Here is a 140318-nt window from a genome sequence, read left to right as displayed (position 1 = left end):
TGTTGTGTCTGAGGAACAGAAAGGGGCCAGGAAGAATTAAATGGGGCGTGTGGGACAGTGGTAGGAGGTGGGACCAGATCCTATGGGACCTCTGAGGCCGCTGCAACGGCTTCTGTCCTGTGAAGTAGGACCTCACTGCAGCGTTCTGAGCAGAAAATACCATAATCCAACTTGCATTTTAAAAGGATCTCTCTGATGGGGCGCCTGGGTGGCTCAGTCGGTTGGGCGTCCGACTTCGGCTCGGGTCACGATCTCACGGTTCGTGGGTTCGAGCCCCGCGTCGGGCTCTGTGCTGACAGCTCCGAGCCTGGAGCCTGCTTCGGATTCTGTGTCTCCCCCTCTCTCTGCCCCTTCCCTACTCACGCTCTGTCTCTCTCTGTCTCTCAAAAATAAACAAACATTGGGAAAAAAAAATTAAAAATAAATAAATAAATAAATAAATAAAAGGATCTCTCTGGGCACTGAGTTGAGAATAAACTGAGGGGGGCACGGGTGGAAACAAGGGCACTGTCAGAAGGCGACTGCAAGCTCCAAGCAGGGGACGGTGGTGGCTTGGCTGGGGGTACCTAAGGGGACAAATGGGGAGAAGTGGCAGGATTTCTTGGGATGCAAGAGAAGGAGGAGTCAAGGCTGATCCTGAGGGTTTGGCCTAAACGACAGAGAGAACAGCACTGCCCTTACTGAGATGTGGGATTGGCACATCTCCCTCGATGGCAGGTAGTGGGAGCTTTGTTTGGTACTTGTCAGGTCAGGTAACAAGTGCCTATTAAGGGACAGGGAGATGAGATGAATGAATTTGGAGCTAAGGGGAGAGGGCCTGCCTGGAGCTATAATCTGAGAGTCATCAGCACTTGGGTGACATTTAAAGCCATAAGACTGGATGAGATCCAAGTGGGTAGAAAGAAAAGTGAAGGGACCAGGGACGGAGTCAGGGAGCCCTCAACTTCTCTGTGTCAGCCAGATGCCACAGAAAAGCGCGCGAGAGAGAGGAGGGGGCCGCAAAGGGAGAGCGCCAGGAAGGCTGGTGTCCCAGGACCCAAGCCAAGAAAGAGGAAGGAGTGAGCAACCACGTCAAAAGCTGCTGATCCTCAAGTCAGGGCTGAGAAAGGTCTACTGGCTCCGGGACGCAGAGAAGAACAATTCCGGAGACAGGGTGGGGACCAAAGCTTGCTAGCAGGATGTGCAAGCAAGAATGAAAGGGGACATATGGGGGACAAGTAGAGACAATCCTTTTGTGGGTTTTTTTTTATATATATATAAAAGGGAGGAGGGAGATGAAAAGGTAGCTGGGGGTGGGGTCAAGAGGCTTGAGAGGGTGGTTTTAAGGTGGGAAAAATTAGAATTTGCTTGAAAGCGATGAGGGTGACTGGGTAGAGAGGGGAAAGCTGTTGAGGGAGAATGTAGGGATGAATCACAAGAACAAGGGCACTGTCCTTGAGCAGGGAAAAAGGGATGAGATCCAGTTGTCCATCCCAATGAGATACCACCTCACACCCCCTGGAATGGCTAGAATCAAAAGACAGGGGCGTCTGGATGGCTCAGGCGGTCAAGCACCCAACCTCAGCTTAGGTCATGATCTCACAGTTTGTGGGTTCGAGCCCCGTGTTGGGCTCCGTGCTGACAGTTCAGAGCCTGGAGCCTGCTTCGGATTCTGTGTGTGTGTGTGTGTGTGTGTGTGTGTGTGTGTGTGTCTTTCTCTCTGCCCCTCTTCCACTTGTGTTCTCTCTCTCTCTCTCTCTCAAAAAAAAAAAAAAAAGGACAGTGACAAGTGTTGGTGAGGACATAGAGAAATCGAACCCCTCGTATACCATTAGTGGGAAGATAAAATGGCACAGCCACTTTGGAAAACGATTGAGCAGTTTCCTCAAAAAGCTAAACATGGAGTTCGCATATGCCCAGCAATGGCACTCCCGGGTACACCCACGAGAAATAAAGACCTACGGCCACATGAAAATGTGTACACAGATGTTCACAGAAACGTTGTTCATGATGGCCAAAAAAGGGGCCACCCAAATGTCCATCAGCTAACGAGTGGCTAGACAAAATGTGGTCTGTTCATACTGGAATATCATCCGGTCGTAAAAAAGGAAGGGAGTGCTGATATACTGAGACATGCTACAACGTGGATTAACCTTGGCAATAGTATGCTAAGTGAAAGAAGCCAGATACCAAAGACTATTGTATGATTCTGTTTATATGAAATGTCCAGGATAGGTGAATTCACAGACACAGACTTCTCCATGCAGACGGTAGGTTCGTGTTTGCCTGGGGCTGGGGAGAGGGAGAATGGGGCGTGACTGCTAATGGATACGGAGTGATTAAGAATGTTCTGGAATTTGGGGCGCCTGGGTAGCGCAGTCGGTTAAGCGTCCGACTTCAGCCAGGTCACGATCTCGCGGTCCGTGAGTTCGAGCCCCGCGTTGGGCTCTGGGCTGATGACTCAGAGCCTGGAGCCTGTTTCCGATTCTGTGTCTCCCTCTCTCTCTGCCCCTCCCCCGTTCATGCTCTGTCTCTCTCTGTCCCAGAAATAAATTAACGTTGAAAAAAAAAATTATAAAAAAAAAAAAAAAAAGAATGTTCTGGAATTAGGTAGCCATGATGTTTGCACGACTCTGCGAATATGCTAAAGGCCACTGAAGTGTATGCTTTAAAAGGGTGAATTTTACGCTTTGTAATTTATAGCTCAGTAATAATTTCTTCAAAGATCTGGTTGTGCAGATTAGAGGGGCCGCCCTGGCCCGCGGAAAGAGACAGAAGACTCGGGCACTGACGCAGGTGGGCAGGTGGGTGTGGTGTGGGCGACTGTGGGCATTCTCTCTGGGTGGCTGCTCTTTTCTCAGAGACCCAGGAAGAGAGGCCATCGGCCAAGAGTGAAGAGGGGGGCTCCAGCAAGAGAGAAGGCACAAAATGACTGTGACAGAGTCACAGAGACAGAGAGAAACTGAACGGACTGGGAACATTTAGTAGGATTGCAGGGCAGCGCTGAGGTCCACGTGAGGGAGGCAGAGGAACCCGAAGTGTGCTGGGGTGGGGGGGGGTCCCACCCCATGTGTTCCCCCAGCATTGACAGTGTGGAGACCTGGGTTACAGGCACTGTGCTCCCCACGCGACACGGCTCTGGTCCCTGAACACACAGGTATATACGCGGGGGTTTGCATCAACAAACACTAAAGACGCCCACACGTTCGCCCTCACAATTTTAAATGCACATTCCCCTTCAGTCTGCAACTCCTCTAGGGGCACATGGCCTCAGAAACAGCCGCAGGTAGATGCAAGATGTATGTATCATGATGTTTCAGGCAGCATTATTAGTAATAGCAAAAAATCGGAAACCACCCGCATGTCCATTACTGGGGAAGCAGTGAAATAAATTCTGGTCCGCCGTGTTGCCACGGTAGAGACAACGGAGGAGCCCATACGTGTAACATGGAAGGATTTCTGAGATGCTTCGTTAAGTGGAAAAAGTCAGGTTGCGGAATAATGTGTGTGATATTATGTCACTGTCTTCTCTTTTTTGCGTGTGAACAAAAATGGTATTTATGTGTGCGTATTTACGTTATTACAATACAGAAAAGGTCTAGAAAGGATGCAGTTTAGACTGTTAGTTGTGTTTAGTCCTGAGGAGTAGGTTTTGGGAAAGGAGTTGAGGGGAGTTAAGGGGTTCAAAGGGTTGTAGAGGGGGCTTTCACTGTTTATTTTATATGTTCCTATCTTTTTTTAAAATTTGCGACATGAAGCATAGGCGCTTTTTTTTTTCTTTTTAAATTTTAGAGAGAGAGATCGCAAGCAAGAGAGGGGCAGAGAGAGAGGAAGAGAGAAAATCTCAAGCCCCAACACGGGACTTGATCTCACAACTCTGGGATCATGACCTGAGGCAAAATCAAGAGTCCAACTCAACCGACTGAGCCCCCCAGGCCCCTAAACGCTTTTGCAATGTAAAAAGAATCACTGTGGCTCCCTCCCCCACTCATAGGTCCACTCCTCCCCAGGCCAGCGTCCTGCCAGCCCAGGCAATTCTGTGTCCCTGGAGGCAGTGGCCAGTCCCACCAGAGCATGGCCGGGTCCTGAACAGCTTTCCCTGTGCCCGGCCCTCCCCACCTCGAGGCAGGGGAGAGCAAGCAGGCAGGGGAGAGCAGGAAACACCTCCCCTTCCCACCCTGCCCTCTTCTCCTCCACAGCTGTTCCTCTCCAGCCACTTTCCAGGGAGGAAGGTATCTATCTCATCAACGCACCAAACAAAAGGCACCAAAGGCCAGGGAGGCTGCCACCATAACGGTAATAGCCAAGTGCCTATATAGCATTTACTGTATACCAGGCACTATTCTAAACAGTCCACATAGGAACTCAGAACAACCCGATGGATTCCGTACTATGGCGCCCTTCCCTTCATAGCAGTTTTTAAACAAGCAAACAAGAAGGCTGCACAAAAGGCTAAATCCCCGGCCCCAGGTGCCACAGCCCCCAGGTGGAATCACACACTGACCCTGGAGAGCTGCCACCACCCTGGGAATCCACAGTCCAGGCCGGCCTCCTCCTCCTGCTTCACTCCCTCCCCCCAGCCCCCGAAGCTCTGGGTCCTGGGACGTTCTGAGAGGGCCATATGCCCTCCGCCAGGGCAAGGCTGTGGCTTTCTCAACCCAGACGCCAGCATTTACGCACGCGTGGCACATTGCTGGTGCCCATCTCGTGCACAGGGAGTGCTCAACGTGCATTTGCTGAATTAATTGCTCTGTGCTCCCCCACCCCCATCCCACAGCGTCCCCTTGGGCCTTGCCCTCTGAGCCTTGGTTTCCTCATCTATCAAATGAGCAGGTGCACTAGATGGCGTCTGACAACAACTTTGGGACCAGCATTAAGGTGTTGCTAAGAGAAGCCAGCACTTATCCCAAGAGGATGACTCAAACGGTGGGACGCGAGGGTCAGGATGGGAAGGTCGGACGGCTTACATGATGCCTTCCCTCCTGGGCGTTCGGGCCAACTGGGAACGTGGGTTTCACCCAACCACAAGTGTAGACAGGCACCTCACCTGACATTCTCCCATCTAACAAGACTCAAGCTCCTCTAGGAGACAACTGCCTCGCACAGACCCAGGCACTGGTCCACGGGCTCTGCAGGGGACACCCCTGCCCAGCTGGGTGCCAGGGAAATCAGGAAGCTTCTCCTGTCCCCTGAGTTGAAAATCGTGGCACCCAGGTGGCCACCACAGGTGAAGGAGAGCGCACATCAATTCGGGCCACAGGTGGTAGCTCCGTGGGGCACAGCTGGCCAGGTGAGTCTATCTCTGATTCACAGACACAGGGGAGGTTGAGGTCCAAAGCAGGGTCTCCCGAAGTCTCCATGGGCTGTGCCAGCCAGAGGAAACCCTCTTCCCGTCCTTGTTTACCCAGATTGGAAAGTGCCAGGGCAACCTCAGGGAACAAAGAAGGAGGAGGGGAGCTAACCCTATGTGTCAGGCACTTTCACACATCAGTTCACAGGTGCCCCGCATGGTACCGACACCCTTTTTTCACAGATGAGGACACTGAGGCCCAGAGAAGCCAGTGACAGGGCCTACGTCCCCAGCTGGAGCCTAAACTCACCTCCTGAAGGCCAAAGCCCACGCCTCTCCACACTGTTCCATCAGCTTTCGGTGAGCAAGGGATTCTGGGCTGGGACTCGAATGGAGCCCCAGCCCTGGCCCTCCAGCCTCAGCTCTGGAGCCAACCCTCAGTTCTGAGGAGTGGCCTCGGGTCCGTCCAAGGAGTCCTGGGCCAGATCCCAATGGTGGGCTCACTCAGTTCCAGAGTTTCCACCCCCAAGTCCTCTAGGACTTGGCCCCCACCTAGGATGCATGGCCCCCATCATTTATAACCGGTCCACTCATTTCTCAACAGAGCCTCCTAGCGAAGCGAGAATATCACTCAGCATCACACAGCCAGACAACAGCAGGTCTCGGCCTTCAAAGGAGGTCCAGGTGACCCAGCAAAAAATAAGGGGGTGGGCCTCTTGCTCTCACATGCACCAGAGGTCACCCTTCGAGTATTTCCTTTTCCCTTCCCTGGGGCATATTCTGGAGCTCTGTGCGCGTGCGCTGGGCCCTGATCCCCTCACAAAGTGCCGGGCAGGCCCACGGTCCCTGGCACAACTCCAGGCTGCTGGCAGACCCATGACCAATGTGTGGACATCAGGAAAGCTGTCCCTCCCACCTGCTTCATGCCACACAGCCACCTTGAGACACGTCAACTCCGCCATACAGGGCTCGGGCTAGAAGTGCCCCTGGCCCTCACCCTCCCCTACTGCACCCCTCCTCCGCAGTCCTGGGCTGCTTACAGGTAGCCCCATCCTCCTGGGCTGCCAGCTGAGAGGATCCAACAGACAGATGAACAGGCAGCCTTTCCCCAGCTGCCTCCTGGGGCCTGTTTCTGGGACAGAGGCCAGACAGGAGCTTTTCCTGGAACCTCTAGGGCACAGAGATGCTGAGAAACCAGGGGGAGGGAAGAACTGGACAGGAACAGGCAGAACAAGTGGAGGTGGGGAGAGGGTGTTACCCGACCCATGTGGGCCATCCATGTCCCCCCTCCTCCCCAGCCTTCCTGGCAAGTTGCTACCTCCCTGTCCATGGACAGGAAAACGCCCACCACCCCTCCCTGGAAAGCCACCCAAATTCCGAGGCCTGATTCGGTTCTACCCCCTTGGAGCTCTGTGCCTGCTGCAGGCTGGCAGGGGCTCCTAGAATTCCTGTAGCAACCCTGTGGCCTCAGACTACTCAGATGTGGGTCAGAGATGAGATCCCCACCCTGTCCTGTCTCCCGGAGGCCAGTTCCAAGCTTGTCAGACAAAATCACAGAGTATCCAGGGAGCACTGCAAGCCATTAAAGGGATTGGTTAGGGAGCTGTATCTGAGTGTGTGTGTGTGTGTGTGTGTGTGTGTGTGTGTATGTGTAAGCATATGCATATGTGAGCATTTGTCAGTATGTCTGTGTGTTTATATAAATATCTGTGCATGCGTGTGTGCTTGTGTGTGCGTGTGTGCTTGTGTGTGTGTGTGTGTGCGTGTGTGTGTGCGTGTGTGTGTGCGTGTGTGTGTGCGTGTGTGTGTGTGGTGGGCCTGACCTCCCTCTCTCCTGCCCAGGGGTGGGCAAGTCCCTTTCCCCTCAGAGCAGCCCAAACAAAGCAGGACTCTTGCCAGAGCCTTCCAGGGCACCAAGTGGAGAGGAGGTCACAGGGACAGGACAGAGGCCCTCCGTGAGCTCTTCTTGATCCTGCCAGGTCAGACCCCTGCTCTGACCCCAATTGCCATGACTGTCCAAGCCCAGCTGCTGAGGAGGGATTGGGGCAGAGGGGCCTCGCAGACCTGCCTCAACTCCTTCCTGCCTTGCAGCTGCCCCATCCCTCTCCCAGGGCCCTGGCCCCTCTCCTAGGGCTCAATTCTGCAAAAGGGCAGCCCCCGACAGCCGCCCTGGAGGACTGGAACCCTTCTGTGGTTCATTCACTGCCAGCCGACCTGGCTACTTTCACCTACCACACAGCTCGGAGCTCTCCCCAAAACAAGAGGCCTCAAAGTCTGGCCTACAGTCCATCACTCACCTGCAGGAATCTCCAAGCTCTTGCAGCCGCAAGTTTTCAGGCTGAGGGCCCCCAAAGGCCCTCTGTCCACTTGCAGAACCTGGAGCAGAGCCACGTCTCCACAGACCAGCACGCGAGCTCCCCTGGTCAGCTCAGAGGCACCCCTGCCACCTTCCTGGGCCCCTGGGAGCCCGAGGCAACTTGCCATCCACCCATCTAACAAACACATATTCCCTGATAGTGCCAGGCCTTAGGGATCCTGAGAGGGACCCATTATGTCCTTCTTCTTCCTCCCAGGGTAAGAAGGAATCTCAGAAAAGGAGCAGTTTCCAAAGATTATTCTAAGACAGTGCTGACCAGTGGAACTTGCTGTCATGATGCTAATGTTCCATATCTGCACTTTTCAGTACATCAGTAGCCCCTAACCACAGTGAACACTGAGTATCTGAAATGTGGCTATGTGGGACAGTTGGTTAAGCGTCTGACTTTGGCTCAGGTCATGATCTCACGGTTCGTGAGTTTGAACCCCGCGGTGGACTCTGCTCACAGCTCAGAGCCTGGTGCCTGCTTCGGATTCTATGTCTCCTTCCCTCTCTCTTTCCCTCCCCCATTCTCTCTCTCTCTCCCTCTCTCTCTCTCTCACTCAAAAATAAACATTTAAAAAAATGAAATGTGGCTAACCTGACTGAGGAACTGAATTTCTAATTTTCCTTAAGTTTATTTATTTAAATGTAACTGGGGCACCTGGGTGGCTCAGTCGGTTGAGCGTCCGACTTCGGCTCAGGTCATGATCTCACGGTCCGTGAGTTTGAGCCCCGCGTCGGGCTCTGTGCTGACCGCTCAGAGCCTGGAGCCTGTTTCGGATTCTGTGTCTCCCTCTCTCTCTGACCCTCCCCCGTTCATGCTCTCTCTCTGTCTCAAAAATAAATAAACGTTAAAAAAAAATTAAATGTAACCAACTAACAGCTACTATATTGGATTGGACAGCACAGTCCTAGGAGCTATGGGAGCATAGAGGGGGAAGGGAAGGCTTCAGGGAGGAAACATTTGGTGGGGCCAGGTGGAACGCCAGAATGTTCTTTCAACAAGTATTTACTGACAGCCAAAAAGGGCCAAACATTGATGATACAGCAATAGACACACAAGTTGGGAAGTGAAACTAAAACCAGGTAATAATGGGAACCAAGTATAGGGTACTGCATAAAGGAGGACCCCATCTCAGACAGTATAAATCAGGGAAGACTTCCTAGAGAAAGTAGTTTCTAAGCTGAGGCCTAGGGGAAGACTATTCCAAAAAGGAAAAATCACTTGTGCAAAGGCCCTGAGGCAACAGAAAGCCTGGTGAGGATTATGGAGAATAGGAAAGCTCTCACACAGGCAGCAGCCAGAACGGCCCCACAGCACAGCTCCACACTGGTGGAGCTCATCATTCTTCTCAGATGTCCACTGGAATGCACCCAGCCCCAGCCAGCCCCTTGAGCATATTTTGGGAAATCCTGCCACAGTCTCCAGCCTGACCAAAGGCTCCTCTGACCTCCTGCATCCTCTCTGAGGTCACTACTGGGTGGGGCCTGAGCCCTGATCCCTCCAGGAATTCCTGACTCATCACGGAAAAAACTGAAAAGCCCAGATTTTCTCAAGAATCAGTCCAACAATAAAGGGGGAGGGCAGCTGTGACCCCAACTCCCGGACACAGGGACAGAGCAGGGGAGGGCAAGGAGCAAATCAGAGACAGAAGAAGATGCAGAAACAGAGACCTGGGCAGAAAGTGAGCCGGAGACTGATAGTAAGTCTACAGAGACAGGAGGTGGTGCTCACAGACACAGGGACAGGCAGCCCAAGCCAGCAGGACAGATAGACAGAGATACACCCACCAGTGACGGCTAACACAAGCCAAAAACAAAGGGCCACTCTTAGGTACACACAGCTGGAGACAGACTGACAAGCTTCCAAAGACAGCCAAGGACTAGAGGCAGCCTGTGGACCTGGACGACGGTGGGGCCAGCGCCCCTGGGCACAACCACTGGCTGCACTCTCAGAGCAAGCCATGAGGGGGCGGTGTTGCCCCAGCCACCGCCCACGAGCCAGGAGTCCAGCTTCTCCAAGATTGTCCATGTCAGACTCCCTCCGTCAGAGGCAGCAGACAGGGCATCAGGCTTACTGAAAAGGTGTAAGAGACTTGGATGGGGGACCCAGCGCATGCACACCCTAGCCTGGAGACCCTCCCCTCCTCAACCCAGCATATCCTCAAACCTGCCCCTTCCCTCCCATTCCCCATCTCCAGCCACGTCCTCCCTTTCGAGACACCTGCAGAGGAGGCCCAGAGCACTGAAGGGCGGGGCCGGGGGCGCCTGCCGGTTTGATTTCCCTGCTCTTGGGGGCACAAACAGATGCTAGGTCTGAGGACCACCCTCAGTTCCTGCCGCAGGGCCTGGTCCCCTCCTTTCCATCTTTCCCAGGAGGCTCTTGGTTTCAAAGCCTCCCTCACATAGATCCAGAGATCTTGGCTGAGCCCATGCCTGTGAGCAGCCAGCAGGGCTAAAAATACAAGGGGATCCTTCAGCTGCAGTAGCAGAATCTAACATCTGGTACGGTGCTGCAGTCAGCGACAAAGCAGCCCAAGCCTCTACTCACACCTTTGGAAGGGCCGTTCGTAAATCAACGTGACCGAGGAGGAAGGCCACTGCGGAACCACCCCACGTACGAGAACTCTCGATGAGCACCAACGCTGTGTCAAACACTGTAGATACTTCGTCTTACCCAATCCTTACAGCAACTCAAATCGTTAGACCCATTTTACAGACAAGAAAGCTCAGAGAAGCTCCCCCTCTGATGATCATTCTGTAGGTGTGGGTATTTCTCAAAGCTCCGTTTCAGGCTTCTCCTCCTCTCCCTGGATGCACATTTCCTGAGCAGCAACATCCGTTCCCATGACTCAGCCTGAATTCTCAAACTAAGCCTTTTGCCTCAATCTTTCTCCTCGGTTCCAGACCAGCCTATCCACTTCCTTCTACTCATCTCCTGGATGTCTTCAGGGACCTAACATTGTACATGCCCAATGATGACCCCTGATCTCCATGCCGTGAGTGAACATGGCACACACCCAGGGGCCCTCGGTCAGCCTCCACCACTCCCACCCCAGCCAAGCTCCACGGGGCCTGTCGACTCTGCCCCTGCTCCCAAGGGCCAGCGCCACTCTCCAGCCCGGGGCCCACCGCCCTCCTTCCCGTGCGCCCATCTCACATTCCCAGCTGCTCTCTGTTGTTGCTCCTGTCCACACCACAGCCAGAACGGCCTTTTCAAAACCTAAGTGGAGGGGCGCCCGCGTGGCTCAGTCGGCTAAGGATCTTGGCTCAGGTCATGATCTCATGGTTCCTGACATTGAGCCCTGCGTCGGGCTCTGAGCCGAACGTGGAGTCTGCTTGGGATTTTCTCTCCCTCTGCCCCTCCCCTGCTCGCTCTCGCTCTGTCTCTCTCTGTCTGTCTCTCAATCAATCAATCAATCAATCAATAAATGGATTCCCATCACTCCCCCACCCAAACCCCTCCAGTGGCTTTATACCACCCTCAGGGCAAAGTTCAAGGCCTTTGCTGTGGTCTCAGCAGCTGTAATGACCAGCCTCCTGGGAACTCCGGCTGCATTCAGTGTCATGCCAGCCCATGGCCGCTTCTCACTCCCGCTAGCTGGGCAGCCTCCACACCGCACCCCTCCCTGCGCAGAGCGAGGACCGTTCTCCCTCCTTACCATCCTCTAGCCTTTCTGAATGCCCTGCTGGGTCAATGTTCTCAGAGCCCTCGGAGCCTCGCCTTAGCCTCTGTCGGGATTGCAGGTGTAATTATGTTCTTCATTCCTGCTGTCTTGGGCAGAGGGTGAGCTCTGAGAGGCTCCTGGGGACCATGTCCGTCCAGTCACCACTGGATCCCCCGCCCCCCAAACTGAGCCTGCACTGAGGTGGGTGCTGAGTAAATATTTGCTGAACAAGTTCTGCCCCTTCCACGCCTCCTGGGGTAGCCCACCTCTGGACAGATTGGACTCTTGATCACTCCTTCCTATTAAGCCCAATTCCTCTCAGGCTCTCGAAACAACTTCCAGCAGGGCAACTCAAAGGTCCTGGGGGAGGGCCAAGCTGCCTCCTCTCTTCCTGTGTCCAGCCTTTCCTCTTTCACACCCTCTGCATCCACCGAGCGCCTCGAGGCCCTCGCCTGCCCCTGCCAGGTCAGGAAACTTCCCAGGCATTTCTCAGTCAGGTTTCCAGGTACCATCTTTCCTCCTCCAAGACCTCCAGTTCGAAGACCCCCCAGTTCCAAGACCCCCAGTGTCTGCCTAAACCACGGATAGTACTGAACCCTATACAGGCTGTTTTCCTATACATACACACCTATGATAAAGTTTCATTTATTAGGTACAGTAAGAGATGAACAACCACAATAAACTAGAACTTCAACACGTTGTCATAAAAAGTACGTGAGTGTGGTCTCTTTCTCTCCAAATACCTTATTGCAGCATACACACCCTTCTTGCGTTTTTTTTTTTTTATAAAATGTATTTATTTATTTTCAGAGAGAGAGAAAGCATCAGTCAGGGAGGGGCAGAGAGAGAGGGAGAGAGACAGAATCCCGAGCAGGCTCCATGCTGTCAGCACGGAGCCTGATGCGGGGCTCGAACCGACGAACCATGATGAGATCACGACCTGAGCTGAAATCAAGGGTCAGGCGCTTAACCAGCTGAGCCACCCAGGCGCCCCACACACCCTTCTTGTGATGATGATGGGAGAGGATAAAATGCCCACGTGATGAGGTAGACAGGTGAATGACGTGAGCACTGTGAGGTAACCTTAGGCTATTGACCTTCTGCCAATACATCATCTGCTTCCTGATCACAGCTGACATCAGCAACTGAGACCTCGCATAAGGAGTGACTACTGAACAGTTCTCTCCCTGCCCCCAGGAAGGCGTCCCTCTCCCCTCCTCCCCCAGATCCACTTGCTCTGGCACCCAGCCCTGGCATCCTGGTCTGAGGAGCCTTAGGCCGGAAGTCCTGTCTTTGACTTGTTTTATGGCCTTGCACTTCCCCTCTCAGGGCCTCATCTCCCCTTCAGTGAGAAGAAGTGGGTCAACAGTGACCTGAGGTCTCTTCTGAGACTCTGAGGTCCCTTCCAGCTGTTAGATCCTGTATTTGTTTGCCGGGACTGCTCTAGTCAGTACCAGGGACTGGGGCTGCTTCAAGAGAAATTTAGCTCCTCACAGGTCTCGTTTTACCTTGACCACATCTATAAAGGCCCTATCTCCAAACACAATCACATTCCCTGGTACAGGGGTGAGGAGCTCATCATAGGAAATTTTAGGCGGACGCGATTCAAACCATAACAGATCCCAAAGAGGCGATGTCGTTACCCTTGCTGAGTCTCAGGGCAATGGCGAGGGACTGCTAAGGTCCAATGTCTAAAGCCGGGCACATGACTGGTATGCAATGAACAGTAGCTGTCATAATCTGTCGCTGCTGGTGATTGCCAATGACGATGGCGATGACATTGGGCCAGGTCTCTGGATTGGCCTAACCACAGTAATGGTGCCCTTACTGGTGTGCCTCTGGGGAAAGCTTTGTGTGAAGGTTTATGGGTGCATCCTGGGTCTCCTATGTTTACCATCCCTCCGGTCAGGTGAGGAGCTCGCAGAGGGCAGCCCCCAGGCTCTGGCCTCACGCTTCCGACCACGTGTGCCCAGCATCCCCCATACAGGGGTGATCACTGACCCACTCCCAGGCACAGTGGTGGTGGCAGTCAAGCAGGGCAGGTGGTGTGTTCCAGGAAGAGGGATGAGTTCAGAGGACTGCAAGAAACCAAAAGGTCTGGGTACGGAGCATCCCGGGAAGGGAGGGCCCTGGAGGTCGTAGGAGGGGTTTGCATTTTTTCCTGACAGCAACGGGGCCCCATTGATGGGTTTTCAGCAGGGAGAGGTGTGATCCGAGAAGCAGATGGGAGAGGTCGGGATGGGGTGGGGCAGGACCAGAGGAGACAGCACCCGCCCTGGGAGCTCCAGGGAGGAGTGTCCAGGAGAGAAGTGAGGGGGTGTGGAGACGCAGGCACAGCAGGGAGAAGAGGGGCCGCTGGAGCTGTGAGACGCTGAGGAGGAAAAGGTTCGGGCTCGGTGACGGATGGAAAGAGGACGGGGGAGGAAGGGAAGTACCACGGGCGATTCCAGGTCAGACAGGAACTGAGTGTTGAGATGAGGGAAGGCTGGCAGTGGGACAGGTAGGGGAAGAAAATCAGGAATTGAGTTTTGGACACACCTCGTATGAGATCCCTGTGAGATATCCAAGGGGAAGTGTCGGGCAGGCGGGCGGCTGCATGGGACGTCTGGAATGCTCAAGTGATTTCTAGGCGGGACTTCACACCCAGGTAAAGACCATGAAATGTCAGTGAAGGAGACTGGCCCACTGCCCAAGGGTATGCTTTCTCCAGCAGTGCTCAGGGGCCAGCACGGGCCAGAGGGCAGCTGAGTCCACAGGGCTGCCCACCCCACCCCCAGCCCCTTCTGTTCGGTCTGCCTTCCTTAGGGGTGAGCGATCAAGGGACGGAGTGGCTTTCCTGTGTCCCGCTCCACACAGGGCAGCCCGTGGCCTCAGTGGGCCAAGTAGAAGGGTGTCCACAGGTGGGAGTCAATGCCTTGGGGGGAGGGGTCTCCATGGGTACTACTGGGGACCACTCACTTCGGTCCCTTCCCTCCTCCCCCCACCCACCCCCACACACACACCCAGGACTGTGGTCCACTCTCAGAGTGCCATTGTCCCTGGGAAGTAGAAAACAGCCCAGAGAGGGAGGGAGGGAAGGGGGGTTTGGAGCACAAGCGTGAGAAGGGAGAGAAAAGCAAGCCTGAGGAACAGCGAACTGGTTGGAAAGGATTCCTGCCCCAAGGCAATCTAGGCCTGGGGGTTGGCTCAGCAGGAGCAGCAAAAGGGCAAAGTGGTAAAAGGCAGTTTAGAGTTCAGCAAGAGGATGGTAGAAATGATGTAACCCCGGCAGATTAGAAAGGAAAATGAACACAGGAGGGGATTAAAAAGAAAACAGAAGTCCTAACGACATTTTTTAACAAACTCTTGGGGGCGCCCGGGTGGCTCAGTCGGCTAAGTGTCCAACTCTTGGTTTTGACCCAGGTCATGATCTCCTGGTTCATGGGTTTGAGGCGCGTCAGGACGGGGAGGGGCCTCGGAGCTGACAGGGCAGGGCCTGCTTGGGATTCTCTCTCTCTCCCCCCCCCCCTCTCTCTCTCTCTCTGCCCCTCCCCGCTTCTGTGCGTGAATCAAATCTCTCTCAAGATTAATAAATAAACTTAAAAACAACACTTGAAGTAGGGGCACAATGGGACAACAGGAAGGAAGATCACATACATCACAGTACGGAAAGGGAGGGGAAGGGAAGGAGGGCGGGGCTGGTGAGGCCTGGGCAGGAATGGGGGCCATTCCTACTGGAGATCCTGGATGCTCTGGATTTCCCCAGGCAGCTGGCAGAAGCAGAAGAGAAAGGGGGGGGCCGGGGTGGAGCAAAGCTGACCGAAGGGGAAGGGCCCCAGGGAGGGGGGGCCGGGGGGGCGCGAGGGGGGCCCCCCGGCTTGGCAGCAGCAGCTTGGAAGTAGCATGGGCTGTTCAAGGCCCAGCTGCGGGCACGAGATAGAGGCAGAGCCCGGTTTCGAGCTTTCCCAAACCGACATCTGATCCAACTCATATCACAGTCCAGAGGGAGAGGGTCCAGGCAGGGGTGGAAGAAGGGGGGGGTTCTGGGCTCCACACAGGGCAACCTCCCAGGGGAGGCCTCAGGACGCTCCGTGTCAAATCATGTAGGTGCAGCATGTGTGTTTTCTCCAGGTAATAACTCTCCCAAGCTATTCAGAGACACGTGTGGCCTCAAAAAAGGTCAGGAGACACCGGCTGAATGATCTTTGGACATCACGTCCAAACTCAGGCAAGGGCAGCATCCTAAGGCTGGTGGGAAGGATGTGAGTCCGTTTTCCTGGGACATCTGCCAAGCCGCAAGGGAAAGTGCTGGCAGGAAGGGGTACGGCAAAGTTTCCCAGCACAGTCCCTCTTCCTTGTCACTGAGCAACTCCCCAAAAGTTCCCCGGCCCCAAAAAATATTTGTGAGCCATATCATGCACCTGACGATGGGCAGACAATGGACATACGCAGGGGAATGAGAATAGCCCTGGTCTTTGAGATGCTCATGGTGTTTCCATCTTCTCGCCTGGTCTCTACCAGGTGGGGCACAGAGTAGATGCTGCAGACCTTTGCACAGGCTTTCCCTCGCCTGAAACACCCCTCCCCTCCTGACTCATCCCCCATACAATCCTGCCAACACAGATTTCACCTGCTTAACTCCCCTGCTCCTGGAGTAACAGAGGCTTAGATGTCACTGCCTCCCAGCGACCTTCCAATCCTGGCCCTTGCACAGACTAGCTCAGAGACTCTGAATAACCCACTTGATTTTTCTTTTTTTTAAAAAAAAATTTTTTTAACGTTATTATTGAGAGACAGAGACAGACCGTGAGCAGGAGAGGGGCAGAGAGAGAGGGAGACACAGAATCTGAAGTGGGCTCCAGGCTCCAAGCTGTCAGCACGGAGCCCAATGTGGGGCTCGAACTCACAAACCGTGAGATCATGACCTGAGCCGAAGTTAGACGCTTAACCGACTGAGCCACCTGGTGCCCCCCTACTTGATTTTTCTTAGTCTCTTTTTGGAAAAAATGGCAGGGGGGGGGTGTTGGTTTTGTTGGAGGGGGGGGTCATTTTTTCTAACTTTATAGAGATACATCTGACATATAACACTGTGTAAGTTTAAGACGTATAATGTATTCACTTGATACATTTTATATATAGCAATATGACAGATAACCAACATAGCATAACCAACACACGTCCTTCCTATGACATAATTACTATTTCTTTTTTGTAGTGAGGAACATTTAAGATCTACTCTCCTAGCAACATTCAAGTATATAATACACTATTATTAGCTAATAATCAGCACGTTGTAAATTTGATCCTCAAAACTTATTCATCTTTTTTATTATTGAGATATAATTGACATATCAGATATCAGTTTCAGGCATACAACACAATGATTCGATACGTGTGTATGTTGCAAAGTGATTCCCACAATAATTCTAGTTAACATCCGTCACCTCACATTGTTAACAAAAAATCTTTTTCTTAGGATGAGGACTTTTAAGATCCACTTTCTTAGCAACTTCCAAATATACAATACAGTGTTCTGTTTTTTTCTTTTTTTAACTTATTTATTTTGAGAGAGAGAGTGAGGGCGGCGGAAGGGGAGAGGGAGAATCCCAAGCAGGCTCTGCACTGTCAGCGCAGAGCCCAGTGCAGGGCTCAATCCCACGACCATGAGATCACGACCTGAGCAGAAATCAAGAGTCGGATGCTTCACTGAGCATCCAGGGCGCTCAGCTGGTGGGACTGAGCCACCCAGGTGCCCCTACAATACAGTATTCCTAACTATGGTCACCACACTATACACCCCCAGGAAAGAATGGAGGGTTTAATAGTACATACTTCATAAGGTTACTACAAAAATCAATAATAAGAAATTCCAGATAAAGCAACATAGTAGACAGCCTGGAAAACAGGCCAAATTCAAAAAAGTAATTCAGCAGATTTTAGGTCTTCCTCTCCTGCCTACCTGGTTGGGAGGCAGGATATTGAGGAACTGCACTTCCAGAAACCAGAGAAGGAAGCAAGAATGGAGAGGCCTGGGAGAACCGAGCGTCAGGGAGGAGGAAAGAACAGGAGGGGGTCTCAAGTTAGAATTTAGGCCTGGGGACTCCCAACAGCCCACGAAAGAGGCTGTGGAGTCTGGTGGCTCTGAATTCTCATTGCAGCTCTGTCCCAACCTGCTGTGTGACCTTTGGCAGGTTATTTAACCTCTCTCAACCCTAGCTTCCCCTTCTATAAAGTGGAGATGGTGATATTACACCAGTGACAACTATCATTGCTTGTCCTGCTTACGACACCCTGCCAAGTTAAAGGGCAGTCCCCGTGCACACCCTGGGTGGGGTCTCCCTCTTCCTGGGAACTTCGAACTAACAGGTACAGCAGGACACAGCAAATGCTCGTGGGGGCTAAGAGCAAAAGGCCATGTGATGTTGGCTGAGGCTCTGTTCCAGTAGGACTTGGAAGCAGAAATCTCAGTGTGTTGAGCAGCCTGGCTGGTGCCGATGGGAATGGATTGCAGAGAGAAGCAGGGACGGCAGAGGCCATTGCTAGAACCACCTTGACGCCTGTGAGCGCCCCAATGCCCCAATCTCTGGGTATTCGAGCAACAGATACCTTGTCACCCTGAAGTCAGAGAAGTCATAACTGGAAACTGCATCCTGCTCCAAGGGTTGCCTTGAAATGAAAGCATAAGCCCAGAGTCTGGCACACGGTCGGTGCTCACTAGTGATGATGATGACGGTGACCAGAACCTGGCATAGGTGTAAGAAATCTCAGGAAGCCCCTTCACCACGCACCATGGCCCGGGAGGCTGCGATGACTCCAGAGAGCCCACGGGATTCAGAGCACCTGGGCGTGAGCAGCTGCAGCCACTGAGCCCTCCCCCACTCCTCTCAGCACACCCCAGCCGGTCCCGAGCACTTGCAGATGCCCCAGCAGTGGCCGATCAAGGTCAGGTGGATGGAGATACACCCACAAGGTGCGAGGTCAGCGCCAGGGGTGGGGGCAGGAGCCACAGTGGCAGCACACGTGTGAGGTGCAGTTTAAGGTGGTCCAGGTGAAGAAAACTGCTCTGCAGCCAAGACTGCCTGGCTTTGACCTTCTCTGTGTGACCTTGGGCAAGTCACCTAACTTGGTCTGTCTTGTCGCAGGAAAACAAGGATAATCGCAGAACCTACTTCCTAGGGTTGAGGGAGAGGTAGGAAGAGACCAGAGAGGTCACCGTGGGCCAAAGTCAGGAGGACACAGGAGCCGGAAAGTGGACTGACCATGAGCAATGCAACCAGTACCTGGAAGAGAAGTAGCAGCCAGACGAAAACGGCTGGGTTTCGCCACAGGGTACACTGAGGCAGGCCGGACTCCCTCCAGCCGCTGCCTCGGGATTCGCCCAGCACCACCTTCTCTAGTCCGTCCACAGCCGTGCACCCCACCAGCACCTCATTCCTTCCCATCGACGCTGCTCTCGCTCCTCGCTCCTCGGAAAGGCTTCCCCAGCCGTCCTGGTCAGTCTGTCCAGCCGGGCCCCTCTGTCAGTCTCTGTCTCCCGCTCTAACAGCTTCTGGCATGGAGTCAGAATTCCAGGAAAAACCCAGCACACACAGCACCATCGGGGTTCCCTCCTGTCCTCCAGCCACCTGCCACCACTGTCCCCGACAAGGGAAAGCTCAGCTTCACGCCTTCGGGGACAGGCACGGGATGTCCCAGAAGTAACAACCGTGTGACTTATTGAGGACCTTCCCATTTCCACACAAGTTCAGTTAGGAGTGTCAGCTGCACCCTGTCTCCTTTTTTTGCGACAGAAAAAGAAATCCTTCTTCGAAATCCAATGTTTGATTTCAGCTCGCAGAATACAAGTCTCCGGACCGAAAATGTATTAATCTCACGGTGTTCTTACACTATGCAGGTTTGTGACCTTTTGCTTTCACGATCCTTTCACGTGACTTCTGAAATGACTTCACACAGGACATCCGTCGAAGTCCTGGATTGGGCCGCCTCACTGAGAGCAATGTCACAGCTCTGAACCTTTATCGGCGCAGCCAAGGTGCTTAAGACATTTTTGTAAAATGACTTTACACAGAACTTCTTTTAGGAACGTGAACACAGTTACCTCATTCCTCCTTTTCTTGCTGATGCTGAGAAACCATGTTTCCAGGCCACAATTTTGTTTTCATAGACTTGATTCTCCCCCCCCCCCCCCCCACAAATGCACAGCCTGCCCCATCATCAACATGCCCCACCGGATGATTCACTTTTCGTTAACCTCAGAGGAACGTGATCTCTCGTTTCATAACGGGATTATTTGGAACCCACTTAGCACAAAACTGTGGGGACTGAATCTTAAGGCGCTTACTTAATACTTGGACTGTCTGCCTCCTGCTGTGGGAGGTACATTCACAAGGGAGGAGGCCGGTGCAGGCTACTCACTGCTGCATCCCGGAGAGCCTGCAAGTGCTTCCCAGTAAAGAGCCTCGCAAAAACAGGGACCAAGCCGCGAACCAGCAAAAGCCTACCTGGGTGGCCAGCCACCACAGCCACATCACTTATCCTCAGCATAAAGGGAGACCCAGAGGCCAGAAGACAACCACCCACTGGACGCCCCCCCCCCAGCAGTCCCCAGCCCAGCCTTCTCCTGTGCTCACGTCTTCCAAGAAGCCCAAAGGGCAGAACTATGCTCTCATTCTAGAACACGCACGCATCTCTCGGCCCCTCAGGGGGCTGGCTCCGCCGTTCATCTGCAGAGAGCTCTGTTGTCCCGTCACCCAGGAAAGCTGGGGGGAAGGGCCAGACTTCCTGGGCCCCACCTCCTTGCCATGATCTATGGAGAGTGCCCCCCAGAGAGGAAGCCTCAATCGAGGACCTGCCAAGAAACACGATAATTTAAGGAATTAAGCCCCATTTGGATGGTTTGGAGTTTGTTTTTTTCCCCCGTCACAATTACATCTTGATTCCAGTGGTATGTCTCTGGTGGGACCCCCAATAAATAGGTGTCTCTGGCAGGGCCCCCCAATAAACCAACTATTTGGTTTCTGAACAATTTGAGAAATAAATTGAAAATTTAATAAGAAAAGGAAAGAAAAAAGAACCCACCAGGATGCATCAATGGGGACCTTGTCCTTATGGAGGGCCACATGACCTTATGTTCCTGCCAGAGAGAATACCCCAGCGTCCAGAAAAACAGCGGAAGGAGGTTTCACGAACCAAGCTTCCTGCTATGTGTTTGACTGTTGTAAGAGCTTATTGGGTGTTGCCCGAGGAAGCTGTCCCTTCAGGACCTCTCCCGGGACAGGAGAGATGGAGAAACGTGATCTCTGTCAAATACAGAGCGTCAGGATAGAGCCCGAGGTGTGGGGGAGCAGGTCCTCCAGCTGAAGCAGCAGCAGCAGCCCTGTACCTGGCACGTGGGTGGGCTTCACGTTACCTCCTATGCTTGCTTCTCCATTGTCATCCCTGAACCGTGAGCACTCTTGCGTTCCGTCTTGACTCAGCTGTGTTTGGGGATACTGAGGCAGTGACACCAGTTCCAGCTCAGACTGGGCCAGCCACCTAAAGCCAGCGAGGTGTGGCCACAGAGCCCTGTAGTCCCCGAGCCAAGGAGAGCAGCATCCCGGAAGCAAACGGGGCTTCAGAATCCAACCCTGATCCGCAAGTGGGAGTCTCCCTCTATGCTTCCAACCCTGGAGAACTGGGATTTGACTGTACTGAGTCAGCTGGTTCCTATATTGACAGTTTCCCAGCGTCCAGATATGTTCCCTGGCGTGCCCCACCCAGGGATCCTCCTCTGGGTCACATCACGCAGAGCCTTCTCCCAATTCTCTATACTCCCAGGGGCGAAGGCAGACTCCCATCCCCTCCAGGTTCTCCTCTGGTGGGAGATCTTCCCGTCTTTCCTTCCTGTCCAATCCCCCTCTGCCGGAAGAGCAAGGCTGCAGCCACAAGTATGATCCTAAATGAGTATGTTCCCCTTCTGGCAGTTCTCCCGCTGTGGGACGGGTGCCTGCCAACAAGCTGACATATGGAATGTGAACCGGATTTTCCACTGGCTTCCACTAGGCAGGCAGAGAAGGGTTTCCCTCCCAGAAAGGAGGGCAGACAGCAGGGTCTGGGAATGGGAGAAGTAAGCAAGGCTACATGGGGATCTCGTTACCCCAGGATGTGGTTTTAATTCCATCCTTCCCTTGCAGCCTCTACCCCACCCCACCCCACCCCACCCCCCAGTCTATTAAAGGCTCCAAATTAAATATATGAGATGTAATTGCAACATGGAGATCCTGGCTCAGTATCCAGAAACTGTCGGAGGGGGCAGGGTAACAACCACAAACCGGGGAGAGAAAAAGCAAACTGTCAGTACCCATTTGAACAAAGCACTGCCTATGTCTGGGCTGCAGGCAGGGCCTAGGTCAGCTCCACACCGGCTCCCAGGGCAGCCGCTCCCCGCCCCCAAGTACTGAGGGAGGGCTCCCCGGCCCAGAGACACGCCTCAAGCCTTCCGGGGCCCAGGCCCCTTGGGAGTGACCAGATCTCGCCTCCACGTGCTCCACTCCATCACTCCAATGCAAGCATTCCCCGCACTGCCAGCCCGGCTCTGTCCCATTCCAACCAGAGTTTTCCCCGCTGACTCCCATTACCAGTGAGCCCCTCCATACCTTCGTTCCTGCTTTCCCCTCTCACCCCACCCCTGCCCACCCTTTGTCCCCCCCACCCACCGCTGGATTCTTTCTCTTCCCCCAAGTCACCCCTCCCTCAGAGGCAATCAGGGCCCTTGGTGGCCTCCCCGGTAGCCCCCTGCCCACCCCACCCACACAGTCTCCTGTAGCTTCCCTCCTCTCCTTCACTGATCCCTCATCTAAGCCCCTCTCAGGACAAAGGCTCCTTCTCTGCTCCTCCCATGACCTCTCCCGGCTTTTCTTCCTGCTTCTCTGAATATTCCTTTTCTAGCTCTGACTCTTCTCCTCAGCCAGCCCCTCAGATCTGTGGTTCTCCAGAGTTTTGTCCTAGAGCCTCTCTCTCATGCCACCCATCCCAGGTTCCCAGGAATCTAGCCCCTGCTCCCTGCATCCCTCCACACCGAGGCACCACCTGACCTGCAGTCCACATATTATTGCCTGATGCTCCAGCTCTCCTCCCCACAGTGACCCCCAGTCCTCCATCCACACCCAATACCTTTATTCAGACCTAGTAAGACAGCCTCCCCCCGGCTTGTGCCCAGAGATCTGTCCCCTCCACCCTCCCCCTGCTGCCACAGGCATATAGCTAGGGCATGCAGGGACATTGTTTTGTTGGGAGCTTATGTGCCAGGCACTATGCCAAGAGCTTTCTCATAGACCAGTCCATTTACTCTCCTGATGACCCTGTACATTAGATATTATTGCACCCATTTGTATTTATGAGGGAAACGGAGGCTCAGAGAGCATAAGCAACCTACCCAAGCCTCAAGACCTCTACAGATAGAGCTGCATTTGGAGCACCAGCCCCAGTCACTTCCTACCTGCTCCCACAAATGCAAATCTGATCGCACCAGTCCATTACCACCTCACTGCACTCCAGACAAAATCCAGACTCCTCAGGATGGTGTCCAAGATTGTCCTCAAACCGTCCCAGCCTTCTGTTTTCTACTGTCTTCTACTCTAGAGCCAGACAGAATGGCCAGGCTGAGATGGGCCTGCCCCATGCTTCAGCACAATCAGCTTCCTCTCCTCTCTATCCAGAAAATTCCTCATTCCTTAAGACTAGCAGAGAGTTGCCTTCCCTAGGAACCCCAGCCCCATCATCTCGCCAGGTGGACTGGCTCCCTCCCTGGAGCTCCCGGACACTGTGTGCTCGCTGGGTCCTGGCACTCACCCACTGCCTCGTAATCACTTCTTTAATCTTGCAAGTGTCATTTTTAGCTTTGTAGCCCCGGGGACCGACACAGATCCTATGTGCAGCACAAAGGGGCTCAGGAAGAGAAGCACAATCAAATGAGCAGCCCAGCCAGATCTGCCCAAAGTGGGGTCCCAAATCAGCAGTGGCAGAAGACAGCCCCATCCCACCTCCGATTCTGAGAATCGGACTCTCTGGAGACAGACACTGCAGCTAGCACTCTGCACCTTAAAGACGCTCCCCCGAGACATTCTCACACCCAGTGAAATTTGAGAGTCTCCGATCTAGACCAGTGCTTGGCCCTGATCATCACCAGGCAGCCTCAAGGGACCAGATACTCAGCTGCTATCTGCTTATACACAACCAGGAGAGTTATTTCCCAGACTTTTTCGTATCAGGACAGGCAGAGAAAAATAACAGTTTCGGGCACTCTGGAGGAAACGGACAAAGGTGCTCAGACCTGAAGGTGAAAGGCCTGGGAGCTGAGCTCCCCTGGGCTCCACCCAGCTGAGGAGGTCAACAGCTTGGCGTGCCTAGAACCCACTCCTGACACCTGCTCAGGGAGCTTTGGTCACTAAGAGCTCCCAGAAGGCACAGGCAGCCAGGCACAGCTGCCCAGGACTCACATGGATGCTGGTGCTGACAAACTGTGACGAAACCCCTAGTGAGTGACGGCCTCAGAGTCAGCCATGGCTCAAATAGCAGCATGGACCTCTATACCTTGGGACCATTCTCACTGCAGGAAACTAACTGAGGGTCTCCTGGCCCTGGGAACCACACATGGAGGAAAGGCAAGTGAGGGCTCTGAGTATCCCCTGCTGGGCTCAAGACTGTGCTATCCAAGGCAACCCCTGGGGTCCCCCTCCAGCTCCACCCTGCCTCCCCTGGCCTGGGACAGGTAGCCAGAAGTGATCTGTGAGCCAGGATGCTGAGCTTCCTTTCCCCTGCCAGAGGGAGGCTGCTACAGGGACTTGATATACTTCCAGAACCTCCTTATTCAGTAAAATGCTTAATGAAATATATGGAGGACTTGGCAAGTCAACTAGGTACCAGAAGCTACTGTGAACTCTAAAAACATCCTTCAAAGCTCCTATGTGCCAGGCAGAGTGTATTCTCTATGGACCCACACCCATATGCTGACCTTTCCGGAGGGCCCACGAAGTGTAGAAAATTTGTCTTTACGATACATTAAGGAGGAACTGCGAGCTGGAAGACTCCTTAAATTATTGAGCCTTTAGATAAGGAGCTGATGCCCTGAATGCTCCTAAGTGCTTAGCTCCTGATTAAATGATGCAACTGGAGTGTTAATAAAAGAGCTTTCAGGGGCACCTGGGTGGCTCAGTTGGTTAAGTGTCTGACTTCAGCTCAGGTCATGACTCATGGCTCATGAGTTTGAGCCCCACGTTGGGATCTGTGCTCACGGCTGGAAGCCCGCTTCAGATCCTCTCTCTCCCTCTCTCTCTACCCCTCCCCTGCTCATACTCTCTCTCTCTCAAAAATAAACATTAGAATAAATTATATAAAAAAATTTTTTTAAAAAGAGACTCGGGGCGCCTGGGTAGCTTAGTTAAGCGTCCGACTTTGGCTCAGGTCATGATCTCACAGCTCGTGGGTTCAAGCCCTGCACTGGGCTCTGTGCTGACAGCCCAGAGCCTAGAGCCTGCTTCAGATTCTGTGTGTCCCTCTCTCTGTCCTTACCCCACTTGCTCTCTCTCTCTCTCAAAAGTAAATAAACATTTTAAAAAACATTTTTAAAAAGAGACCCAAATACAGAGAACAAACTGGGGTTTGCTAGAGGGTAGGTGGGTGGGGGATGGGCTAAATGGGTGATGGGCATTAAGGAGGGCACTTGTTGGGATGAGCACTGAGTGTTCTAGGTAGTGTTCTAAATTCTACTCCCAAAACCATTATGACACTGTAGGTTAACTTGGATTTAAATAATTTTTTGTTTAAAAAGAGCTCTCATGATGTACTATAGAAAAAAAGTCATCTTTCTCCCTAGGGTTTAACCAGTCAACAGGAGGATTGATATTCTAAGCAGCAGCTTGGGACCTCTGAGTAAAAGAGTCCCTAACCGAGGAAAGGGTCCATGGTGCCTAACATAGTGTGAAGCATAAACTGACATTCAACACTTGGTAAACCAACGGTTGCAGGGGTGGCTGGGCGGGTGGGTGGATGGATGGACAGACGGATGGATGAAGGTGAAGTGTCTTTCCTTTCTGGGAGTCACCTCCATCAGCAATGATTCCTAGAAGGGTCAAATCACTATGGACACCTTTTGGATCTCATGACGTGGACAGAGCTTGGTTCAGCTGACGAGACCGGGCAGCGTGCAGGGGACGTGAAAGGAGGGAGGAGAACAGACACACCTCCGGAGTGTATGGAAGGAGACACCTTGCTGCCCGATTATCCCAGCTCTACGTGTATTTATTAAACTAGCACTTTGTTTTGTTCTTTTCCAGCCTCAGCTACAGGTGCCACCACCTTCTCCCCACCATTTACCTCCCTCTGCGCGGGGCCACGGGAGAACGATTGAGCCAGAAGGGCCTTACAAGACCATCTAGTCGGAGGACACAAACTGGGTCTCAGACATGTGTTGTTCCGCCTCCACAGTCATTTAAAATTTTATTAACATCTAACAATCAGAGTCTATATAAAAACATAGATTTTGTTTTTCTTGGGGGAAAAAAAATAACAGAAGATCGGCAACATTTCCCTGGCACTCTCTCCTAGGGACACTGGACTGGCCCTGGGGAGGGGTTGCCATGTCAGGGGTCCACACTCCAGTCTGACACAGTCCCCACCTGGCCTTACTGACCACTCTGCCTGCTTCATTTAGCAGCTTCTGTCTGTCTGGTCCCCAAGGTGCGTGAGCCCTATGGACAAATCCAATACCCTCACTCTTAGCGACGAGCAAACAAAGCCCCAAAGGGGAAATGATCTAAGTTCACACAATGAGCTGTTGGCAGAGAAATGACAGGAACCCCCTAGCAACTCCTGGTTTGTCAGTGTGTAGCATATGGTGGGTCTTATGTGCGAATTAATTAAATGTCCATTTTTTTTTTCCAGTTAACCTTCAAGTTTGCCCCGCACCTGCGCTATTCCAGCCCTGCCGTCCATGCCCACTCAGACAACCACCCCAGGAGTTACCCTGGGCTGGCTCTCCCTGGACCAGAACTCCCTTGCCAATCTCTGTGCCCTGGCCTTGCTGAGATGTGCCAGCTGAGCTTGTGATCCCAACTTCCCTATTATCCACTGTCACGACCAAGTGGGGGATCTTCCTCTTTTTTTGGTTGCCCAGCAGCTTTCTCCCTGGTAACGGTCTCTCGATGTTCTCCTCCCCACTAAGGAAAAGGGAAACTGGGTACCCATGAAGTACTTAGAGCCCTGGGTAACTGGGTCCCCATGAAGCACTTACAGCCCTGGGTAGAGCCTCACATGAAGTTAACACAACCCGTGGATTGTTCAGTTACGTGAGCCAACAAATTCTCTTTCTCGCCTAAGACAAGTTGGGACAGGTTGTCTGTCATTCGAAACATCAAGAGAGCTCCTGGGGACTGGGGCTCTTTCCCCAAATATTCTCCTCTAAGGCACGAAGGGTATACTAGTCTGGACTCTCGGGGTTGCGCGTGATGTACACAAGTGTGTGCCACTGCGCTTTCTCCCCAGCAAACACGCACGGACTTCCTGCTCTGGGCCAGGTATGAGGCTGCAAAGTTGACTCAGACATACAGCAGTCCCAGCCCAGTGAGTAACACAGGCAAATATCCTCCTGGGGAAGTGGGCACAATTCAGCAGGAGAGAGTGCTTTTGTTCACCATTTAGAGGATCTTGGACTAGTTAAAGGTAACAAATGCAGGAATTTAAAAAAAAAAATTCCAATATAGACATAATACTCATTTGTTTAAAATTAGGAAACACTGAAAAGTACACATTTTTTTTAAATCACCCCAAGACCTATCAATCAGAGGAATCGCTGTTAGCATTTTGTGTTTCCTTTCAGTCTTTTTTTTTTCTTTGCGTAATTCTTTTTTTTATTTTGTCGCGTAAGAACACTTAACATAGTTTATCCTCTTTTTTCTAAAGTTTATTTACTTCGGAGAGAGAGCGAGCGAGCACAGGGGAGGGGCAGAGAAAGAGAAAGACACAGAATCCCAAGCAAATTCTGTGCTCGCTGTCAGCACGGAGCCCGTTGCTGGGCTCGAGCCCACGAACCGTGAGATCGCGACCTGAGCCCAAACCAAGAGTCGGATGCTTAGCTAACTGAGCCAGCCAGGTGCCCCCAGAGATTTACGCTCTTAACAAAATGTTCAGTGTATGATGCAGTATTGTTGATTGCATTGCTGCCAATTTCGTGGAGCAGATCTCTAGAACTTATTCACTCTTGCATCACTGAAATCTCATGCCCCTTGATTAGTAACTCCCCATTTCCCTCTCCCCTCAATCCCGGGCAACCACAGTGCTACTCTCTGTCTGTGAATCTGACGACTCTAGATATCTCATATAAGCGGAATCATGCATTGTCTTTGTATGACTGGCCTATTTCACTTAGCACAACATTCTCAAGGTTCACCCACGTTGTAGCATATTGCAGAATCTCCTTCCTTCTGAGGGCCGTATAATATTCCATTCGGCATATATAAGACATCTTCTTTATCTGTTCATCTGTCAGCGGACACTTAGGTTGCTTCCACACCTTGGCTACCGTGAATAATGCTGAAACGAACATGGGGTACAAGGTCCACTAAGATCTGCTGTCATCTCCTTTGGACGTATAACCAGGAGTAGGCATTGCTGGACCATACGATAGATCCGTTTTTAATTTTTTGAGGAGCCTCCATATTGCCTTCCACAGCGGCCGCACAATCTTGTATTCTCACCAACGGTGCACAGGGCTCCCAATTTCCTTGCATAATTTTTATTTGTTGGATTGTTTAAACACTGTGGATCCTAGCTTCCTCTCAACCTATGGTGCCTGAGGTGGAGGCCTGTTTTCTGAAGCCAGCTTCTGCAAGGTGGTGGGAGGTGAATAAACAGCGGCCCCCGACACACCGCGGGGTGGGGGGAAATGGGCCCCACGCTGGCTGGTGTTGGAGAAAGAACTATTCCACGGGCTCCCTCTGCTCCCTGCTCTCATTTCCTTTGCAACAGAAAACCCTCCCCCACCTGGCTCCTCTGTGGCTGACATGATGCATTGGAGTCTGACCCCACTGGGCCATGTTTTATTGGCAAGTGGGCCACTGAAATAGGTGTGGCATCCCCTCCTGCCCTTTCTCCACATCCTCATTCAGTTCCTGAGCTTCAAATGTAGCTTTTATCAGAGAATCTGATACAGGAGGTTATAGGCAGGGGATTATCATACACATTCCAGTTTTCCTGGGACGGTTTTCGTTTTTGCCTGTTCTCCTGGCATAAGTAGTAATGGCATCCCCTTTCACTCAAACATGTCCCAATTGGGCCAATAAATTGTAGGGTCCTTGTGCAGATTAAGAAAATATGCACTTACCTTCTCAGCAGCTGGTATATCTCTGAGAGTGGAGGGGAAGGGTGACAGAGATGATTTGGGGCCCCAAACCCCTTCCAGATAGCACAAGGGCCATGGCTTAATGGAGCCCTGGTTTTAGCTAAGTCACCACAGGTGTTTCCAGGCAAGGAAGCAGGACAGTCCCGCAGGGACAGAGCTCAGGGAAGACGCTGCCGCGTGCAGCCATCCCCCAGCTCCCAGCAGGCACCTGCCCCACCTCACGCCTCCAGGACCCCCTCCATCTTTATGTCCTATGCCCCAAATTCTCGCCCCAACCTGCACCTCCAGGTTGGCTCCCAGCCCCCACACCTCACCCCCGCTCTGCCCTCAACCCCCAGCCCCTTGATCGGCCACCACTGCATCACTCACACCCTACTCAGCTCCACCTCGCGGGGTTCTGCCTTGGCAGCCTTTCTCGATTACGGCTCAGCCCCCGGCTTTCCTGTCCGGCCCCGCCTGGGACCTCCCAGCTCCAGAGACCCAGACGCTGGCCAAGATGGAAACTCCCACAGTTTCTCTTCTCAAATTCCACCCTTTGCCTGCTTGAAACTCCTGCCCCATCTTTAATTTTTTCCACTGACTCCTTCTCCTCACCATCAGACCTCTGTATGTTTATTCATTCGTTCCTTCAGTGTTAATTAGGGTCCCGTCAGGGTGCCAGTGCCTTTGCTCGTCACTGCTGTCCCTTACCACTCTGCTGTCCTCCTTAACCCAACTTCTCCGGGAAATGACCTGTTCATAGCTCTCATTTACTTGCTCTCACTTTGCAGTCCTCAGCACCCACTGATACACTAAAACTTCCCCTGCCTTTGTTCACCAGTGACCTCCTGACCACCAGACCCAGGAACTGTCCCAGCCTCTTGGCCTGGGCACCACTTGCACTGTTAACCACCCAGTTTCTTCTCTTGGTCACCTGAACCTGGCCACCTCCCACCCTTCCCTTTCCTCTCTCACTTCTCCCCGCATCCCACTTCTGCCCACCCAGGATCGCCCACATGTCTTGATAATACACTGACTTAGTCCCTGGTATTGATTTTATCTTCTGGTCCAGCTTCCGACCTGTTCCTTCAGGAAGGTGGCAGGCCCACCTCTGACCCCAGTGGCTTGGGCACAAAAAAAGGCTCCTCAGAGATATTCTTGCCATGTCCTTTAGAGAGCTTTATAAAACCCAAAGAGGAGATTGGTGTGCCATAGCCAAAAACTCCAGAGGCAAATACAAGAGAATCCATCACATTAAGCACTTAACTCACATAAATTCAAATCTCTGTGCTCCAAAAGAAGGCAAAGTGTCAAATTAAGCAGTATGGGCAATCATGCTCACCATCCTACCCAATGAGTGTTTGCTACAGAGACCTGAATCTGCTCTCTTTGTGTGCCTCTCATAGTGCGGACATCCTGCTAAGCTAAATGTTACTGTGATGTTTAAAAGTAAATATCTTTGGGGGCACCTGGGTGGCTCAGTCGGTTAAGCGTCTGGCTTCCACTCAAGTCATGCTCTCACGGTCCATGAGTTTGAGCCCTGCATCGGGCTCTGTGCCTACATTGCAGAGTCTGGAGCCTGCTTTGGATTCTGGTCTCCCTCTCTCTCTCTCTGCCCATCCCCTGCTTGTGCGTGCTCTCTCTCTCTCTCTCTCAAAAAAAAATAATAAACATTTTTTAATAAAAATAAAAGTAAATATCTTTCAAATGTGGCACCTAACGTAAGCCAATTACTTTGCGTGAGGCTCAGCTAAAGAATAAGTGATCTGCTCCACACTGGGGGGGGGGGGGGGGAGCTGGCTACATTGGCCCATTCACAGGGGTGGTAATCTGTTGTTCTATCATGACTTTCTATGAGATTTGCACCCTTTGTGTTGACTTTGGAACCAACCAGTATAAGCTCAAGAAGGATGAGAAACCAAGAATCCAATGCGGACTAGACACTCACAAGTTATTCCCACAAGGTAAGCAATCGTGAAAGAAATGTCTTCTGAAGAAACCACTGGGTGTTGAAAGTGGCGATGACTTTTTATTTTATTTATTTATTTATTTATTTATTTATTTATTTATTTGAAAGAGAGAGAATGCGTGAGCAAGGGAGGGCAGAGAGAGAGGGAGAGAGAGAATCCCAAGGAGGCTACACGCCCAGCACAGAGCCCGACTAGGGGCTTGATCCCACAACCTAGGGATCATGACCTGAGCCAGAAGCAACAGTCGGATGTTCAACCGACTGAGCCACCCAAGCATCCCAGGCAATGACTTTTTAGATACAACACCAAAGGCGTGATCCATGAAAGATATAGTTGAAAGCTAGGCATCATTAAAAAGAATCCACTCCGCAAAAGACAATTTCAACAGAATGCGAAGACAAGCCACAGACTGGGAGAAGATATTTGCAAAAAAACACACCTGACAAAAGACTATTATCCGAGATATACAAAGAACTCCGAAAATTCAACAATAAGAAAACGAACAACCCAATTAAATAGTGGGCCAAAGACCTCACCAGACACCTCACCAAAGAAGATGTGCAGAGAGCAAACAAGCATATGAGAAGATGTTCCACATTGTACGTCATCAGGGAAACGCAAATTAAAACAGCAACTACATACCTCTACACACCTGCTAGCATGGCCAAGCTCCAGAATGCTGACAAGGCCAAATTTTAGGAAGGAGGCACAGCAACAGGAAGTCTCGCGCATTGCTAGTGGGAATGCAAAATGGTAAAGCCACTTGGTAAGACAGTTTGGCAGTTTCCCAAAAAATGGAACATATTCTTACCAGCGAGATCCAGCGATTACACTCCTCGGTATTTACCCAAGGAGTCGAACACATGTCCACACAAAAACCTGCACACAGAGGTCTAGAGCAGCTTTACTCACAATTGCCAAAACCTGGAAGTATCCAAAACGTCCTACAGTACGATTGGATACGTTTTGGTACGTCTAAGGCAACAGAACATTACTCAGCACTAAAAAGAAATGAGCTATCAAGCCATGAAAAGACATGGAGGAAACATAGATGCATATCGCTAAGTGAAAGAAGCCAATCGAAAAAGCCTACAAACTGGGGCGCTTGGGTGGCTCAGTGGGTTAAGCATCCAACTCTTGTTATCAGCTCAGGTCATGATCTCATGGTCTCTCAGGTTCTGTGCTGAGCGTGTAGCCTGCTTGGGATTCCCTCTGTCTCCCTCTCTCTCCACCTCTCCGTCGCTCTCACTCTTTCTCTCAAAATAAATAAAACTTAAAAGTAAATAAATAAATAAATAAATAAATAAATAAATAAATAAATAAAACTTAAAAAAAAAAGAAAGAGGGGCACCTTGGTGGCTCAATTGGTTGAGCATCTGACTTCGGCTCAGGTCACAGTCTCGCGGTTCGTGAGTTCGAGCCCCACGTCGGGCTCTGTGCTGTCAGCACGGAGCCTGCTTCAGATCCTCTGTCCTCCTTTCTGTCTGCCCCTCTCCTGTTCACACACACTCTCTGTCTCAAAAATAAACATTTTTTTTAAAAAAGGCTACAAACTGTATGATCCCAACTATATGACCATTTAAGGCCAAAAGCAAAACTATGGAGACAGTAAAAGATCAGTGGTTGTGGTGGCAAGGACAGGGGGGTGAATAGACAGCACAGATGACTGCTAGGGAAGTATTAACTATTAGGTACAATGCTAGAATGGTGGAAACATGTCATTGCATGTTCCAAAACCACAGGATGCCCACCACCAAAAGTGAACCCTAATGTGAACTACAGACTCTGGGTGACAATGATGTGTCAATGTGGCTCAGCGATTATAACACATGTACCACTCTGGTGGGGGATGCTGATAATGGGAGAGGCTGTGCGGGGCGGGGCGGGGGGGTGGGCGGTGGTAAGCAGGAGGCATCTGGGAAATCTCTCCTCCTTCTGTTCAGTTTTGCTGTGAACCTAAAACTGCTCTAAAGAATCGTCAATTGGCAGGGGCGCCTGGGTGGCTCAGTCGGTTGAGCATCCGACTTCAGCTCAGGTCATGATCTCGCGGTTTGTGGGTTCGAGCCCCGCGTCGGGCTCTGTGCTGACAGCTCAGAGCCTGGAGCCTGCTTCGGATTCTGTGTCTCCCTCTGTCTCTGTCCCTCCCCCACTCACACTCTGTCTCTCTCTCAAAAATAAATAGACATTAAAAAAAAAAATTGTCGATTTGCAAAAGAAAAAGAACCCTCTGGGGGGACACGGAGAGATTTCCAGCAAGCTTCGTTCACAGTGTGGTGGCAGCAGGTGCTCAGAGAACTCTGGGTCACAGAGATACAGCTGCCAGTGACGGGGCAGCAGAGAGGGAACCTGGCTCCACTTCCCAGGCCCTGTGCCTCCACATGGAGATTCTGCACCTGGCCCTTCTCCTCGCTCCTCCCCACGGCTTATCTGATGGCGAGTCTGTGAGAGGGACTGTCTGCAGACCCAGCCTCAGTCTAGCCTGCTCTTTGTCACGTGAAAAGGGGCCTGCCTTTGGGGGAGAGACGTGCAGGCGCCCACCCACTAGGGATGAAACAGTCCCAAGCCAGATGCGCCCACGCTTCGAAGCCACATCCTCTAATGCAGTTTTTAGTTTTTGTAGGAGGATCAGGTAAGACAGTTAATCATTCCCATTTCATAACAGACCATCACTGATTAATGCGTGGCCCTCTATAGTTATTGTAATAACACAGGTGTTATTGCCACTTGCCTATTACCCAAGAACTAGACTGTTAGCAATGACTTCTATTGGCCTATAAGCTCCTCTCCACTGCATCCTCCAGACTCCCCTCACTCCCACCAGAGGCAACCCGAACCAGAATTTTGTGCTTGGCATTTCCTTGATTTTTATTGCAAACAAGCGTATGTGTAACAATATACTCTTCGGTTTTGATTCTGGATTTTACAAAAAGGGCATCATACTGCATGTAGTCCTGTGCGACTTGCTTTTCCCTATTTTTACTAAAATGTATCCATGTTGAACATACTTCAGTTCATCCATTTGCCCTGCTATGTCATATACTATTGTGTGGGTATACAGTGTTTTATACATTCATCTACTGATGGACACCTGGGTTATTATCCCCTTTTGGTTATTCTGAGTATGAATGTGTGTACTTTGCCTTGTCTTTTGATGACCCGGTTTTAAGCCAGGTTTATTGAGGTATAACTTACATTCACCCTTTTTTAGGTGTAACATTCTATATATCCTGAAAACACATGAAGTCATACCACAATCAAGACAGAGCATTCTTATCCAAAAACTTCTTATCACTCCTCTTTGTGGTCAGTCTCTGGCAAAGAATCAGAATCTGTTCTCTGTCCCCATAGCTTTGCCTTCTCCAAAATGTCATAAAAAGGAATCACAGCTATTTGAGGAGGGCTCCTTTTCTTTGTCATGCTGCATTTGAGACTAACCCATGTTGTTGCCCTATATTAGCCATTCTTTTCTTTTTATTACCCAGTACTATTCCATTGTGTGGATGTGTGCATACTTGGTTTATCCATTGTTTACATTCTTTTCTTAGTTGAGGGACATCTGGGTTGTTTCCAGTTTGGGGCAATTAAAAATAAAGCCACTATCAACAGTCACATAAAGGGTTTTGTGGGAATATAAGTTGTTTGAGGTTTTTTTCTTAAGACTTTAAGAGCAGTGTTAGGTTCACAACAAAACTGAACAGAAAGTGCAGAGATTTCCCATACACCTCCTGCCCCCCCCCCCACTTGCATAGCCTCCCCTCTAAGCAACATCCCCCACCAGAGTGGGACATTAGTTACCCCCGATGAACCTACACTCATACATCATCATCACCTGAAGTCCAAGGTTTACAGTAGGTGAACATAAGTTTTTTTTTATTTCACTTAAGTACATACTTAAAGGGTGGAACTGTTGAATTATATGGTAGGTGTATACCAAACTTCATAAAACTGTCCAATTGTTTTCCAAAGCGGCTCTACCATTTTGCATTCCCATCAGCAATATATGAGTTTCCATTGCTTTGCATCTTCGTCAGCATTTGGGGTTTCGTCTAGTTTTTTTCCTACCCTAACAGGTGTGGATGGTATCTTCACCATGGCTTTAATTTGCACCTACCCAATAATGAATGATGTCCGGTTGTTGGTTATCTATAGATCTTCTCTGGTGAAGCAATTGTTAGACTCTTTTGCACACATTTTCAATTGGGCTGTTTGTGTTCTTGTTTTTGTGTGGGAAGGTTTTAGATTCTAGATACACGTTCTTTATCAGACAAGTGACTTGCAGAGATTGCCTCCCAGTCTGTGGCTTATCTTCTCATCCCCAAAACATTCTTATTTTAAGCAACTTTATGCAGGTACAACTCACATATCACCCAATTTACTCATTTACAGTGTGCACAGGGCTGTGTAGACATGGCCACAATCTTAGAGCATTTTTGTCCCTCATAAAAGAAACCCCATAGTCATTAGTGGTAAATCCCATTTCCCTTCCTTCGCCCAACCCTAAGCAATCCATATAAGTTTGCCTATCTATATTTGATGGAAAGGGAATTATTCAATATGTGGCCTGCTTTCATTTAGCATAAGGTTTCAAGGTTCTCCACATTGTACCTCGTTCCTTTTTATTGACCGATAATATTTCATTGTATGGATCTGTCACTGTATCATCGGTTGATGGACATTATTAGAATTCTCTTTGAAGAGCAGAAGTTCTTCATTTTGATGAAGTCTAATTTATTAATTTTTTTTTCTTTGATGGATCATGCTTTTGGTGTCATATCTAAGAAATCTTTGGGGTGCCTGGGTGGCGCAGTCGGTTAAGCGTCCGACATCAGCCAGGTCACGATCTCGCGGTCCGTGAGTTCGAGCCCTGCGTCGGGCTCTGGGCTGATGGCTCGGAGCCTGGAGCCTGTTTCTGATTCTGTGTCTCCCTCTCTCTCTGCCCCTCCCCCGTTCATGCTCTGTCTCTCTCTGTCCCAAAAATAAATAAACGTTAAAAAAAAAAATTAAAAAAAAAAAAAAAGAAATCTTTGCTTGACCCAAAGACAAAAAAAAAATGTTTTTTAATCTTTTTTAATGTTTTATTTATTTGAGAGAGAGAGAGAGAGAGAGAGAGAGAGAGAGAGGATGAGTGGGGCGGGGGAAGAGGGGGAGAGAGAGAGGGAGACACAGAATCTGAGGCAGGCTCCAAGCTCCAAGCTGTCAGCACAGAGCCTGAGGCTGGGCTTGAACTCATGAACCATGAGATCATGACCTGAGCCGAAGTCGGATGCTTTAACCAACTAAGCCACCCAGGCATTCCCCTGCTTTTTTTATTTTATTTTTTTAAGTTTTATTTATTTTTGAGACAGAGAAACAGAGTACAAGCAGGGGAGGGGCAGAGAGAGGGAGACACAGAATCTGAGGCAGGCTCCAGGCTCCGAGCAGACAAAAAAATTTTCCTAGTTTTCTTCCTCAAGCTTTACAGATTTTAGGCTTTACATTTATGCCTCTAATCCATGCTTTAAATGTATTTTTATTGTGGTAAAATACATACAGCATGCTATTTGCCGTTTTACCCATCTCAAGTATACAATTCAGGGGCGTTAATTATACTCATAATGTTATACATCCATCACCACTACCTATTTCTAAAACTTCTTTTGTGACCTCAAACAGAAACTCTGAACCCATTAAGTAATAATTCCCCCATTTCTCCCTCCCCCAGACCCTGGTAATCTAATGTCTGTCTCTAGGAATTTGCCTTTTCCAGATATTTCATATTAAGTGGAATCATGCAATAGTTGTCCTTCCATCAGTTACCATAACATTTTCAAGGTTTATCCATACTGCGCCACGGATCAAAACTCAGCAGAATGATAACCCGTTGCATGTATACACTACTGGTTTTTTTTGTTAATTCATCTATCCGTCATTGGACACTGAGCTGTTTCTACCTTTTGGCTACTGCCAATAATGCTGCAATGACCACTGATGTACAAGTTTGAGCTCCTGTTGGCAATTCTTTTGGAATTGTGGGAGCATGGACGGCCCTGTTTCCTCTCAAGTGTAATGGGTATAACCCTACCTGACCGACGGCTCCCAGGGCTGTTGCAGAATTAAATGAAAAGACAGGTGGAACCAACTCTCAGAGCCGAAAAGAACTCACTACATTGACAGGCTTGTTAGGTCTGCTAATACCATCATTACTCTAATGTTCACCACGATCACCAGCACCAAGGTTTCACGAACCAGCTCCACACACAGGAAAGATGGGAAATCAAACTCTTCACCATGCTCGTGGGTGTCGTGCTTTGGCAATCGTGTGGAGACACAACCACAGCCAGTTGCGCGAGTGCATTTCAGTGTTTTATTGCACCCCCTTGGACATATGCTACCGCAAAACAATGCCACCCAGTAAGGCGCTTGAGCCACAATCCCCAAGGGGTTGACAAATGAGCTTGTCATTTTGAGCTCATCCCTTGATTAAATATACTTCACTATTTAAATTCACTCCCTTACAGGAAAAGAGAAGTTGCAATTCAGTTTTGCTAAATGGAAGAAGTCAGTAGTTTTCTTTTACATTTTTTTACTGCAATTCATAGTGAAATACACAAATTATATAACAAATCAGTACAAATACATACACACACACACACACACACACACACACACCAACTTTCATAAAGCAACTGCTGTTTTATTACATATAATGTGCTTTCATATTTGCAAGTTCATTCTATCCTGTACTGTTATAGCCTATTTTATTTTTTACATTATGGTCACAACCTACTAAACTGATTTGCACCGTGGAAGACATAGGGAAGTAACCAAGGATAGGGTGCGTCCACCTCCCTCAAGATTCCCAAGAAAGACATGAGCTTCTCCCCTGTATCTCAATGTGGGTGAAATATGGTACAGGTTAACCCAGAGGCAGGCAATGACCAGGTGCCCTGATTCCTCTACTTGGAGGCAATGCCCACCTTCCTTCCTCTCTTCCTTCCTCTCCTCTTCCTTCAAAAACTATGTACAAGCACCTACCATTTTCCAGGCATGGTGCTAGGTGGCGGAAATGCAAAGGTAAGTGAGACTATGGAACAACTCCCTAGAGGGGACAAACACATCCCTACTTGGCTAATCAAAGGCTTAATGGCTAAACCCAATGGGTTAACAAAATGAAATCCCAGGGAACATGGGTACTCTTCCCCATCCTGAGGCTCCTTCCATGTGAAGGGGTCCCACAACACCACCCTCTGGGCCCCTCCACCCTCTCACCACACTCGACCCCAACAGAGATGGAGGAACTTGTCTGGTGATTTGGGAAGGAAAACCCGGCATGTGTGACCCGGCTGTTTCCTCTTCCCTTTCTCACATCCACAGAGCCAATTCCAATCCTCATCACGGTTCTGAAAGTCCAGGGGCTATCATGTGACAGCTGCTTAAAGCCTTCTGGTGCCTCAGAACCAAACCTCTACCCTCGACTAGGATACGTAGTCCTCTCTCCTTTTCTTTTAAGGCAAAATCCTAAGTGTCTCCCAGTCTGTAATACTTCCGTTGACTCCCCTGGGCACAGGGAAATATGCCCCAGAAGCATGTTCAAACTGGTTTCCATCGCATTGGCTGCAATACAGGCATTGCTTCGATCTTTGACACTCAACAAAATGGGCTAAAACCTCGTTCCCAACTCCAGCCCAGTCTCTCTGGAATTCTACAGGGGATGTGAGGTGGCGGTTTCTCTAGACACCTGCTTCAGTTCTGCTTTGCCTGATGTGTTCAACAAACAGATGCACTATCCTCCCCGTTCGGCACAAAATGTGTGGAACAAAATGTGATTCACACACACACACACACACACACACACACACACACACGCAGGCCTTTATATAGTTCGTAGATTTGACTAAAGGTGTACAGGAGTTATGTTACAGAACCCTAATGATATTAAATTAAATATTAGGCATCCTGTTCTAAAAATTTTATCAATTCACTTCCCACCTTCCCACCTATTACTTGGCGCTCTCTTTTGACCTCCGTGATGTCCAATGTAGGTTGTAACTGTAATAACGTCTACTTTATTGACATTGTATATTGTCATGTTGTTATAACTGCTTATTTTTATTTTTTAATAGAAGAGCCTGTACTTTTTTTAAAAGCTTATTTATTTTGAGAGAGTGAGAGAGAGCATGAGTGGAGAAGGGGCAGACAGAGAGGGAGAAAGAGAGAATCCCAAGCAAGCCCCGCACTGTCAGTGCAGAGCCTGATATAGGGCTTGATCTCACAAACCATGGGATCATGACCTGGGCCAAAATCAAGAGTCAGACGCTTAACTCTCTGAGCCACTGAGGCGTCCCTGTAATTGCTTATTTCTAAAGACTCTTTTCTAGAAATGTTGAGCCTTTGGGAGCAACATGAGGGCAGACTCCGCCCAGGTCTTACTATTCTCCATGTGGCAGGTAATTTTGATATAAATTTTTTAGATCCTCCTTGCCATTTTCCCTTTCCGCCTTCCTCTATTCCAGTAGATTGACCATTCCTGTTCTTCCTTGCTTCTGGAAGGGCAGAGACTGTCCTTCAGTAGTCATTATCCTCTTATTCTTGTAGTATCTGAACCTCAGAGTCTAGCTGTGCACACAGACATCCAGAGTAAAGACATCTGCCAACCTCCCTTGTCATTACATGTGGCCGTGTGACCAAATTCAGGGCATGAACATGCGAGCAGAAGTGATTCCACACCTTTTAGTTCTTGCGCTTAAATGGAAGGGACACTGCTCTCCTTTCTCCCTTTTTCCCCTTCCTGCTGGCCAGAGACGGACCTAGGGACATAGTGGGAAGCTCTCTGGGATCTCGAAGATGAGAACAACATCCCAGCGGGGGAGAGAGCCTCAAGTCAGAAGTGTGAATCCCCAGCCCCGTCAGCTACAAAGCCCACATTCAGACTGGTTCGTGAGATAAAAATTAACTTCCATCTTGTTTAAGTCACTGTATCGGGGGTTCTTTTATTATAGCAACCAAACATATATCCTAACCATTAGTTTGCTGGGGCTGCCATAAGAAAATGGCACCAACTGGGTGGCTTAAAGAACAGAAATTTATTTTCTCGCGGGTTCTGCAGGCTGGGAGTCCAAGATCAAAGTATCAGCAGGGTCGGTTTCTGCCAAGGCTGCTCTCCTGGCCTTGTAGATGGCCATACTGTGTTTTCACATGGCCTTCCATTTGTGCACATCTGTACCCAAATCTCTTCTTAGGAGGACACAAGTCATACTGGATTAGGGCCCATCTTGAAGACTTCATCTTAACGTAATTACCTCTTTGAAGCCATTCAGAGACTAACATTTATTTATTTTTGAGACAGAGAGAGACAGAGCACGAACGGGGGAGGGTCAGAGAGAAGGAGACACAGAATCTGAAACAGGCTCCAGGCTCTGAGCTGTCCGCACAGAGCCCGACGCGGGGCTGGAACTCACGGACCGCGAGATCATGACCTGAGCCGAAGTCGGCCGCTCAACCGACTGAGCCACCCAGGCGCCCCTGGAGACTAAAGGTTAGGACTTCAACACAGGAACCTTGAGGGGACAAAATTCAGCCCATAACACTAATACATTTTTCTTCCTGCCTTCTGTTTTCCCCTGAGTGAATACGCTACATGTCCTTGAGGGAGAGAAGACAGGCTTGGAAGCCCAGGAAGAAAGAGAGTCTTGTGAACAAAAAAGAGATTCCCCTGAGCCAGAGGGACAGAGGGGAGGAACCTGTCCTTCCCCACCTACCCACCCCCCCCAGCAGCTTCCTAGCAGGTGACCAGGCACGGGATTCCTGTAGCTGAGCCTGAGCCCCAGGGGCTCAGCAGAACAGGCCCAGGGAGGCTCAGCAACACAGAGAGCAGAGAGCAGACCCACAGCTGCCACCTAGTGCCACGGCTCCTTGTGCGGCCTGGGCCTTTGCACAAGCCGGGGTCGGGAGGCTCTAGGACGACAAAGGTGCATTTCCCACCAACCCAGCAGAGTTGGTGCCTGGAGTCTAAGTCAGCTTAGAGAAAATAAAGAAATGCATCATTTCTTGCATCTGAGTTAACGAACTAACACCAGCGCACCTGCTTCCCCTGGCACCTAGCAGAGTGCCTGGTGCGGAACAGCGTGCTTGAGAGATGAGCGGAGGAAAGGAAAATGGGAACGGAAGAAGATACACAGAGAAAACCCCAAACCAGCACCTCCTGCTTCTCAATCTTCCCAATGAGATGTACTGCTTCCCTCTTCTGCACTCCATCGAACATTCATCTTCTCACGGACACTGCTTTCTCTCGCGTGGCTCTGCTCTTGCCTTCAAGTGCCCACGGAGGATGACCCACTGGAGGTGAAGGACCACACCTGTTCACCCCTGTATCCTGCACCCCCACTGCACCCCAGGCAGCTACTCAACTGGTGTGGGGTTTTTTAAGTGCATGGAATGGCCACTGGGTCAAGTCCCTCAGAGCGGGGGCAGGTGGAGTCCCTGGGGGAAAGCCTCCTGCAGGGGAGAAGCTGGGCTCGATCCAGGGAGGGGAAGAAAGTGTGGTTGAGCAGAGGAGCAGAGCGGCCAGGGGAGGGCCCCAGGCCAGGCCACACCCCCAGCCCTCTGGAGAGCCGGCGCTGGGCTCACAGTGCGGTCCTCTTCCTGATCATGATTTATTCAACTGCAGCTGTGTCTGAAAATAGCCTAGGCAGGTGGCTCATTCTCGGAAGACACAGCGTGTGGGATGCCCTGGAGTGTAGCCTCCAGATATAAATCCAGGCAACACTGGATGCTCCTCCCGCGGCCAGCAGATCAGACATTAGCCCATTTCACAGAGGATGGTATGAGGTCGGAGGGAGGACAGACCTTGCCCAGGAGATGCACAGGACCAAGAGTTGCTGGAGGAGAAAAGGGGAAACGGGACTGCCCTAAAGGAAAGAAAGCATCTGTCTTCAGGTCTGAGGGGGACATACCAGTTGCCAAGGGCTAAGCTCCCGGGCCACCACGCCCTCCCCCCTCCTGCCCTGCACAGACCCAGCTTCCTTCCTGAGGGCATGCCAAGTGCTGGGTGAAGAGGTCCAGCTGGAAGGAAGCAGCTGAGTGGAACAGAAGAAAGTCATGCAGGAACCACACCTCTGGAGCTCCCTCATCAGCTCTGGCACGCTCATGCTTCAGAGCCAGGAAGCAAACCTAGACTGCCTGTGCCTCCATATGTCCCCGTCTCCTAAAGCAGGGCCACATCGTAGCTGTGTCTGCTGCTCACTGAATCTTCACGTGGCAGACAGGGCAAGGAGGAAGCAAGCGCTCGGGTCTCTTCATACAAGGTCACTGGAACAAGGGGGCTCCACCCTCATGACCTAATCACTTCCCAAAGGCCCCACCTCCTGACACCATCACGACTGGAGATTGTCAACGTAGGAATATGGAGGACACAGTCAGTCAGTACAGGGCACTCTACCCCTGCCTCGCCCAGATGCATGCCCTTCTCACATACAAAATGCATTCATTTCTTCCCAGCGGACCCCCAAGCTCATTCCTTCCAGTGTCAACTCTTTAGAGGCATTCAGTCTCATCTAACTATCGCCTAAGTCAGATGTGGGTGACGCTGGAGCTAAGCTCCATTCCAGGCAGACTGCTCTCCAGCTGCGAGCCTGCGAACCCAAGCAAGTTACGTGCCCCCAAAGTACAATAATGGCACAGGCAGAGGACAGACATTCCCTCTCCAAAAGGGAGGAACAGGAGAGAAGGAAGGGGTGACAGGTCTCAAGCAAGTCCAAAACCCACAGGACAAACTCCATGAGATCTTAAGGCTGGAGAACAATCCTCTGTGGCTAGACGCTCTGCCTTCCAGACCCACTGGGGGGTGGGGGGTGGGGGGTGGGCAACGTCACCCCCATGGCTTGGTGGGGTGCCACCTCTGCTGAGGCCCTCTGCCAACTGGGGGTCACACCCCCAGAGCCTGCCGGGCAGCCCTCTGCCCTGTTGAAAGCTAGGCAGTGGCCCTGATGACTCTAACTCGCCTTCAAGATCCTTCTTCCCTTATCATGAAGGACAGCACACAGTCCCAGCTGACAGTGTTTCCACCAGTATAATCCCATCTGGGACTCTGTTGAGATGGCTGATTCAATGCCTCGTTCACAGTCACACTGCTCTCCTTATCAATTGGTCAGTCGGCCACAGCCTCACTGTTCTCTTCTGAACACACTCTTTTTTCACAGTATGGACAGAATCTTCCAAATCTTTGTTTTGGTTCCTTTTTGGTTCACAATTCTGGACAATCTTCAATCCTTTTCTCTCTCCCTGCACTTTACTAGAAGCAGTCAGGAGGAACCAAGCCACCCCTTTGTTAAGAAATCTCCTTAGTTAAATACCCAATTTCAATGCAACCAAGTCCTACCTTCTGGAGAACACTAGAACACAAACACAACTGACCCAACTTCGCTGCTTTATAACAAGGACAGCCTTTTCTCCACCGTCACGTAACCTGTCCCTCATTTCCATCCAAGACCTCATCAGAATGGCCTTTACCATTCACATTTCTACCAACATTCTGCGTTTGATGGTTTTTATACCCTCTAAAAAGACATTTTCTCTGAAGCTCTCCTCTTCCTGAGCTTCCACTAGAAATGTTTTTCAGACTCCCTGTGGCAGCAGTATGGGTCCCGCACGTGCTTCAAAACCCTTCCAGTTGCAAAGTCATTTTCATGTTGTCAGGTCTTTGTTATAAGGGCACCCACTTCTGGGAGGGCCATCTGCTTTACTGAGCTCACCAACTCAAAGGCTAATTTCTTCTGGAAACAATGTCACAGATGCACCTAGAAATCTTGTGTAACCAGCTATCTGAGCATCTCCTGGCCTAGTCAAATTGACACATGAAATTAACCATCACAGGGGTGCCTGGGTGGCTCAGTCAGTTAAGCACCTGACTCTCGATTTCAGCTCAGGTCACGATCTCACGGTCGTGGGATGGACCCCAGCGTTGCCTGACATTCTCTCTCTCCTCTCTGCCTCTCTGCCCTTCCCCAACTCATATGTGCTCTCCCTCTCTCTGTCTCTCTCAAAATAAACAAACACTATAAAAAAAAAAGAAATTAGCCATTATATACTCCATGCCATGCTCATCCTTTGAATAAAAGAAAAGTGTGACTACAGAAAAAGAAACATAAGTCATAGATAAATGACTAGACTCCTAAGCAGTTGCATCCACCAGAAACCTTGCTCTAAAAGTGCAGTCAGGGAGGGTTTGGGTGGTGAGAGTTCTGCCTGGAATTGAATGCACCAAAGAAGGCTCACCATGGGCAAGACATCTGAGCTGAGCCTAAGGACCTGTAGGATCTCACCAGGCAGAGGACGAGGAGAAAGACAAGCCCTGTAGGAGAGGGGGTGATGAAGGCACAAAGCAAGAAGGTGGCCAGCAAGAGGATGTATGTGGTAAGAACACAGCCCATCCTGCTGGAAGGGGGGAACAGGGTAGGAGATGAAGCCAGAAAAGGCACACAAGCCCAACAGTGGAGGGCCCAGCACATGAAGGAGTTTGGATTTTTATCCAAAAGGCTAGGAGGTGCCCAACATTTTAAAAATGTATGAATCCTTTTTTTTTTTTAATGGAGTTTATTTTTTAAAGCAGTTTTAGGTTCAGAGCAAAGTTGAAAAAAAACAATTTCCATATACTCCCTGCCCACGACTAAACACTCACAACCTCCCCACCCCCACCTCATTATCAACTTCTCACCCCAGAGTAGCACATTTGTCACAATGGATGAACCTACGCTGACACATCATTATCACCTAAAACCCATAGTTTACATTAGGGTTCACTCTTGGGTACATTCTACGGGTTCTGACAGATGTACAATGACATGTATCCAGCACTATAATATCAAACAATAGTTACACTGCCCTAAAAATCCTCTGTGTTCCACCTATGCACCAACCCCTGGAAACCAGTGATCTTTTTATTGTCTCCGTAGTTTTGCCTTTCCCAGAATGTCATAGAGTTGTCCTATGCTAGGTGGCCTTTTTAGATTGGCTTCTTTCACTTGGCAATATGCATGTAAGGTGCCTCCGTGTCTTTTCTTGGCTTGATAATCTTTTTTATCACTGAGTAATATTCCACTGTCCTTTTTCTTTTTTTTTTCAACGTTTTTGGGGTTTTTTTTGGGGGGGGGGACAGAGAGAGACAGAGCATGAACGGGGGAGGGGCAGAGAGAGGGAGACACAGAATCGGAAACAGGCTCCAGGCTCCGAGCCATCAGCCCAGAGCCTGACGCGGGGCTCGAACTCACAGACCGCAAGATCGTGACCTGGCTGAAGTCGGACGCTTAACCGACTGCGCCACCCAGGCGCCCCTCCACTGTCCTTTTTCAATGGCAAAATATTCTGAATATCCCACCAAGAAAAGTCAACATTTCTAGAATCCACAGATACAAAAACTGTGACAAATCCAAGAATCCATCATAAGTTTGTATTATTAGCTATATTGTTTGTAGATTAGCTATATTGTTTGTATTATTAGCTATATTGACCTCACATAAATTATTCACGTCTCATATTTTTCATGCTAAATAAAGATCAAAATGACATTGTTTGGGGAGTGTTTGCATGGATTCACAGATCCCAGGGGTTGGCAGTATAAAGTTGGGGATGCTGTAGGTATTGGGTAGCTGTCTTTGATAGGGCACAGGACTGGTGAGATCTGCAATTTTACAAGATCAATCTAGCTGGTCACATCCTAGAGTGGACTCCAGGACTCTCCTCCAATATGCCCTGAGACAACTCTCCAAACAAGATTCTGGCTACACATAGTAGGTACAGTTGCACCAAATTCACAGAGGATCCATTAAAAATTCTCATCCACGCATCCAGCCAAAAATCTTACCTCAATTATGCTTCCAAACAAAAACTTGCTTTAGAAAGCAACACTGAAGAGTCTGAATATGAATTTGGCTTTAGAATCAAAGAGCCAGACACCTACTTCAGAGAAGACCGGATCCTGCAGATGCCTCAGAATCAAGCCAAGGCCACAACAAGGTCATCATGAAGAGGAGATCCGAGGTAGAGAAGCAAGCGGGTTTCATACCAGCTACACCTTCTCCCAGTGACATATCCTCATCAAGGCATTTAAGAACAGCCCTTGGGGCGCCTGGGTGGCGCAGTCGGTTAAGCGTCCGACTTCAGCCAGGTCACGATCTCGCGGTCCGTGAGTTCGAGCCCCGCGTCGGGCTCTGGACTGATGGCTCAGAGCCTGGAGCCTGTTTCCGATTCTGTGTCTCCCTCTCTCTCTGCCCCTCCCCCGTCATGCTCTGTCTCTCTCTGTCCCAAAAATAAATAAACGTTGGGAAAAAAAATTAAAAAAAAAAAAGAACAGCCCTTAACTCTAGGATGCATATCAGAGGATGATTTGCTCAAGAAATTGGGGTTCCAGAGCAGAGAGTCCAAATTTGGTTTCAAAACTGACGATCTAGCGGCACCTGGATGGCTCAGTCTGTTAAGCACCCGACTCTTGATTTGGCTCAGGTCATAATCTCAGGATCATGAGATCAAGCCTCAACGGCCCCAACCTTACCAAGGGCCCCTCTGACTTCTCTGGAGCCAGAAGTAGGGGCATGGAGGCAAGTTCAGTGAATCTGACATTGTCACTCTGTGCCTTACACCTCTCACTCTTTTTGGGTCTTCACCCTTCCCCTGGACTACAAGCTGAGCCTTGTGGAGGCAGCAGGCAGGACTTCCAGAGCCACAGATATGCAGAAACCCTGTAAGAGGCACCTCACAGCACTACTGACCTAGCCTGACTCTTGGGTTCAGCAGAGCTCAAGGACGGTGCAAATAAAATTCATACGCATCACTTCCCAATCATCACCAATTCAGGCAAAAATCATCGATGGATGTTAAAACCTTTAAGTGAATATTTGATGAGTAGCAACATATGCATTGTCTCAAAGAATCTCCCCAAAGATAACTTATTACTTACAAACAAACAAACAAACAAACAAACAAAACCCTGATGATTCTGCAGTGGAGAAACCTGGCAGGCTCCACCTTCACCAAGGGATCAAAATTTATTTCACCAGTAATGGCGCAAACTTGACATGAGGCGCCTCCTGATATAGCGGGCTGAGACTGGCACATCACTTCTGTGTTATTACTGCCCAAAGTGCATAAGCTGACTCTAATTATGAGGAAACACCAGAAAAACGGAGTTACAGTCTACAAAGTAACAGCCCTGTACTCATAAAATGGACTGAATCCTGGCAATGGGGACGGGGAGAAGGTAAGCCAAGGAAAGAACTAGAAAGTTCTGTCTAATGAAGTGTTCTCTTCCATCTGTAGCATGGGCTACCTTCTCTGTGGAGGGGTGGGGGGGTGGCATATAATCCAAGACCTCTTTATGCCTAAAACTTCTCTCCATAAATGCTCAGTAGACTGGTAACACTGAGTGTCTCTGGGGAAGGGAGGTGGAGAACCGGACTGGGAGACAGCCAGCTTTTCACTTTAAGCTTGTCATCCTATTTGAATGTTGTGGGGGTTCTTAGTCTATTTATTAATTATTAATTATTTATTATTTATTCATTTTGACAGACAGAGAGCTTAAGCAGGGAGGGGCAGAGACAGAGGGAGATAGGATCTCAAGCAGGCTCTGAGCTGTGCTCTGAGCCCACCATGGGGCTTAATGCCACAATTGTGAGATCATAAACTGAGACAAAATCAAGAGTCCAATGCTTAACTGACTGAGCCACCGAGGCACCCCCCCACACTCTGAATGTGTTAAATCATTTCCGTGTGTGGGGTGCCTAGCTGGCTCAGTCGGTAGAGTGTATGACTCTTGACCTTGAGGTCATGAGTTCAAGCCTGATGTTGAATGTAGAGATTACTTAAAAATAAAATCTTAGGGGCGCCTGGGTGGCTCAGTCGGTTGAGCATCCGACTTCGGCTCAGGTCATGATCTCGCAGTCTGTGAGTTCGAGCCCCGCGTCGGGCTCTGTGCGGACAGCTCAGAGCCTGGAGCCTGCTTCAGATTCTGTGTCTCTCTCTCTCTCTGCCCCTTCCCTGCTCATGCTCTGTCTCTCTCTGTCTCAAAAATACATAAAAACATTTTAAAAAATGTTTTTAATAAAATAAAATCTTAAATCATTTCAATGTGTTATTTATTTAAGAGGTTTTTTTAACTTAACTTTACAAGGTAGCTCTCAAAATTATATTAAGTAGAAGAAAACAAACATATCATATGAGTACATGGTATACGATTCCATTTATACAAATTGTAAAACTAGCCAAAAATGAATAAAAGGCAGGCTAGGAGACTTACGTCTCCCTGTTTCAATACTTACACAAAGTTACAGTAATAAAAACAGTGTGGTATTGGCATAAAGACAGACATACAGACCAATGGAATAGAATTGAGAGTCCAGAAATAAACTCATACATCTACGGCCAATTGATTTTCAACAGGGGTGCCAAGAGCAGTCAGTGGGGGAAAATATTTTCTCCCACATATGGTGGCATGACAACTGGATATCCACATGCAAAAAAATGAAATTGGATCCCTGTGCCATACCATATGCAAAAATTAATTCAAAATGCATCTACAACCTATCTATGAGGGCTAAAACCACAAAACTTTTTTTAATATGTATTTATTTTTGATGAGAGAGAGAGAGCACACATGAGCTGGGAGGGGCAGAGAGAGACGAGAGAGAGAATCCCAAACAGGCTGCACACTGTCAGTGCAGAGCCCAACATGGGGCTCAAATCCACAAACTGTGAGATCATAGCCTGAGCCAAAACTTCTTGGGACGCTTAACCAACTGAGCCACCCAAGCGCCCCATAAAACTACAAAACTTTAACAAGAAACCATAAGGTTAAATCTTCATGAACCCTGGATTTGGCGATGAATTCTTAGCTCTGATACCAAAAGCACAAACAACAAAGAAAAACTAGGCAAACTGGAATTCATCAAAATTTAAAACTTTTGGGCATTAAATGCTATCATCAAAAAAGTGAAAAGATAACCTATAAAGTGGTAGAAAGTATTTACAAACCATATATCTTTAAAAGGTCTAACACCCATAATATGGCTGTCAGTTGAGCGTCCGACTTCAGCTCAGGTCATGATCTCGCAGTTCGTGAGTTCGAGCCCCGCGTCGGGCTCTGTACTGTCAGCTCAGAGCCTGGAGCCTCTTCAGATTCTGTGTCTCCCTCTCTCTCTCTGCCCCTCCCCAACTCATTCTCTCTCTCCCTCCCTCTCTCTCTCTCTCCCTCTCTCTCTCCCTCTCCCTCAAAAATAAGTAGATAAACTTTAAAAATAAATAAATAAATAAAAGTTCTAACACCCAGAAGAGATAAAGAACTCTTACAACTCAACAGACAACAAAAAGACAAACAATTTTAAAATAAGCAATGGACTGGAACATACAAGACATACACATGGCCAATAAGCATAATAAAAAGATGCTCAACTTAACTAGTCATTAGTGAAATGCAAATCAAAACCACAGTTAAGATACCACTTCACACCCACTAGGATGGCTATAATTAAACAACGAAACAAAACAAAACAGAGAAGACGTGCTAGTGAGGACGTGGAGAAACTGGAACACTTGTACAATCCAGGTAGGAATGCACAAGTGGTGCAGCCTCCGTGGAAAACATCCTGGCAGTTCCCCAAAGAGTTAAACACACAATTAGCATAAGACCCGGCAATTCCAACGCTAGGTAGGGGCTCATCCCTGTTGTAGCAGGTACTAGCCCAAAAGAATTGAAAACAGGTATTCAAACAAATACTTCTACGTGAATATCTATAGCAGTGCTATTCACAAGAGTCAAAAAGTAGAGGCAACTCCAATGCCTATCAACAGATGACGCACAAACGAAATGGGGTGTATTCATACAGTGGAACGTTATTTACCTCTACAAAGGCATCGAGTGCCAATACCTGCTACAGCAGGGATGAGCCCTGACAGCATTATGTCAAGTGAAAGAAGCCAGACACAGCTGGATGATTCCATTTCTATGAAGTGTCCTGAATAGGTAAATCCCAAGGGACAGAAAGTAAATTGGTATTAGCCATACGCTGGGGGGAGGGAGAACAGGAAATGACTGTTTCATGGGTACAGTTTCCCTTTGGGGAGATGAAAATGTTCTAGAACTTGATAGAGGTGGTCATTCGCACAGCACTGTGAGGGTATAAAGCGTCACTGAGTTGTACACTTCAAAATGGTTGATGTTGTAAATTCAAAATGGATGAAAGACCTAAATGTGAGACAGGAAACCATCAAGATCCTACAAAAAAAAACAAGCTGCCACCTCTTTGACCTTGGCTGCAGCAACTTCTTACTTGACATGTCTCCAGAGGCAAGGGAAATAAAAGCAAAATTGAACTATTGGGACCTCATCGAGATAAAAAGCTTCTGCACAGCAAAGGAAACAATCAGCAAAACTAAAAGGCAACGAATGGAATGGGAGAAGATATCTGCAAATGACATATCGGATAAAGGGTTAGTATCAAAAATCTGTAAAGAGCTTACCAAACTCAACACCCAAAAAACAAATAATCCAGTGAGGAAATGGGCAGAAGACATGAATAGACACTTTTCCAAAGATGACATCCAGATGGCAAACAGACACAAGAAAAGAGGCTCAACATCACTCATCATCAGGGAAATACAAATCAAAACCACAATGAGATAACCTTACACCTGTCAGAGTGGCTAAAATGAACAAGTCAGAAAACGACAGATGCTGGTGAGGATGTGGAGAAACGGGAACCCTCTTGCACTGTTGATGGGAATGCAAACTGGTGTAGCCGCTCTGGAAAACAGTATGGAGTTTCCTCAAACAATTTAAAATAGAACTACCCTACCACCCAGCAGTAACACTACTAGGTATTTATTCAAAGGATACAGGAGTGCTGATTCACAGCAGTACATGTGCTCCAATGTTTACAGAAGTGCTTTCAACAACAATCAAATTATGGAAAGAGCCCAATGTCCATCAACTGATGAATGGATAAGAAGATGTGTGCCTGTATACAATGGAATACGACTCGGCGATGAAAAACAAATGAAATCTTGCCATTTGCAACAATATGGATGGAACTGGAGGGTATTATGCTAAGTGAAATAAGCCAGAGAAAGATATCATATGATTTTACTCACATGTGGAATTGGAGAAACTTAACAGGAGACCATATGGGAAGGGAAGGAAAAATAAGATACAGAGAAGGAGGCAAACCTATAAATACTCTTAAAATACAGAGTACAAACTGAAGGTTGATGGGGTGCAGGGTTGGGGAGGTGGGGAAAATGAGTGATGGGCATTAAGGAGGGTACTTGTTGAATGAGCACTGGGTGTTGTAAGTGATAAATCACGGGAATCTACTCCTGAAGCCAAGACTACACTGTACGTTAGCTAACTTGAAAATCAATTAATTAATTAGTTAATTAATTTATTTTTTTTTAATTTTTTTAACGTTTATTTATTTTGGAGACAGAGAGAGACAGAGAATGAACAGGGGAGGGTCAGAGAGAGAGGAAGACACAGAATCCGAAGCAGGCTCCGGGCTCTGAGCTGTCAGCACAGAGCCCGACGCGGGGCTCGAACTCACGGACCGTGAGATCATGACCTGAGCCGAAGTCGGACACTTAACCAACCGAGCCACCCAGGCGCCCCTAGTTAATTAATTTAAAAAATGACTGATTTGGGGGCACCTGAGTGGCTCAGTCAGTTAGCATCTGACTCTTGGTTTCAGCTCAGGTCATGATCTCATGGTTCGTGGGTTCGAGGCCCACATTGGGCTCTATGCTGACAGCATGGAACCTGCTTAGGATTCTCTTTCTCTCTCTCTCTCTCTCTCTCTCTCTCTCTCTCTCTCTCTCTGCCACTCCCGCTTGACCTCTCTCTCTCTCTCAAAATAAATAAATATTTAAAAAATTAAAATAGTTGGTTTTATGTTGTGTGAATTTCACCTCAATAAAAAAAAAAGATGATGACATCAGGCTAGGGATTGGCATCACCTGGAGGCAAGGGTCGTGCCTGGAAGGAGGCAAGGAGCAGCTTCTGGGGGACTGGCTTCCGGTTGCACTTGCATGTGAAGTTGTAAAAATGCAGCTACCAATATCCTAAAGATGTGTGCTGTGTCCTCCTTGTATGTCACAAAAGTAAAAGGAAGTTTTGTTTTGTACTCTTTAAAGGGGAAGTTCTTGCTGCAGTTAGGCCGGTGACAGCAGCTTTTATCTGGTGACAGGGCCAAGATGAGGTTGATGCAAGTAAGATAAATCATGCGAGCCCAGGGTCAGATCCTGTCTTTGTTTTAAAGACTGACACTTTGTTCTGCGTGGCATTTTTGTATTTGTTTTGTTTTGTTTTGTTTTGTTTTGAGATACTGTCATTAAGACAGTATTTACCTTAGCTACCGAGTTTTGGGCATCCTCTTAAATGTTGCACCCCTGACGAGTGCCTCGCTCACCTCACCCTACTCCCAGCCCTAAATTTCAACCCAGCACCATTGGTGAACCAAGGGACATGCAGCCTGAATTGCAAAGGCGACCGGTCCCCAGCTGCTTCCCACTGGCTCCACCCAGAAGGCTCACATACACAAATATGCGGGGTGCTTCCTGAAGTGCCTGTCTCAGCCTCAAGAAGCACAGTTAAGACCCCTGCCCTTCTCCCTGAGTCTCCACCAAGCCTCCTGACCCCACAGCTTCCCGGCTCCTGAGAGGCAGCACTGCTCGGCAGGCAGGGACCCAGGGCCACACACTGCCTGAAAGAGAGCTGGATAAAAGGTAGTAGCCACAGTCAGTCATGGGGAAATCTCCGGAGGACCCTCGTAAATGAGCACGCCCTACATCCATAATCCTTAGCAACATTCACTTCCGGAAGTATTCTTTCGCCCTTTGTCTTGTGAGTGGGCAAAGGTGAGCACAGGTGTCTTGAATGTGCATTTCACAAAATAAGATAGAGGAGGTGGCACTACTTTCCCAGTACCTTTCTCTCTCTTGAACCCCCCGAGATTCACTTATGAAATCAGGCCCTCCCATCATGAAGCAAAATTTTAAGACTGTGTCACTTTTCCTAAGATGTAATAGGAATTTTTAAAATAAACAGATATTTATGAAGCAGTGTCTTTTTTTTTTTAACATGTATTTATTTTTGAGACAGAGAGAGACAGAGCATGGACAGGGGAGGGGCAGAAAGAGAGGGAGACACAGAATCGGAAGCAGGCTCCAGGCTCTGAGCCATCAGCCCAGAGCCCGACGCGGGGCTCAAACTCACGGACCGCGAGATCGTGACCTGAGCTGAAGTCGGACGCTTAACCGACTGAGCCACCCAGGCGCCCCTTTTTTTTTTTAATTTTTTTTAACGTTTATTTATTTTATCAGTGTCTTTTTTTAATGATAATTTATTTTTGAGAGAAAGAGATAGAGCAGGGGAGGGACAGAGAGAGGAGGGGGACAGAGGATCCAAAACGAGCTCTACGCTGACAGCCAAGAGCCTGATGTGGGGCTCAACCCCATAAACCATGAGATCATGACCTGAGTTGAAGTTGGACGCTAAGCCACGCAGGTGCCCCTGAACAGCATATTTTTTTAATGCAGCAAAGTAGAGATTTCTATCGCAAAGAATGTGATGATTTTTAACATTTAAGAATTTAGTACATCCTATGTAGTTAATAAAGGTACGTTGTATAAAAAGTTTTAAAAACCATTTTATTACAACAGGAATATAACATATATCTACATCTATATGACCATATGTGTGATATATATACTTTATCTTAAAATAGAACGAAATTCTGGAACAACACAGCCCAACAGAAATTTCTGCCACGATGGAAATGTTTTATATTTTCACTGTCCAACATGGTCGCCATGAGCCACAATTGGCTGTCAGGAACTTGAAATGTAGCTAGCATGAGTAAGGAGCTGAATTTCTAATTCTATTTATTTTTAATTAGCTTAACTTTATTTAAATGGCACATGTTACTGTACTGTATTAAACAGCACAAATATCTATAGCATTTTGAACACATTTAATTCACTCAACATTGAGTGAATTCAATAAACAAACGTGCTTCTCAAACACTAGTACCTATGGACATGATAACACGAATAGGTTAAAAAGTACAATGTAAACTAGACTCCAATAATAGTCACACAAAAATATAGAAAAAAAAAATTTAATAGACCATACATGACCCAGATTTAAAAACTTAGAATATCTCACTAAGGTATTTTCTCAAACGATTAGAAACAGTGGCCTAATGCATTGAACCCAGGAAACCAGAAGAACAAAATAAAGCAAAAGTACTAATAATTGGGGAAATGATGGCGATAACTTGGGTGGGGCATGAGGCTAGCTCTCTTTTTTTTTTTTTTTTTTTTTCTGGGACAGAGAGAGACAGAGCATGAACGGGGGAGGGGCAGAGAGAGAGGGAGACACAGAATCGGAAACAGGCGCCAGGCTCCGAGCCATCAGCCCAGAGCCTGACGCGGGGCTCGAACTCACGGACCGCGAGATCGTGACCTGGCTGAAGTCAGACGCTTAACCGACTACGCCACCCAGGCGCCCCTAGCTCTCCTTTAAATAGGACAGTCAGGAAGACATTTTCTGCCAACATCTACAGTTGAAAGTGAATGAATCATATGAATGAATACACAGAGACGTGACTTGGAATGAATACACAGAGACAGGTTTATCAATTATTGACACTTGGGGCCAGATAATTCTTTGCTGTGGGGATGGTCCTGTCCATTGCAGGATGTTTAGCAGCAACTCTGGTCACTCTCATCCCTGCCAGTAGCCCCTCCCCCTGCCCCAATTGTGACAACCAAAAGTATCTCCAGAAGTGGGCAAGTGTCCCTGGGGAGAGGAAGAAGAGGGAATAGCCCCAGGAGCGAACCACTTGTCTAGACAAACAGAGAGTAAATGCAAAGGCCCTGAGGTGGGACAAGACTTGCCAAACAGCCTGCCAAGTGCAGTGCTGGCAGGAAAGATGATGCTAGGTAAGGCAATGAGATGTGGGGCCTACACGCGCAATCCCTTGTAGGAATCTGGGTTTTATTCTAAGAGAGAGGACAAAACATCGAGCCACTGAAGGGTTTTAAAGAGGCGCAGGACGTGACCTGCTCCGTGTCTTTAAAAAGAGCGCTGATTTGGAGAATGATCTGCAAGGCGGATTACTTAGTAGAGAGAATTGCATAGTGTTAACAGCCCCGGCTCTTACCTGTCGATGAGCTTCTCTGTGCCTCAGTTTCCTCATTTGTAAAATGGAGATAAGAATAGTACACATACCCTGTCAAAAACACAAGAAATAACAAGCGTTGGCGAGGATGTGGAGAAAGAGGACCCCTCTTGCCCTGCTGGTGGGAATGCAAACTGGTGCAGCCACTCAGGAACACAGTATGGAGGTTCCTGAAAAAAACTAAAAATAGAACTACCCTATGATCCCATAATTCCACCACTCGGTATTTCCCCAAGAAAACGAAAACACTAATTCAAAAAGATATATGCACCCCTATATTTGTTACAGCATTCTTTACAATATTCAAGATATGGAAGCAACCCAAGTGTCCATCCATAGATAAATGGATGAAGAAGAGGATATACAGAATGGAATATTACTCAGCCATTAAAAAAGAATGAACTCGTGCCATTTGTAACAATATGGATGGAGCTAGAGAGTATTATGCTAAGTGATGTAAGTCCGTCAGAGAAAGACAAATACCATATGATGTAACTCATATGTGGAATTTAAGAAACAAAACAAACGAATAAACAAAGAAAAAAAGACACAGAAAAAACAGACAACAAACTGGTGGTTGCCAGAGGGAAGGCGGGTCGGGGTGGGTGGAATAGAAACGGGATTAAAAGCATGCTTACTTTGATGAGCGCTGAGAAATGTATAGAATGGTTGAATGGCTATATTGTACACCTGAAACTAATATAATACCGTATGGTAACTATACTGGAATCGAATAATAGATAATTTTTTAAAAGCAAGTAAAATAATAAGAATAATAGTACACATACCCTGAGGGTGACTTTGAAGATCAAAAGGAACTAGAGTTTGGGGCACCTGGGTGGCTCAGTCGGGTAAGTGTCCGACTCTTGGTTTTGGCTCAGGTCATCATCTCACAGTTCGTGAGTTCAAACCCCACATCAGGCTCCAAGCTGGCAGCACTAAGCTTGCTTGAGATTCTCTCTCTCTCCCTCTCCCTCTCTCTCACTGTCTCAAAATAAATAAATAAACTTTTTTTAAAAAAGGGACTAGGGTTTATAATACACTTAGGATGGTGCCCGGCACATGGCAGGTGCTTTGTAAGTCATTGACTCTTTATTATGACCGCATTAATCCAGATAGAAGGTGATAATGAGCTTTGAGCAATGACAGTAAAAGTACTTGTGGGAAAGGGCTGCAGCTGTAGAGCACCATGGAGTTAAAAGGTTTACTGAAAAGGCAAAAGCTTGGAGAGAAGTGGGCAAAAAAGAGCTCTGTGGGAGGTGGATGGGTGAGGCGAGTGGGCAGGGAGAGAAAGGAAGTAATCACGGACGACTTCGGGGGTTCCAACTGGGCACTTGTGTAGATGGGGTCCCCTTTATGCAGTGGGAAAGACTGGGGGTCAATTTAGGACATATTAGATTTGAAACATTCGTGTGGATATTAATAGCTGATCAGTGGGTCAGAGCACAGGGAAGAGTCTGGACTGAAGATATAAGCCTGCTCATCATTTGCAAAAAGAAAACACTGGATGATTTAATTTACTTAGTAATAATATTTCAACGATTGCTTGTAATAGTACAGTTTGTAAATCACCTAAACAGCCACCAAGAGGGGACTGGTTAAATATACCGTAATAGGATCATAAATGAAATAGCATAGAACTGATAAAAGAATAAGTCAATTTTATATATCCTGATACAGAATAATCCACAAGAGACATTGTTCAGTAAAAAATAAATAAATAAATAAGCAAGGTACACAACAAAAATATATCACAGACTGCATCTGTGTGCAGTTCTATGCCTCACCACAAAGAATAAATTTGCTAACACCATTATTTTCATGGATATTTCTGGAAGGATACACAAGTGCCAGCAATTGTAGCAATGGCTGGAGGGCACTAGTTGGAAACTTACTTTTTACTCCATGTTGTTTAGTATCATTGTATTTAAATTTTTTTCATGTTTCTTATTTTTTTTAATTTATATTCTTTATGTATTATGTATCTATGTGTCTATACCATACATGACTATAGGCCATTCATAATCAGAAAGCAATGCACACTAAACTAAAAATTAAATTGGGCCCAAAATTTAAAAGTTGGATCTTTAGTAAGTTGGATCTACTGGAAATGCCTTAGCTATAGAACAACACAGAAACTATAATGTTTATTATTTTTGAGAGAGAGAGAGCATGATCAGGGGAGGGGCAGAGAGAGAGGGAGACAGAATCTGAAGCAGGCTCCAGGTTCTGAGCCGTCAGCACAGAGCCTGACGCAGGACTCAAACTCACGAACTGTGAGATCATGACCTGAGCCAAAGTCAGACACTTAACTGACTGAGCCACCCAGGCACCCCAGAAAGATTTTGTGCTAGGAGTCACCCCCACCCCCAGATCCATCCATTCCCATTCCTCCAATAGCTCCTGGAAGGATGAATGGACAACACCTGCCTGATTCTCACCTAGAGAAGCTGAAACACGTGCTTTCCTACACACCGCACTCTGGAAAAAGAACACCCATCGACATTTTCTGCCTTTCCTCCCTGCCAACGAGCAGCAGAAATGCCTCCAACATAAAGGAAATATTTCAGATTTTTTTCCTTTTCCCCATCTAAGTGTTGAACTTCCCTTTGGGGTAGCCTGACCCAGAGTAGCTACAGGATGCTGCATTTGTACGCAGCTCTATTGGCTGAAGCCAGCTGGCAAGGGGTGCTGGGTAATTGTCAGCCTCTTCAGAAGGAGTTAGGGATATTACGAGCTTGTAAATGAGGAGACAGCAGCTTGCTTACAAAGCGACTTTGCCCAAGATGGGTCCTGACTTTGAAAAGCTGAGATAGAAGTGGCCTCGGGGAAGTGTGGGATCTCTGCCTCCCCTTTTTTGCCAAAAGCCAATAAAAAAATTTTTTAAAAAAAGCTAACTCTGCTCACATTCCACGAGGATGAATCTTGTTTATCCCTAGGCACAGCTGTACCTGCCAAAAAACTGCTAATTCGTTTTCCTTCTACTGGAGAGACTGAGTCAGGACTCGGGAGGGCTATTCTCGCCTCTCAGGCAGACCTTTCTGGCCCTCCCCTGACTCTGTGCAGATGGAGAAGAACTAAAGTTAGCCAAGCCAAAACCCTGAGGTGGAGCCCAAAGCCCAAGCAGCCCCAGAGTCCATGCTCTCAAGCATTTTTGCCAACGGCTGCAGCACAGGAGACATGCATGAGCAAGATTTTTTTTTTTTTGTAATGTTTATTATTGAGAGACAGAGGGACAGAGCGTGAGCAGGGGAGGGGCAGAGAGAGGAGGAGACACAGACTCTGAAGCAGGCTCCAGGCTCCAAGCTGTCAACACAGAGCCCGATGCGGGGCTCAAACTCCGCACAGCAAGATCATGACCTGAGCTGAAGTCGGATGCTCAACCGACTGAGCCACCCAGGTGCCCCACGCATGAGCAAGATCTTACCAGCAGGCACATCCTTGCCTCCAGGGGATGCTCTAGCCCCATTCTTTGGAAACCAGCAACTCACCTCTCCACGTGGCTCCGACCACCCTTGAGAGAAGAGGGAGCCACGGCAGTTATACTATCCTCACTTACAAGGTTCCTCTGCTTTACATCTCCAATCTCTTCCCACTCGCTCCCCCACCCATCACTACATTAACTAGGTCTTTTATGTTCTATATTCTGATGCTTCGACACCTGGGATGACTTCCCACCCCAGGGTTAGCCAATTCCTAGAGATAATACACCATTCACCCACGAGTGCACCTTTCAACTGCAAACAAGCCAATCTAATTTAACCCGTCTAGTTTACCAATCTAACTTAGTTAACCAGTCAGATTTGATGGTGTCCACATTCTCAACCATCTCCTTATCAGGTTCTCACACTCCAAGCTACTAGCCTTCATCACAGGGCCAGGTACCAGCCAACTGGAGTCACCCCTGTGCCCCCAGAACCCACTACAATTATTCAAAGTAGTAATCCTAAACCTGTTTATCTTGCCTCACATATTCTTTCCCATGGAAACCCCCTTCTCCCTCCTCTGCCTTCTGATTCCCAGAGTGGCCCCCTGTGGATCATGCATCCCTCCTCTTTGGATCTGGGGATATAACAAACTGCTTTTCAAGGGCAGTCATTTCCTGATCTGTTAGTCTTTACTTAACACGCTGAGCATTCCCCTCACTGAAACGTGCCCATTTCTGTGGTGTGGCCCTCTCCTGGCTCTCCTGGCCTTCTGCCACTCCTCACACTCCTTTGTTGCTATTCCTTAAATATCAGTGCTCCTTCAGATCCTGTCTCAGGTTCTGTTTTCTTTTAGGCCTGCAACCCTCCCTGGGTGCCCATTACCACCTGTTTGCCAACACCTGTCGGATATCCACCCTCCACTCAGACCTCACTCCTCAACCCCAACTTGGACCTCTCCACATGTGCATCCCACGGGTACCTCAAGCTCAACTTGTCCGACACGAAATTCATGATCTTTTGCCCCAAAACTGCCTTGTCTCTTCCATCCTTCAGAAGAGCCGCACCAGAAACCTGGGAGTTCTTGCAACCCTCACCAAACACACCCAGGGAATGCCTATGTATTATGAGTTCCCCAAACTGAATCTCCCTCACCTGTCCTATTCTCCTCCGTCCCCTCTTTCAAGCTCTCAGCCCCCTCAGCTAAGCTCCTATGCTCCCAGTTGCCCTCCACCCACTACTGTGCACCTTTCCAACCCCACACCATTGCCCTGACTTCCATTCACCTCTCCAAAGTGCAAGTCTCGGGGCACCTGGGTGGCTCGGTCGGTTAAGTGTCTGACTTTGACTCAGGGCATGATCTTGCGGTTTGTGAGTTCGAGCCCTGCGTCGGGCTCTGTGCTGACAGCTCGGAGCCTGGAGCCTGCTTTGGATTCTGTCTCCCTCTCTCTATATCCCTCCCCGACCAGTGCTCTGTGTCTCTGTCTCATAAATAAATAAATAAATAAACAAACAAACAAACAAACAAATAAATAAATAAATGTAAAAAACAAAGTGCAAGTCTCATCACACTTCCACTCTGCTTTAGAGATTTCCATGGTTCTCCACTGCTTATTGGATAAAATCTAACATCTTTAGCCTTGCAGATCCAGTCTCTTGTGATCTGGCTCCTTTTCCTTCCCCAACCACATCTCAGGTACCACCCCTCCTCCCATTCCATGCTTGAGCCACACAGAACTTCAGAATATGCAGTTCCCCAGACACACTTCCTTCCTCCATGACTTTGCTTCTGAGAATCCCTCTGTGGAGAGTGCCTTTCTTCTTCTTTCCAGAAAAACAACCACTGCTTTCTCCCAAACTCTCCTTGGAATCCCTCCTTTTTTTTCCCTTGTAGGCAGCACCTATAATACTTGATTGTTCTTATTTTGTATACTCATTCAAAAATATGTATTGAATAATTAAAATGTCAATAATCAAAGATAAAGAATCTTAAAAGCAGCAGGAGAAAAGCCGCTAGTTACATATAAAGGAAATCCCATAAAGCTATCAGCTTATTTCTCAGCAGAAACTTTACAGGCCTGAAGAGAGTGGCAGGATATATTCAAAGTGCTGAAAGGAAAAAACCTACAACCAAGAATACTCCACCTGTCAAGATTATCATTCAGAGTTGAAGGAGAGAGAAAGAGTGTCCCAGACAAACAAAAACTTAAAAAGATCACCCCACCAAACCACCCTTAAAAGAAATGTTAAAACGGGACACCTAGGTGGCTCAGTCGGTTAAGCATCCGACTTTGACTCAGGTCATGATGTTGCGGTCCATGAGTTTGAGCCCCGCGTTGGGCTCTGTGCTGACAGCTCGGAGCCTGGAGCCTGTTTCAGATTCTGTGTCTCCCTCTCTCTCTGACCCTCCCCCATTCATGCTCTGTTTCTCTCTGTCTCAAAAATAAATAAACATTGGGGGGCGCCTGGGTGGCTCGGTCGGTTAAGCGTCCGACTCCGGCTCAGGTCATGATCTCACGGTCTGTGAGTTCGAGCCCCGCATCAGGCTCTGTGCTGACAGCTCAGAGCCTGGAGCCTGTTTCAGATTCTGTGTCTCCCTCTCTCTCTGCCCCTCCCCTGTTCATGCTCTGTCTCTCTCTGTCTCAAAAATAAATATTAAAAAAAATTGTTTAAAAATAAATAAATAAACAAACATTAAAAAAAAAGAAATGTTAAAAGGACTTCTTTAAGGAGAAGAAAAACGGCCATAACTAAAAGAAAATTATGAAAGGAAAAAAATTCACCAACAAAAGTAAGCATACAGTAAAGGTAGTAGATCAATCACCTACAAAGCTGGTACAAAGGTTAAAAGACAAAAGTAGTGAAATAAATTATATCTACAATAATTAAAGGTACATAAAAATAAAAAGATATAAAATACGATGTCATATACATTGATACATCAAGTAAAAATGCAATGCTTTGAGAATGTATTTGAACTTAAATGATTGTCAATTTAAAATAGACTGCTATATACACAGGATATTATATACAAACCTCATGGTAACCACAAGCCAAAAACCTATAAAAGATACACAAAAAAACAGAGATAGAAATCTAAGCATAACACTAAAGAAACTCATCAAATCAGAATGGAGGAGAGCAAGAGAGAGAAGAGGTACAGAGAATTACAAACACACACACACACACACACACACACACACACAGAAAACAATTAACATAATGGCAATAAGTACATACCTATCAACAATTACTTTAAATACAAATGGACTAAATGTTCCAATCAAAAGACACAGGGTGACTGAATGGATTTAAAACAATAAGAGTCGTCTGTATGCTGCCTATAAAAGACTCACTTCAGGCCTTAAGATACATGTAGACTGAAAGTGAAGGGATGAGAAAAAGATATTCCATGGAAATGAAAGTGAAAAAAAAAAAGCTGGGGTAGCAACATTTATGTTAGACAAAACAGACCTTAAAACAAAAACTGTAGGGGCACCTGAGTGGCTCAGTCGGTTGAGCATCTGACTTCAACTCAGGTCATGGTCTCACAGTTCACGAGTTCAAACCCTGTGTCAGGCTCTGTGCTGTCAGCTCAGCAAAAGCAGTTCTAAGTGAGAAGTTTACAGTGATATGGGTCTATCTCAAGAAATAAGAAAAATCTCAAATAAACAATCTAACCTTACACCTAAAGAACTATAAAATGAACAACAAACAAAGTCCAAGGTTAGCAGAAGGAAGGAAATAATAAAGATCAGAGTAGAAATAAATAAAATAGAGACCAAAAAAAAAATCAATGAAACTAAGAGCTGGATTTTTAAAAAGATAAACAAAATGGACTAACCTTTAACCAAACTCATCAAAAGAAAGAGAGAACTCAAATAAATAAAATCAGAAATGAAAGGTAAATTTCAACTGACACCACATAAAAATACAAAGGACTATAAGAAACTATGAAAAGTTATACACCATCAAATTGGAAACCCAGAAGAAACAGATAAATTCCTAGAAGCTGTCTCCCAAGACTGAATCAGGAAAAAAGAGAAATTCCAAATTTCTATGAGCCCAGCATTACGTTAATACCAAAATCAAAGACAAGAAAGAAAGAAAAAGAAAGATAGGGAAAGGAAAAAGAAAAGAAGAAAAGAGGCCAATATTCCTGATGAACACACAGATGCAAAAATCCTTAACAAAATATTAGCAAACTGAATTCAACATTAAAAGGATGATTCACCACAATCATGTGGAACTTATTCCAGGGATTCAAGGATGGTTCAATAACCATAATCAATCAACATGCTATACCCTATGAAGAAAATGAAGAATAAAAATCATATGATCATCTCAATAGATACAGAAAGAGCATTTAAAAAAAGTCAATATTCATTCATGATAAAAACTCTCAACAAAGTGGGTATAAAAGAAACATACCTTGGGGCACCTGGGTGGCTCAGTCAGTTAAGTGTATGACTTCAGCTCAGGTCATGATCTCATGGTTCATGAGTTCAATCTCCACATCGGGCTCTGTGCTGACAGCTCAGAGTCTGGAGCCTGCTTCAGATTATGCATCTCCCTCTCTCTCTACCTCTCCCCCGCTCACACACGACCCCCCCCAAAAATAAACAAACATTAAAAAAAATTTTTTTAAAGAAGGAACATACCTCAACTTTAAATAAAGGCCATGTATGACAAAATCACAGCTAACATCACACTCAGTGGTGAAAAGCTGAAAGCTTTTTCTCTAAGATCAAGAACAAGACAAGGACTTTGACTATTTGTATTCAACATAGTATTGGAAGTCCTAGTTATAGCAATCAGACAAGAAAAAGAAATAAAAGTCTTCCAAATTAGTAAGGAAGAAGTAAACCTGTCACTATTTGCAGACTGATACTATATATAGAAAACCCTGAAGGCGCCACCAAAAAACAACAACAAAAAAAAATCTGTTAGCACTAATAAACAAGTTCAGTAAAGCTGCAGGATACAAAATTAACATACAGAAATCTGTTGTGTCTCTACACACTAATAATGAACTAGCAGAAACAGAAATTAAGAAAACAATCCCATTTACAATTGCATCAAAAAGAATAAATTATCTAGCAATAAACTTAACCGAGGAGGTGAAAGACCTATACTTCTGAAAACCATAAGATACTGATGAAAGAAATTGAAGATGACACAAATAAATGGAAAGATATACCCTGTTCAGGAATTGAAAGAATTAATATTGTGAAAATGTTCATACGACCCAAAGCAATTTACAGATTCAACGTGATCTCTATCAGCGTTCGCTTCGGCAGCAATATACACTAAAACTGGAACAATACAGAGAAAATTAGCATGGTCCCTGTGCAAGAATGACGTGCAATGCAATGCCTATCAAAACACCAGCAGTATTTTTCACAGAACTAGAACAAAAAACTCCTAAAATTTGTACAGAACCACAAAAGACCCTTGAGTGGCCAAAGCAATATTGAGGAAGAAAGAACAAAGCTGGAGACATCACAATCTCAGATTTTGAACTTTACTACAAAGCTTTAGAAACCAAAACAGTACAGTACTGGCAGAAAAACAGATACATGAAAATGAAACGGCAACCTACTGAACGGGAGACATATTTGCAGATGATATAACTAATAAGGAGTTAATATCTAAAACATATAAAGAATTCATACAACTCACCTCCAAAAACAAACAAAAACAATGTTATTTAAAAAATGGGCAGAGGGGCACCTGAGTGGCTCAGTCGGTTAAGCATCTGACTTGGGCTCAGGTCATGATCTCCCAGTTTGTGAGTTCAAGCCCCGCATCGGGCTCTGTGCTGACAGCTCCAAGCCTGGAGCCTGCTCCGGATTCTGTGTCTCCCTCTCTCTCTGCGCCTCCCCTGCTCATTCGCTCTCTCTCGCTCTCTCTCTCTCTCTCTCTCTCTCTCTCTCTCAAAAATAAATAAACATTAAATTTTTTTAATAAATAAAAAATGGGCAGAGAACCTGAACATTTTTCCAAAGAAGATACATGATGGCCAAAAGACATACAAAAAAGATGTTCAACATCACTAACCATCAGGGAAGTGCAAATCAAAACCACAATGAGATCACCCCACACCAATCAGCATGGCTAGAATCAAAAAGACAAGAAATAACAAGTGTTGGTGAGCATGTGGAGAAAAGGGAAGCCTTGCGTGCTGTTGGTGGAAATGTAAATTGATGCAGCCACTATGGGAAATAGTATAGGGGATTCCTCAAAAACAGAACTACCATATGATCCAGCAATGCCATTTCTGGATATTCACCCAAAGAAAATGAAAACACTAACGTGAAAAAATATATGTACCCCTCTGCTTAATGCAGCTTTACAATAGCCAAGATCTGGAAGCAATCTGTGAGCTCATTGATAGATCCTTAGATGACGATGTGGCATATATTCACAATGGAATATTACTCAGCCACAAAATAGAATGAAACGTGGATGGCATTATGCTAAGTGAAATGAGTCAGACAGAGAAAGACAAATGTATGATTTCATCTACACGTGGAATCTAAAAAAAACAAACAAACAAAAAAACCAGAAACAGACTTAAAAATACAGAGAACAAATTGGTGGCTGCCAGAGGAGAGGGGGGTAAGGAAATGGGCAAAATAAGTGAAGGGGATTAAGAGATACAAACTTCCAATTGTAAGATAAATAAGTCACATGGATGAAAAGTACAGCATAGGGAATACAGTCAACAATATGGTTAATACCTTCATATGGTGACAGAGGGTAACTACACTTACTATGGTGAGCATTTTTTAATGTGATTGTCAGATCACTGTCATACACCTGAAATTAGTATTATACTCTACGTTAACTAACGAATTTAAATAAAAACTTAAAAAATATATATTGTTTGGGGGCGCCTGGGTGGCTCAGTCGGGTAAGCGTCTGACTTCAGCTCGGGTCATGATCTTCACAGTTCGTGAGTTCAAGCTCCACGTCGGGCTCTGGGCTGACAGCTCAGAGCCTGGAGCTTGCCTCGGATTCTGTGTCTCCCTCTCTCTCTGCCCCTCCCTGACTTGTGCTCTGTCTCCGTCTCTCAAAAATAAATTTAGAAAACATGACCAAAAAATATATATTGTATGTCAACTATACTTCAAATACATACATACATATATACATACATACATACAATTGAGAAGCGACTTTGTGCTGGGACCTGGAGGTCCCAAAGATATAGCAGTAAACAAGACAGACACTGACCCTGACCTCAAGGCAGTGTCTATCATACCACCTTGTTTCCCAAGGTGTCCTCCCTAACACTGCTCTGAACATAGTAAAAGAGTAAAAAACCACCTGGCAAGGAGAGGGTCTACATGGCCCTCTGTTCATCCCCTATTCTGTCCCTAGAGTAATTTTTCTAAAGAATGCATCTATCTGTACCCTTCTGTAGACCACTGTTGACTCCCCATCACCCATGCCCAAAGAGACAAGGGCTTTCTCAGCTGGCTCTTCCCCATTTCTCCAATGTTCCCTCTCAACGTGCACTGTCTCAGACAACCCCAAACTGCCTGCATTTTCGCATACCCACTTTGCTTTGCTTTGTCTCTATGCCTTTGCTCGTACCATCCCCTCTGTCTCGATGCCCTTCCTTCTCTCCATCTGGTTCATTTGTTATCTATTGCTGTATATCAAACCACTCAGACTAGTAACTAAAGGTAACCACTAATCTGTGAGTCATCAGTTTGGTTACAGATCAGCTGGAACAGTGCGTAGATATGCTCCAAACTGAGTTGGCTGGGCTCACCCATGCACTATGGTCAGCTGACAGGTGCACTGGGGCTGGATGCTCCAAGAGGAACTCACACAGTGTCCAGTCATTGGGTAAGGCTGCCAGCTGGAGCATCTCAATTCAGGTTTCTCCCCTTGGCTAGTCTGGGCTCCTCATGTGGCAGTTGGGTTCTCCAAGAAGCAAGCCCTAATGAGCAAGCACTTAGGAAGTCTCTGCCTGCATCACATTTGCTGAAGTTCCATTGACCAAAGCATGTCATATAGCTGAGCCCAGAATCAATGTGGAAGAGGTGTGACTCACTGGGGGGACATTAACAGAGCAACCTACCAGTCTGCCCTCTACCCCTACCAATGCACAGCCTTCCCACATGTGAGATATACTCATCCTTCCCAAAACACCCAAAATAGTATTCAATCATGACACCAGGCTCAAGGTCTATGATCTCACAATATGAAGCAAGTCTGGATGTAGCTGAGCCTCCTGGGGTACAACTCCTCAGGTGTGGCTCCTCTTGATTCACAGACCTGTGAACTAGTAAGACAAGACATCTGCCCTCCATGTGCCCAACATACAACTGTGAAGCAGGCATAGAATAGCCTCAATAGACATTCCCATTAAAAGAGAAATGGGAGGCACATAGCAATCACTGATTCAAAGCAATTCTGAAATCCAGCCAGGTTCTGTTATCAGGACCCCCCTCCTTTGGAAGCAGGGATGTTACTTGAATAAAGTCCAGTTCTCCTTGGCTTCTAGTTATACCCACTAGGCTCCTGGATCTACCCTCTGAGAGGATTCTCTTTTCCATAAGAAAAGTCCCTTGTGACTATTGGCCAGCTTACTGCCCATAGAAAGTGGGGGGCCCAAAGGCCTCCTTTCCCTTTTTTAACTATTTCCGTTCATGTTAGCCCAAACTAATAGAGTTTCTTCCAAAACAGTACTCTTCAAAACTTTATGGATTTTCTATGAGTATTATTGGGTTCACTTCTTGCACCAAAAGCCACATGCATAGTTACTTTCAAGAAGACTCTACTTCAGCTATGGAACAACATCTTTAATATTCTTAGAAACCCTTTTGTTTAACTGAGAAGGCCTACTAGACACCACCTTAAATCCTCTTGGGGTGTTAACAGAGGTTCTACAATCATACCCTTGATTTCATCTTTACCTTTAGGCCAATTCTTACTTTGGGAATCTGTCGCCTGATGGAGAGACTGAAAATGAGAACTACTTTTCTTTTCCAACCCAGCAAACTGGACAGATCCTTATTTAGCTGATCGCTCCCTTATAACACCTGACATGCCAGCTGGAAGCACCTGGATGGCACTTTTAACATTCCATCTCCATATCTCTTAAGCCAAACCCACAAATTCATTAGGCACACTTTCTGCCAGTGGCCACAGCACTAAATAACACTGGTCACCCTTGGTCCAAGCGGTTTCCAGCTCCCTTGCCAGTACATTCACAATTCTTATTGCCTGTCCTTCAAGCCTTCACCCATCTCCCTGTTCCGAATGCCATCTGTTCAGTGTTTTAAGGTAGCATCACACTTCTGGGCACCCATATATGTATCAGATGTCTATCATTACATAACAAACCACCTAAAACAATAACTTAAAACAACCACTATTTTGTTAAACTCATGAATTCCGTGGTTAGGGATTCAGACTTGTCTCTGTCCCACAACATCTGGGGCCTCTACTTGAAAATCTGAGCAGCTAGGTGGACAACTCAAACAGCTTTGGGGCTGAGATTATCTGGACGCTTCTTTATTTACATGTCTGGAGTCTGGGCTGAAATGACTCTGAAAGCTAAATTCACCCGGGACTGCCTACCAAAGTGTCTACACAATGCCTCCCCATGTGACAAGGGCTTCCTTACAGCAGGGCCTCAGGATACTCAGACATTTTATACCAAGGCCCTAAAAGTGAGTATTCTAGCAAACAAAGTAAAAGCTATAAGGTCTTTCAAGATGTAAATTCAAAAGTCTTTTAGCATCACTTCTGCCATATTCTATTGGCTGAAGCAGTTACATCCCCATTAAGATTCAAGAGGGGGAGACACAGACTTTACTTCTTGATGAAGCAATATCAGAATTTGAATCCAGGTTTTAGAACCAACTTAGTAGGCTTATCTGGGATGCTTTATTTCTGTTCTATGTGGCATCAGTAGGAATTACACATGCTTTTGTGATCGCACATGCTTTTATGACCATGTGGCAGTCAACTGGGGGCTACTGAGGCACCTCAGTTCTCCACACGGCTAGCTCCAACTTCCTCACATGGCAACTGAATTCCAAGAAGGCAAGTCTCAACATACAAGCATTTACCAAGCTTCTGTTTGCATCTCATTTGCTGATGGCCCATTGGCCAAAACAAGGCACATGGCCAAGCCCAGAACAAATGTGGAAGGGAATCACACAAAGGGCATGGGTACCAGGACGCATGATTCACTGGAGACTGTTAATGTAACAACCCACCACACCTGGGCAACTCCCATTCACCCTTAAAGACTCAATTCGTGTTTCTCCTCCAAGAAAGCCTCTCTGACAGACTGGGTGGTCACTTGCCCCTCCTTTGGGGTCCCACAATACTCTGTACACATCTCTACCTTTGCCTTTACCCTACTGTTTTCTAATTATCTCTATACCATTTCTGTCTCCCCCATTGGACAGCCCTTAGAAGGCAGAGATTGTGCTCTGTTGATCTTTGTAATTCCAGGGTCTAGCCCCATGCCTAGACCACTGTGCCCAGAATAATGTTATTTAATCATACATCCATGAATAATATTTTTTTGATGTTTATTCATTTTTGAAAGACAGAGAGAGACACGGTGCGAGCAAGGGAGGGGCAGATAGAGAGGGAGACACAGAAGCCGAAGCAGGCTCCAGGCTCCGAGCTGTCAGCCCAGAGCCCGACACGGGGCTCAAACCCACAAACCGTGAGATCATGACCTGAGCTGAAGTCAGACTCAACCGACTGAGCCACCCAGGTGCCCCAAAGATTTTTAAATAAATGTTGAAAATTATATCTCCATGGTGCTTTGTCCTCTTGCCCTCTTCCCTGTGTTCTAAGAGTTAACTTTCATTTTTTGTCATACTCTCCAACCAAACATGAACTTCAGAAAGTGACCTCACTTGGAGAGTTCACCTCAACTAGAGATTAGGAGAGGCCACGCAGAGTACAGCACTTGATTCCAAGATGTTTGAATTTTGGAGACCAGTCATGTTTCCAAAGAAATTTGCAGATCAACACAAAGTTACCAAATTTCCCTTCTTGCCTTTGGGCATTCAAAACACACATGCTACCTACCGCCATCACTTCAAAGAAGCAGAAAGGCATAACCTTAGAAGGAAAGCGTAGGCCTTCCCAAGGAAGGGCAAGTATGTGTGATAAGACCTCAAGTAGCCCCAAATTGGGACTCAACAGTATGTGCTGTCTTGACATCTGATAAAATTTGGACCATCTAGCCACAAGTCCTTCTTCCAGCTTGGCTCCTGCTAAGGAGTTCCCCTAGCCAATCGACCCTCTTTATCATGGGGACTAGGCATGGTTCCTGATTGTCCCCAAGCAGCAGGCTTCAGTTCCATGCCAGCCCACAGAATTAGTCAACAAGCCAACCAAATCCTCCGGCTGGAAACGGGCATCCCACCGTTTAGCCAACAAAGCCTGCCTCCCCCTGCTCCTGGCTGTTCACTCCGCTGTGCAACTCCTGTGTGCAGGGTCCTCCTCTGGGCTGTGAGCATACATGACCAATAACCTACTGTCGATCTCACCTGTCTGGTGTCAGGTGCCATGTGTTCAGCCATCTCTGGAACCCAAGGGTGAAAATCCCTCCCTCATCAACATGGTGAGGAGGCGGTGATCAGAACAAGGTGGCAACCTGATGGCTATGTTTAGAGTGTCCCACACTGTCCTCGTTACTCTTATTTCACCATGGACCAGAGAAATCAGTCTAGTAGAAGTCTGAAGTCCCACCCCAGGGCCAGTGGAGACCACTGTATGTGGAGTCAGGAGATCTAGGATACAACCAGTCCTGGAAGTGCTCCAAAGTACTTGTCGGTCCTTTGACAAATCATTATCCTCTTGGACCTGTTTCCAGCTATAAAACGATAGAACAGCTTCTGTCACCTGTGTGATTCTATAAACCCGATCTGACAAAATTGCTGAAGAAGAAGAGTGAATGGCTGGGAGTCCTATGGTCACCCTAAAGGAATATGCATTTTTAGAGGAGTTTTCACCCCGTGTGTCTCTAGCTAGAGCAACTGGAGATGATGCGAAAGTCAGTTCTAAGGAACCAATAGGGCAGCCACAGGCTGTCAGGAAATCTTGCTTTGGGTGGATTCCTCTAAACCCTTCCTGCTTTCAGCACCCTGATCCTGTCCCATTAGCAAATAGGAGGACCTCTTTTTTTCTTTTTAAGTTTATTTATTTTATAATCTTTTTCAAATGTTTATTTATTTTGAGAGAGAAACCACACACATGTGAGTGGGGAGGGACACAAAGAGAGAGACAGAGAGAGAATCTCAAGCAGGCTCTGCATTGCCAGTGCAGAGCCCAACGCGGGGCTCGATCCCATGAACCATGAGATCGTGACCTGAGCCAAAATAAGAGTCGGATGCTTAAACAACTGAACCACCCGGGTACCCAGCAAGTGGGAGTTTTTAAATCTCCCCTTCACCATCTGGTCCCATCCCTGCCCCCAGATTATCTCATTTGAACCATCAATTCCAATCAGCCAGAGATCTTGCTTTAGCAAACACACAACTGCCATACCCTCTGGAGTCCACACTCCCCTCCCCTTCCCGAGGTAAAGTGCTTGGGGACCCAGAAAGGAGGCCAGGTCCTCATAACCTCATCAAAATAGCACAGCAAAGCTTTCCATCCAACAACGCTCAGAGACTCGGCCACAGCGTGGGGAAGAGCATCCAGGGTCTCATCCAGCCAGAGCCCTGATAGCTTCTGTAGTTAAAATGCCTCTGGGTATCCCCATGTTCTGCCAAAAAAAGGAACAGTCTCCAGTCCCACCTGTGTGTGTGTGTGTGTGTGTGTGTGTGTGTGTGTGTGTATGAGAGAGAGAGAGAGAGAGAAAGAGAGAGAAGAGGGATAGGCCCCAGCCTAAAGCAACTGTGCTCTGATAGGAAAGGTCCCTGGACTGAGAATCAGAAAGCTGTTAGGCAAAAAAAGAACACAATGCAGGGAGTGACAGGGAGGAGGCCAGCCTTTCTGGCATGTAGCAGGAAGATAAACGGACAAGATGAAATGGTGGTGAAGGCTGACAGCCAGGACACCCAGGCCCTTAAAAATTATCCTACAGACAATGAGAAGCCAGACTGCCTGATCTATGGAAGAGGGATGATCTTATTAGGCCAGTGTTCTGCAGTTCCCAGACCCTGGGGAGCCTGTGAAAAGTGCAGACACAGGCAGCAGGAATACTGGACTAGGGAGACCCCAGGTGGGCAGGGACGACTGCATTTTTCATAAAATGCCCCCAGAGCTTCTGCTATTTACCACAGTGAATTACCCCTACACTGGACCATCCTCAAAGCTCCTTGCAGTTGGAAGGTTCCATCATTCTCAGTACTAGGAGGCCACCTAACCTCCCAGGGAGGCAGAGGGAAGTAAATCTCCCACTTGCTAGCCCAGGGATGACTTCCAACAGTGCTACTGCAGTAATGGAAACTGCAGCTAAGGTGCCAGGGCTGACTGCTATGAAGAAAGAGGAGAAGGGGCGGGCAGATGGCCGGGAGGCAGGGCCAGCCTACAGGATGTCCCAACCAGAATTCACAAAAAGGCCATGAAGATGCAAATCAAACAAATAAACCTTCATTGAAAAAAAATTCACCTCACCTGTGGGTGGGAGCGACAAGTCATTGGCACTGGCCACCAAAAAAGAAAAAAAAGAAAAAAAGATCCAAGGGCTTCTGGTGACTTGAAATCGACTGAGCTAGGGTGGATGCCCCAGGGAATCAAAAGCCTAGTTTCCTCCATTCCTTTCTAGCGGTCCTGTCTTCTCCCCTTCCCCCACAGTTCCACATTGTCCCGTCCCACTGGGCTGAGACACAGCAGCTGAGTGGCTCAGCACTGAGGACCGAGGGTTCCACACACAGCTCAGGTGGGCTGGTCAGCTCTCCCACTCCACGAAATAGGACTGGGAGTGGGATGGGACGAACCCCACATACCGTTGTGAGGTCAGCACAGCCAGGGATGTCATGTGCCCGGCACAATGTCTGGCAGAAACCAGTACTCCTGCCCCTGTCTGAAGACCAAGCAAGCAGTTACTCACTACGCAGGGGGCGGTGGGGGGGAGGGGTGCCTAGGATCAGGAGGACTATATGAAATCGAGAAGAACCTCCTGGCTATCTGCCCTGGGAGGTGCCAGTCCAGGAGTAGAGGGAGACTGAATGCCCCAGAGCAGAAAGCCCCCGAAAGGGTTAGGTGTTCTAGGATGGAGGAGGGAGTGGGGCAGGGCTCAGGATCAGGAAGGACCGGCAGGACGCAGTGCCTGCCTTGCTTCTGAAGAGCTGCTCCAATGTGGAAAAACACCCCGCCATCTTCCTTTGGAGAAAGCCTGGAATATTCCAACTCCAAAACTTCTCACTGGAGGCTCCAGGGAGATGGGCTTCAGCCGAAAAGGAAAGGAGGAGGCGGGAGGAGGCGTGGGCACTGACCAAAGGGGCGGGTGGCTGCCCTGCCTCCTCCACCCCTTACCCCTTGGTTTTCCCACAGGCTTCTGAAGCCTCGGCCGGTCGGAAGAAAGGGTTAAAGCCTTAAAAGGGGAGCAATCATTTCGGGGTTCTGGGGAGCGCCTAGTGTTCCTTGCGCTGCCCCACCCGGATCCCCGGGGTCCTGAACCCTCTTGTCCCTGGCCTGGCCTGCCGGCCACAGGGTGAGGTCCCCCTTCTGCGGCAGACGGCCACTCTCCCACATCTATACCAGGCTACCTCCTCCGCCCTCTGCCATCCTTCCTCGCTCCCCCCCCCCCCCGCCTCCCCACTCAGGCTCTGATTGGCCGAGTCCCGGGCCCTCCCCGCTCCTCCACTCCCACCCCGGGTGAAAACTGCGGGCGCCGGCAGGGTGCTGCAACTGGAGGCGGCGGTGCGTCCGGGGGAGGCTGCAGCGGCAGAGGACGGGAGCCCAGGTGGGAGCAGGAGCCAGGGCGGCGCCCGGGGCGCTGGGAGAGGCCCTCCCGACCCGAGGCTTCGGGAAAAGGTTCGGGGGCGCCCCGGCAGGGAGCTCCGCGGTGCTCGGGGAGGGGTCGGCTTCCCAGGCAGCGGAGAGCGGGACGCAACTGCTCGCTGCAGGCCAGGGGCCGGGCCGCACCCCGCCTTCTGCGGTAGGAGCTCCCGGGCTTTCGCCCGCTGAAGGGACGGCTGTCTGGGGCTGGGGCGCAGGAGGAGAACCTGGAGGAAGGGCGCCAAGGAGAGCCAGCCTTGGGTTCTGCTCTCCACACAGACGTCCCCAAACCGAGCTCGCCAAGGCGTGGGGTGGGGGCGGTGAAATTGCGGCGAGAGGACGGATGACCGCCGGCTGGAGGGAATCTCTGCCCTGCGACCTCGCGGAGGGCTGGGTGCGGGGCGTCAAAGGACCGGGGAACCGCAGTGCTGCGGGCGGGGACTGGAAGGCGGGCGGACGGGGGGGGAGGGGAGAACTGAGAAAGGGTGAGCGGGGGAAGGGGGACCTCAATTGGGAGAGGAGCCGAGTGAAATTCAGAAACGGAATGAGGATGGGGCTAGTCAAACGGCGGCTGGAGAGGGTGGGAGCGCAGAACTTCTCTGGGCTCTGGGCTGCAGGGACACAGAGCAGGGGAAATGAAAACATCTGTGCCTCCCCTACCGCTCGGTAACCACCCCCCTCTGGCTCTCCAGCCCTCCTCCAGCCCCAGCTCCATTTCTTCCCCGCTCTAGCCCTCTAGCCGAGGCTTCCCCTTTCCCTCCTAGATCTCAAGCTCACACCCCTCCTCCATAACTCAAATGTCTGAGTCAAAGCCAGATGCCGACCCCCTTTCTTCCCCAACGGCACCTCTCAGTTACAAGTCCGAAGGGGTACGGACTGCAGGTTCAGGCTTCGCGGGACCTCAGCCTCCCCCAGCCTCAGGGCTGAGCGCCAGGGACCCTGGGATTCGACTGGCGGTGCACCTGGGCACAGGCACCAGGGCAATCGTACCCCCCCCCCCATCCCCCGGCGCAGGCCACTCCCGTGGCCTCTCCCCAGTGAGCCCTGATGCGGACAGGCCAAGCTATCTGCCCCGTGTGGACGCCGGGATATTGGTCCAGAGTAGGCTTCGGAAAAAGACAAGGCACAGAGCCCAGGCAGGGAGTCTACTGTAGCAGGGCTCAAGAGACATGCCCAGAGGGCTGGACATTTTGGAAACATCCTGCAATCAGAGAACATATGCAATCAGAGAGCACAGTCGCTTTCCCTCACAGACATTCGGGAACACCGTTAGCTGTGTGCCAGGGACAGTCCTATCTGGAAGCACGTTAGCCACACAGTCCTTTCACAGGAAGGAAATTAATGTTTGTGGGTCACTTACTATGGAGCAGTCCTCAGTGCCAAAGGTTTATCATTTTTCCTAAACCCATCACCACGCCGTAGGTATCTAAAGCTGATTCTTTCATTCGTTCGGTATCTTTTGAGCATCTGTTATATGCCAGGAACTGTTTGGGCACTGGGGATTTTCTCCTGAACAAGAAACAGAAAGCCCCTGAATGGGGGGTTTTTTGTGGGATGGGTAGAGTGTTAGTGCCGCAAAATAAAAAGAGTTCTGGGGGTTGCACCACAATGCGAGTGAACTTAACACTGCTGAACTGGACACTTAAAAATGATTAAGGTGGTAAATGTTGTGATACGTCTACTTTGCCTTCCCGAAGGAAAAAGGAGACGGTAAAAGTCACTCACTCAAAGAGTTCAGCAGACACACACCATTATAGGGTGTGTCCACCCTCCCCCTTGCTTTCCTGGAGGGGGCAAAGCACCTAGTAGCAGTGTCACATTCACTAGTAAGTGGGAGGGGACAACCATGGAGAGCAGCTTCCATGGCTGCCGGGGCCATCATGGCAGAGGCCCTCCAGCCCGAGCAGCAAGTGTGGGCACACCTACCCCACCTCTTGGCTGATACCCATCCTATCCCACCCCCAGATCGAGGACTGAGCTCTCTGCACCATGAACCCCACCATCGGCATCGCTGTTTTGCTGACAGGTACTGGGCAAGGGGCAGGGCTGGGATTGGGATTCAAAGCATGCTGGCTTCCTTCCCTTCAGAGGAGCGAGCTTCTTCCTGCCAACCTCAGAGGGAGGAGGTGACAAAGGGAGAGAGGGCTCTTTTTCATCCCTAAATCAGCTGAGCAGCCTAGCTGATCTTCTGCCTGCTTGAGGTGGCTTTTGGAAAAGCAGTCTACTGAGTCTGCCCCACACTGAGGTGGAATCTCCAAACGGAAACCAGGAACCTACATCAGCTCCCCAAGATCTCCTGCCCCTGGAACACCCAGGACTAAAGAAGATGAGGGAGGGGGGCTGAGTCTGCAACGGGGAGGTTGAACTGGCCCTCGGGGACCTCTGGGGTGGGGAAGGGTGCCCAAAGAACAGACCCTTGTGCCCTCCCTGGCCAGGCCATTCTCTACTGTTAATGTGGGTGGGAGGCCCCCGGCTCTGCAGGGCCCCCCAACTTGGATGTGGGCACTGCCGGTGCCAGTCTTGCAGGTAGCCCGTGGGCAGAAGGTGACCAGCCTGACAGCCTGCCTGGTGGACCAGAGCCTCCGTCTGGACTGCCGCCACGAGAACTCCACCACCTCCCCCATCCAGTATGAGTTCAGCATAACCCGTGAGAAGAAGAAGCACGTGATCTTTGGCACTATGGGGGTGCCTGAGCACTCATACCGCTCCCGAACCAACTTCACCAGCAAGTACAACATCAAGGTCCTCTACTTATCCGGCTTCACCACCAAGGACGAGGGGATGTACACATGTGAACTCCAGCTCTCTGGCCAGTCTACCACCAGCTCCAGCAAGAATGTCTCTGTGCTCAGAGGTGAGGCAAGCTCCCAACAAGTCCAAGTGAGCTGGGAGAGGGAGGCTAGGGAGGAAAGGGTTGGCTAGGACAGCAAGGCAGTCCCCCTCGACTGGGCCGAAGAGGAGAGGGGCCCCAGAAACCTCTCTCCCCCTTCCCCCAACTGCTGCCTGGTGCCCTGGGGAACCACTGCCCTCTGTGTGAATAGGGAGAAAGGCTGAGGGAACGGTGAGGCAGGCAGAGTGGTGGAGCGGACACTTCCACCGTGACTGGGCAAATCACTTGGCCTCCCCAGCCCTCCTCTTCCCCACCTAGAAAACACCCATAGTTTTCTTTTGATGATGCTTAATAAAGATCTGATATGATGTTTGTCCAAGAGCTCAGGAACCTGCACATGGGAAAGACAGGTGGTTCTAGTCGAGCAGACAGGCCCTGGTTCCGGCTAAGACATCCTGACACCAGCCTCCCCAAGGGAACGTGCCCTTCTCAGGGCCTGTGCCTGCCTGAATCCTGGTGCCTCTTCTTTCCTGCCCTACCCCTCCTCCCTCTTCTCTCCCCACAGACAAACTGGTCAAGTGTGAGGGCATAAGCCTGCTGGCCCAGAACACCTCGTGGCTCTTGCTGCTTCTCCTCTCCCTGCCTCTCCTCCAGGCCATGGACTTCATCTCCCTGTGACTGGCTGGGCAGGAAGCCACAAGGCCCAGTCCAGAGACCCTACTTCTCGGAGTTGGCTGACCCCCTACCCTCAATCCCTCACACACCTTGGGGAGAAATGGGGACCCTACCCCTCACAAGGAATCCCAGTGCCGCATGCCATCGTCTACCCATTCCCCAGCCCCACTGCCGCTCACACCCTCTCCGCACGCCACTGGCTGTCTTTTTTTTTTTTTTTTTTTAACTCTTTGTTCCAGAGTTGCTTCTGTCTGGTTTATCCTTCCTTTTCTTTAGGAGTTTGTGAAAAGGGAAGCCAGGGTTGGGAATGTGATGGAGAGTGAGGGCATGGGAGGGGTAGAAGGATGGAGGGATGCCAGTCCCTGGGAGGGGGGGAGGGATCATCCTTGCCCACCAGGACCAGAGGCCCAGGAGAGACCTGGATGAGGAGGAGGATGGGATGCATCTGGGCCTAGCACATCCCCCAGCAGGCAGGGATGATGCCCGAAGAGCCCGGATGCGAGGGCACCACCAAGCATCTGGGGCCCCTCGCAAGAGGAGAGAAGGAACATCTCCAGGAGCAGCCTCTGCCACAGCAAGAAGCCGTCCACATACGGGAAGCAGTTCCACATAGGGAACTGCCGAGGTTCCCTAGGGGCCTCAGGCCTGGTGCGGCCCCGTGAAAAAGCAGATTCTGCCTGGGACCAATGTACTGGCGGGTTAGAGAGGGGGTAGAAGAGAGGGTCCATCAGCCCTCTCTGCCTGATGAAACTAAAACCGAGAGCCTGCTGTCCCTCACCACCTCAAGCAGCCGTTGAGAGGGTGGCAGAGGACAAGCCTCCTCCCAGCCTGGCCCAAGCTCCTAAGAGCTTCCAGAACTCTGGGCCGCAGGCAGTAAGTCAGGCCAGGTAGAGTCCCAGAGCGGAGCAGACTTTGGCCCGCGTTTGGGAGGCTCTTCCTTCCCTCCCCCGACAGCGCCAGCCCCTTCTGGCCGGTGGCCAAGCCTTGAGACGGCCCTCTGCCCCACAGGCCCGTCCTCTCGGGGACCTGGGGGGCAAGGGCGTCTGAGGCAGCCCATGGAGTGAGACCCGTGAGCGGGACATGCCTCGAGAGATGGCTTTTCCCAACACCCAGCTCCCCAGCCGGCAGCTGTGCCCCGTCCTGTGACTGTGTGTAGTGCCACCACAGCTTATGGTATCTCATTGAGGAAAAAGAAAAGTGTACAATAAAACCAAGCCTCTGGAATCTGTCTTCTAGCCTTTCTCTGCTTTGCTCCCTCCACCTCTCCCCAGGCCCGCTCCCCTAAGAGTCAATGAGTAGAATGTGAACATCAGTGGCCATCCTCGCGCTGGGAGCGACAACAGGATCACGAGGTGGTTCCGGGTTCCCCCAGAGAGCCTTCCCGGCTTTGCCCCGGGAAATTTGGGGGAAGGCGGTGGTGACCATCCAGGGGCTTATTCGTTTCGTATTCCCCTCGGTGGAGGCTGATTCTAAGCCTTTACTTAAAGGCCCGGGATCTAAATTCATGCCCCAGGCTCCCACTCTTCCTGACACCTCCCGTCGACGCCTGTGCCTTGCCAGTGGCCCCGTGCAGTGACCGTGCCAAAAGGTGGCAAGAGAAGCCTGCGAGTTGGGAGAGGGATCCGCCTGTGCATCACCAACCATGAGGCCCACATCACTCAGCATGGTGCAGCCAGCCTGGGGTCTCCAGAGGACGCCAGTGGACACAGGCGCCTCTTGTTCAGTCCTGCTGGGAGCTTTGAGCGCCACGCCAAGAAAATAAAAAGAGCCTTTGTGGGGGAAGGGAGTTTGAATGCCACCCGTGGGGTGGTAAGAGTTAAAATTGGAAGGGCTTTCTGGAAGGAACTGAGGAGCCAGGTGTGAAGCCTCAACTGTCACAACACCGCAAGCCCCTGGCACCTGTGTAAAGCCTCCTATGTGGCCTTTGTCACACTCCGGAGCAGCTCCCCTGGAGTTTAGCAGCCACACTAGGCAGAGGGTCCTGGGGAGATGGTGCTGCCCCCTGCAGCCACGCTTGGGGGAGGAGAGCCTGAGGCCTGCAGTGGGTGAGGCTAGCTTAAGAAGCCACAGAGGCCATCAGAGAACCAGGGGCTCTAGGAAGGCAGGAAAAGAGAAGAGAGGAACAGGCGGGCCGAAAAGGGAACCCTACAACTTAAAGCCTGGGCCGTCAGGCCTCACAACGTAAGCCAACCCAGAAAGACCATGCCGTGGGCTGGGGGAGATCTGGGCCCTCAGAGGCAGGCCACAACGGCCATCAGGTCGTCTCTGGGCAAGTCAGAAGGTCTTGAGGAGGCTGCGGGATGTCCACCGTGACATGGCTAATTATAAAGAGGGCGGGGCCTGCCCTGGTTCCTGCCCACATGCCCCAGACCCCAGCCCACCAACCTCCTCCCTACTTCTCCTCACCCCTCTCCCATGTCCCCCTCAGCCATGTCAGTCCCTACCTTGGGATCTGGATTCTTCTTGCTCAACAGCAACAGAAGCTCCTTTCCACACACACCCATTTCCGACTAGATCATCCACTGAGACAGAGGACTAGCTGCACAGGGCACAGTGTAAAGGTCTCTCCAACATCTAGCAACTCCCTCGGGACGGGCAAGGAGGCTACCATGAGGAGACGCAGGGACTTTGACTGGTCAACCAATAAATCTACACGGCGTCCAGGGTACCTGTGACCTGCATCCTCCAGCCTCCTCAGCGTGACCCCGATCCCCTCCCTGTGTTTGCAGCTTCCGGGCTGCAAAGAGCACGTCTGTCTTTGCACGAGAAAGCAGCCATCTCAGGTTAAGGGGAAATGTTGGAGCTGGAGCCCTTCAGAGTCCTGGAGAAGTGTGGGGGCCATCAGCTCTCTTCCACACAGCCCAGGACAGAGGTGGATTGCCTTCCTGCCCAGGGCCCTTAGCCTCAGGGAGGTTCATGTCCTGTGAAGACTCACAGGAGGCATCCGTGCCTGGCAGAGGAACGCCTGAAGCCAGGGGAAGGTATGGGAAGTGGACACGTGGTGTAGGGGGCAACGTGGGACCACAGGAGGGTTCCAGGGAGGCCAGGCTCGGCTCCACACCCAGAAGGGGCCCTGGATGGCTGGAGCTGCCCAGCAGCAGAGGTGGGAAGTGCCCAGCAGTGGGCATGGTCAGTGGAGGTCACCTGCCCAGTCTGCAGTAAAGCAGTTTCCTGAATTAGGTCAGAACCTGGACTCGATGACCCTGGTCACTTCACTCTTTAATGCCTCACTTCTCTAATATTCAAAATAAGATGGTTCGGCTGGAATCATTTATTTGTAGAACAAACATTAAGGACCTGGCTCTGTGCCTAAAAGACACAGCCCCTGACTGAGGGAATCTGCAGTCCAGGAAGAAGAAATTGATCTCAGTGCAGTGATCAGTGCCATGAGGCAGGGAAGCTGTGGCAGACATTGCTGGGTATTCCCCCTCCTTTCTCAGCAGTAGGACCCACAAATTAGAAATGGAACATGTGGTCCAGAATGAAGACTGCATTTCCCAGCTCCCTTGCAGCAAGATGTGCCTACGCGGCTAAGTTCTTTCCGATGGGACGTGAGGGCAAAAGGACGTGTGCTTCCTATGAAGTGCTCTTAAAGGAAAAACACATGCCTTTCTGCCCCATTTACCTTTATGCTGGCTGGAATGTGGACTTGATGGCTGGAACTAGAGCAGCCATCTCGGACTATGAGATAGAAGCTGTGTGTTACAAATGACGAAGCACAAGATAGCAGCCTCTGTTCCTAGTGATGGTACTTCGTGGTAGCAGCTGTGGACTACCGACTTTGTGCTACTGTTATTTGGAGTTTCCTGCCTTCGCAACTAAACCTAAACGTACCTGAAAAAGAAGCCACTGGGGCTCCTGGGTGGCTCAGTGAGTTAAGTGTCCAACTCTTGATTTGGGCTCAGGTTATGATCTCACGGTTCAGTTCGTGAGATCGAGCCCCATTCGGGTTCTACACTGGCAGCACAGAGCCTGATTGGTATTCTCTCTCCCTCTCTCTGCCCCTTCCCCACTCATGAGCACATGTGCACACTCTCTCTCAAATTAATTAACTTAATAAATAAATAAATAAATAAATAAATAAATAAATAAAATAAAAATAAAAGTAAGCCATTATTTAATCCTACTGAACTACACACTTAAAAATGGTTAAGACAATAAATGTTATATGTGTTTTTTACCACAATAGGACAAAAAAAAAAAAAAAGAAGAAGAAACCAAAGTCAAATTCAGAGAGACAGAAAGTTGTATGGGTGGTTACCAGGGGCTGGAGGAGGTTGAGAAATGGGGGGATGGGGAGTTAGTCTCTAATGGGTACAGAGTTTCAGTTTTGCAAAATGGAAAACATTCTAGAGATGGACGGTAGTCATGGAGACACAATACGGACATACTTCATTAACACCACCGGACCACACCCTTAAAGACGGCCGAAATGGTAAATTTTATGTTATATGTATTTTACCACAGTTTTTAAAAAGCAGCAGCAGCCTAGGCACAAGGGAACTTTCTGGAAGTTTCAGTATACTGAACATGGGTGAATTTCATTAAATGAAAATCAGTCCTCCATAAAGTGCTATGGGAATATAGAGGCAGGGCCCTTTGCCAGAGAAGGAGTCATGAGTAGGAGTTAGCACAAAAAGCAGGTTCTACTATGTTATAAGGTGATTACAAAGAAAGAAATATTATTTTATTGCTTCTATATCCTGAAAAACATGGGAAGAGGGATGGGAAGCCTTTGTGGATTCAGTCCAAGGACAGGCCTTAGCCTCTCTCCAGGGGAGCTCACCACTGCTGGCTGATATAACAGCTCTCTGAACACACAAGCCCATCATCAGGGTCCCTGACCCAGGCAATCCTCACCCCCAGAGTCGCTAAGTGCACACTGCATGCCGGGGAGTAATTCCCCGGGCAGGGTGACGAGCACAGAGTAGTGAATGATACAGACAGGTTCCCACCCCACAAAAATGCTCTCACACAGAACATGGACATCAAGCAAGTAAACCAGTGACTAAGTCTGATGAGTATAGATTGGGATCATCTACACACGAGAAGCGATAAGAGAACACTTTACTCAGGATGGCCAGGGAAAGTCTAGGGAGAGGGCCCTTGGGCTGAGTCCTGGAAGAGAAGCTGGCCTTTTCAAGAGCAGCAGGCAGCGCACGCAGGCAGAGGGACAGTAAAGGCGCACTCGCTCAAGGTGCTCAGGCAAGGGATGTCACTGCAGAGGCAGACGAGAGCCAGGTCCCATGGAGCCTTGCAGGTCACGGTGAAAAGGGTGAATCTTATTCTAAGGGCAACAGACAACAACAGTAGAAGCAAAAAATCGGGAGGATATTGCATTAACCCTCGGAAGACACTACAACAGTTTGGGCAAAAACCACAGCAGCAAAAGTGGTGCCTTTCAGGTACACACAAAATTAAAAGTGAGAGGCTTGGTGAAAGCTGAATAAGGTCTGTGGATTTTACCAATATCTGTTTCCCGTTTCGATATTGTACTATAGCTGTGTAAGATGTTACCAGTGGGAAAACTGGGTGAAGGGTACACAGGCCCTCTTTATGGTATTTCTGCAACTTCCCGTAAATCTATAATGTCTTTAATTATTTTAAGTTTATTTATTTATCTTGAGAGAGACAGAGCAGGTGGGGCTGGGGTAGAGAAAGAGGGAGACAGAATCCAAGCAGGCTCCACACTGTCAGCACAGACCCCGATGCAGGGCTCGAACCCACGAAACCATGAGATCATGACCTGAGCCGAAACCAAGTGTCAGACGCTTACCCGACTGAGCCACCCAGGTGCCCCTATATTAATTATTTTAAAATAAATTATTTTTTAATTTTTTCTAATGCTTATTTAATTTTGAGAGAGAGACGGACAGACAGAGCATGAGCAGGGGAGGGGCAGAGAGAGAGGGAGTCACGGAATCCGAAGCAGGCTCCGGGCTCTGAGCTGTCAGCACAGAGCCCGACGTGGGTCTCAAACACACACACTGTGAGATCATGACCTGAGCCGAAGTCGGACGCTTAACCAACTTAGCCACCCAGGTGCCCCTAAAATAAGTTTTTTTTTAATTCTCAACAAGAACCACACACACAAAAAAGATGGCAAGTATTAATTCCAGAGGGAAGAAAAATCGAATTCTAATCATAGCATATAACATGGCTTAGCTGTAAAGAATACTTACGTAGTCATACGAATATAAACACTAAACTGTGATGAATGAACACTTAAACTTTAACCAAAAGTAGTGAGGACACTATACTGGACATGCAAAAAGGGTAAGCGTGTTTGGTGGGGGAGTAAATAGGCATATAAGAAAGCTAACCTCATTTCCACAGGTGAAAGAAAACGGGTATTACTTCAAACTGAAAAATCAGGAAATAGCTATCGATGCGAGAAATTCCCAAATACAGATGTAAATAGCAGGAAAAAACTAGCCAAAACAGTGGGGAGTGGTTGCTTGGGGAAATGAGCATTTGGGATGGGGTCACACACTGCTTGTACATGACAAACCTAGTAATGTAATATGTCTTCTCTATAAATAGATCAGTTCGCTAAGCAATAAAAATTAAGCATATTTAAAGAAATATGTTAAGGCCTGCTCCCAAAGAACAGCGAGGACTTGCTAACTAGTGGTTTGGATGGAAGTGGAGGTGCTGAAAGGAAAGAAGAAAGAATCCCAGATGACCCCTAGGTTTTTGCCTGACCAATGAATGGATGCCATGTGTTAAGACAGAAAAGGCTGGGGGAGCGCTAGGATAGAGAAGTAGATATGTTAAATCTACGCTGCCCATCAGACATCCAAATAGAAGTAACAAGAAGACAGCTGGATAGCCCAGTTCTGAGCACAGGGGAGAAGTCGGGGTTAGAAATAAAACTTGGTAGGGGTGCCTGCGCGGCTCAGTCAGTTGAACTTCTGACTACGGCTCAGGTCATGACCTCACGGTGCACGAGTTCGAGCCCCGTGTCCGGCTCTGTGCTGACAGCTCAGAGCCTGGAGCCTGCTTGGGATTTTGTGTCTCCCTCTCTCTCTGCCCCCACACCACCCCCCCACTCACGCTCTGTCTCTGTCCCTCTCTCTCTCTCTCTCTCTCTCCCTCCCTCTCGAAAATAAACATTAAAAAAATTTTTTAAGTTTATTTATTTTTGAGAGAGACAGAGTGAGTGGGGGAGGGGCAGAGAGAGAGGCAGAGAGAGAGAATCCCAAGCAGGCTCTGCACTGTCAGCACAGAGCCCGACGTGGGGCTCGAACTCACACACTGTGAGATCATCACCTGAGCCAAAACCAAGAGTCAGACGCTTAACCGACTGAGCCACCCAGGTGTCCCTAAAACAAATGTTTAATAAAAAAAGAAATAAAACTTGGTAGACATCAGCATTTGGGTGGCAGGCACCGACCATGGGACAAAAAAGATCATGCAGGAAGGCAAAGAGAAATAATCAAGCCCAGGCCTAGAATCTGAGATGATCGAAGATTTAGAGTTTTAGGGGGAAGCAAAGGATATCAAACAGGAGCTAGAGAGGGAAGAGGAAAGCCAGGGGTCTGTGGAGTCAAAAAAGGGAAAGTTTCGAAAAAGAACAATCAACTAGATCAACTGCTGTTAAGAAGTAAGATGACTAAATAAAAACTAAGGGAAGAAGAAGCAGGAGGAGGAAGAGGAGAGAGAAGAAGAAGGGGAGGGGGAGGAGGAGGAGAAGAGAGAGAGGAAGCGGGGGGAGGAGAAGAGAGAAGGACGACAAAAGGAGGAGGAGGAAGTCAAGTAAGATGGAGAGACCAAGTTGTTGGTGACTACGGTAGCTAGCCTCCAAGGATGGCCCCCTAAATAAACCATGCCCCTGCATAATCCCTTCCCCTTGAAGCTGGGATGGCCCTGTGTTTTGCTTATGACCAATAGCATATGGTAGAAGTCACACTGCACGACTTCCAAGGCCAGATCATAAGAGTATTTGCAGCTTCCACCTTGTTCTCCAGGAATTCTCACTCCTGGGACGCTCCCTCTTGGAAGTGTCCCAGCTGCCGTTCTGAGCGCCTAAGTCAAATAACTGGCCGTGTGTAGGCACTCCAGTCCCCAGACCCAGCTAAGCTCCCAGCCAAGAGCCACCACCAACTGCCAGTCGTGTCCGTGTGCTGCCTTGGACGTCCAACTCAGCAGATCCTTTGGATGACTCCAGGCCCAGCTGCTACTGACCACATCCTCGTGAGAAAGAAATTTCAAGAGACAACTTCCCAGCTGAGCCCATCAACCATAGCAGGATGGGATACATTAATAAATTGTTTAAAGCCACTGAATTTCGAAGTGGTTTGTGATGCAGCCATCGATAACCAGCCAGTGGCTTTAACAAGAGCAGCATAATGGGGTTCTGGTAACAGAAGCCAGACTACAGTGGTGAGTGAGGGTAAGTGGGAGAATGCAGGCTTCTCTCTCAGGAAGTCTGGCCATGACTGGGTGTGGGAGGTGGGGAGGTGTGTGAACCCGAAGTCGGGAGGGCCAGGGGTTTTCATACAAGCAGCAAGGTCATCAGCTGAATGAGAAGATGAGGGGATGGACAGAAGATGAGACAGATTTGAGGAGAGTAGATAATATAAAATAGTCCTATCAAAAAGTGGGACCGGTGGAAGAATTCTAAAAACGGTCTCTGAAGATTCCCTACCTCCTAATCCCTGGAGTCCATACGTGAAGTAAGATGTCATCCCCATGATTATGTTATGTTATGTGGCACAGTTGATCTTAAGGGAGGGAGATTATCCATGTAGGCCTAACAAAATCACATGAGCCCTTAAAAAGCAGAGAATGTTCTCTGGCTAGTGGCAGAAGAGAAAGAGAGGAAGCCAGAAAAAGCACATGGGAGATTCGACATGCCATGCTGGCCACTTGAGAAGGAATGTGGGCAGCCTCTGGGAGCAGACAGCCCATCCCAACTAGCCGCCAGGGAAGAAACAAAGCCCCCTCTCCCCACCTGCGGCCATAAGGATTCGGATTCTGCCAACAGCCTAAATGAGTTTGGAAGTGGATTCTTACCCTGAGCCTCCAGCTAAGAGCCAGCCTGGCCAACATCTTTTTTTTTTTTTTTAACTTTTTTTATTTATTATTGAGAGACAGAGAGACACAGAGCATGAGCAGGGGAGAGGCAGAGACAGGAGGAGACACAGAATCCGAAGCAGGCCCCAGGCTCCGAGCTGTCGGCACAGAGCCCGATGCGGGGCTCGAACTCACAAACTGCAAGATCATGACCTGAGCGGAAGTCGGATGCTCAACCGACTGAGCCACCCAGGCACCCCAGCCTGGCCAACATCTTAATTTTGGCCTCATAAGACCCTGGCCAAAGAACCAGCAAATCCCACCAGGACTTCTGACCTACAGACCGTGTTGTTTTGAGCCACTAAGTTTCTGGACATGAGCCCTGACACAGTCAGGACGCTGCCCTCTCTTGCTGCAGGGCATTCTGGGGGAGCTCCACCCCTCACATGGGGGTGACTCAGCCTCTTAGCGCCTCTGTGTTCTCTCATGACGACAGCCATCATCATAGCTCTGGGCTCAGGCTTCGGGACTTAACGTCTTTATAGTTTCCTGCCATCTAGACCTGAGCTGTCCAACATGATAGCCACTAGTCTCGGGTGGCTCCTCAAATGTAAGGTTAAAGGAATCACAGTTAAACAAATTCAATGTTCAGGGGTGTCTGGGTGGCTCGGTCGGCGAAGTGTCCGACTCTTGATTTCAGCTCAGGTCACGATCTCACGGTTTGTGAGATCGAGCCCCACGTCGGGCTTTGCCCTGTCAGCTTAGGATTCTCTCTCTCCCACTCCCACTGCCCCTCCCCTGCTAGCTCTCTCTCTCTCTCTGTCAAAATACATAAATAAGCATTAAAAAAAAAATGTCCATGTTTGCCCGCTGGCAAACAGGCCTATAGGATGCTCACAGTCCACCCAGTTCCTTCTCACCTCTATCACCTCCTGTCCTCCCTAGTGCCCTTTGTCTTGCTCCTCGGTTCCTATAAACACCTGCTGGACCACAACCCAGCGAAAGTGTTCTACACAGAGCACTCAAAACTCAAAGAAATGCCTCTCTCCCCATTGCCTTATAAAAAGCAAGAGGTGAGGAGCACCTGGGTGGCTCAGTCCAGTGAGCGTCTAACTCCTGATTTCAGCTCAGGTCACGATCTCACAGTTTGTGAGTTCGAGCCCCGCGTCAGGCTCTGAGCTGACAAGCAGAGCCTGCTTGGGATTCTCTCTCCGTCTCTCTCTCTCCCTCTGTCTCTCTCTCTCTCTCAAAAATAAAATAAAAATAAACATTTAAAAAGCAAGAGATAAGAACACAATTCCCATTCCACCAGATTTAACATTCCTCTCAGCTCAGTGATGGATACTTGCTTTACACTTAGGAAACGAAAAGCCCTTTGTATGTAGTGATTTTCCCAAAGCAAAGAATCAGTCGGCCCCAAGATAAATTGAAGCCCCTCTCTCTCTAGAAACTGAAAACTGCTTGAAACTTTTAAATGATGGCTTTTCCTGTATCTCCCTACCAAGGTGCCAAAAATCATAGAGTCCAATGTCAGGCAGACCCCCCCCCCGCCTTATAGAAGTCTCCCCAAAGCTGACGTGAAGACCATGAAGGAGCAGGGCGGCGGGGGGGGGGGGGGGGGGGGGTAAGGGAGGGGGACCCAGCCAACTAGAAGACCTAAAGCCAGGAAGGCACTGGATGTTTGGAGAAGGACACTGGCATGAGGAGAACCCCAACTATATAGCACATACATCAAAAGAAACTAGATTTACCACACTCTTGCGGAAAGTGCAAGGCAATCCTAAAAAAGGTGATCTCACTCAGGGACGATAGTGTGCGCGTTACTGCTAATTGAAGTTCTGTAAAATGCTACTGACACTTCCTTTATTTAGTGTAATAAACTTTTTTAAGTGTATTTATCTTGAGAGAGAGAGACAGAACACGAGCAGGGGAGGGGCAGAGAGAGAGAGGGACAGAGAGGAATCCCAAGCACGCTCTGCACTCCACTCTGAGCCCAACTCAGGGCTCAATACCATGATCATGATGAGATCATGGTCTGAGCTGAAACCAAGAGTCAGATGTTTAACCATCTGAGCCACCCAGGCACCCCTAGTGTGCTAAATTTTTAGTGTTAGATATTAATGAACTTAAAACACGTATCAGGCATTTCATAACTCACTCAGTCTTCCTAATTTTACTTTTCATCAAGGGTCTTCAAATGCAAAACCTCCTATCATTTCAGCAACTCCACTGTCAATGGCTGGGGAGGAATATATTGCCCGAACTAAGAGAAACAGAATAAAACTCCAAAAGAAAACAGAAGCAATAGACATAGAAGGGGGGAAATCTAGGGGAGCAAAAGACAGAAAATCAAAAAGATCCAACCCCAGCAGATGTAGGAAACATGGTGAGATAATATTCCTAAACAGTATTTTCGCTCGCTTCCCTTTCTCCGCATAGTCCCACTTTAAGCAGCCAAGTTTTTGTGCTTATGCCTCAGTAAAGGGATGAGACAGCAAAAACCAGGGGGGAAAAAAATTCCAGCTTTTGGATTTGAGTTGCCTAGGCCCTTAATAAAACAGAAAGGACTCAAAACCTATACAAAAGATGCAGAGAAAAGATCTTGGGTAAGGCCAGACTCCCACTGGCGTTACCCCCAGCCAGAGGGAAGAGATAAGGGAACAGATGGTGGGTTCTGTCCTCAGACACCTTAGACAGCAAAACCCCCAAGCAGGTTCTGAGATCTGATATCAGTATGCTTCCATCCCAACATCCTGGGTAGAGCCTCAGAAAGGAGACACAGTCCCAGAAAGAGGAAATGCCTGCAGAGTGTAACCTACTTTGGAGGCAGCTAGAACCCTGGTCAGTGTCACACTCTCTCTTGCTACCCCAAGAATGATTCCCATGTATCCAAGAGTGACCCAGAAGTAGCATAAAGACACCAGACCTAAAGAGGCCAGGCAAGCAGGAACCAGGCAGCAGACATCTAAGTGGACACTTGTCCGGCCATTTAATAACAAGGCCCACTTCCTCTAGTGCTCTGGCAAATATATATATGGGACATTCTTCAGAAACTCAGGCAATCCTTGGAGAAAGGAGGGGAAATTCCATCACTGTCTGAAACTAAGTGTCCACCACTCCAAACAGAAATGTAGGTATATTACAGGGGCGCCTGGGTGGCTCAGTTGGTTAAGTGTTGGACTCTTGATTTCAAGAGATCGAGCCCCGCGTTTTTGCGCTCTGGGCTGGGCCTGAAGCCTGCTTAAGATTTTCTCTCCCTCTGCCCCTCCCGTGCTCTCTCTTTCTCTTCTCTTTCTCCTGGGAAGGGAAGGGAAGGGAAGGGAAGGGAAGGGAAGGGAAGGGAAGGGAAGGGAAGGGAAGGGAAGGGGAAAAAATGTAGGGTTAGGGAAGGGAAGGGAAGGGAAGGGAAGGGAAGGGAAGGGAAGGGAAGGGAAGGGAAGGGAAGGGAAGGGAAGGGGAAAAAATGTAGGTATATTACAGAAAAACAATGTTATGTTTCCTGCATCTTTGAGTTTGTGGACTAAAATAATCCCTCTGTAAGAATTAAAGGAGGGGAGGGGCACCTGGGTGGCTCAGTCGGTTAAGCGTCCAACTTTGGACGTGATGGACTTTGGTCATGATCTCACAGTTCGAGTCAGGCTCTGTGCTGACTGCTGGGAGCATGCAGCCTGCTTTGAATTCTGTGCCTCTCTCTCTCTCTCTCTCTCTCTCTCTCTCTCTCTCTCTCTCTGCTCCTCCCCCACTCATGCTCTGTCTCTCTCTCTCAAAAATAAATAAATGTTAAAAAAAAATTTTTTTAAGAATTAATTGAGGGGAGAAGTTGGAAACCAGCAAATTCTGAGCAGGAAATTGAATGAACGATCATGCCATTCACAGATGTAGGCAATAAAGGAATGGGAACAAACTGAGTGAAGAACGATGAGTTTAAGGCTTCGACATGTTGAGGGTGAGATGGTGATGGGGTGTCCAAGGGCATGTCAGGAGGCAGACAGATAATCATGACTGGTGCTGAAACTACAGGTTTTGGCGTCATCAGTCCGTACAAGGAGCAGGTGATGAATGAGTAGCAGATCAGAGCGATCTTCTCACGTGCTGCCTATAGGTCAGGCATTGCTGTAATGGCTTTTTCATGCATATTAACTCATTTAATCCTCAAGTCAACTCTACAGGGCGGGTACTACTACCAGCCTCATTTGTTTACACGTGAAGAAACAGATAGGAACGCTGCAGGCCTCGGAGCTAGTAACCAGAGGAATCAGAAGTCATCCCAGAAAATCTACAATCTGCACACAGAACAACCACCATGCTATAAGGGCTACTAGAAACAAAGAGGAGGAAGAAACTGTCAGGAGGAAAACCAAAAAAGCCTTATATGATACAACCTAAAGGAGAAGAGAGCTCCAAGGAGGAAATGGTGAAAGGGACCAAATTTGCAAGAGGTCCAGGAATTGGTTATAACTAAACAGGCAACTGGGATTGCACATAGGAGATCTTAGTGCCCAGGTTGGGTAGGTTTCCTGATCTCGAGGTTGGTGGAACTGAGCCATGAGTCAGGTTCTGCACTGACGGCACAGAGCCTGCTTGGGATTCTCTCTCTCTCTCTCTCTCTCTCTCTCTCTCTCTGCCCCTCCCCTGCTCATTCTCTCTCTCTCTCTCTGTCTCAAAATCAATAATAAAAATAAAAATTTTTCTTGACCTCACTTCTTTTACTTCCCACCCACCTTCCTTTACCACAAAACTCCTCCAAAGAGTTTTCTACACTGTACCCCATCCTTCTCTTCGTACCCTTCCTTGAGCCCACCCACAGACTTTCACCCCACCACGACACCAAAACTGTTCTTGTCCAGGTCATCAGGAGCCTTCTAAGTCATTTCCCAGACGTGGGTTACTTAATCCATCAGCAGCATTTGACACGAACGATCTTTCTCTACTCCTTGGTAAATCTCCTTTCTTGGCTTACAACATAGCACCCATCTCTCGGATTCTTTCCTTCTCTCCTTCACTAGCCACTCCTAAGTCTCTGACGGCTCCTACTCGTTTCTAAAACCATTTAATGTTGGAGAGCTCCAGGAATCGGTCCTTGCACATCTCTTCTATTTCTATTTGCTCCCTCAGTGACCTCCCCTAATCTTACGGCTTTAAACAACAGCCATATGCTGACAGCTCTCAATTCTATATGGCAACCCAGACCCTGCCAAACTTGCACATCCAGCCACTTTCTTGACATCTTGACACGCCTAGCAGACATCTCAAACTTGACATTATTAAACCAAGCTCCTGCCCTCCTCCTCCCCACCTTCTCAGTGAATGTTCAAGCCAAAAATTCCTCCCTTTCTCTCACACCACCTCATCCATCAGAAAACCTTATTGGCTCTAACATTCCAAGTACGTCCGGAACCTAACCACACCTCCCCACCCTCCTGCCTCCTACCACACTAACACTGCCATCTCTCACCAGATAATTTGAGTGACGTCCTTAATGGTCTGCTTCTTTTCAGATGTGTTCCCTGGCTCTTTTCAGATGTGTTCTCAGACATCAGAGGATGTGCCCATCCTCTGCTCAAAACCTTCCAATGGCTCCCATCTCAGAGTAAAAGTTGAAGTCCATGAAAATGGCCTTAGGGCCCTAGAGGGTGCAATCCCGGCCTTCCCTCATTGACCTCATCTCCCAAGCTGTCCTCACGCCAGTCACACTGACCTTCTTGTTTTTCCACAAAAATGGCAACTGTGTTTCTACCTCATGATCTTTGCATCTGTAGTTCCCCTCTTCCTAGAACATTCTTTCCTTAGATAGCCAGATGATTCACTCCCTCACCTCCTTCAGGTCACTCAGATGTCACCTTCTCATTGAGACCATCTCTGACAACACCTTACACACTGTGCATCTGCCTGTGTTTTGTTTGCCTCCATCGCTCCTACTGCCATCTAACACACTACATATTTCACTTGTCTTCTGCTTCTACTAGAATGTAAGCTCCCTGAAGGCAAAACTTTTGCCTGTTCTGTTCACTGCAGTCTCCTCTGTGCCTAGAAGAGTGCCCAGCACATCCAAGAGCTACACATAAAGCATGAAGGAAGGGGGACCCCAAAGGAGTATAAAGAATCAAGATCAAAGGGAGTCATCTTGGACAAGAAGAGGGAAGCCTCCTTCACTGCCCTGGAGCAGAGGTAAGAATGGATTCAGATATGTTTGTAGGCGGAAATTTAAGTATTTCCCTTCTGGTTGGCTCTAGTTTCTCTGGGAAACAGAAGACAAGGAAGATCTTGAAGGCAACGGTGAAGGACAGAAATACCAGCCACAGAGAACAGGAGAAGGAGCTAAGGACACTTGGAAAGACCGAAAACCTGGATTTGCCTTGGCGCCAATCTACCTGGCTGTGTGATTTTCTTCAACACCACAGGATACACAACAAATGGGAGCCGCAAAGTTCTGTCTTAGCTTTTTCCCGATAAACTAAAAACAAAAAAACAAAAAAACAAAAAAACTCCCTTCCACTAACTCAGTGCCTCAGTTTCCCCAGAGAGTCATCCCCAATCACTGGTCTCATGTTAGTAAAATGAGCAGAGAGAGAGGTGGAGAAAGAGGAGAGGAGAGAAAACCAGGAGAGCCAAAGCAGACCCTCTCCTCTCCCAGGCAGGTGGGAAGGAGCGGGAACATTTTAGCCTTCCCTCAAACCTGGAAGTTGGTATCTGTACCCCAGGGCTCAAAGGCTGGGCCTTCTCCCGGGAACCCCTTCTCGTTCCCAATACCCTCCCACTGGGTCCCACCTTGACACCTACCAGTCCGCTTCTGGTCGAGCTCCACCCCTTCCAAACTCGCGGGCTTTGCCTCCACGTGCTTCTCTGTATATACCGGTCGCCTGGGAGACCCAGGCCGGGCGGGGCTCTCCTGACGTCACAATTGGAACAAGCCAATAGCCTTGACGCATCTCAGTGACGCGAGACGCGCGGCGTGGTTTTGCCGGCCGGGCGCAATGAGGCGGCTGCCCGCTGGGTGGCGCCGATTTCCCGGGGAGGTCCTTTCTGGGCCCCCGGCGGAGGTGGGGGAGAGGCGGGCAGGAGCCGAGGCCAGGGAGCCCTCTGCGTCAGCTGCTGCTCACTGCGCCGCGCCAGTACCAGCCGAGACTCACCCGCAGCTCCATGCTTGTGCCCGGCTCGACTCGTCCATCCTCGGAGAAGAGGCAGGTACGTGCCACCTGTCGCAGACTGGGGAGGAGGGATGCGGAGGTCAGTGCCGTTGGAGGCTCAGAAAGTGAGGTGTCAACGACAGCCTGGGTAGAACGGGCACCAGAAATGTAGGGCGAGCGCCAGCTGTGTGGAGGAGCTCCAGCTGTGGGTGCCAGTTGTGGGAGGGGGGAACCTGCCAGCTGACAGACCCGGGGTGCCAGGAAGAGCCATCTGTGTGCTGATCAGTGTGTTCTCAGGAAATGCCGCTTGGGCAGGTCCAGGTCTCTGTGCCCTGTGTGGTACACAGCCTGAGAGTGACGCCTGGACACTGACAACCCCCCTCCCCACGTGTACATCCAGTTCACTTACTCCACCCTGTTTCAGCTCTTGGGGGCTGTCTCCGTTCAGTTCGCCCGAAGGGGTGAGGGTGGGGGTAGGGCAGCAGTTAAGTGGAAGGGGAGATTTTCCACCAATCCCAAACCAGAAAGAGGCATCTTTGAAATTCTCACCAATCCCAAACCAGAAGCAGGCACGCGGTGCTCCAAGGCGAGTAACTTCTACTTAACAGCCAAGGGAAGCCCTGACCAACCCATTTTAGCTGTCCTCTGAGGAATGAACACCTACCTCCTGATCTCCCTTCTAGAATGGGGCTGCACTGGAGATCGTGGTGATGTTCACCTCCCCAAGGCACCGGCATAAGAAGGTCCCCCAAGCCCAACCCCGGAGAGTGGAGAAAAGGAGAGCTGGTTGGGCTGGGGTTGGGGCATCCCCCACTCCTTTGAATACTGTAGATGCGTACCAAACTGGAGTCGGAATGAGGACTGGAATGAGGGCCAGGGACGAGGGCGTCCTCTGAAGTGCATCACCAGGACCCAAGCTGAGTCAGTAGCCTCTGCTGAGACAGGGTGGAGTACTGGGTACTCCCAGTCCTCAGGGAGAGCCATCGGGAAACAGGAGCCACGGACCGGGAGCACACAAGAGCACCAAGGCTCAAGAGGTTAAGAATCCTGCTCCTTCCTCCTGTGAGCCTGCCCAGCCCAGCTCTGTGGCCTTGGAATCCTGAGCACTCCTACAGGTAGAGTGGAGCCACCCCAGAGCAGCTTTCTCCTGGTAGCCTGGGGACAGCTGCACTTGCTCTATTTTTCTAGGCAAAGGGGGAAGGAGCCGAAACAGGCCTGGCCCTTCTCGGCTGGATGGGCTGGACATCTGGGAATATCGCAAGAGTCGTTTGCCCACGCCACTTATGGGACACGGACCAGCTCAGAAACCCATGGGGCTGTCGTCTGGCATTAGAACAGAGCACTCCCAATGGGTAGCCCCGAGGCCCTGCTCTCCCTAAGAAGGTTTCCCTGGTAGGTGCTCCTTACACACACCGCCACTAACTATAATAATAAGTGGAAGTATTCAGCATAATCATTATTATCGTTTATTGAACTCTTAACCATAGGCCAGGGAAACTTGTTATTCTATTTAATTCTTAAAATTGGGAGGTATAGCGTTACTATCCTTTTTACTCCTGATTTACAGATTAATGCCCTAAGGTTCAGACAGCTTAACGTGGCTTGCCCACAGTGTCAGAGCCTATAAAAAAAAAAAAAAAAAAAAAAAGGAATGAGCTGGAATATAAGCCCAGGCCTAGAAGTCCATTGTAAGAGTTTGGACTGAATACCTGAGAGCAGGTCCCGCCTGCCTCCCACTACCTGTACGCCCTGGACCTCTGGAGCTACTCCACCTCGAAAGGGAGGATTGGGACTAGCACTGAGGCTTCATCCTCTCCTCTCATTCTGTGACCGACACTTCCTTCTCCATATTCTTGCCTCTATTCCTCCCACCCCCACCATCCCCCTGCCCTCTTTCCAGTTCTGTTTCCCCTGGGTCCCCCTTCTGTCCATTTCAAAATGCCCCCTCCTTCAGAGAGCCCTCGCAGGATCTCCTTGCCTGGCCCTGGCCCATAAGGGCAGCACCTCGAGGGAGGGCCTGCCTCTGCCCCTTTAATTCTCCCCGGGCTTGGAATGCAAGTGAGTTGAGCTAGCCATCTCTGTGAGGTCAGATAAGATACTATATATATCGGAGTCGGTAACCTGAGCTCCGGATTACCCAGCCCCAGTCAGACTCCAGCCTCCCGGCTCTCCACTGCTCTCCCTGCCTTGCTGGGGAAGGAGAAGCCCCCAGATCCTGTCCAGTGCCCCCGGACACAGGTCAGTAGCTGCCCCTGTAGTATGTGAGCTTTGCGGGGCTGCTGTCCAGAGAGCCCTGGGTGTTTGGGAGGAGCATGTGATAGGCTGTCCAACAGGGCCTGGAAGGTGCTGTGGGCAAGACTGAAGGCGAAGGCTCAGAGGAGGCAGGCAGAGGCAGAGGAGGCAGCAGGAACAGAAAAAAAGATAAGCCCTGGAGGAAAAGCAGGGAGACTGGGCCTCTCCCCTAGGGAGGGGGCACCAGGAGAGCTCCCGAGAGCGGTGATTCGGAAAGAGAATTTAAGGATACCGATACTGCCTGAGGGCCCACTCCTTTGCCTTTTCTTGGAAGTGTAGAGATGCCTACCCCCTCCAAACCCTAAATCAAGAAGCATACTATAGACATACTACCCTGGGCCCACCCCCTTCTCCACCAGTCAGGATTCTTGCCCTAATCTCCAATCTCTCTCACCCCTTCACCCTTCTCCCAGCCCTTGGGCAACTACTAGGAGCAAAAGAGACTGAGACAGACCCAAATTCCCTTGAGTGACCCTCAGCCAAGGCATGCAAGGGGATTAGGCACTAAACTGGTGGGCCCCTGAGTGCAAGCCTTGGACAGACACAGCTACCAGTGACAGGCTGGAGGCGAGGGGACACCCTGAGGCTGCTGGGGACCGAGAGGTATACACAGAGCTCCTGGAACACGCAGGCGCAAATGGCCCCCACCCCGGTCCTCCACCCTATCTGCATTCACCACATCTCCCAGAGCATCCCGCAACCTAGGAGCTGATGCTTGTGCCCAGACAGTGCCCAAGCAGATAGCAGTTAAGGGTCAGAGAGTGTAGCTGAAGGGAGACAGGACCCCTCTCTCAGCCCTCTTTACCTTTCAAGGTCAGCACATCAGCAGTGCCTCATTCCAATGGTGTTAGCAAGTGGCTTTGGGAAGCTCTGAGGTCACCACTGTGGAGGTTCCCAAGCACCTGGCGGGACTCTCCACTCACCTGTCCTGGACACCTGGGTAGGAGGGAAGGACTGAACTCTGTGGAGGCACGCCTCGGAAACTCAGCTAGGGGCTTTCTATCCAGGCAATGGCAAGGGCACAGAAGCTGGCATGCCTTCGTGCCAGAAAGCAGAGTGGATCTGGGCAGAGAGGGGTCATGAAGCCTTCTGGGATGTGGGGCATTACCCATCCCCTACCCCGGGGGCCAGGAGTGCCTGGGATTCCTGGGGAACAAGTCCCTCCCCTGGCTGGGCAGGTTGGGGAGCCCTTCACGTGAGCAACAGGAAATGACAGTGGCTGACGCAAGGGGGTTGGCTGCTCCAGGGAGACAGGGCTCATTTTAACCCCTGACTCATCCAGCCTGGGTACACTGGGGAGTGGGCCAAGCTGCAGCGAGGGTAGGAGGCTGGGGGTCATGTCCATAAGCAGGCCTGGGGCCAAGGGCCCAGGCCGGCCAGGGGACACTTGGGAGCTTGGCACCGCAGGTGAAATGGAGGCCTCCTGGACCATCTCTTGGCCGATCAGAATTGTACTGGCGCTCAGGTTGCACTTGGCTTCGCTCTCATTTGCCGGCCGTGGAAACTCGAAGGGCCGCTCCTGCGGGAGTCTGTACCCGCCACGCTGTTGCCTAGACAGTGGATGCTTGCATTCCCCCACCCCAGACCCCATGCCGCAGGTCTTACCCTGTGCAGCTCAGGGAGAGGCCAGGGAAGTGTGAAGTGACAGGGCGGGGGGCTTCGGGGGGGGGCTGTTAGGGGACAGAGCACAGGTCCCCAGTCCAGCTCTGCCACTGCTCACAGTGTGACCTTGGGGAAATCCACATCACTTCCACCAATGCTGGTTTCCTCATCTGCAAGTGGGCAGAATAACAGCACCCGCTGCGTAGGGTGATCGTGAGAATTAAGCAGGTTAATACAGGGTGTCCCAGAGCCTTAGTGCAGCTCCAAACTGCAGTAACTTCAGAAATATGAGTGCTACACACTTCAAAGTTTCATTAGTTAATTTCTTGTCGGTTTTTTGACTTTTGAGCAAAAATGGTCATTTCAATGTAACATAAATCATTTAAGCCTTCAAATGATGTTTGCAAGTTTACATTCTTTCTCCGAAAGAATCCAAGCCTAAATCCGCACTGAGACTTTGAGGACGCTCGGTACGAAGTTCACTCAGGAGAGCGCCAGGCACCGCATGTCCCTTCAGGAAGCTGAGTGCTCTGGGCAGAGGAATGAAGGCAGAGGCGCCTCCAAAGTGGGGGGGGGGGGGGGACAGCAAAGTGAGGGGGAACTCTGACAGAGCAGGGAAGAGTGGAGGCGCCCCTGCGAAGATGGGAGTGGAGGAGGAGCTTGGCAGGTGGAGGGCCCCCGCTGTCCGAGGTGGCGGGCACCTGGGGAGGAGTTGCCTAGAGCCACATGCCTATACTTGCCAGCTCTGGGTAAACAGCAGAAGGAGACGGGCAGTGGGGGCCCCACGCCGGGCAGAGAGGGAGACGGGGGAATCCCAGCCAATCGGCTGGCCTCCCACTGCCCCATGAAAGGGCCATTCAGTCCAGCCCGTTCCTGTGGCAACAAGGAGACTCGAAGCCATGTGAGTGCCCGTCCTGTCCCTGTCTTGCGCAGCAAGGCTACAGCCAGGGCCCAGCCTGCTCTCCCACCCGTGGTGAACTCTGCAGTCTCCAGGGACAGCCGTGCCAGGTAATGCCAAGGGGCACCAACCCAAGCTGTCTGCTCACCTGGAAAGTGTTGACACTTTTCTCAAGGATGAAACTAGGGGTTAGGGAAGGGGACAGGCATGCTCAAGGCCTCAGCCCCAAAAGGGAGCCTCTCCCCAGACAGGGGAACTATAAGCCAGATGTCAGCACTGAGAGTCAGCTTCCAGGGAGCTGTTAGTGATGGTATGACCCCCCAGGGCTGCCTTGGCAAGGGGGAGGTCTGTCACTTGCCTGCCAGATGGGAGCAGACAGGAGAGCGGGATTTAGGAGACTTCCTGGGACTCTACGGGCCAGAAGGTGTGACTCCACCTCTAGCCCCATCCCTTCCCAAGGAATATTCGTGGGCCTTCCCAGGACTGGCTGTCTCTGTGCCCTGTACTTTGTTTGGCCCCAGCACTTCTGCGTCATTAGCAGGGCCAGGAGAGGTCACGAGTTTGGGGCACTGCCTGCAGAATACCAATTCCCTGGGAGCCTTAGTGTGGAGGAGGGGGAGTGAGAGCCATGGGGAGGAGGCATGAGCTCATGCCCTTGGGGGTGGGGAGGAGGTTGTATCTGATTGGCCGCCTGGTGTCCCAGAGCCCAGTTCCTGAGACCTGGAGTCTCTTTGACTTTGAATTATTGATGGAGTTCTCCAAAGTGAAATAGAGCAGGACTAGTCCCACGCCCCTGCCCCCGGTGGCTCTGTCTGTGTCTCCCCCTGGCCTCCCTCAGCCTTCATGCTCTTCCTCTCTGCACCCCAGAGACTAAGCAGATGGAAGGAGACCTGTGGTTCCCCTCCGACCGGACACAAGGTCCTCCTCCAGGTACTTTCTCCTAGAAAAGAGCGGAAGCCGTGCTAGAGGTGGAAGCACAGTGGGCAAGGGCATGCAAGAGAAGACAGGGGTCCCCAGGCCAGGTGGGAGAAGCATACCCAGTAACTGCGGAGCAGGCCTTTCGGAGACAGCCCAGACCGAAAACTGCTGCAGATCTCTGGCAGGGTCTACAAGTTCTGTTCTGGGATCCATACGGAGGTTGCCACCTGCTGATCTCCCACCCCTGCACCTATCCCACGCCTTGCATGGACTGAGTTTCTAGGGCTTTCTGCCAAGCCAACAGCATTTAGGGCTTGGCATCAGCTCCTCTCTGCCCAAATGGGCTGGGCTGCCAGCCTAGGGCAGGCTGTGGGCTGCCCGAGCCGGTGTCTGCTGAAAGGCTAGATTCTGCCCGCTGCCTGCTCATCCGCACATCTCACTGAGGGATGCAGGGGAAGCCTGGCGCCCAGGGCTGAGGTCAGAGGCCAGCCAGGCCAGGAGACGGCCGGCCCTGACATTATTATAGGCCTACGAAGGAGGAGCCCAGGGCCTGGTAGGGGCCAGGGGAAGAGATAATAACCACTGTCATAGTCGAGGGCTTTCACGTGTTATTATCTCATTTATTCCTCACAACAACCCTGTGAGATAGGAAGCATAATGATGATGATTATACTCCCGGTACAGGTGAGGAGATTGGGGCTCGGACAAGTTAAATGAATAGTGCAAAATCACCCAGCTAGTCAGTCGCTGGGCAAGTCAAAACCAGCCCTGCACCACTACTCTGAGGTTCCTGAAGGGCTCTGCGCCAACCCCCCCCCACCACCGCCAGCTCAGGAGTCCCACAAGAGCCCCTGAAGTCCTCAAGGAAAGGGGCCTGACCTTAATGGTTCCCCTCTCCAAAGCACCTTTGCCCCTCAGCTCCATTGTAGATAAAGCCTGTGCCCTTAGGGTGATGAAGGGACTCTGGTGGTCCCCAAGTGAGCCTAAACTTGATGGGGTGGGGGAGAGGGTGGTGAATCAAGGTACAGCAAGAAGAACACTGGTCTAGAAACCCAAAAGGCCTGGATTCCAATCCTGGTTTTACAACCCCTCAATTCAGAGAGTTCTGGGTGCCTTCGCCAGACCCACCCCAGCTGCAAAAAACGGCACGCAGCCACTAGAGCACTGCCTGTAGTGAAGGATTTTAGCCTCTAGGGGGCCCCCTGTGCACAAGTCATCACCCTTGAGGCGGCTGGGTTGGATGTTGGTAGAGGAACCCCTGGAGGCCACAGGACCTTAACTCCACCTCGAACAGAAGAGTTAGATCCGTGAAGAGGGCAGTTTCCATCACACGAGGATTCCCCACCACAGCAAGTGACCATGTCCAGGGAAGAACTGTGGGATTGGATCTGGAGACTGGGGTCAAGTCCCCTTTCTGCCACATGCTCACTCACCACTGCCTCCCTAGCCCCCATTACTTCCTCTCATGAGCCTCCTTCTCCCCACCAGGGATCTGACCAAGTGATCCTCGGGCCACTCCAGCTCAGATAATGTAGGATTCCAAAAGGATTCCTGCCCCTCCTTTAAGCAGGAAGGGAGGGAAGCAGTCTTAATTCTTAAAATGTCCCGTATTTTCAATCCAGGGGTTGAGGGCGGTAGCACCCCCTGAAAGCAGAGGAGATCTGGGTTGGAATACTGTGAGTCAACTGGAGGCCTGTGAGGCAGGGCAGTTCCCACTCGCAAGTCTGGGTCATTGCCAGGGAGCAGCCGGAGCGGCCAGGACGTGCTGAGATCGATGGCCCCGTACGGTTTATCAAAGCCAGCTGGCGTCTTGTGCTCTCCCTCAGGCGTGACTACATGGGGGCGTGCAAACCTGTACGCAAACCCGCAGGCATGTGTGTGTACGCACACGCACGGGGGTATTTCTTAACAGCGGGCCAGCCTCTTGCGGACACGGACAGTGTGGTCTCTGGCTGTGGCCAGCTGGGGATGAAGAGCAGGTACGGGGCAGCCTGAAACCTGGCAGGGCCCTCTGACAACTGCTTTCCTTGTCTTTCAGCCCATGAGGCTCCCAGTCCCCACTGAGTGCCGCCCTGAAGGATGTCCCAGCTCTCCTCCACCCTGAAGCGCTACACAGAATCGGCCCACTACACAGATGCCCCTTATGCCAAATCAGGCTATGGCACCTACACTCCCTCTTCCTATGGGGCCAACCTGGCTGCCTCCTTCCTGGAGAAGGAGAAGCTCGCCTTTAAGCCAGGCCCCCCAACCAGCTTCCTCACCCGTCCCCGTACCTACGGCCCCTCTTCCATCCTGGACTATGACAGGGGCCGCCCCCTGCTGAGACCCGACATCATCGGGGGTGGTAAGCGGGCAGAGAGCCAGACTCGAGGCACTGAGCGGCCTTCAGGGAGCGGACTCAGCGGGGGCAGTGGATTCCCTTATGGAGTGACCAACAACTCCCTCAGCTACCTGCCCGGGACTGCCCGGGACCAGGGTATAACCTTGACCCAGAAGAAGTCCAGCAGTCAATCAGACCTGGCCCGGGATTTCTCCAGCCTCCGGACCTCAGATAGCTATCGGATAGACCCTGGGAACCTGGGCCGCAGCCCCATGCTGGCCCGCACGCGCAAGGAGCTGTGCGCCCTGCAGGGGCTCTATCAGGCAGCCAGCCGCTCGGAGTACCTGACAGACTACCTGGAGAACTATGGTCGAAAGGGCAGCGCCCCTCAGGTGCCCACCCAGGCCCCTTCCTCTCGAGTCCCTGAAGTCCTCAGCCCCACCTACCGACCCACTGGCCGTTACACTCTGTGGGAGAAGAGTAAGGGCCAGGCCCCTGGGTCCAGCCGCTCCAGCTCCCCAGGGCGAGACACCATGGTGAGTTTGCCCCGTGGGGACCCGTCGGTGGGCTGGGGAGGGAGCGAATGATGTAGAAGAGCCAGATTAAGGGAAGGACTCCCCATCTGACTGATGACTGAAGGCAGAGGTTTTCTTCCTAAACCTCATGACAGCTACTCCTGCAGCCCAAGCCAGAGACGTCATCTCGGCAGGTCTGGTACCCTTGTAGCTCGGTGCCTTGCTCAGGGACTTTCCCACTCTCCCTAGGACACCCATTGCAGGACGCATGCACTCAACGACGATCCAGCAGTACTCTCGGAAATGGTCAGCTACCCCCACATACACTGCAATTCTCACCCGCCACCTCACCACCCAACATGCCAGTGTCCCCTGCAGGCCCTGCACCATCCTGGACTGAGTGCTGAGGCCCCCAAACCGCCAGTGTTCCTTGTGGTAAGAGAGGCCTCCCTGCTCTGGTTGCATCTCTCCTCTTGCTCAGCCTGGGGACGTGGCTTAACGTTGGCATAAGACATCAGGGGGAGCGCGGCTCCCCTCTGATTGACACTGGTCCTGACTCAGGACCAGGGTGTCTGGACGGCAGTGCTCATCCTGTATCTTGGGAGAAAACGGTGGAGAAATTTTTGTCTAGGGCGTGAGACAATCCCATACGTCTATATTCCTGTCCTGCCTAGGCTAGAATGAGGGAAGAGGAGGGCTGGCTTGCATCTAATCCCTGAACACACCTCTAATCTACACATCTAATCTACACACATCTAATCTACAACTCTTATTTTAAATTGTGAAAAAATAAACTGTCTCCCCTCTTGTAATCGCCCTGGGAACACCGGGTCTGGCATCAGCGAGAAAGGGCAGATCCGCTCACTCCCGGACCGGCCGTTCGGTTAAACCCTAAAACGTCAGGTCAGAGGAATCAACCACCCAATGAAAATAAATACCGCCTTTCGAGACGTGGAAAGGACTCCCGATCCCCTCGCGAGGCCCGTCCCGAGCGGCCGTGGCCTCGGGATTTGGCACAGAGCAGCCGCCCCGATGCTCTCCGGGACACCGGTGGCCGGGCCACCGCAGGACGTCCAGGTGGTGCTGGCTGGGCGGCGGCCACCCCCCACGCCACCCGTGACGGGGACGGGCCTCCGTCGGACGCCAGGCGGCCTCCCGAAGCAAACCAGACACAGAGGACAGGGAGAGGGTGGGAGCGCGGCAAGGCCCGTGCTTTATTGTGGTCAGTCTGGAGGTGCAGCGCGGCCCTTTTCTTTAGTTATTAGCGTACCCGTAAAGTGGCCAGCTCTCAGAGGATGAGAAAGAAATCCCACCTCCAGATCTCTCCCCATGTGCCTAGCACCACACAGAGCTCAGCTAACCTGCTGGATGTGTGGATGGGTGTTTGGCTGTTGGGTGGTTGGGTGGGTGGGTGGGTGGGTGGGTAGGTGGATGGATGGATGGATGGACGGATGGACAGATAGACAGATGGACAAGTAAATGGTCAGGAGAGCTGGGTGCTGGGTTTCCTTCATCACCTTACGTACCAGTCCCCTACTTCTAGGACAGGTGCCTTTTGGAAATAATAGCTGTGCCACAGCAAGAAATAAATGCTGCTTAGTGGGCTTGTCCAGACAGATGGAGCAGGGGTGCAAAATAGGGGCAGAACTTTGGATCATAGACCGTTAAGCCTGTCATAACTAAAGGTCTTGAGAGGACAACTTTGATGAGACAGTCTTGGCCCTTATGGGCTGTCTGTGAAGTGCCATGGGAGACACAAAAGTTGGTGCCTCCCGGCACATTCAGAACGTGACAAGGCAGGAGTGGCCATCTTGGAGGGCTAGTGTGAAAGAGAAGTGAGGGGCAACAGCACTGGCCTGGGAGAAATACGAGCTGTCCGAGGGATGTGTGGCTGGACTGGAGCATGACTCCTTGGGCATGTCTGGGGTGGCTCATCTCAGGGGCAACCAGAAAGCAGCTCTCGATGGAGGGGCTTGGGCCCTAAAGGCTTCTGAGAGGTTCCTCCCTTTGCTCAGAAGAGAAGGGTTCTCTATGGTATGCAGTGCTCTTCCAAGTAAGGTCTGCAGACCGCCTGCACCAGAATCACCTGCAGGGCTTAATAATTCAGGGGCCTGGGCCCCACCCAGAGCCCCTGAATCAAACTCCCTAGGGATATGCCTGGGACTCTGCCCTTTTTACAAGCACTCCGGGTAATCTGTCAGCAGCCTGAGGTCTGCAAACCTCCTCTCCAGAGACTACACTGCAGACCCCCCCCCCCCCAGCCAGGTCTCCTCTACTGGGTGTCAAACTCCGTTGGGACTCTGCCTCCTTCCTACACCGGCACACCTCAAACCCCCCCAGGAGTCTGCTGCCCTCCACCTCTCCCACAGGGGACACCTCAGCCCCTCCTCCACCTCCAGGGCCAGATGAAGGGAGTTTTGAGACTGCCCCGGGGCAAACTCAGCCCCCCTAACATCCCTCACTTCCCATCCAGAAACAATTCCCAGCACACTTAAGTAGCCAGTAACCGCCTACGATTGAGCTACTGTCTCACCCTCAGCTCACACTCAAGAAGACACTACCAACGGGAAAGGCTCCTAATGGGTCATTGGTGTAAGGTCCGATTTAGCCTCACACCCCCTCCTCACCACTCTCAGCCTCACTTCCTGTTGCTGACTCCCATCTCCTGAGGTGCGAACAGCCCTGCTCAGGGGGCCTGGACCACTTCTTTCTAAAAGCAGGTGCAGTGTCTTTTCAGATCTCCAGTTGGGGATCTCGACTTCTCATTCATTCATTTATGGTGCTCAGCTTACTGACAGTGCGACCTTAGAGAAGTTCCTTAATGTCTGAACCTGAACCTCTATGAAACGAGTGTTCGTCGTTCCCACCTCATAGATCATTGTGAGAAATCAAAGGTTGCATGGCACCGAGTAGGCACGCAATAAATGTTAGTCCTCCTTGTACCTTTCTAGGTGCTTTGGGAGGCAAGACAGATGCAAGCCATGGTCCCTGCCCTCAGCGCATTCACAACTTGGGGAAATAAGTTCTTAGAACAGCTGTGACAGGAGGCAGCCCCAGGTGTTGTTAGGTGTCATAGGTGGTGGGAAAGGGAGGGGTCGTCTGAGGCTGGAAAGAACAGTTGCTTCTTTAACCTTAGACACCTCTCATCTGAGCTCTGTTTCCTCATCCATAAAAGGGATTGGTCATGCCTGCCCTGCCCACCTCACGGGGCGGGCGTGAGGCTCAGAGCAAACAGTGGATGTGAAGGAATCTGAAACCTATAAAATGCTATGGAAGAGCATGATAGGACAGGGGCACTTGACAGCTGAGTAGAATGGGGCGGGAGGGGACCACCCTTGGGAGGAACAAAGGTGAGGAAGTGGCAGGGCCCAGTGTGATGGGACTCCTCTGGGGTCCCCTGGGGCAGGCCTGACCCCGAGGGGCTCTCAGGGTAGCTGACTTGAACTAGCTGACATTCATAAAGGGAGGTCAAAAGCAGGCCCCCCACCAGGGTGTAGAAGAGTTCTAACCAGACTCATTTCCCTCATTAATAGTAACAGCCAACATGAACTTAGAATTTCACAGACTCAGCTGAGCACAAGTAAGGGACTGGTGGAAGGGATACATGAATCCTGAACGCCCCCCCCCCCCCCCCCCCCGCCTCCCACCGTGCTTGCATAAGCACCAACAAAACACCAGTCCGCCAGGGTGCACCTCAGCCTAGGATAACAAGGGCTGCCCCAGGCTCCACCTTCTGTTTAAAATGCAGACAGATTGGAGGGGAGGGACATGATAGCTCAAAACTGGCAAAAAGAAAAAAAAAAAGAAAAAAGAAAAAAAAAAAGCTTTCACTACCACCCCCACCCATTGTCTGTGGGGACTCCAAGCCAGGCCAGGTGGGTTGGCCCTGCAGAAAGCCAGGAGCCCAAGCACCCAACCGGTTATAGCCCCCTCCGCCCCACCTCTCCTGTTCCCTGGGCCTATGGAAGGACAAGCTGTTCCCACTGAGCCCTGCCAGGGCTGCGCTTTAACCCCTACAATCCATCCTAATCCTCCCCCGCCCCACCCCTCCAACTGCTCCCTGGCATTCTGCCTGCCAGCCTCAGCCCTGCCTTCACCCCGCCCTGCCCAGGCCACCCTCTCCTCTAAGAAAACTACGGTTGGCCCAGGGCCCTCCAGAGCGCAGTCATCATGCCAAGTACCTGCCGCTCAGATACAGAGCCAGGGAGGGAGGCTCAGAGCCTGCCCCACCTATTCTCCCCATGCAGCCTCTTCCAGACCCTTGCCCTCTGCTCTGAAACCTGTTGCTAGGAGCAAAAGGTCCAGGAACCTAGACTACCTGGGTCCTCTTTGTCACCGGGGCTGCTGACTCATCTCCCAAAGACTTGGGTTCCCAGCTGTTCAGTGACAGAGAGATTATATAAGCAGAGGTCATGTGATTTTTCTCTTGGGTGGGACTTTGAACTTGACTGCTGCCATGCAGTGAGCAGGGGTTACTCCAAAGAGAACAAGTTGAAGACAGCAGGGACTGCCCTAGAAGTCCTGGATGAGAAGCGGAGAAGTGTGACCTTCCTCTCTCCTCCCCTGCCTTCTCCCTCTGTTTACTCAGCCACGCTGAACTGCATCCCCACTGTCTCGTTTGTCCAGCTTAGCAGCCCAAGACCCTGGAGCTGCCCTCGCCCACTCAGCCACCCTGAGGAAGCTGAACTTCCTAAGGGCTTGAATCTGTGTTGACAGCATGGGAAGGTCACTCAGAGGAGACCTTAAGCAGGAGGATCCCTTGGCCAGGACCAGTGCTAACTGCTGAGAAAGAAAGGAGAGTCAGTTTGGGGTTTGCGTTTAGAGTCAGCAAGGTACTGACCATCTCCATCCCTGGAACACTGGCTATGGACTGTCAGCTGGCTGGTGGCCCCAGTGCTGCCTTACCCAGGTTCAATTTCTCAATCAGGGCCCAGCATCATCCTCCCCGCCTCCTCCTCCACCCCCACTCCAGGACGCCTTCATGAGTTCATGTGGTGCTGGGGTGGGGCTCAGCAATGTAGAAGTTAATCCAAGCCTGGCAAAATGTTCCATGCCCATGGGGGAGCCGCTCCACTGACCATCAGCTATAGAAATGAACATCATGTTCAGGGCCCAGAGCTGCACACGTGGCCCCCTGCACCCTGTCACCTCAATGGATACGTAAAACTGGCACCCACACAGAAATATAAGCGAGAGAGGGAAATGTGTGGGCCTCTGGAATCCAGCTGGTTCAGGCCAGATTGCCCAGGGGCTCAAGGGAGTACAGAGCTTTTGGCCTCCTGGGGTCTGAGTGATTCAGGCAAGCAGAGCGCCCTCCTTCCCCAGGGGCATTTGTGGGCTGAAAGTCCAACCCCCATGAAGGACTCTGAGCCCCTACCGGTTCAATCAGTCAGGCCACCAGTCTCTCCATTTGTGACAGTAATAAAAGGTGCTTGCTTTGCGGGGAGCAGGCCTGCTTCAGTGTTTCCAAACCCTGAACCAAGCTGCCCCTAAGATCTGAGGAAGCAGGATACTCTCAGTCCTGCCCTCACAGAGGTAACCCTGACTCTAATTTATTTCTACTCCATCCATGCCAAAAAAGATTTGAGGTGAAGAACATTTCTTAACCTACAGGGAAGACAGGCCAAGCACAGGCTTCTGAGAAATGGCAGTCTCGAGCTGCCGGAATGAGCCCCGTTCAGGAGGCAGAGAGTAATGCAGCCAGAGCCAGATTCAGATCCCAGATTGCCCATCCCACTTCAAGAAATGGCACTGAGGAGAAAGCATGTCATGGGCGGGGGGGGGGGGGGGGTTGGCCAGTTGAGAAATGAGCCACAGTTCTTTGCTGGTTGTGTCCTGCAGCAGTCAGACCTGCCTGACAAGACCGGACCCTGTGTGAATTCTTTCCCCTCACCCCAGGCTTCTCAAAGAGCTCCCATCCAGGTAGCTTTCCCCTTCTGGGCCCTTAACCTTCTACATCCCAGGAAAGAGGGAGAAAATGTGCTAACAGAATCCCGGGGCGGGGGGGGGGGGGTAGTACTCACATCACTGGACTAAGTCATGGGGCGAGAAGCCAAATGTTCCCGTGGGTAAGCACCTGTTAGACAGCACTTACCACAGCATGCTTATTCAACATGCAAATCCAGACTCACCCCACCCTGTGAGGCTCAGTGGACTTCCAGGATACCCAAGAATCCTGGCCCCCACTTTACAGATGAGATCAACACCATTTATTAAGCACCCACTAAGAGCACCCACAGTCCTGCCCCTGAGGGAGTTTCATTGTGATGGCACAATCAACACACACTCGAAGACCATTTACAGAAGCTTTGGAGACACTTATAAATCAAAGATAAACATATTAAGATAAATTAGTACTATGTAAACCGAACACCAGTAGACAGAGGGTATGCAGTAATGGGGCGTTCTGAGCTGGGTGGAACTCTTTGGAGAGGGCTTTGTGGAAAACACAAGTTTTGAGCAGAATTTACAAGCAGGTAATTGGCAGAGAGCAGGAAGGACATTCCAGAGTCTCCTGGTAGTTGTTAAAAGCATGGGTTTTGCCGTAAGGCAGGCTGGGGTTCAAAGCCCCACACTGTCATTTATTAGCTTTGTGGTTCTGGCACGTCATTTGACCTCTCAGGACTTAAGGCCCTTCATCCAGAAAATAGAGGTAATAGTTCCTACGGCGTTGTGTTAATTATGTAAGTTAACTAGGATAACATATATAAAGCACTTAGCCAGTGCCTGGCATTTAATAAGTACTTAATCCGTGGCAGTTTTGCTCTTGAAGTGAGAGAAGGCAAGTGCCGAAGCAGAGAACTAAGAGCAGGTTGGTTAGCAGCAGGGATCAGAGAAGAGGGAGGGTGGTGATGTTGGAAGGAGCCTGTGGACGGACAGCCTCGCAGAGCTAGCTCAGCTTCTGGACTGGAGGCAAGAGTCCGGTGCTCTAGGTGTTTGGGGGCCGAAGCGTGCTGTGATCCAATGCAAGAATTGTTGCAGACTGTGTGGGACTTGCTGGAAAGAGTGCACCTAGAAAGAGGGAAGCATGGAGGAAAAGGCCATGGCAGTGTGTCCAGTGTTGGTCACCGAGTGAAGACAGTGGCTGTGGAGCTCACCACCCTTAACACTGGTGCCCTCACTCACCATCAGGTGAAATGCCCTGTGACTCCTGCCTCATGCCCACTCATGTGTCCCGGGCACATTTCCCATGTGGCTGTGGTCGTGTGTGCGGTGCGCGTGTACATGTGGGGATGAGCACGCCAAGAGGCACAGAAGGAGGCCACAGATGAGTAACAGCACACACTGCTGCTTCTCGGAGTATTTTTAAACGCTAAAAATACTGGCTAAAAATAGCCAGCAGGCTCCAAACAAGATACTTTCTCTAGGCAGATTCCGTGTGGGTCCCTGATAGGTGGGGAGGTGGGGGGTGGAGCATCGAAATAAAACGCAGAGGCCTCTGCTCTTCAAGCCTTGGCGCCCTTAGGGTCAGAGCAGTACACTCACCACCCCACCCACCTGGGCTGAGCACCTGCTTCCTCAACGTGGTGGTTCTTTCTTCCCACCTCCCAAAACAAATCCAAATTTGAGATTCGGTGAGAGATGCAGTTGGGTAACTGGACAGAAGAAGCCAGAAAATGTTCTTCCCTGGGGCCAAATGGGACAGTGACCTATTGCACTTTATAAAATAGGAGCAGTGCCTCTCTTGATAATGGGCCAGGTGGGACTGGGGCGGGGTTGGGGGGTAAAAAAGTTCAGCGCCGACGAGGCGGAAATCCATCCTCCTAACCGGGAGCCCTTCGACCCTCGCGGTTTGTATGGGTGTTGGGCTCCACGAAGGCCTGAGTACCCCCAGCCCCGAACGCCTTGCAAAAGTTTGTGCATAAGTGCATCCCCCCGCCCCCAGGAGAGAACGGCGCTTTCACGGGGTTCGCCAAAGGCTCCGCGGCCCCCAGAAGTCAGGAACTGTGAACCGCCTTGGGGGGAAGCTCACCGGGCTGACACGGTCCTGTGGGGTCGTGTCCTCCAGAACCCCGACCCCGAGGCCGGCGCGGGAGCCCGTTCAGCCCTTCCCCGGGACGGGGGTTCTAGACGGCCCGTGGGGCCGGCGGGCTGGGGGCGGGCCGGGCCGGGGGCCGAGCCGCGGGAGGCGCGGGGGCGAGCGGGGCCGGGGCCGCGCTGGGGGCCGCGTGCCGGCGCCGGGGGCGGGGCTGGAGCCCCGGCCCCGCCCCCGGCGCTGACGTCGTGGGGCCCGAGGCGCCGGCGGGGCCGCCAGTCTGCCGGAGCGCGAGAGAGCCGGGTGTCGGGGCGGTTGGCGGCGAGCGCCGGGGAGGTTGAAGCGAAGGAGCGCGCGGTCGGCCGGCCGGAGCGGTTACCGCCGGGCGCCGCAGACTGTGTCCTGTGGCGGCCTCGCCGGCCTTGGCGTCCGGGCCGCGGCACCGCGCGGTCCTCCCCCGCGCCCCCTTTGCCAACGTTAGGCGTGGGGCCGAGCCCGCCGCCTGCCCCCCAGCATGCGCACCTCGTACACCGTGACCCTGCCCGAGGACCCCCCCGCCGCCCCCTTTCCCGCCCTCGCCAAGGAGCTGCGGCCGCGCTCCCCGCTCTCCCCCTCCCTGCTGCTCTCCACCTTCGTGGGGCTCCTGCTCAACAAAGCCAAGGTACGCGGGGCCCCCTTTCCGGGACCCCCACGCCGAGGGCCTAGGGTTCCGCCTCCTCCCCGGGACGCCCACCCCCCCCCCGCCCCCATCTGCCGCGCGCGCCCCCGGCCTGGGGGACCGATTCTTCCCAGCCCCCGCCCCTCCTTTCCCAGTTTCTCCCGGCAAGGAATGCCCCCTCCCCAGGTGATCTCAGGCTTACTCGCGGCCCCCTCCCCTGGTTGAGGTCCCAGGCCGAGCCCCCCTCCTGCCCTCCCTCTTGGAGACCCCGGCACCAGGTGGCCCCTGGGCTCTTAATTCCTGGCACCTCTCAGGACAGGTGCGGGAAAGCGTAACCTTGACTGGCTCTCGCTGTGTGAGGGAACCGGCGGCACGCTGGACTCTGCGCGTGTGACTCCTCCAAGACCAAAACCCGGCAAGAAAGGCTGGTGGGAAAGGAGCCGCCTCCCCCTCACTGATCCCAAAGGGCGCTCTCCCAAAGGGTTGGTAACGGGGGTCCTTTGACCCCCGCGAAGGGCAGAGGAGTCGCAGACAGGTGAAAGAGGGCAACTTCCCTTTTCTTCTCGGCAGTCCCCAGTTCTGCTCAGTGGGCACTGGGTCCCTCAGATGAAGTAGCCACCACCCGCCCCCGGGTAATGCTGGGGCTAGAAGCTGGGCACTGCCCCCTTGGGGAAGGGAGAAGGGGCCAGAGCTTGACAGATCTTATGTAACAGGCACCAGCTCCACGAGTTGGCAGTGCGTGCCCTGCCCCGTGCCAGGGCCAAACCAGGCTCCTTGGCTGCAGCCGGGACTCATGGCTGACACTCGTGGCACAGGTGAAGTAAGCAGGAAAGCCCTTTAGCGGGGTCTTGAGTGTGAAGACACAAACCTCCATCAGCCTTGCTTATGTGACCCATAAGCCTGTGCTTCTGTATCCCCAGATGTTTCCGCCCCATTAACCCAGAGCGGGCTCTTGCTGAGCCCCCTGCCCCTTCGCGGAAGGTGAATGCTGCCTGTTTACTAACTGCGGAGGTGGCGTCTACTTTTCAGAACTGCGGTTGCTACTAAGTCAAGCTTAGGTTGGCTGATGGCTCATTTCGAGGAAGTTCTTGATCCGGACTTTCTCAGGTCTTGGCATATGAGCTCCACATTAGCAGCTGGAATCCTTTCCTTGTCTCCCGCTGGGTGAGAGGCTCTCGCTGGGTGGGGGGGGTCTCCCGGTCCAGCCTCTCCCTGTCAGCCCTGAGGTAGGATTGTTTTCCCCATAAGAAAGGTCACTCCTAGGACGTTTTGTTCTCTCTGGAATGGAAAGTGCTGACTTTCCCCGGAGCTCCTGATTTCCTATTCATGGCAGAAGAATATCTGGCTGGGCACAGAACAGCCCTGCTCTCCCCTCCACTCCCAGCCCCAGACTCCTGTTATCCAACGGCCTTCTACACAGAGCGCTTAGAAATTGGCAAGTCGTTTTGCACTCAGGAAATTTTAGACAGAGTCACGACCCACCCCCCACCCCCTACGAAAAGGAAAACTAACAGAGGGTCTAACGAAACCTTAAAGGAGCTTTCCCCATGTCTGCACCGGCTAGGCCATTGGTAGGGTTAGATCAAGAACCGTAACCACAGGTGATGATGTGTTCTTGACCCTCCCTGTGCTGGGTCAGAGTTAAAAGTGTCAAGGCTACGGAAGTGCCTCCAGTTTTCCATTGCCCCTCCCCCATTAGTACTGAGTGACTGCTGTCTCCGCTGAGGGCCCACCTTGATGGACCTTGACATGATCACCAGTGGTAGAATGTTTTGCCTCTACAGCTCCTTTAGACAGGTGTCGTCTGAGGCACAGGGGGTAAGAACTAACAAAGCGCTGCCAAAAATAGGAGTAAGAGTGGCTGTTGGGGGAGGGAAGAGTGGGTATCCTTTTGTGGACGGGCTTTAACGTTTAGTCCCAAATGGGCAGCGGGGAGTCCTTCCCCGGGCTTCCCTGAAAATGCTGATAAGGTCTTTGTCCAGGGAATTATCTCTGTTGTGGCCCTCATACTGGAACATCAGGGTTTAGACTGTCAGGTAAGATTTAAATTTGTGTTTGGGGCCATATACGTCTAGTGCTGGCTGAGTTCGAGGATGCTTCTGCCCACCTGCTGCCAATAAGCTTTCCTCTCTAACTGCAGGTGGAAACCAGGTCTCTCTTCTGAGTATATTTCCTTCCCTGTTAGTGTTAGACCTGGTAACTAGGAAGGAGGGATCCACTTCCTTGTGGGATCAGCAGGGCAGTTCCTGAGAAAAGCCCTCCTTCAGCCTGCCTCTCCCCACCCCCTTGAGCTGACAACCTCATGGGCTTTGAGCTGCTGACAGCCTCAGAGGCTGTCAGCACACAGCATGAGTAATTTTAGCTGAGTTATTTCAGGCTCCTGTTCTGATCAGGGTTGAGCTGGCCCCACGCATGCCCCAGTCAGTGTTGCTCCAGAGTTGCCGGCTCCCGCGTCCCCTCCCGGAGAGAGGGGGTGGCAGGCTCATCTGCGCACTGTGTCTTTAACCCTTTGAGACCAAATGTTTTCTGACTCCTTGGAGGTAGGGCCGGAATTAGCCAAGAGAGCTGGACAAACAATACAGTCCTCGGCCTAGCAGCTGCCTCGCTCCAACCCCCTCACCGGCCTCCACAACAAGGACAAGAACCAGAGTGGCACCTTCAGCCAGGTGCTTACCTCTGTGTGGCCACAGTCTGCCGTCAGAAGTGTTCCCAGCCAGTGACCAGTCAGGATGCTGAAACCTGAGCCAGGCAGGGAGGACTCTCCCAGGCTGTAATCAGCCTTTAGGAGCTGAGCTCAGCTGGAAGGAATCCCACCTGTCTCCCGGCAGTTCAGGATGGCAGGCCAACTTCGGTTTTCCCCAGCTGAAGATCCGACTCGCTTCAGATGTTTTGTCATTGAGCATTTCAAGACCTCCTTGAAGTGCCTGTTATGACAGCTGCTTCATGTTTTGGACATCTACGGGCAGAAAAGTGGGTCATTGGAGATAATGCCTGGATTTGGGACCTGGAGTTCCTTGTAGCCGGAATCAAATACACAAGTTCCTAGTCTCTCATTCTAATCTCCAGCCTCCAGTGTGGCAGAGAATGAAGAGTAATATAGAGATTGGGGGTGGGGGGGGGTGGAGAACACATCTCAACAAAAGAAAGCCCTGAAGAATATTTTTGCTGTTTGTTGAAAATGACAGGCATCCTTCAGCCCTCTTTCTTACCACGTACATAGTCTAAAGTTGAAGAGAGAATAATGTGTGTGCCTGATGCTCATGGCTCCGACTGGCAGAAAAGTGCCCGGGAGAGCCTACCCCAGGCGCAGCCTCTCTGCCTTCAGTCTCATACGCCATGTGTTCTTTGCTTACAGAATTCTAAGAGCGCCCAGGGTCTGGCTGGTCTTCGAAACCTTGGGAACACGGTGAGCTCTTCCCAGCCCACTTCTTTCCTGAGGCCACCCCCTCCTGTCCCACCTGGGACCACCTAACCAGAGTTCCCTCCCAGCTCCTGCTGACTCCCCATCCTCTAGGCCCGTTGAAATGTGCCCTTGTGGCCGGGGCTTTGCCTCACTCTTCGCCCCGAGCAGGAAGCACTGCTAAAGGGGAGTTGCCCTCTTCACTGTCAGCTACATTCCTGGATCCTTCTCCTGAAGGACATCCATCACTTCCCACCCACTTCTGCCCAGCTCACCCACACCCGTTTGTACGTCTCTACGGTAAATAACCAGTTACGCCACCTCTGCCGGCAGTGGGAATCTGCCTCACTGCACCCCTTTCACTTGCGAAAAGAGGAACTTGAGGCTGTGGGAGGGTTCGCTTCTGGAGTAGATGAACCAGAGGGCCTTTGGTACTGCGTGAGTAGACACGCATGACAGGGGCCTCTCTCCGCTGATGGTCTGATGATCTCTTGCAGTGCTTCATGAACTCCATTCTGCAGTGTCTGAGCAACACCCGGGAGCTGAGGGATTACTGCCTCCAGAGGCTCTACATGCGGGATCTGAGCCACGGCAGCAGTGTCCACACAGCCCTCATGGAAGGTGAGGAGCCCATCCGCGGACACTTTCTCCGTTCCACTACCATACTCCAGCAGATGTGTTTTCTACGTATCCGTCCTGTTTTTCTTCCTTTAGCTGCTTTTTGGTGGGATTCTAGTTGGAGTTTCTTCCAGAAAATGTCTCACCTGCCCTCCGTGCCCCCTCTCTACCCTCTCCTTCCTGTAGAGTTTGCAAAACTAATCCAGACCATATGGACTTCATCCCCCAATGATGTGGTGAGCCCATCTGAGTTCAAGACCCAGATCCAGAGATACGCCCCGCGCTTCGTTGGCTATAAGTAAGAGCCTTGCAGACATGTCCTCTCCGGGGTGGGAGTCGGCCACAGCAGGTCGGTTCTTAGAATGAGAGGTGTTGCTCACTCTCTTTTCTTTGGACTCAGTCAGCAAGATGCTCAGGAGTTTCTGCGCTTTCTTCTGGATGGGCTCCACAACGAGGTGAACCGGGTAACAGTGAGGCCTAAGTCCAACCCTGAGAACCTCGATCATCTTCCGTAAGTAAGAGGAGAATGCCATAGGAAAGAAACCCTTCGTGAACTTGTGATCTTTTTGCTGACTACTTTGGGGTTAATAATTTGGAGAGAATTCTTAATATTAAGGATTTAGATCGATGGATCCTTAAACTTCTCGTGAGCTCTGACCCAGTTGTCTCCCTCTCTCTGGTTCCTAGTGATGATGAGAAAGGGCGACAGATGTGGAGGAAGTACCTAGAACGGGAAGACAGTCGGATCGGGGGTAAGTGCGTGAATGGGAGGAATGCCTGCTCTCCCCCTCAACTGCTTTTGCCTGAGTAGAGAATGAGCATGAAAAGCCCTAAGAACCACCCTCCCAGGGAGCCCTCTTTCTGCCCAGTGGCCCACGGACAGAGTCAGGAGCGCTGAGAAGGGACGCAGCCCAGAGAAGACGTGTGCTCCTTCTCCGGGTTTAAGCTTCGCTGTCCCATCTCTTCTGCAGATCTTTTTGTTGGGCAGCTAAAGAGCTCCCTGACGTGCACTGACTGTGGTTACTGCTCTACAGTCTTTGATCCCTTCTGGGACCTCTCCCTGCCCATCGCTAAGGTATGTGCCCCTGTTGCCCCACATTGGAAACTCCCACTCTTATCTTTGCACGTCATCGACCTGTGACTTTTTGTCTCTCCCAGCGAGGTTATCCTGAGGTAACTTTAATGGACTGCATGAGGCTCTTCACCAAAGAGGATGTGCTTGATGGCGATGAAAAGCCAGTAAGTCCCCCTTCCACGAGAGCAAGAGCACACATACAAGAGACCTCTCTGGGAAAGACCTGTCACCGGCAGATCGAGCCCAGGAGTTGCGGGACGCGGCCTGTTAACTTCTCTCCCAAGTCCTCTGTAGCTCTGTTTGTCGTGTCTTTCAGATGTGCTGTCGCTGCCGAGCCAGAAAACGATGTATAAAGAAGTTCTCCATCCAGAGGTTCCCAAAGATCTTGGTGCTCCGTATCCTTAAACGTCCCCCTGGGCAGGGCCTTGCCTTCAAAGAGTGACTGGGGGCCTAAGTGAGGGCGAACAGAGTAGGAAAAAAGGAAACGTGGTAGACTTTCCTTTCCCTGTTTGCCCTAATGCTTCTGAGAAGCGCATCGCCCTCTTAGGACCCAGTCTCCTTTACTGTGACTACTCTTGCCACCCTGTCTGTCCTTGACTCACATCAACACCAGATCTGAAGCGGTTCTCAGAATCCAGGATACGAACCAGCAAGCTCACAACATTTGTGAATTTCCCACTAAGAGACCTGGACTTGAGAGAATTTGCCTCAGAAAACACCAGTGAGTATTCTGAGCTGGAAGGGTGGAAACAAGGTACAGGTGCCTAAAATCCAGATGGGAGGCCAAGAGGTAGAAGGAAGCTGCTGAAGAGTGAGTTTTGAAAATCAGGAATAGAGGCCAGGCCAGGTGGGAGAGGAATGCCCTGGGGGCCTGAAACCTCGTATTTCCTCCTCAGACCACGCTGTTTACAACCTGTACGCTGTGTCCAATCACTCTGGAACCACCATGGGCGGCCATTATACAGCCTATTGCCGGAGTCCAGTGACGGGCGAATGGCACACTTTCAATGACTCCAGGTGAGACAGAGGTCTCAGGGTTCCTGGCTGTCAGACACCTGTACCTCACCCATCTGTGTGGCTTCCACTTGACTGCAAAAGGTCAGAGCCAAAAGGCCGTGTGATATATACGAGTCTGCTGCCCATTTGCAGAATTTCTAGAAGACGAGAGAGGTTGGCTTTGGGGGCACAGTAGGGAGAGAAGCAGCGGGCCCTCACGACTCCCTCAGCCACTCAGTTTGTGTCCGGTGGCCCACTCACCAGGGCCCTGACTTTTCCCTGCTCTCTCCACAGCGTCACACCCATGTCTTCCAGCCAAGTGCGCACCAGCGACGCCTATTTGCTCTTCTACGAATTGGCCAGTCCACCCTCCCGCATGTAGCAGCAAGGAGCTACATCCCTGTCTCCCTTTCCTGTGGTGGCCCCACACCCTAAGTTTTTTTTTTTTTTTAAAGACAAAAAAAAAAAAAAATCCTGACAAATAAGAGAAAAATAAAGTAAACTAAAGCTGCCGAGCAGGAGTTGCTGCAGCCTGGTCAGGGTCTGGAGCGCGGAGCCAGGAGCCCCTGAGCCATACGCGGCACGAAGATCGACAGGACACAGAGCCCGGAGCCAGCACAGTGTCCCCTCGGCTTCTCTTGTTTGCGTTTTTAAGCTTGTGGTTTTTTCCTGTGTGTAATAAACAACAGCGGTCTGTGGGGAGAAGATCTCGTCCTCTTGGTGCCCTTCCAGCCCCCGTTCCTCCCGAGAAGACAGCGCCCTCTGGAGCCTGCTGGGAGGATCGCCGCCTGGGAGCCCCGGCGCCGGAGCCTGGCACCTGTCTTCGCCTGGACCCTGCTCACCAGTCCAGAAGCAAGAAAAACACCCATGAGCCAAGAGCCCTCTTAACGCTGCTATCTCCAGGGAGACAGACAAGGGGATGACTTTTAAAAAAGCTGATTTTGGTTTTTAAAAGCCCAACTTTTTTTTTTTTTTTTTTAATTACAATAACTAAAGCTTTCAGACTGGAGATGCTCTCCTTCACACTTCTTCACAGCTGGGACGTTATGCTGGTCTTTTTTTTTTTTTTTTTTTTTTTTTTTTTTTTTTAGTTCTTCAAATACAGCTTTTCTAATGCTAGCCCCCAGTGGTGCTAGGTGGGCGTCGGCCAGGCCCTAAGTACAGCCACAGTAGACCCGGGATCTAACAAGTTTTTGTTTTTGTTTTAATGTTTTGGATGGAATCTAGTTGCCTCCAAGAATTGTGCCTTATAGCATTTGGGGACCAGGGGGTAACTGCCCCTCCCTGAAATATCCCTCAGCCTCTTCCCTTTTCCCCAGTGCCGTGTTCAAACCCGCTGGGGCAGATGGGGGTCGTGCCCGTAGCCCCTGGCTTGTTTTACATCGCAGTGAGGTGAAGAGGAGAGTAGGTGGAAGGAGATTTCTTACGGTAGCGTATCAAGTTTTTCCTGCCCACTTCCTCTAAGCCACCCCTGGTCTACTCCCCAGCTGTTTGAAGGATAGCACAAGCCCCTTATCCCTAGAACTTCTCTCACCTTTAATTTATTCCCTCTTAATGTGCTTCTTCTTCCTGACCTTCATGCCCCCACCCCTTCTCAGAGCCTCCTAGACATAGGCCCTTTGGACCGAGTTTCTCAGGGATGCCCATGCCACCCCTCAGCCCCTCTTGGCATCGGTCGTCAGTCCCACCCCAGGAGCTGGAGCCTGGGTGTCTGGGGACATCTTGCCTCAGCCGTATGATTCTTTTCCCACGGGCGTGATTCTGCCCTGAGTAGTTCTGGACAAAACTCGGTGCTGTCCCGGAGAGTAAGCCGTCCGGCACCAAGGCACGGAGCTCTGTGCATCCACGCAGGTGGGCCCAGCGTGTGCCCCTTGGAGCCTGAAGCTTTCCAATGCTCCCAGGAGGCATCAGAGAGAGACGCCCCAAGTTTAACTGGCCTGACCCCCTTCCCCAGGGAAGCCCTGTGAACCTGAGCCAAAGGGCTGGTGTGCACTTGTTTACTGTGTAAGCAAGAGTGGAAGAATGTCTGATGTACAGCGGAACCTTGTACAGAATAAATAATAGCTTTGAGAAAGAAGTTGGTAAGTGACGGCATCTTGATTTGGGAAGGGTCTGCACCCAGGAAGAGCTGTGAGCCTGTTAGTCACCACATGTTTTACTGCTCCCATCAGACTGTAAATTCCAAGTTCTTGAAAAAGTTGCCCACTTTTCAGTCTAAACTTCCCAACTCTACAAAACTGAAATAGTGCACGTTTTGAATGCTCTCCTCACCGGTATTCACCGATCAACATTTTGCCAGGCTGGTTTACATATACTTTGTTCTTGGGGGCCAAACATGTAGTGGTGAGGTGCCCTCACCACCTCTAAATACTTCAGCATGCGTCTCCTGAGAGTAAGGACATTCTCCCACATAACCTCAACATCGTCTTCACACCGAAGAAAATTAGCATATCTACTAGACATTTCCACCGTCTGCCATTTAACTGCTGGCGTGGGCACTGTTGACACTTGGGCGTCTTGTACAGACCTAGAATGAGCCACAACTGGTGTCTCCAGTAGAGGCTGGGTATAACAGAGTTTGCTCTTGGAGCAGAGTGGCTGTACCTGGATGTGGAGGAATAAAAGACTTGGCCCTTGATGAACACGAGACTCTGACTTGCCCTATTAATACCTAGAAACAGCCGCTTTTATGCTGAAGGTTTTGTTCTCCAAGGTGCTTTTTTTCAAGACTTAAAAACAGATTTAACCCTTTAAAGAGAATGCTTTTTTGGAGCACTCGGGGACTTGTCTCCTTTGGTTTTGTCTTTTAACTCTTAGTACAATTTAGATTTTTCCCTTTCTGCCACTGATTTTAGAACTCTGGAAGCTGAAGCCTCCGCCAGCTGAACTTAAGAGTATTTTATTGGGGTTTTTCCTAACTGCCTCCCTGCTCCAGACACTGAAAAATCAAGGCCTGTCTATCGCATCTTTGCTGAGACCACAGTGCCTGCTGTCAAACTCCTCACGTGGGATGAGGCCGTGCTGGGAGCATCTCTCCTGGGCATTTTCCAAGAGTGGGAAAAACATCGACTCAAACCTTGGGATTTCTCCCTGACAGGCCCTGGAAGTGGCCTGACCCAGGGTAAGGTTTTAAATGCTGATGATTTCCCCCAAACCACGAGTCAACAGGATGCTCTTCAAGGTGGAAACAGGCTTCTAGCGAAGCAGATGGGTGAGCCCCAAATCACTGTAACCTGCTGTACCTCTCAACCAGTTTTTCACTGGATGTGGAAGCCACCGCGGCCTTTTTGTGGTCTCCCACAGGGGAGCAGACGGCTACAGGCAGCCCACTCCACCCTTGCACCCAGCTCTCCCTTCTGTACTTAACCTATGGCGCTTTCTCGTTCCCATGGCAACAGGTCCTAATGCTACCCAGATCCCAAACACAATCTGTCCCCCACGTTTCTTTATCCATCAGCTTTGCCTCCTAGCAACTGGAATTTCTTCCCCCACTCTTTGCTTATGTTCCAGCGGGCCTCTCCCTGGGGGAGGGAGGGAGTTCTCCCCCCCCCCCCACCCCCGCAAGTGCTCTTGTGTGACCTTGAGCAAGAACCTCCCTCTTTCTGGGCCTTGTGCCTCATCTGCATTAAGGATACTGGACCTTGAAGTTCTCGGCCCAAGTGTCCTCTTTCTAAGTCACTTCTTGTCTAAGTACATGCCTCCAAGTCCCAAGTTAGGGGGCCTTACGTGCCTCTGGTTCCGTGATTCCAGCTTATAGAGTTACTCTAGATTTTTTTTTTTTTTTTAATGACCAGCGCTCAGAAAATACTTTTTTCTGTAAAGCTTTAGCATCAGGACCACAGAGGTCACCTTGTCCACCTTCTCACTTTTCCAGTGAGGACACGAGCACTAGAGAAGGCTTGTCCAAGTCCCTGGTTTGTCAGTGGCAGAGGCGGGACAGTTCCCTTTCCATCCGAGTACTCTGCCTTTGGGTGAATAATTGACAGCTTTTTGCAGGACTTCATGCAGCAGATTTTCCAACCTCGTGTCTGTTAGGAACTGAGCTGAACGGCAGGATAGCAAGGGAGCTCCCAACTCTACACATCCACACACACCCGAGAGCAAAACCAGCACAATCTATCACCTACCCGGGCCGCAGCAGGGACTGGGCCCGGCACCTCTGAGGGCCCCCATCCTTCATCGCTCTATAGGCAGAAACAAGCACCAGGGCGGGAGGCAGGAGGCAGCAGAAAGAGACTAGTATTTTCAGCACAAACAAATTATTTAATCTCTCTGAGCCTCGCAGTTTCCTTCTCTGTAATCCGAACATAACAATACCTACTCAGAGTTGTGAGTGTCTGGAACATACTAGGTACTCAGCTGTGCATTTCACACACACACACACACACACACACTTCCAGGACTGCACCATCAACATTCCATTCACATTCTCTTAGTGGGTGATGCTTAGCCAGTGTTTGGTTCCCCAGCCTCCCAGGATGCCCGTGCCGCCTTTTCTCCTCCGAACAACATACGATAAAGGCTCGGAATGCTGAGTAAGTTTAGCATTGCCCAAACCAAGCAGAATTCTTGACGTGGAGCCACAGTATGGACGACCCAAATCCAAGGGATGAGCATTTCTGATTTCCTGATACTCAGCATCGCCTGCCTCTCGGACATAGCGGAAGGTTGGCTGGGATTGCACTGCCATGGGATGAGGGTCAAGGCTAGGGGTGGCGGTGAACAAGGAGAAGAGGAGTAAAATTGGCAGATTTGGGTGGGCAAGGAGAAGTCGGGTCCTAATGCACACCTCTGGTGCCGGCCCCGAGCACAAGGAAAAATAAGGCATTCCAGATGAAAGTTGAGCCTGGACACAGCGTGTTCCAGGGACAACGAACAGGCTGGTCTGGCTGGAGTGGAAGTGTGAGCTAGAGAACCAGCAGGAGAGAACGCTAGAGAGCCGGAGTCCCAGAGTATTAACAGCCAACCTCGGTCTGGCCTCGCCCTTCCTGGTGAAAGAAGAACCACAGAGAGCCAAGGAGAGAGAACTGTGTGTGGGGTCAGCATGGGGGGCTACAGGAAGCTATGCTTTCAGGAATACAACCAGAAGCCCAAGGGAGCTATAAATTCCAAGTTTCCCTTGCTCAGAGGACGGCCGTGGGCAACAGCAAAGCCAGAGAGAAGCTTCCCACACAGCCTCTGGAAAACTGTACCCTGTGCTCACAAATGAAAAGACAAATAAGGTCTCAGTGTTATTATGGAAATACTTTTGACCTCTCAGACCCTCTAAAAGCAGTCCCCATCCGAGGGTCCAAGAAAGAAAGGCTTGCCCCCCTATACAAAAGCAGCCCAAGGCCCCCCAGGGGAGGAATGGAGAAGAACCTGGGGGTGAAGGGTCTCCCCTGGGTATGAGGACAGCTGCCTTAGGAAACACAGAACTTATCTCTGTTGTCCCTTTTCTCCGCTCTGGGTTTCTGGCTTTGTTCCCCTCTGTCACCAACATGCCTCAGCCCCAGTGGAGGGTGAAAGTGGCGTGCCACAGAGAACACTTTGGAGCCTTGGTGCCATCATTCGTGAAATGATTATGCTACCTCATAGCGCGACCTAAGGAGGGGAAACCAGTAAGACTTCCTGCCCAGGGCCTACTACATAATGTTCTGCAAACGGTAGCCAGAAATGTCATTATACTGCCCCCACCCCCACCCTGTCCTGCCCTGCCCGACTCAGCCTGAGCATGGCTAACACAAAACCCGTTAACAAGCCCTTTTCTCTCTCCCGGAGGACAGCTGGGCCAGGCTGGGTTTTTCCAAGAGAATGTCGTCACAGAGGAAGAGGCATGAAGTGGTCCAGGTGGCAGAGTGTGGGTTTTCTATCCTGCAGCAGCAAATGGCACGGACCGCCAGACTCCTGCCCCTGTCCAAGGACTTGGCTCCTCTTCTCCTCTGCCCTTTTTCTGCAGCCTAAAGGGCCCAGGAAAAGGCAGCCAGCCCCTGAAGCTCCCCTAGTCACATCGGCACAGACAGAAGAAGCCCATACATACGACGTTTTTCCTATACTGGCTTATCTCCTTGTCCTGGTCACACCGGTGCTTTCACAGGGACCTTCCAAAGACCCAGGCTTGGCTAAATGCCCCAGTCCCCGGATGGGAGGGCAGCAGGTTTTTCCAGGGCCCTTAGGACTCATAGGCCTTAAAGCTGCCAAACCTTGACACCTAGCTTCTAAGGCTCCCTTATGCCTGCATTGTCCTCCTTCCCACCCACCCCAGCTCACTCAGTACTTTGGGTGAGGTTAGGAAAGTGGGGTGTCCAGTTCCCCTGGTCACACCCCCACCGAGCACCTGGTTTCCTCTGCAGGGTGTCCTCCACCACTGCCTGTGCCTTTAAGGACTGCTGCCCTGAGCCAAGCTCTTGACCTCAGCATCCTCAGCTGAGTTGGATTAAGGGACCCTTTCATGCCTTTGCGAATTCCTTCTGCCTGCGTCCTTCCCCCACACAGAGACCGAGTAGCCAGTAGCCTGAACCGGTCCTCCGCCAAGGGCCGTCTGAAAGTCAGTCTAGTCTGGCAGCCCTTCCCCCAAGGGAGCAGAGGCTGCCCCTTGATAGGCAGTTTCGGATCAGGGAGTGGGCCCTTGGCGGTCTTGGGCTATCACAGGGACTCCAGGAAAGCCATGCAGAGCCTTGAGCCATGAAGGAATGCTCAGATATCATCCTCTGTGTGGAGGCGACAGAGCTGAGCAAGGTAAGGGTCCCATAGGACCCCTCTCCCAAGACCCAGACCGCTGCCTAGGGCTGGCCGTGCCCAGAGGACACGCCAGCCAGGCAGTGCCACCACTGGCCCCCGGCCCTCAAGACTTTCCCTTTCAGACTGAGTTCTGCAATCCTGCTTTTGAGCCTGAATCAGGGCCTCCCCCACCGGCCTTCCGGGAGGATGCCAGCTGCAGCGTCCCGGCTCCCTGGCACGGTAACCATCTCAGGGGGTGACCGGGGGAGAACAGGCCCAGGAGCTGAGAGCCCAAGGGGCTCTCAAAACCCCACCCCGCACACCCACAGGTCGGCGGCCCCGAGGGCTGCAGCCAGATTGTCACTTCTCCTGGCTCTGTGTCCTCCTGCTGGCCAGCCTCCTGCTCCTGCTGCTCGGGCTTCTGGTGGCCATCATTCTAGCCCGTGAGTACCGGGCCCTGCTTGGGTTGAAAGTGCTCTTGAATGAGATTCCATGTGCCACTCTATTCATCACCCCTAGAGAACCAGCTCCTCTGAATCCCACTCCCCCATCTTCTTCCCTCCAGAGCTGCAGACTACACCCCTGCCTGGGGCCTCCTATCACCCACTGCCCACCCAAGGCTTCACCACCACCACCACCACCACCACCACCACCACCACCACCACCCCTACCACTCCCACCCCCTCTCCAGCAACAGGGAACCCTAAAGGACAGCTGAAGGAGGCAGGCATGAGCCCCTCACCCCAGTCCTGTGAGTACCCAGGGAAGATCTTCCTGGAGAAGAGCCCAAGATGGCAGGAGGAAGGGGGGCTAGGAAGAGGAACCTTGGAAATAAAAGGGTCTCTCTCCTTTTGAGCTCTGAACTCTAACCTTCATCTCTGCAGCCTGTGGGGGCCTCCTCCCTGGCCCAAGGGGCTTCTTCAGCAGCCCCAACTACCCAGACCCTTACCCACCCAACGCCCACTGCGTGTGGCATATCCAGGTGGCCGCAGGCCATGCAGTACAACTCAAGATTGAAGCGCTCAGCATGGAAAGCGTGGCCTCCTGTCTTTTCGATCGTTTGGAAATCTCCCCTGAGCCTGAGGGCCCCCTCCTCAGGTGGGTCCCCCTGCCCCCAGGAGATCTCACCGCTGCCCTGCGTTGCCGTCTAGAGGGCAGAACCAGGGAGCAGCGTTGGGAAAGACTGGGCTGGAAGGACACCGAGAGACCTGACCTCTGGACCCAGCTCTGCCCCGTGCCTGCTGTATGACCTTGGGAAGGTCACCCTCCCCTCTCTGTCAAATGGGGCCCCCACCTATCTTACCCATGAATAAATGCCACAAGGATGGATGTGCAGGTCAGGAAAGCCAGAGCTCCCCAGGAAATGAAAGGGCCCCTTTTGACCGCATCGCCACCGGTTCAGGGCTTGAAGAAAGAGGACCACGGGGCCCAGGCAGCCCCCAGTCTGGCTGGCCCTGAGCTCTGAGCCTCCATGGCGCCCAACCTGGCTTCTTGCAGAGTGTGCGGGAAGGTGCCTCCCCCTACACTCAACACCAACGCCAGCCGCCTCCGGGTGGCCTTCGTCTCTGACGGCAGTGTGGAAGGATCTGGTTTCCATGCCTGGTACCAGGCTGTGACCCCCGGGAACGGTGAGTGTTTTCCCACCATGTCTCTGGCTACCTCTCAAGTGTCTCCACGCCCCTCCAGCACTGGCCAAAGGGGTGGAGACTCGGGGGGACGGGGGGGGGGGGGGTTCTGAATCCAGATGCCCCTCCCCAGGGAACTGTGCCCATGACGAGTTCCCCTGTGACCAGCTCGTCTGCCTGCTACCTGACTCAATGTGTGACGGTTTTGCCAACTGTGCTGACGGCAGCGATGAGGCCAACTGCAGCACCAAGCTCTTGGGTACGGGCCCCGCCAGGCACAGGGCATGTATGTCTTCGGGCATCTGCTTCGGGTTCGGCCTGAGCTCCCCAGCTCTGGCCCAGCCCCAAGCTTGCCAGGGCATTCTTCTGGCCCAGACCTTGCTTCCTCATGGGCCTGGCCAAAAACTCTCCCCTGCGGTCCCTGCCAGCCCGACTGGGCGAAGGCACAGACAGACCCTGGCAAACTCACCAGCCCCTCCTCCTCTCCGCAGGGTGTGGGGGGAATCTGACTGGGCTCCAGGGCACTTTCTCTGCTCCCAGCTACCTGCAGAGGTACCCTCCCCAACAGGTAAGCCAGCGGTCCACGGGGAGGGCGGTGTGGCACACGGGGGCACACCTGTGCCCCCAGTTTGTGTGACTGGGAACGGCATGGGAGACACTGCCTTGTTCTTGGGAAGATCGGAGCTCCAACAGGCAGAAAGGGAACCGTGTTTAGCGTTTACTAGGTGGCCAGGTAAGTTTCCCCTGCTGGGTAAACTTATCTCTCAGAGCAGACAAGTGAAAGGGCCTTTCTACCGCCGAGGATAAGAGCTAGCGGGGGCGGCACCCGCCCGCACCCTACCCAGCCTGCAGCAGGGAGGGAACCCTCCTGGAGCTCAGCCTGGATGCCCAGACGGGGATGGGAGAAGGGACCCTCGAACTTCTCCATCCGTGCCCTCCCCCAGCTTTGCACCTGGCATATCTCGGTGCCTGCGGGACGCGGCGTGGAATTGCAGCTGCACAACTTCAGCCTAGAAGCTCAGGACGAGTGCGAGCTGGACTACGTGGCGGTGTATGAGACCAGCACCTCGGGGGCCCTGGGCCTCCTGGGCAGGTAGCAGCAGAGCAGGAGCCCCGGATACATCCCATCCTTCCTCCTGCTCTAAGCCAGAGGTCTCTTCACTGTCGCCCTAGGAAAAGGCTTGTCCTTGCTCAGCCCAAAGCCTTTGCTCCACATTGCCCTTCTGCGGAAGGTCAGCGCCCTCCCTTCCCGCCTCTCCTGCCCCGAAGGGCCCGTTCCACTTCCCCTCACACCCTCCCTGTTTTTTCCCATCTCCAGCTGGCTCGAGTTCAAGCAGTTTGCTTAATTCCTCGTCTGCTCCCTATGTGTGGCTTCTTCTCGGGGGGGGGGGGGGGGGGGGGGGCCTAAGCTCCATGAGTCAGCGGCCATGTGTCCCATCCCCTCTGGCATCGCCCCGAGTGCCAGTCCCAGTGACGTGGGAACACCCCGGGTCTCCGAGGGCCCCCTGCCCAGGTCTGCTCTCCGCCTTGGGCAGGTTCTGTGGAGCGGAGCCACCACCTCGCCTCATCTCCTCCAGCCACCAGCTGGTGGTGCTCTTTAGGACAGACCGTGGCATCAGCAGTGGGGGCTTCTCTGCCACCTACAGGGCCCTCAATGCCACTGAGAGTAGGTGCCCCGGGGTGAGTGGGCGTGGGCGGTACGGCTGCCTCTGGGAGAGCGAGGAAGGGCTCTGGACGTTGGTCGGGGCACCGTGAAGGCAGTGTGGGGGCACAGGCACGCCCCAGGGCGCTGCCACGCCCCCTCTGCTTCCAGATCCCTGTGGTCCCGGAGAGTTCTCCTGCCGCGATGGAGGGTGTAAGAGTCTGCAGTGGATGTGTGACACGTGGAGAGACTGCACAGATAGCAGCAATGGCAACTGCAGCAGCCCCTTGCTCCCGCCCCCAGGTGAGAAGCCTGGCCCAGAGCACCGTGGGCAGGGCGCGGCAGGTCTGAGCCAGCTGGGTGCCTGTTCATAGCAACCCTACAGGTTGTCCTAACGGACACCCTTGTCCTCCCTGATGGAGAGTTCCCCATCCTGACTCAGGGGCCACTCCACAGAGTCCGGGAGGGACTCTCACCCAGTGGTGGCAATGGTACTTAACGTCACCCCCCAGGGAAGTGGGAATCAGGGAGTCAGTGGGTGGGGCTTCAAGAACCAGCCCAGCCTTGGGGCGCCTGGGTGGCTCAGTCGGCTGATTGTTGGTTTCCGCTGGGGTCATGATCTTGCGGTTCGTGGGTTCGAGCCCCGTGCTGCTGGTGTGGGTCCTGCTTGTGGTTCCCTCTCTCTCTCCCTCCCTCTCCCTCTCTCAAAATAAATGAACAAATTCAAAAAAGAGAAGAAAAGGGGGCGCCTGGGAGGCTTAGTCGGTTGAGCGTCCGACTTCGGCTCAGGTCATGATCTCACAGTTTGTGGGTTCAAGCCCCGCGTCAGGCTCTGTGCTGATGGCTCGGAGGCTGGAGCCTGCTTCGGATTCTGTGTCTCCCTCTCTCTCTGCCCCTCTGCCGCTCACACTCACTCTTTCTCTCAAAAATAAACATTAAAAAAAAATTTTTTTTTAAGAAAAGAACCAGCCCAGCCTTGTCACACAAAGAGCCCCTCTCCACAGCCCACCTCAGAGATGAAGGTGAGGGCCACCTGGCTGGCTCAGTCAGTAGAGCATGTGACTCCTGGTCTCAGGGTCATGAGTTCAAGCCCCATGTTGGGTGTGGAGCCTATTAAAAAAAAAGGGGAAGAAAAAAAAAAAGCAGAAGAAGATGGAGGTGAGAGCAGGGAGTTCCTTCTGGATGCCGAGCAGTCCCTGCCAGTGTCAGTGCCCCATGCTCTGAGAGATTGAAAAGACACCTGCCTGATGCCCAGGGCTGGCAAAGGATATTTGGGCAGGCTCTCTAGGATGATAGAACCCGCGATATGTGCAAAGCATCTCTCCACGTTGTTGCCTTTGATTCCCACAACAATGCCCATCTGGCCCAGAGGGAGCAATGAAGTGACTTGCCCCGGGTCATCGGCCAGTGTATCCCCACAGTGATTGTCCCCTCCCGCCCCTACAGAGCTGGCCTGTGAACCCGTCCAGGTGGAGATGTGCATCGGACTGAGCTACAACGCCACAGCCTTCCCTAACATCTGGGTGGGCATGGCCACCCAGGAGGAAGTGATGGAGGTCCTCAGAAGTTACAAGGTGCTCCTGGCAGAGATCGGGAGGGACCCCCCCCTGCCCGCCCCCCCCCCCCGCTGGAAGTGGAGGGAGCTGTGAGAGTGTGGCTCCTGAGCGCTGATCTCCTCCTTCCACAGAGCCTGACAAGTCTACCCTGTTACCAGAACTTCCGGAGGCTCCTCTGTGGGCTGCTTGTGCCCCACTGCACCCCCACAGGCAGCGTCCTTCCCCCTTGCCGCTCTGTCTGCCAGGAGGCAGAGCTCCAGTGCCAGTCCGGCCTGGCTCTACTGGGCACCCCCTGGCCTTTCAACTGCAACAGGCTGCCTGAGGCGGCTGGCCTGGAGGCTTGTGCCCAGCCCTGACCCTGAAGCAGGCACCTGCCCTCTGCCTGCCCATCCACCTTTGCCTATCAGGGCGGGCAGGCAGGGGACTCTGCCCATCCTCTCTGGAGCCTCCCAGGGAGGGGAAGAGGAGTCCCCAGAGGGGCTGATGGAAGCTTCCCTGTCCCTTTGCTTGCCCCAGCTCCACACCATGCCATTGACAGTGAGGACTGCTTCCCCACCCAAGCCTCTGACCCCCGTTTCCTGTCTTCTGCCCTCCCCTAGCCACCTCCTTTTTCGGGTTCTCCTGAAAACCTGCCTTTTGACTTTTGTCATTTATTCAACAAAAATGTATTGAGTGCCTAGGAATTGTGGCAGGCCCTGCTCTGAGTCCTGGGGATCCGGTTGTCCGTCTGCCTCTAGAACTCTCCACCCTGGGTTCTCAGCTTCTATTTCTCCTGGACTGGTCTGGTCCTTGGTCTCCATCACCGCACCACCTCTCCTTCGGCTCCTTGGAGCACGGGGTGTCCTGAGTGTCTGTCTCACACAGCTCTGCCTCTCTGTGCCCAGCTAAGACTCTCTCCCCCTCCTTTCTCTCCCAAACCTTGGCCAGCGGCCGGGCGACACCACGAGTTATTTCCCTGCTATTTCCCGGCTCGGAGTTCTTGGCCCCTGAACAACTGGTTTCCTCTTGGAGTCTGGGAGGAGCAGAGCGGAGCCGGCAGGGAGCGAACCGGGACCAGGGGGGCGAAGAGGGCAGGGGACGCCTGGCAGGGGAGAAGCGCGGGGGCGGGACAGGGGTCAGCTGGAGGGTCCGGAGAAGCGAGCGAGCGCCCCGAAGGAGGCCCCGGGAGCCGGGAGGGGGTGAGTCTGGCGGAGAGCAGGAGGGAGGAGTGGGGACGGGAGGGGGCTGGGGGAAAGACCGGGCGGGGGGCGCGGGACCGGGGCAGCCAGCCTCTCCTGCCCTCCTCCACCCCGCTCCCCCCCACCCCCCGCTACCCCCCGCCCCAGCGCTCTCGTCTCCTCGGCTCCGGGAGCGACCCTCCTTCCTCTCCCCCGCGGCCGCTCAGCCTCCGGCCCATGGCAGTGGGGTGGGGACGCGCTCGGCCGCGCCGAGTGGGATTCTGGGTCCGGATTCTGGGTCCCGACTCCCGTCCCGCCTGACCCACAGACTGCGAGAGGACCCCGGCGGCCGGAGTCCCCGTGCCAGCGCCATGAGGCCGCTCGTCGCCGTGCTGCTCCTGGGCCTGGCGGCCGGCTCGCCCCCGCTGGACGACAACAAGATCCCCAGCCTGTGTCCGGGGCACCCCGGCCTCCCCGGCACGCCGGGCCACCACGGCAGCCAGGGCCTGCCCGGCCGCGACGGCCGCGACGGGCGAGACGGCGCGCCCGGGGTTCCGGGAGAGAAAGGCGAGGGCGGGAGGCCAGGTAAGAAGGCCGCCGGGTCGCCGTCCGCGGGGCCGTCCGCGCTCGCGGGGCGGAGGGCCGGGCCTCGGGGTCCCGCCAGGGGGCGCCGCCGGGCTCCGGGAGCGGGGCGCCGAGAGGGTGACTCAGCCCGCCGCAGGCCACGGCCCCGGGGACCCTCTGCGGGCGGCCGCTCGGGTCCGCCCCGGCCCTTCGGGCAGCGGAGCCCGGGGCCCGGGCGGCGGGGCGGCCCTCGCCGGGGAAGCGGCGGCAGGGGGCCCCAGAGAGGGTGGGGAGGGTGCTCAGCGTCGCCCTCCGTGCACCCCGCTGCGGGCGGCCGCCGCCGCCGCCACTCTCGCCCTAACCGCTGCCCGCACCCCGCAGGACTGCCGGGGCCCCGGGGCGAGCCCGGGCCGCGAGGAGAGGCGGGACCCGCGGGGGCGACCGGGCCTGCGGGCGAGTGCTCAGTACCTCCGCGCTCCGCCTTCAGCGCCAAGCGCTCGGAGAGCCGGGTGCCTCCGCCGTCGGACGCGCCCCTACCCTTCGACCGCGTGCTGGTGAACGAGCAGGGACATTACGACGCCACCACCGGCAAGTTCACCTGCCAGGTGCCCGGGGTCTACTACTTCGCGGTCCACGCCACCGTCTACCGGGCTAGCCTGCAGTTCGATCTGGTCAAGAACGGCGAGTCCATCGCCTCTTTCTTCCAGTTTTTTGGAGGGTGGCCCAAGCCAGCCTCGCTGTCCGGGGGCGCCATGGTGAGGCTGGAGCCAGAGGACCAGGTGTGGGTGCAGGTGGGCGTGGGTGATTACATTGGCATCTATGCCAGCATCAAGACAGACAGCACCTTCTCGGGGTTTCTGGTGTATTCTGACTGGCACAACTCCCCTGTCTTCGCTTGATGCTCACTGGAGAGCGAGCTCACGCTCTCTCACTCCTAGGGAAGGAGGGTGTGACTCTGACAGTCACATATCCGGGAGGGCTGGCCCCCCCCCCCCTTGGGATGTTGTGAATGATTCCGTCCTGCTGCTGGCAGAGAATGGGGACAGAGGCTGTCTGAGATCAGGGCTGGCAATATGGGCAGTGGCTGGATTTCTGCCCAAAACCAAGGGGCACTCTGTGTTGGCAGGTGTGGGTCCCCCAGTTGCTCTGGCCCGGGACCCCAGAGGTGGGGTGCCCTCTTCCTGGTGCTCTGCTTCTCTGGGTCCTCTCTTGTCCTTCCTATTCCTGGGCCCTTTTCTCAGAGACCATTCAATAAATCTCCCCCCAAAAAATCCTCCTACTGGCTCAGCCTTTCTTCTTTAAGTGGTGGGGATGCCCTGATTCTGAGGATTGGGGAGGGGAGAGGGAGCGATGCGGAAGGAAGGGCTCTTGGGCTGGACCAGCCGTGGGGCAAGAGATACAGGATGCAGGCCTAGCTGACCTAGAGGCCGCTCCATAGAGCTGCCCCTAAGTCGTGTGGGACGTGAATAGGAGTGCCTGGCTGAGGAGGGTGGCCTTCTGACATGGGGCTCTGACCACCTTTTCCTAACTCAAAGATGTCATATGAACGGGGCGGGAGCTACCTTCGCCACACACACACACACACACACACACCTGCCCTGATCAACAAAAATGGAGCCCGGGCTTTGCATTTGTGACTGCTCTGGCTGCTTGCCTGGTCTCTAGATGACTGGAAAGCTATTTCTCTGTCCCCCATCCCAGGGAAGTGGTGCGTTCCTGGGGGGCTAAAGATAAGTAATTTCTGAGATGACCACAAGAGGGCGTCCCAGCTCCAGAAAGCAGCAATGATCCTGAAGAGCTTGAGCTCATGCCTGCTTCGGGTGGTTAGGGGGGAGGATGGGGTATTGACGTCTGCCAACGTAATTCTGGATGGGGGTGCAGGAAAAAGGGGTCCTTTGCTCCCAGCTCAGGAAGTTTATCTTCTCTCAGAAAATGTTTATCCTCACATTAAACAGAGACTGAAAGGAGCCAAGCCTCCCCGCGCTCAACTCCCCTAGGGTTGGGCGAAGGCGGGGGGGGGGGGGGGGGGGGCGGCGGGGAGCTCTCCCCAGGCCTCCCAACTCCAAAATGGACGTGAAGAACTCCCCCACCATGCTGGGCATAGCCTGGGTGGGCCGCGCCACTAAGTCTGAGGCTAGCCACAAAGCCCCTTCAAGGTTCCCCTCCTCAGACCTCCAGAAGCCAGCCCCAGCCCCAGCCCCACCCCCAACCCAATGACTAACAAACCAGGGCTTGCCAGACCCACAATCAATTCAGCCTCTCAACCCCCAAAGAATGTGGTGGGGCCTCTTCTCAGTTTCTTCCCGACCTACCCTTTCTCCCTCTTCACCCCACCCCCACCCTACCACCCAACGGCTTCTAGAAAGCTGCCCCTGGCATTATGCTCCTAGATTTAACATACAATTATGGGGGAGTGCCCCGCCCCCCTCTTGCTGGTCATGTGAGGGCAGATATGACCATGGGGACTGGGCTCAGGTCCTAGGCTTCAGCTCCCAGCTCTCCACCAGGAGGCCTCACAGCCACACCCCAGCCCACCACAGCCCCACACCATGCCAAGAGACACAAAGTCAAGGGCCAGCTCCTCCAGGGACCAGAGGGTAGACTGGACTCCAGACAGCAAGGACCCCAAATCCCTCCTGGGACGAGTGGCACCAGAGAAGCTGGGAAGCCGTTCGCAACTCCTCCGTACTGGGACTTCATTCTGGCAAAAGTAGAAAAGACGGGGAGGGCTTTTCCAAAGCCAGGTGTGTGAGAAGGCACAAATCGGGGGTGGATTCAGCCGCCCTTGGCACGGGCTCTCCCCGAGGCACAGTACTCACATCCTATCTTATCTCTTCCCCCACCAGGTCCCCCCAGACCACAGTGACTCCAGCAGGACCAAAGGACCCTGCTGCAGCATCAGTCAACCTGACCAACTGCTCGCCCCTGTAAGGATGCACACAGAGGCTGTCAGAGCGGTCAACAGAACTTTATTCACTAGAAACTGGGCCACACAGACCCAGCAGGGAGCTGCATGCCCCTAGGCTGGCCCCTTCTGTATTTGGACCCTGGTCAAATGAGCACAGTCTGCCCTCCCCAGTGCCAGGGAGAGACAAACAGAAGGGGAATGCCAATGTTCTCTGTGATGTGGGGAGTGAAAAGGGTAGGAGTAGAAATCTGGTTATCCCTCCTGAGGCTCCCAGTGGAGCTGGGGTGCCAGAGGGTATGTGGTCCCAAAGCCAGGTGCAGACACCCACCCTCCAAGGGGTAAACTCTTGATCCTAGCTCTTGGATCAGGTTGGGAGGGAGCCTCGTAAGATCAAGACAGGCAGAAGTGGTAGCTCTAAGGGCACCTGAGAGATACTATCCCCAAGGCTTACCAGGGCACGGGCGCTCTGGCTGAAAGCAAAGGTTCAAGATCATTCCAAGGCCCCTGAGTTGCCCAAACACCCAAATGACAGTGCTTTGTTGTGGCTGAAGCTGGGGAGGAAATGGGGAGGGGCCAGGGAGAGGACCTGCAAATCCCCAACAGAAAAACCAGAAGCACAGCGGGGGAGCCCCAGAGGCTGGCATCTGGATGGGCCCTGGCAACCTGGAGGGGAGTCCACGGCAGTCTCGGGGCCTTGCATAGTGTGACACACTCACCACCTCCGGCGTCACAGGGACCCACTGGGTAAGGAAGAGCTGTTACCCTGCCCCACCCGGGTCATAAGTCTTCCAGAGTATCCTATCTCAATGTCCTGGATGTATGGCTTAGAGGCTTGGCATGACAGCCATGGGGGCAGGAGGGAATTCAGGCCGGAAACCGAGAGGTCGGGTGTTAAAGCTGTCCTAGCACAGGTGGCTTCATGGAGCACAGACGGGTGGGCAGACAGGGAAGGAGTCTTCAGAGGTAGACATTGAGGGTCTGCAGAATGCCCCGGCGGCAGAGTGGACAGTTGCGGTGGTAGATGGGGTGGCGCATCAGGATTTCGGTGCAAGCCTGGCACAGGCACAGGTGCCGACAGGGCAGCAGCAGCACCGTCTTGCTCTGGTCCTGGCAGATGACACACTTCTTCCGCTCCTCTTGCTCCTTGAGCAACTTCCATGGGTCTTGCCCAGCTACGGGCTCCTCCTCATTGAGCCTCTCCCGGCCGCGGGCAGCTGTTGCTCTGACCGTCCCGACCTCCTCCTCTTCTGCCTCTGATCTGGGCCCTGTTTCAGGAAGAGTGTCCTGTCGCCAGGTCCTGGCCGAGGGCGCCCTCCTCGGGCCACCCTGAGGAGCCCCGGGGGCCCCTCCCCGGTTCGGCCAGGTGGCCAGCTGCAGGCTGCGGCTCCAGACTCGGCGCCAGGCCTCCAAGTCCAGTGCCAGGCGAGATAGCCGCACGACATCTTCTCGCAGCCGGTGGTAGGATGGCCGGGCATGGAGCTGACTGAGTGCCCGGGTGGCCAGTCTCAGAGTGAGGTCCGGGTGCAACACGGTCACCATCACCGCCAGCACACAAGCCAGCAGCACCAGGCCGGTGACATTGACAAGCACGAAGCTGGCCAGGAGGCGGGCAGCTGACGCTAGGAGCTCCAGTGCTAGTTGGCAGGGGGTCCAGAGGAGGATGGCCATGGCCACAGCACTGCTGGAAATGTGGGCTAGGAAGGCAGCTACAACGTCCGTCATCCTCCACAGTGGCCCCATCACGGCATCCCACAGGGCCAGCATCAGGGAGAAAAGGTTCTGAGTGCCAATGAGACAGATGTTGACCAGACTGTTGATCACGTAGGCCACCAGGCTCATGGCAATGGCACAGATGTCACAGGCCTGGCGCAGCAAAGCATGGCCACTGGAGACCACGTTGAGGACACCCCGGTGCAGTATCTCCCGGCTCCTCAGTGCCCCGTGAGAGGCCAGGTGCCCCAGGAGCTTTAAGCTCTCCAGGCCAGAGCAGCAGCTGTACATCAGAGTACACAAGGCCTGCAAGCCCCCAAAGGTGAACCGGACCAAGGCTTCGATCAAGGCCAGCAGTGAAAGCAGGACTCCGCGGCCCAAGTGCAGAAGACTAGTCAGTACCGTGTGTGGCAGGTTGTAGATGAAGGCCAGGAGCCAGGCCAGAGAAGCCAGGAGGGAGGACACCAGCAGGAAGTTGAGATCCAACACCAAGGTCAGCAGGTCCAGCACAAGGCCCACCCCATTCACTATCAGGTACACAGCCTCCATGATAGGACTGTGGAGGTTAATCCAAAAGAAGTCTGACTCCCGGTTGAGGAGGGTGTCAAGGTTAATAATATTTGGGGGCGTCGGAGATTAATTTGGAAGGGAAGTGAGGCAGTCTCCAAGCCAGGGAGAATCAAGAAACAGAGGAAGGAGTGGGTTAGAGCGAAGTGGAGTCTCAGTGGAGGGAAAGGAGACCAGGTGCTGGTCCAGGAGTCCCGGTTTTGAATGCGGCCCGTTTGGAAGGGAAGAGGCCAAACATCTCTAAAGTGGAGGTGAGCCCGGGCTGGAGGAGATATCTCAGCTTTGGAGGCCTGGTGGTGGCGAACCACGGCCGGGCAGTGGGTCAGACCGAGAGGAGACCGGGAACGGTTGGGATCGGGCCGGGGCCGGGTCGGGGCGGCGCAGGCTGGGCGCGGGCTCGCGGTCCAGCTACGCAGGAACCGCTGTCCCCGCCCGGCCCCTGTCCTCGGGGCTCGCGGCTCTTTGCGTCCAAAGGGGCAGTGGGAAAGGGAGTCAGCTTCAGCAAACCCCAAACGCGGCCTCTATTCCGCTGGGCGCCGCCATCTTGTGTGCGAAAGGGTGGGGCAAAAAGCGTGACAAGGAGGGCGGGACGACGAATTCCGACCAATCTTGAGGAGCAACCGCAGGAAACATCCGGCACCCATTGGTCTGTTTGAACGGTGCCCGAACGTATTTACTTTCCAGAGGAAAGGGCGGGGACAGAATGAAGTCCCGCCCCCTTGAGGCGGTGATTGGTCAGTTGACGGGCAGACGTGGAATATGCCCTCCTCCTAGTCCCGCCCCCTAACAGCAGGATTTTGGACTGGGCCAAATACGGGAGTTGTTCTTGCTCCTAGCCCTCGATTGTGAACTTTTTAGGTGCTGTTGACGGTTACTGCCTCTGGGCTGGACTCTGGGATTTTACCGCCTCCACATCCTCCTCAGACTCGCTGCCTCGTCCTCCTCTGTTCATTCATTCATTTAGTCTATCGTTTATTGAGCTCCTGCAGATACATTGGGGATACAAATAATGGTTAAGGGGGTGCCTTCTCTCAAGCCGTTCACAAGGGGAAACATTGTTGTTACAGGGCATTCCCAAGCTGCTATTCCAAACTGTTTCCTTTGGCGCCATCAGCTTTTCTCAGCAGCTTTAGATTACCTGATTGTGATTATGAAAAGGAGGCCACAGACGAGAAATAGCTCACCCTCCTACACTAGCCCCTATTATTTGTTTACTTGAACACTGTAGTTAGATATCTACACCTGGGCGGCTCCAGGTTCCTCAACAAGTTATCCTTTCCTTTAATATTCAAAATAGATTTGAGTCCCCACCCCAAATATATCGGGAAGCCAAACCTGGTGTTCTCTACCAATGCCAAGGATACTTGGGGGTCTGTCTTATCCTTCCCCTGGTCACCATTGCTTTAATTTCCTGCTCGTTTGAATGCTTCATCTCCACTCTGGCCTGGACTCCTAAAAGTGTTTGTCCCCCTTCACCCTCCCAACCCCAAGCGCTACCTGAGTCCCTCATTCCCCAAAGCATCACTAATACAAAGCTGAGGTATGCAGCAAGCCTTCACTGAGATGTGGGGTCCCAACAGGGTTACAGCATAGTGTGGTGCAGGGACTGCCGTTCCTACAACTCCACTGGTTATGCTCCAGCCTCTCTCTCACACCTGTCAGGCCCCAACTTAATGTTTTCTCTGAGACATGTTTTTCCCTTCCTCTTCCTCTTCCTCTTCCTCTTGGGATTTCCCCTCCCTTTCTCTAGCCATCAGACTCCAACTTCCTATTTTGTTATTTGATTTTACAGAAGAGTCTGTCTCTACCCGCACAAAATGCTAATCTCTCTAAACAAGGGAGCATAAATAAAGATTTGGTTTAGCCTCCTGCTCAGATCATGGTCTGTTGTGATTGTTGTTACTGATGTTTTTATTGTCCGACTGTGCATTTTTTCCCCAATTTCAAATCTTGGAGAATACACCCACCTCCATTTCAAGATGTTTGATCTCCCCACCGGTAACCTGTTCTCTTCAGAAACCTTACTTGTTCCGTGAACACTAACGTGTTCTTAATCTGCATTTCTGCAGCACTTCATACCAGTGACCACTTCCTCCACCTTTGGCCCCTGGACATTACACTCTCCTGTATTCTTTCATGGCCCCTTCTCTCTACATGATGATTTCCAATTCTGTGCCTTCAGCCTGGATCTCTTGCAAAGAGTTTAGGTTTAGGTTCCAAGTGCTTCCGAGACATAGACAGTGCCTGAATATCACAATGGTACTTCAAACTCACCATGTTTCAAACTCAGCAAACTTGCTGTGCCTACACTGTGTGCAATTAACCAGCCAGCTTTCAACACCAAGAAAGACATTCTTAGAATTGGCAGGATCCTTTAAAACGGTATTTCCATTAGTTTGGGACCAAAGCCTTCCCTCTGAGTGACCTGAGACTCGCCAAAGCCACTTAAATGAGTTACAACCTTTGACTCAACTGGCAGCCCAGCTGTGGGCAGGCAGAGGTTTTCTGTGTGGCCAAAATTCTTGTGATAAATGAATTGGTGTATTACAAAATGCTCTCCATTCTTCAGCTAGAAACAGCTGAAAATTACCGTGTGAACACAATGCAAAAGAAGTGTTGAGCTTCGGGGACGCCTGGGTTGGCTCAGCCAATTAAGCGTCCGACTTCGGCTCAGGTCATGGTCTCATGGTTTGTGGGTTCAAGCCCTGTGTTGGCTCTGTGCTGACAGCTCAGAGCCTGGAATCTGCTTCGGATTCTGTGTCTCCCTCTCTCTCTGCCCCTCCCCTGCTCGTACTCTGTCTCTCTCAAAAATAAATAAACTTTTTAAATATATATATATTAAAGAAGTGTTGGGCTTTGGTTAAGCCTCTGACTCTTGATTTCAGCTCAGGTCATGATCTCATCGTTTGCAAGTTTGAGCCCCACGTAGGGCCCTGCACTGGCAGTGTGGAGCCTGCTTGAGATTCTCTCTCCCTTTCTCTCTGCCCCTCCCTGCTTGCTCTCTCTCTTAATAAATAAATAAATAAACTAAAAAAAATTTTTTTAAAGAAGTGCTGGGCTGACACCCCCGTGGAGAAGCCAAGGCACGTCCTAGAGCTGAGAGGTTTTAAACCACTCCCCTTGAGGTGACCTTGGAAATGATCACTTGGTTTGGAGTCAAGTGGTATCTCTTACTAACTTGATAATGTTTCCTTTTCCTCCAGGACTGTGTTTCAGATGAGAGCGGGTTCAGACCCACAGTTGCCAAAGCGGGGGTCATCACCTGTTTGGAGGCTGGAGAAAGGAGACTGGAGAGAGTTGGCGGTAAGATCTTACACGGACATTAAGGAGGAAGTTCAAATTGCTTACTAGCATGAGTTGCAGTGATTGAGAAGAAAATCAGCCAGATCTGGAGAAAATTTAAGGCCTAGAGGCACATTCTATCCTTGTAGAATTTTATCACAGAAGTTGTAGTGGGGAGACCTGACCCCAAGGGGCCTCCTGGATCAACAACTCGTTTTCTGCTGTGGCGCTAACTGCGGGAGGGCTTTTGCTTTGCTAGGTGAGAGATGCGAGCTGCCATAATGAAAGGGGATTTTAAAGATGGGGTAAAACCATGAAAGAATGTCCAATTCAGGGGTCTTGTTTGTAATCTTGTGTGTCCTTTAACCCTCCCCTTCGGTTCCCCATCAAGCATTCGGTGTAATTTCTATTACTGCCATGGCTTAGAGTTGGATTTTTTTTTTCTTTCTGATCCAATTTTGCTTTTGACTTATACAAATCATTGACAGTGTCCCAAAGTCCAAACTGTATAAAAAGGCACATTCATAGGTTTGTTTTCATCCTGCCCCCTCCACCCTGTTCCCTCCCAACACCAGCTAAGGGCCCCGCAAATCACAAACATACCAAAAAATGTTTTGCTTGGTCAATCAGGATCCAGGGCTTGGCACTGGCACAGCAGAACTCATAACCCTAAACATCAGCTCTGTTCATGACCACATTTGGGCCCAGGGAAGCCCTTTCCTGCATCTCTGAGGGGACTGTGTCCAAAAGCCACAAACAAAACTCCTGAATTTTTATGTGGGAGAGGATTCGAGCAGTTAAAATGCTTAGGTAAGAAAAGAAATACATTAATTAACTAGTCGAATCTTCATGCTTTTCTTCTTGTTCTAATTTGTGGTTCCAGAAGTACTCAGAAACTAATGCAATGGCTGAGGAACATTTGTAATGTCAACTCAGATATTTTAAACGGTGCATATATGTACATCTAGATGAAACATGCATACATATTTAATTGGTTGTAGCTCTGTTTTAATGGAAGGAAAAGACTGAAAAAAAAGCACCTCGTAATTTTAGGCATTGATTTAAAAGATCGTTGAGGGCAAGTCAATGATGACGTGACTGACGTGGTTAGTAAAGGTAAAGAGAAACAAGGTTCCAGAAGCATTTTTTGTGCCATGTTCCCTGTAGGGCACAAAGGTGAACTTGTTTCTAGACCTGGCCTCAATTGCGCTGATCGTGATGGCGTTCTTGGGAACAATAAAAAGATTATATACAATGTTTTGTGGTTCTGCCCAAAGATAAAACATCCTGGAAAGACACACATCACATTTGACTTCACTACCTCTCTGGGACACATGATGGGAACACAGGCTCAATGCTGTTAAACAAGTAGATTCGGGGCGCCTGGGTGACTCAGTTGGTTAAGTGTCCAGGTCTTGATTTCGGCTCAGGTCATGATCTCACAGTTCTCGAGTTCAAGCCCCATGTGGGGCTCGGTGTTGACAGCGTGAATCCTGCTTGGGATTCTCTCTCCCCACCCCTCCCCCCTCTCAAAAATAAATAAATGTTTACAAATAATAATAATAATAATAATATTAATAGGGGCACCTGGGTGGCTCAATCAGTTAAGCGTCCGACTTCGGCTCAGGTCATGATCTCACAGTTTGTGAGTTCGAGCCCCCCATAGGGCTCTGTGCTGACAGCTCAGAGCCCGGAGCCTGCTTCGGATTCTGTGTCTCCCTCTCTCTCTGTCCCTCCCCTGCTCATGCTCTATCTCTCTCTGTCTCAAAAATAAATAAAACATTAAAAAAATTAATAATAATATTGACAAAAGTTTAACCAAGAAAATCTAAGTTTATTTGACTATTTTACTTTGTTTATAATTGATGAGGCAATACTAATATATTATTATTATTGTTGTTGTTGTTATTATTATTATCATTAACTGAAGTCCATAGTTTCCATTAGTGTTGACTCTTTGTATGGGATTTGACAAATGTATGAGGCCATATACATACACCATTCAGTGCTATCTGGAATATTTTCATTGCCCTAAAAATCCCCACATTCCACCTATTCATCCCTTCCCTCCCTCTCCCCACCCCCAACCCCTGGCCATCGCTAAATTTTTTTCCTCCTCCCCCTAGCAACACTAATATTTTTTTTAACTTTTAAAAAAATGTTTATTTATTTATTTTGAGAGAGAGAGTGCACGCATGCACACAAGCGGGGGAGGAGCAGAGAGAGAAGGAGAGAGAGAACCCCAAGCAGGCTCCATGCCATCAGAGCAGAGCTTGATGCGGGGCTCGGACCCACCAACTCGTGAGGTCACGACCTGAGCCGAGATCAAGAGTCCACGCTTACCCGACTGAGCCATCTAAACCCCCCCAAACCCCACCGTCACTAATATTTTTATGGTCTCCATAATTTTGCCTTTCCCAGAATGTCATGTCATTGGACTCTTATAGTACGTAGCCTTTCCAAATTAGCATCGTGCTAATATGCTATGTATTCACAATATGTATTCAGGGTTCTTCCGTGGCTTTTTGTGA

The 140318-nt window shown here is 51.2% G+C and overlaps 5 protein-coding genes and 1 pseudogene across 17 annotated transcripts; 5 read left to right on the top strand and 1 right to left on the bottom strand.

The window, feature by feature from the left end:
* Nucleotides 1-63506: 63506 nt before the first annotated feature.
* LOC122484544 lies at nucleotides 63507-63621 on the top strand (annotated as a pseudogene).
* A 9378-nt stretch (nucleotides 63622-72999) lies between these two features.
* THY1 (Thy-1 cell surface antigen) lies at nucleotides 73000-77889 on the top strand. 3 transcript variants are annotated; one of them, XM_043579627.1, is made up of 4 exons: nucleotides 73000-73125; nucleotides 75126-75186; nucleotides 75679-76014; nucleotides 76556-77889. In XM_043579627.1, exons 2-4 carry the CDS (start codon nucleotides 75150-75152, stop codon nucleotides 76666-76668), a joined length of 486 nt encoding a protein of 161 aa, XP_043435562.1. In that variant the 5' UTR covers nucleotides 73000-73125; nucleotides 75126-75149; the 3' UTR covers nucleotides 76669-77889. The 3 variants fall into 3 exon arrangements, with proteins under 3 accessions (XP_043435562.1, XP_043435563.1, XP_043435565.1); XM_043579628.1 differs by having other exon boundaries at nucleotides 73046-73196; XM_043579630.1 differs by lacking the exon at nucleotides 73000-73125 and adding an exon at nucleotides 73297-73320.
* Nucleotides 77890-92752: 14863 nt separating this feature from the next.
* Nucleotides 92753-118154, top strand: USP2 (ubiquitin specific peptidase 2). Of its 8 annotated transcripts, XM_043579616.1 has the most exons (15): nucleotides 92758-92868; nucleotides 93999-94202; nucleotides 100559-101376; nucleotides 101605-101790; nucleotides 113344-113394; nucleotides 113886-114009; nucleotides 114193-114304; nucleotides 114407-114517; nucleotides 114694-114758; nucleotides 114978-115081; nucleotides 115165-115245; nucleotides 115398-115476; nucleotides 115695-115802; nucleotides 115978-116098; nucleotides 116372-118154. In XM_043579616.1, the coding sequence occupies exons 3-15, from the start codon at nucleotides 100600-100602 to the stop codon at nucleotides 116457-116459; spliced, it is 2007 nt and encodes a 668-aa protein (XP_043435551.1). In that variant the 5' UTR covers nucleotides 92758-92868; nucleotides 93999-94202; nucleotides 100559-100599; the 3' UTR covers nucleotides 116460-118154. The 8 variants fall into 8 exon arrangements, with proteins under 8 accessions (XP_043435549.1, XP_043435555.1, XP_043435551.1 ...); XM_043579614.1 differs by lacking the exon at nucleotides 93999-94202 and having other exon boundaries at nucleotides 92753-92868; XM_043579618.1 differs by lacking the exons at nucleotides 92758-92868; nucleotides 93999-94202 and adding an exon at nucleotides 93468-93925.
* A 4258-nt stretch (nucleotides 118155-122412) lies between these two features.
* Nucleotides 122413-127964, top strand: LOC122483064 (membrane frizzled-related protein). 4 transcript variants are annotated; one of them, XM_043579623.1, is made up of 13 exons: nucleotides 122413-122794; nucleotides 122920-123016; nucleotides 123106-123219; nucleotides 123342-123527; nucleotides 123661-123874; nucleotides 124274-124404; nucleotides 124535-124660; nucleotides 124893-124969; nucleotides 125575-125633; nucleotides 125937-126067; nucleotides 126215-126346; nucleotides 127490-127617; nucleotides 127731-127964. In XM_043579623.1, exons 1-13 carry the CDS (start codon nucleotides 122741-122743, stop codon nucleotides 127953-127955), a joined length of 1674 nt encoding a protein of 557 aa, XP_043435558.1. In that variant the 5' UTR covers nucleotides 122413-122740; the 3' UTR covers nucleotides 127956-127964. The 4 variants fall into 4 exon arrangements, with proteins under 4 accessions (XP_043435558.1, XP_043435560.1, XP_043435559.1 ...); XM_043579622.1 differs by lacking the exon at nucleotides 125575-125633 and adding an exon at nucleotides 125346-125494 and having other exon boundaries at nucleotides 122422-122794; XM_043579625.1 differs by lacking the exons at nucleotides 123342-123527; nucleotides 125575-125633 and adding an exon at nucleotides 125346-125494 and having other exon boundaries at nucleotides 122416-122794.
* Nucleotides 127965-128667: 703 nt separating this feature from the next.
* On the top strand, nucleotides 128668-130596 carry C1QTNF5 (C1q and TNF related 5). Its single transcript, XM_043579626.1, has 3 exons — nucleotides 128668-128777; nucleotides 129085-129341; nucleotides 129702-130596. The coding sequence occupies exons 2-3, from the start codon at nucleotides 129128-129130 to the stop codon at nucleotides 130217-130219; spliced, it is 732 nt and encodes a 243-aa protein (XP_043435561.1). The 5' UTR covers nucleotides 128668-128777; nucleotides 129085-129127; the 3' UTR covers nucleotides 130220-130596.
* A 1676-nt stretch (nucleotides 130597-132272) lies between these two features.
* Nucleotides 132273-135083, bottom strand: RNF26 (ring finger protein 26). Its single transcript, XM_043579613.1, has one exon. It carries the CDS (start codon nucleotides 134485-134487, stop codon nucleotides 133186-133188), a length of 1302 nt encoding a protein of 433 aa, XP_043435548.1. The 5' UTR covers nucleotides 134488-135083; the 3' UTR covers nucleotides 132273-133185.
* Nucleotides 135084-140318: the final 5235 nt, after the last annotated feature.

Source organism: Prionailurus bengalensis, chromosome D1, assembly GCF_016509475.1.
Source record: "Prionailurus bengalensis isolate Pbe53 chromosome D1, Fcat_Pben_1.1_paternal_pri, whole genome shotgun sequence".
Classification (NCBI taxonomy): domain Eukaryota; kingdom Metazoa; phylum Chordata; class Mammalia; order Carnivora; family Felidae; genus Prionailurus; species Prionailurus bengalensis.
The sequence above is the reverse complement of the archived record's forward strand: the minus strand, read 5'-3'. Positions and strand labels throughout refer to the sequence as shown.

Bases quoted from the DNA above. Each gene is read 5' to 3' on its own strand.
- THY1 (XM_043579627.1), top strand. From the start codon at position 75,150: ATGAACCCCACCATCGGCATCGCTGTTTTGCTGACAG. The intron at 75,187-75,678 runs GTACTGGGCAAG...TGCCGGTGCCAG, and splicing joins CATCGCTGTTTTGCTGACAG to TCTTGCAGGTAGCCCGTGGG. The intron at 76,015-76,555 runs GTGAGGCAAGCT...CTCTCCCCACAG, and splicing joins GAATGTCTCTGTGCTCAGAG to ACAAACTGGTCAAGTGTGAG.
- USP2 (XM_043579614.1), top strand. From the start codon at position 100,600: ATGTCCCAGCTCTCCTCCACCCTGAAGCGCTACACAGAATCGGCCCAC. The intron at 113,395-113,885 runs GTGAGCTCTTCC...GATCTCTTGCAG, and splicing joins TTCGAAACCTTGGGAACACG to TGCTTCATGAACTCCATTCT. The intron at 114,759-114,977 runs GTAAGTGCGTGA...TCTCTTCTGCAG, and splicing joins GGAAGACAGTCGGATCGGGG to ATCTTTTTGTTGGGCAGCTA.
- LOC122483064 (XM_043579622.1), top strand. From the start codon at position 122,741: ATGAAGGAATGCTCAGATATCATCCTCTGTGTGGAGGCGACAGAGCTG. The intron at 122,795-122,919 runs GTAAGGGTCCCA...TTTCCCTTTCAG, and splicing joins AGGCGACAGAGCTGAGCAAG to ACTGAGTTCTGCAATCCTGC. The intron at 123,220-123,341 runs GTGAGTACCGGG...TCTTCCCTCCAG, and splicing joins GGTGGCCATCATTCTAGCCC to AGCTGCAGACTACACCCCTG.
- C1QTNF5 (XM_043579626.1), top strand. From the start codon at position 129,128: ATGAGGCCGCTCGTCGCCGTGCTGCTCCTGGGCCTGGCGGCCGGCTCG. The intron at 129,342-129,701 runs GTAAGAAGGCCG...CGCACCCCGCAG, and splicing joins AGGCGAGGGCGGGAGGCCAG to GACTGCCGGGGCCCCGGGGC.
- RNF26 (XM_043579613.1), bottom strand. From the start codon at position 134,487: ATGGAGGCTGTGTACCTGATAGTGAATGGGGTGGGCCTTGTGCTGGAC.